Source organism: Mobula hypostoma, chromosome 28, assembly GCF_963921235.1.
Source record: "Mobula hypostoma chromosome 28, sMobHyp1.1, whole genome shotgun sequence".
NCBI classification, from domain to species: Eukaryota; Metazoa; Chordata; class Chondrichthyes; order Myliobatiformes; family Myliobatidae; genus Mobula; species Mobula hypostoma.
In genome coordinates this window covers 21,519,238-21,663,416 of record NC_086124.1, presented here as the reverse complement: position 1 = coordinate 21,663,416, position 144,179 = coordinate 21,519,238, and the positions used below count along the sequence as shown (strand labels likewise).

The following is a 144,179-nucleotide window of genomic DNA, read 5'->3' as shown; positions in this document are numbered from 1 at the left end:
CAACCACCTGGGATTTTCATGCACAACGGCCTCTAGAGTTTAAAGCGAATGGTATGAGAAACAAAAACCATCCAGTGAGCGGCAATTGTGTGGGTGAAAATGCCTTGTTAATGAGAAGAGGTCAGAGGAGAATGGCCGGACTGGCTGAAGCTGATGGGAAGGCGATAGTGTCTCAGATAACCACGCATTACAACAGTGGTGTGCAGAAGAGCGTCTCTGAATGCACAACACGTCAGACCTTGAAGTAGATGGGTGACAGCAGCAGAAGACCAGGAGCACAAACATACACAAAGTGGCCACTTTATTGGATACAGGAGGCCTTTGGCTGGGAAGAAGAGGGAAGGGGTTGGGAGGGGGAAACGGTGTCCTGAGGCTTGGGAGGAGTGGGTTCATACAAATCTGTATGAACGGGAGGGGCATGTGTGCTTGACATGATTCCTTAGGAACTGGTGGGTCACCGGAGAGGAGGGAGGGTTGGGGTGGGGGTGATGTGCTGGTGGTTGGGAGGTGTGCACACATACAGAGCCATTGTATGAACAGGAAAGCCACGCGTGCTTCACACAGTTACTGAGGGGACAGGGAGGAGGGGACTGTTGTCAGTGAAACAGGCTGCAGAGGGATGTTAAAACACCTTACTGTGCTCAGTGTGATGTGGTTGAGGGGCTGATGGTCCCTCCCATTTACAAGTATTCTGTGAGGATTTAACATCATCACCTGTGTCCAATGGCTTCCTTTCGCCCATTCCCCCACCGGAAAAACGCAATTGGATACGACACACTATGGGTGCCGGCACTGGTCAGAAAGTGGGGATCCCATGGTGAGTAGCTCACCCCAACACCCGAAGATTCCCCCTCTGTACAGGTCAGGAGTGTGATGGGACACACAACACTTTCCTGGGTGGAGATAATCCATGCAGTTGGCATCCACCACATTACCTTCCCCACAGCAGGAGTGTGATGAGACACTCCCCACCTCCCTGGGTGGAGTTAGTCCATGCACTCTGCATCCATTACATTACCTTCTCCACATCCACCACATTACCTTCCCCACATCTACAAGTCAGGGACGTGACGGGATACTTACCCCCTCCCTGGGTGGAGTTAGTCCATGCACTCCGCATCCACCACATTACCTTCCCCACACCTACAAGTCAACAATGTGACATAACACTCTCCACATGCCGAGGGTGAGTTCAGCTCCAGTGACTCCAGAAGTTCAACATCATTTGGGACAGAGCAGCCCACTTGATGGACACCCCACCTTCCTCCTGAAAAGCCCCCTCCCTTCACTGCAGTGGCTGCACCATCTGCAGAGCACATGCCCTCCCTCACCCGGGTCTACTTTGATGCCCCCGTCTGCCGAGGGTAGTGGGTGCAGGGGAACACTGCCACCCGCAGATTATCTCCCCCCCCCCGCCCTCTGCACACACACGCACACACTTCTTCTTCACCATCGCCAGGTCTATATCCCAAAATTCCACTGACAACAACTTCTTGAGCAGACAGGTAGGGATAGGTGATAAATGCTGTTAACATCCCATCCTGAGAGGGAGCAGCCTTCAGTGCACTTATGTCCTCGTAGGGCTGAATGGCCTTTCCTATTTCCCCAATGTCCTAGAGTCACACAGCACAGAAACAGGCCATTCAACCCTCCCAGTCCATGCCAACCATAATGTCCACGTAAACCAGCCCCATTTCCCTCGATCTGTGCGAATGTTTTTTAAATGGAGTTAACGTACCCACTTCAACTTCCTCTGGCAGATCGTTCCATAGATGGACCAACCTCAAGGAAAAAAAGTTGCCCCTCAGGTTCCAATAAAATCTCTCCCCTCTCACCTTTAACCTGTCCCCTGTAGTTTTTGATTCTGCTTCCGGGAAGGCATCACACTTTTATACCCCCTCAGACTCCTACTTTCCAAGACTAAAGTTTGAACCTCCCCAACCTCCTCCTATAATCCAGTTGGAGTCTTGACAGTGTCCACGTAAATCTCAGGATCAGAATTGGGTTTAATATCACTGACATTTGTTTTTTGGCGACAGCAGTACAGTGCAATGCATAATAATACTATAAGTTTCAATAAGGAATTAATGTGCATGTGTTTGTGAAATTATATCTTCCATTCATTATGTGCCGTGTCATATGACATGGGCGATCATGGTCTTTCCATGACCATGATTGTGCTTGGAAAATTTTTCGACAGAAGTGGTTTGCCATTGCCTTCTTCTGGGCAGCAACTTTACAAGACGGGTGACCCCAGCCCTATCAATACTCTCCAGAGATTGTCTGCCTGCCGTCAGTGGTCGCCTCACCAGGATTTGAGATACGCTGCTCCCATTACACCTTGCCCAAGGGTGACCTGCAGGCTAGCAGAGGGGAGGAGCGCCCTATACCTGCTTTGGTAGGTTTCAACAGGTACATTTAATATACATCCTGAAATTCTTTTTCTTCATAAGCATCCACAAAAACACAGGAGTGCCCCAAAGAATGAATGACAGTGAAATGTTAGAACCCCAAAGCTCCCAACTCCTCCCTCCCATGCACAAGCAGCAATAAGGCAACAGCTACCCCCACCATCAAAAAAGCATCAGTGCCTTCCTCTGAGCACTCAAGCATGCAGCAAAGCATCAATAAAGACACAGATTTGCAGTACCCCAAAAATTCACTCAGTAATTCGACATACCACAGGCTCTCTCTCCATAATAAGGGAAAAAGAAGTGTCCCCATTTCCCAGCGAGAGGGGAGACATAACAAACAACTGGTTGATATACGATGTTAAGAGTCTGTTGCATCGTTTTTTCCGAGCTCTGCACCCAGACAGTTGGCACTAAAAAGGCGCATCTGTCTGGACACACAATCCCTGGCAGCTAATCCACTGCTTCCGATGTTCTGCGTTCACTCAAGATGCTTTGCTTGGGGCACTGGCTTAGAATCAGCACATCCCCAGAGCAATGAAAATCCAGAACCCTGAAGGCGCACCATCCTTCCAGGCCGCATCCCTGGGATATCAAAAATCAGCCGATGTGAGGTCCTGAGAGCGGGTCTCATTCCCACAAAGAACCGAAGTCAGAGTGTAAGTCCAGGTCAGGGTCATATCTCCACTCCAGCACCCTAAAGTACTGCAAAAATGAGAGTGGGGTTGTGGACTGTTCAGAAATCTGACGGCAGAGAGGAAGAGACTGTGACCGAAATATTGAGTTGGTGCGTCAGGCTCCTGTACCTCTTCTCTGGTGGTAACAATGAGCAGGTGCAAGATCATAATGAGGTAGTTCGTGCTGTGGAGGTTGGGCTGTCCTGGTAGACAATTCAAAGCAGACTACAAAATGGATATGGCTAGGACCTAGGAAGGCAGACATAATGGTATTGTTTACTGTAAATACAAAAATTGGTCATCTACGTGTGGAGCCTCACGGATGGGGGAGATCTTAAACAGTTTTTTTGCATCAGTATTGACTCAGGAAACTGGCATAGTGTATATGGAAGGAAGGGAAACAAGCAGTAGTGTCATGGAACATATAGAGATTAAAGAGGAGGAGGTGCTTCCTGCCTTACAGCAAATACAGGTAGATAAATCCCCTGGGCCTGACATATTTCCTCGGACCTTGCAAGAGACTAGTGTAGAAATTGCAGGGACCCTGACAGAAATATTTAAAATGTCCTTAGCCATGGGTGCAGTGCCGGAGGTTTGGAGGGTAGCTCATGTTGTTCCGTTGTTTAAAAAAGGCACCAAAAGTAAACCAGGTAATTACAGGCCAGTGAGCCTGACATCAGTAGTAGGTAAGTTATTGGAAGGTGTTCTGAGAGATCGGATATACAAGTATTTGGACAGCCAAGGGCTGATTAAGGATAGCGTGGCTTTGTGTGTGGTAGATCGTGTTTAACAAATCTTGTAGAGTTTTTCGAGGAGGTTACCAAGAAAGTAGATGAAGGAAAGGCTGTGGATGTTGTCTACATGGACTTTAGTAAGGCCCTTGACAAGGTCCCACATGGGAGGTTAGTTCAGAAGGTTCAGACACTAGGTATCCATGGAGAGGTTGTAAACTGGATTCGAAATTGGCTGTGTGGGAGAAGACAGCTAGTGGTAGTGGATGATTGCTTATCAGACTGGAGGCCTGTGACTAGTGGTGTGCCTCAAGGATCTGTGCTGGGACCATTGTTGCTTGTTGTCTATATCAATGATCTAGATGATAATGTGGTTAAATTGGATCAGCAAGTTTGCTGATGACACTAAGATTGGAGGTGTTGTGGACAGCAAGGAAGGCTTTCAAAGCTTGCAGAGGGGTCTGGACCAACTGGAAAAATGGGCCAGAAAATGGCAGATGGAATTTAATGCAGACAAGTGTGAGGTGTTGCATTTTGGAAGGACAAATCAAGGTAGGACATACACAGTAAATGGTAGGGCACTGAGGAGTGCAGAGGAACAACGGGATCTGGGAGTTCAGATACATGATTCCCTGAAAGTGGCGTCACAGGTAGACAGGGTTGTAAGGAAGGCTTTTGGCATCCTAGCATTCATAAATCGAAGTATTGAGTATAGGAGTTGGGATGTTAGGGGGAGGTTGTATAAGACATTGGTGAGGCCAAATGTGGAGTATTGTATGCAGATCTGGTCACCTAACTATAGGAAGGATATCAGTAAGATTGAAAGAGTGCAGAGAAGATTTACTAGGATGTTGCTGGGTCTTCAGGAGTTGAGTTACAGGGAAAGACTGAACAGGTTAGGACTTTATTCCTTGGAGCATAGAAGAATGAGGGGGGATTTGATAGAGGTTTACAAAATTATGAGGGGTATAGACAGAGTAAATACAAGTAGGCTCTTTCCACTTAGATTAGGAGAGATAAATATGAGAGGACATGGCTTTAGGGTGAAAGGGGAAAGGTTTAGGGGGAACTTCTTCACTCAGAGAGTGGTGGGAGTGTGGAACGAACTGCCATCTGATGTGGTAAATAGGGGCTCACCCTTAAGTTTTAAGAATAAATTGGATAGATACATGGATGGGAGAGGTCTGGAAGGTTATGGACTGGGTGCAGGTCAATGGGACTAGTGGAATAAAGTTTTGGCACAGACTAGAAGGGCAGAATGGCCTGTTTTCTGTGCTGTAGTGTCCTATGGTTCTAAGCTTCAGATAACACATACAAAAATGCAGGCACTCAGCAGGTCAAGAAGCGTCAATGAAAGTGTCGATGTTTCAAGCTGTGACCCTTCATCAGACTTCAGTTACACAGGGCACCGACGAGCCCTTGTCCTGGGAACCTGGGACAGTGTCGGTCCCCTTATGTACAGGAGGATGTTACTGTTCTGGGAGCGGTTCATAAATGTCTACTGGACCAATACGTGAAACGGGCTTTTGAGGGAGGCTGAGGCTTGTATCAGCTGGGGTTTGGAGTAATGAGGTAGTGTACATCGGTCCAGCAATCTGATGGCAGAGGGGAAGAAGCTGTACCTAAAGCGTTGAGTGTGTGGGTATCTTCAGGCTCCTGTACCTCCTCTCTGATGGTAGTAATGAGATGGTGAAGGCACTTAATGACAAATGCCATCTTTTTGAGGCATCGCCTTTTAAATACATCCTGGGTGCTGGGAAGCTAACTGAGGTTACAACTTTTTGCAGGTTATTCTGCCCCTCCATACCAGACACTGATGCAACCAGTCAGAATGTCTCTGTGGAGCTTATGTGGAAACTTGCTAGTCTTTGGTGATGTACCAAATCTCCTCAAGCTCCTAATGAGCCTTCTTTATAATTGAATCAAAATGTTGGGCCCAGGATAGATCTTCAGATGCCCAGAAACTTGACACTGCTCACCCTTTCCACCACTGATTCTTCGATGAGGACTGGTGTGTGTTCTGTCGACTTCCCCTCCCTGAAGTCCACAGTCAAGTCCTTGGTCTTATGTTGACTTCAACATTATTGTTACAATACCACTCAATCATCCGCACTCCTGTACACCCCCCTCGTTACCATCAGAGATTCTGCCAACAGCAGTTGTGTCATCAGCATATTTATAGGTGGCATTTGAGCTGTGCCTAGCCACACAGTCATGAGTGTAGAGAGAGTAGAGCAGTGGGAGAGGCATGCATCCCTGGCTGTGCCAGGGTTGACGGTCAGCAAGGAGGGGGTCTGCACCCCTTGCGGATTGATGACTTTCCTATAACAGAGTGACCAAAACTGTACACAACATTCCAAGTGCAGCCTTGAACAACGGCATAACATCCCAAATCCGGTCAAGAATTAGGTTTAGTATCACTGACATATGTCATAAAATTTGTTGTGTTGTGGCGGCAACACATTAAAATATTATTGTAAGTTGCAGTAAGAATATTTTGAGGCCCTCTGTTGCTTGGAGTCGACCCTGGATATTGCATCCCAGCTGTCTAGGTGATGCGCAAGCCAGGGCAATACGATATGGAGAGCAAGCTGTTGCCTGTGTAGCAAGCTCCCCCTCCCCACACAGCTGATGAAGCCAAAGGAATGGCAGAGACCATTACAGTTTGGCACCAGTGGCGTTGCAGGAGTTGCCGGTCAGTGTCGAACGCGACGTAGGACTCCAGCTCCAGATTTTTCACTTGGGTTTTACTCCTGAAGCCTTCCCCGTGAGTGAGCATAGCCACAAGGCAGTGGAGGATCCAGATCAGAGTTTTCCTTCCAGATGAGCTGCCAGCCATTGCTGGCGAGCCCGAGGCACCAGTAAATCAAGTCAAGTGTATTGTCATTTAACTATATACAGTGCCTGGACAAAATATTCAGCCCCCTTCTGGAAGTTTTCATGTTTTATTGTTTTACAACATGGAATCACAGTGGATTTAATTTGGTTTTTTTGGTACTGATCAACAGAAAAGACTTGCGTCAAGGTCAAAACATCTCCACAAAGTGATCTAAATTAATTGCAATTATAAAGCACAAAATAATTGATCGCATAAGTATTCCTTCCCCCCCCTCTTAAAATGACACACCAAATCATCACTGGTGCAGCCAGTTGGTTTTAGAAGTCACATAATTAGTTAAAAGAGCAGTCAAAGTGTTTTAATTGATTATCATAAAAATACGTCTATATCTGAAAGGTGAGTCAGTATCCTGGCAAAAGCTGCACCATGAAGACAGAAGAACACCCCAAGCAGCTCTGCGAAAAGTCAGGAGATGGATACAAGAAAGTTTCCAAGTCACTGAATATCCCTTGGAGCACAATTAAGTCAATCATCAAGAAATGGAAAGAACATGGCACAGCTGTAAATCTGCCTAGAGCAGGCCTTCCTCAAAATCTGAGTGACCGTGCAAGAAGGGGACTGGTGATGGAGGCCACCAAGAGACCTGTGACAACTCTGGAGGAGTTACAAGCTTCAGTGGCTGAGATGGGAGAGACTGCGCATCCAACAACCGTTGTCCCGGTGCTCACCAGTCGCAGCTTTACGGGAGAGCGGAAAAGAGAAAGCCACTGTTGGAAAAAACTCACATGAAATCTCAGCTAGAGTTTGCCAGAAGGCATGTGGGAGACTCTGACGTCAGCTGGAAGAAGGTTCTATGGTCTGATGAAACCAAAACTGAGCTTTTTGGCCATCAGACTAAACACACCATCCCTATCGTAAAGCACGGTGGTGGCTGTATCATGCTGTGGGGATGCTTCACTGCAGCAGGCCCTGGAAGGCTTGTGAAGGTAGAGGGTAAAATGAATGCAGCAAAATACGGGGAAATCCTGGAGGAAAACCTGATGCAGTCTGAAAGAGAACTGTGACTTGGGAGATTTCTTTTCCAGTAAGACAATGACCCCAAGCATAAAGCCAAAGCTACACAGGAATGCCTTAAAAACAGCAAAGTTAATGTCCTGGAGTGGCCAATTGAGAATTTGTGCCTGGGCTTGAAAAGAGCTGTTTACTCACAATCCCATGCAACCTGATAGAGCTTGAGCTGTTTTGTAAAGAAGAATGGGGAAAAATTGCAATGTCCAGCTGTGCAAAGCTGATAGAGACCCACCCACATAGATTCAGGGCTGTAACTGTTGCCAGAGGTGCATCTACTAAATACTGACTTCAAAGGAGAGAGTAATAATGTGATCAATTATTTTGTGTTTAATAAATTTAGATCAATTTGTAGAAATTTGTTTTCACTCTCACATGAAAGAGTCTTTTCTGTTGATCAGTGTTAAAAAAGCCAAATTAAATCCACTGTGATTCAATGTTGTAAAGCAATAAACATGAAAACCTCCGGGGGGAGGGGGGTGAATAATTTTTATAGGCACTGTAAGACCATATATAACCATTTAATGGATATAGAAACAAGATGTTTCTTCGAACCAAGGTGTAAAGCACAGTAGTACACATAACACACAATAACTTATGAAGGTAAGAGGAATCACACATAAATTATAAACTAAAGCGCATTAGTACTGAATATTGTAAGGATTGGAACAAATTAACCAGCGGTGTTTTGAAGACAATGTGGCCCGGAGTTCAGAAGCCAAATGGCCTGAGGGAAGAATCTGTTACTAATCCTAACGTTCTTGACTTTATGCTTTGGAGTCCCCCGCCTGATGGTAGAAAGTCAAAGAGGATGCTGGATGGGTGGGATCCTTAATAATACTAAGGGTCCTGCGTACACAGTGCTCCTGATAAATGTCCACAATGGATGGTAGGGAGATCCTCTCAGTAGTTCTCACAGTCCTCTGTATGGACTTCAGGTCCGATTCTCTACTGCTCCCGTACCAGATGGCGATGCAACTTGTCAGGATGCTCTCAATGGCACTCCTGTAAATCACAGTTCAGACTGGGGGTGGGGAGACCCTTGCTTGCCTTAATCTTGTCAGGGAGGTGATATTAAGGGACCAGACGAGGTCATCCGTGATGTGAACTCCCAGGAACTTGGTGCACTTAACTCTCCCTGTCGAGGAGCCATGTATTCGCAGAGGGGGATGGTGCTTCTGCACCTTCCTGAAGTCTACAATGATTCCCTTTGTCTGCCCCACCTTCAGGCTTAGGTTGTTCTTCTCACACCAACCCTCCAGCCAATCCACTTCCTCCCGATGCTCCATCTCGTCATCGCTCTTGATAAAACCAACCACTGTTGTATCATCTGCAAACTTGATGACGCGGTTTGAGCTGGGTCCTGTGACACAGTCATGAGCACGCAGCCTTGGGGAGCGCCATTGCTCAGCATAATGAGACTAGACCAGTGATTCCCAATGGGGATAGTTACATGTCCTCAGGGGGCATTAGGGAAAATAGAAGTAATCGAGGGCATTCAGGATTCTTGGGGGGGGGGGGTGGGGCAGTAAACATCGTCCTAACTATGTCACTATAATTATGAGACCTTACATAATTTGTCAATCACCCTAACTGGAATAGTACAAAGGTAGCCTGCCAAACACCAGCTCTATCCCGACTAACATTCAGATTCGAATCTGAATTCTTGTCAATGTAATTTTCGCTGTTGTGATCATCTTTATCTTCGCCTCGCCGTTCCTTTGCCTACCGCTACCATCGTCCCATCCATGTCAGCTCGTTGCCATCATCAATATCTGATAGGCATTCCCAGTTTATGTTGATTTTTTATTTTAATTTAACCCTGTTAACGATGGATAAATACGTACGGTGTGATCTCTATGAGTCTGAAGGCGGTGAAGCCTTGAATTCTAATCCTGCTGAGAAACAGAAACTACACAAAGTGCATCAATACAATGTAACATACGTGGAGTATGGTCTTATTGCGTTCCCGTCAGACCAGTGACGCCCCATGTGTCTTATTTATAATACTATACTGTCTAATGAAGTAATGAAACCATCAAGATAGCAGGAACACTTCTGTAAAAGACACCCGGAAAAGGCTACTTATGATATTACTCAGTTCCAGAAGATGAAGAAAGCATTTGAAGTGTTGCACACTCATTTGCCTGGAAAGCTAAAAATTACTTGACAGTGGTTTCATTGCTTCTTATAACATTTCCAAAATTATAGCAAAGTGTGGAAAGGACTCATACACTTGGTGAAAGATTAATAATGCCTGCTGTATCAGAAGTGTTCACCACTGTTCTCAAAATGGATACCAGTGGTTTAAAATAAATTCCTCTGAATAATTCTGCCGTTTGTCGTATTGATGAAACGAGTGAAGGCATTGAATAGCAACTATGCACACAGCTATAAAAAACAGAATTTGGGATACAACTGGATGAGTCAACAGTGTGAGACAATGAAGCATTGCTAATGGCATATGTACGGCTTATTAAAAATGGAAAAGTTTGTGAAGAGATTCTCTTTTGTAAATTTTAAAAACAAATGTCAATGGAGAACCAATCTATGATGAGCTCAAAATGTATATTGAGGATAAAAGTATTCCAATTAGGAACATGATTTTTTTGCACAACAGATGGAGCACCATGTATGACAGGTCACCATGCTGAAATTCCAAGTCTGTTTGCAATCCGTCGTCAACATCTCACAGCCTAAAACCTCAGCCAGTGACTGTTTTCAAGCATGACTCTTGTAATATCTGCTAGCAGCAAATTAAATGCTCATCCATTAAATAGCAGGCTATTTCCCCAGTTATGCCAAGATAATGATGAAGAGTTTGAACACTTGCTTCTTTACATTGAAGTGCATTGGCTGCCAAAAGCGGCTGCTTAAAACATCTTTTTGACACTGTGGTTGAATTTTTGCTGAAAGCCAACAAGAGCTTGAGAAACAAGTTTGAACTTCTACATGGAGATATGGCATGCCTAGCTGATCTGTATGACAAAATGAAGATTCTAAATATGAAACTGCAAGGTGAGAATTTCAATTTACCCAGGCAAATTGAAATGTGTCCTATTTTATCAGAAAATTGAAAATATCTAGGCAAAACATTGGGAGAAGAATGTTCTGACAGTTTCCCTGCTTGGAAGGTATGGCATTCTCTTCACAGACGGTGATTTGAAAGAGTACTGCTTACACCTGCAGTCACTGAAGAAGGATTTTCAGAATCAGTTCAAGGATTTGAACGATCTGGAAATTCCGGACCAGATAATTAACCCATTTCTTTGCAAGTTGGAAGAACAGGAAGAGAGCTTGTAAGAAGAAATTATTGAAATTCTTAATGATGAAGCAAAACGGCTTTTCTGGTATGTGGCTACGCTGTCATACTAAGTTTCCTGGTCTTTGGAGAAGAGCCAAACTGCTCTTCATTGCATTTCCATCCTTCTACCTTGTTGAAAGAGGCTTCAGTGGCAGTGAACCGCATACTGACAAAAAAAACAGAAACCGTTTGGCCATTGTTACATGTGAGGACTTAAGGCTTTTGCTGTCACAACTTGAACCAGATATTTCAGCTCTTGCTAAAAACCTTCAAGCTTAAGGATCACATTGATATTGAAGCTGTTGTACAGCACACAGGTTCAAAGACGAATAAAAAATTAAAGCAGAATCATTTTTTCACGTTAACATACGGTAGACATATTTTTACACTACGGGGCTGCCGGAAAGTATATTGTGCCTGAGAGGGGCCTTGGCAAGTAGGAAGGTGCTTTAGGGGGACGTGGAGCTAAAAAGGTTGGGAAACACTGGACCAAGCTAACCCTCCTTTGCCCCTTCTGTCAGAAATAGTTCCACCAGGCTTAGTATCTAAGCCACATGAGCCCAGGAGCTGGACTTGGTTGTCAGAGGCTATTTGAGGCACACACCATTGGGAGCTCATCCCCATTACTCCCCCAGCTATGAAAAGCTTCAGAATCCAATAACAATATATTAAAAATAAATTCAGTACATAGTGCAAAATAGATCAAAATATTGTGTTTATGAGTTTGTGAACCATACAGAAATGTAATAGTGGAGGGGAAGAAGCTGTTCCTAAATAGTTGAATGTGGGACCATAGGCTCCTGTCCCTTTTCCCTGGTGATAGTAACCAGAAGAGGGCATGTTTGGGAGGGCGAGGGTCCTGAAAAATAGATTCTTATTAAGGTCCATCTTGAGGAACTGTCTTTTGAAGACGTCCTTGATGCTGGGCGAGATAACACACCAGACTCAAAATGCTGGGGGGGGAATGAATGAACAGTCAATGTTTTGGGCTGGGACTCTCCTTCAGGATTGGAAAGGAGGGGGAAGATACCCAAATAAAAAGGTTGGGGGGGGGGTGTGAAGCAGGTGATAGATGAAGCCAGGTGGCTGGGAAAGATACAGGACTGGAGAGGAGGGTGGACCACAGGAGAAAGAGAATGAATGAGGGGCACTGGGGGAAGAGAGGAGGATCGGTGCTGCCCCTGACTCTCTGAGTAAGCTCCAAATGTCAACTCCACTGATGCTGCCTGGCCTGCTGAGTTGCTCCAGCATTTTTCTGTGTGTGTGTTGCTATAGATTTCTAGTATCTGTCGAATCCCTTGTTCATTCCCTCCCCACTGATCTCCCTCATGGTACTTATCCGTGCAAGCGGAACTAGTGCCATACCTGCCCCTACACCACCTCCCTCCAGGCCCCAAGTGGTCCTTCCAGGTGAGGCAACACTTCACCTGTGAGTCTTTTGGGGTTGTCTACTGTATCCAGTGCTCCCGGTGTGGCCTCTGGTATATCAGCGAGACCCAATATAGATTGGGAGACCCCTTTGCCAAGCACTTTAATCTGCCAGAAAAAGCGGGATCTCCCAGAGGAGATATGCCTATGAGTGTGTGGCTAGGCATAGCTCAAATTGTCGTCGGCATTCATACGTCTCGAGAGACCATAGTGTGACACTTTTTCTGATGGTTCTTCGGGTCTAGACTTGGGGCTAGACAGTCTCTTTCAATTTCAATTCTATTCAATTTTCCATTTCTGACATGTCAGTCCATGGCCTCCTCTACTGCCACAATGAGGCCACAATCAGGTTGGAGGATAAACACCTTAAATTCCGTTTGGGTAGCCTCCAACCTGATGGCATGAACATCAATTTCTTGAAATTCCAGTAATTGACCCCCTTCACCATTCCTCCATTCCCATTTCCCACTTTCACCTTATCTCCATCACCTCCTCCTACTTCCCTTTCTCCAATGATCTTCACTCCTCTCCTACCAGATTCCACCTTCTCCAGCCCTTTGTCTCTTTCACCAATCAACTTCCCAGCTTTTTATTTCACCCCTCCCCGCTTCCCGGTTTCACCTGTCACCTGCCACCTCATACCTCTTCCTCCCGTTCTTCCCCCCCCCCCCAACCCTCTTGCTGTAACCTCTCATCTTTCTGTCCAGTCTGGACGAAGGGTCACAGTCCAACACGTCAACTGTTTACTCCGTTCCATAGGTGCCACCTGGCCTGCTGAGTTCCTCCAACATTTTGTGTGTGTCGCTTGGATTTCCAGCATCCGCAATTTTTCTCCTCATCGTCGTATCTGCAGGACCTGTTGTGTTTATGACCCTGAGCTCCCTCTGTGTGTGTGTGTGCTGCTTAGTAACACTGGAGACTGGAAGAGGTCTAATCCACAACATTAACCAGCCAGGGAACAGGTCTTCTTTCCAGCGTCACTTCCTCAAGGAGCCGGACAGCTGCCTCCACAGCCCCTCTGGAACCAGGTAGGAGGAGAGAGCGACTCTCCTGCACCTTCGGGACTGGAGCTAGTTGACTTCTGTGGGCAGGCCGGGAGACGGGGGCGTGGACAGCGACACAGAATCCAAGGACAGATCAGCACTCGGGGCAGCCATGTAACACCTCGGGGGCCCCTCCCTCCCTCCTGCGACGTTGGGGAGGGGAGGGAGCGGTCCGTCCACCAGGCAATGTCCACGCACCAGCGGGTTCTCGGAATCTAGTTATTGTCACTGCATTAGATGCTGTGATTTCTGTACTGCATGAGCAGGATAGTGCAAAGACATAGAGTTGCCGGATAAAGCAAAATCATGTTTATTACCAAGAACATGGCGTGAAGTTTGTTGTTTCTGTGGCAGTGGTACAGTGTGAGACATCAAAAAATTACTATAAGCTACGATTATGCAAAAGAGGAATAGTGAGGAATGTTACGTTCTGTGACTCCAAAACTAATCGGAAGATAATTTCGGGACCAGGGATAAATATGTACTCTTTGTTTGTTACTTTCAGTGAGTGTGAGGTGGTAGTGTCATGATGTATCCGTTCACGTCCTTACGCCATAAGATACAGGAGCACAGTAGGCCATTTGGCCCATCGAGTCTACTCTGCCATTTCATCAGGACTGATCCATTTCCCCTCTCAGCCCCACTCCCCTGCCTTCTCCCCGTAACCTTTCACACCCTCACCACCTATCAGCCACTGCCTTAAATAAACCCAGTGACTTGGCCTCCACAGCTGCCCGTGACAACAAATTCCGCAGATTCACCCCTCTCAGGCTAACGAAATTCCTCCTCGTCTCCATTTCAAAAGGTGGCCCCTCTATTCTGAGGCTGTGTCCTATGGTATTAGACATCCCCAACATAGGAAGCATCCTCTCCACATCCACTCATCAAGGCCTTTCAATGTTCAATAGGTTTCATGAGGTCCCCCCTCATTCTTCTGAATTCCAGTGAGTGGAGACCCAGAGCCATCAAACGCTCCTTATATGACAAACCTTCCATCCCGGAATCATTTTCCTGAATCTCCTTTGGACCCTCTGCAATGTCAGCACATCCTTTCCTAGATTCTTCAAATCTGGATGAGTGTGCCGCAGTTGATACCGAGTTCATTAAAACCTGTGTGGATGAGTGTGTGCCAACGAAAACTTGCTGAACATTCCCAAACCAAAAGCCATGATTGAACCAGGAGGGTCATCGTCTGCTGAAGGCTGGATCTGTGGCATTTAAGTCTGGCGACCCAGATCTGTACAAGAAAACTAGGTACGACTTGTGGAGGGCTACTTCAAGAGTGAAGAGGCAATTCTGAGTTGGATGCACGTTAACTCTGGCGCGGTTTGCAAGACATTACTTCCTACAAAGCGAAACCCAACAGCATGAATGGCAGCGATGCTTCACTACCAGATGAACTCAACACCTTCTATGCCCGCTTTGAAAGGGAGACTGTAACTACAGCTGTGAAGATCCCTGCTGCTCCTGGTGACCCTGTGATCTCTGTCTCAGAGGCCGATGTTAGACTGTCTTTTAGGAGGGCGGACCCTGACAAGGCAGAAGGCCCCGATGGAGGACATGGTCCGGCTCTGAAAACTTGTGTCTACCAACTGGTGGGAGTATTCAAAGACATTTTTCAAACTCTCATCTGCTTCAAAAAGGCAGCAGTTATACCAGTGCCCAAGAAGAGTAGTGTGAGCTGCCTATTGCCCAGAGCACTCACATGTGGTGAAGTGCTTTGAGAGGTTGATCATGGCTAGACTGAACTCCTGCCTCAGCAGGGACCTGGACCCACTGGAATTTGCCTATTGCCACAATAGGTCAATGGCAGACGCAATCTCAATGGCTCTTCACACAGCCTTAGATCACCTGGACAATACAAGCACCCATGTCAGGATGCTGTTTGTTGACTATAGCTCAGTGTTTTACACCATCATTCCCACAGTCCTGATCAAAAAGCTTCAGAACCTGGGTCCCTGTACCTCCCTCTGCAAATGGATCCTCGACTTCCTAACCGGAAGACCACAATCTGTGAGTATTGGTAATAGTATCTCCTCCACGCTGATGATCAATACTGGTGCACCTCAGGGGTGTGTGTAAGCCCTCTGCTCTTCTCTCTCTATGCCTATGAGTGTGTGGCTAGGCATAGCTCAAATCGTCATTGGCACTCGTACATCTCGAGAGACGATGGGGTGACACTTTTTCTGATGGTTCTTGGGGTTCTAGACTGGGGCTATTTGCACATTCTGGAGTGGCTGTCCAGACCTACTCTAGAATGACAGTCTCTTTCACGGCGGCTGCAGGTACTCTGGCTTTTCTTCTGGCTCTCTTGTTGATGAGCACGTTGGTCCTTGCTGTCTCAGCTCGTTGTACACCGCTTTTGACTGTGACCCTCCATGCCATCTGGTCTTCAACTCTATCCTCCCATGTGCTGAGGTCAATGCTGGCCAGCTTCATGTCGTTCATTAGGAGTTGGAAGAGATTTGGTGTGTCGTCAAATACACTCAAAAACTTCTCGAGATGTACCATGGAGAGCATTCTGACAGACTGCATCACTGTCTGGTATGGAAGGGCTACTGCGCAGGACCGAAAGAAGCTGCAGAGGGTTGTAAATCTAGTCCACTCCATCTTGCGTACTAGCCTACAAAGTACCCAGGACATCTTCAAGGAGCGGTGTCTCAGAAAGGTAGCGCCCATTGTTAAGGACCTCCAGCACCCAGGGTATGCCCTTTTCTCACTGTTACCATCAGGAACAAGGTACAGGAGCCTGAAGACACACACTCAGTGATTCGGGAACAGCTTCTTCCTCTCTGCCATCCAATTCCTAAATGGACATTGAACCCATAAACACTACCTCATTTTTTTAATATACATTATTTCTGTTTTTTGCACCATTTTTAATCTATTCAATACATGTGTACTGTAATTTATTTATTTATTATTATTTTATTGTATTTTTTCTTCTATATTATGTTTTGCATGGAACTGCTGCTGCTAAGTTAACGAATGTCACGACACGTGCCGGTGATGATAAACCTGATTTTGATTCTGCTTGCAGACGTCCCTGTGGCAGAGGCACGGTCTTCCTCGCGGGCGGTAACCCTCGCTCAGCTCACCGCGCAGCATGTCCTTGGGAATGCGGCCCCAATCCATCCATTTGACACGGCCCAGCCATCCGTGGCTGAGTAGTGTGGGGACACCGGAGGTGTCAGCCCGCAGTAGAACCTCTGTGCTGGTGATTCTGTCCTGCCAGGAAACGTGCAAGATGTGCCTGAGCCATCATAGGTGGAACGAGTTTAGCCTCTTCTCTTGGCTGATGTATGGCGTCCCAGCCTCGCCGGCGTAGAGGAGTGCCCTGAGCACGCACACACAGAGCCTAGTCTTCTCTGTCCGCCGTCTGTCGCTCCTCACTCTCTTGTTTAGTCTGGCTGTGATACCTGCAGCTTTGGCAATCCTGCTGTTCACCACTGCCTCGAGAGACACGGAGCTGGTCATCACCACAGCTCCAATGCCATCTGTAAATTTGCTGATCAAACAGCCATTGTTGGCAGAGTGTCAGAATGAGATGAGAGAGGGCACAGGAGCAAGAAATACCAGCTGGTTGATGGTGTCACAGCAGCAACCTTGCACTCAGTGTCAGTAAGACCAAAGAAATGATTGTGGACTTCAGAAAGGGTAAGAAGAGGGAACACACACCAATCCTCAAAGAGGGATCAGAAGTGGAGAGAGTGAGCAGTCTCAAGTTCTTGTCAACATCTCTGAGGATCTAACCTGGTCCCAACATGTTGATGCAGTTATAAAGAAGGCAAGACAGCGGCTAAATTTCATTAAGAATTTGAGGCGATTTGGCTCGTCACCTAAAACACAAAACTTCCACAGATGTACCATGGAGAGCATTCTGACAGGCTGCATCACCGTCCGGTATGGTGAGGGGGGCGTCCGAAAGAAGCTACAGAAAGTGGTAAAACTAGTCTGCTCCATCTTGGGTACTAGCCTCCGTAGTATCCAAGACATCTTCAAGGAGCAGTACCTCAGCAAGGTGGCATCACTGTCTACCATACACTTCCTGACACTGTATTCCATCTGCCACTTCTTTGCCCATTCTCCTAATCTGCCCAAGTCCTTCTGTAGCCTCTCTACTTCCTCAAAACTACCTGTCCTTCCACCTACCTTTGCATCGTCCACAAAGCCATCAATTCTGTCATCCACAGCATAGTAAATTCTAAATTGTCACATTCAAGCCTGAAGATTTGATCGCTGTGGAGGATTTCCTACTCTTGTGGGCTAACATCTTTCCTGATAAGTTTATTGGGGTGGGGGTGCAGTCACTCTTGGCAGGAGAGACTTGTGGCCGTGAAACAACCTCAGGTTCTGGGGGCTCCTCCATGGTGCTTGTAGGAGTTGACTGTGGGACTGCAGGAAGTGGTTCTGACAGCTCTAGGTACCTTTCTTCTGGATGTGTTGGCGTCCCAGACAGTGCATGGCAAGCTGCTCGATCCACCGATCTGTCCCGGGCCAGCAGACAAAGCCTTGAGCCGACGCTTTCATTTTTGTCCACATCTATGTAGCCCCCTGGTAAGCCTCAGGCTCGCTCAGCTGGCTTTCATCCAGGGGCAGCAGCCTTTGGCCCCGCCAAAATGGGTAATCAAGTTTGTGTGATGTACCCCACCCTGCCAAATAACAGACAATACACCATATGCAATTAAATGATCACACTTTATAGATCTTACTGGAACTATGTAATTAATAGAGATAAAATATAAAAGGAAAGTAAAAGGCGCCAAACTTATCAAAGTTCAACCACTTCGTGCACACAGTTGGAGCTCAATTAATGGAGACTTCTTTCCGCCATTCGATCCCCTCCGACCCCCTCGACCCACCGCCTGGGACCGACCACGGTGGTCGACCAGACGCTCCACAACACTCTGTCTTTGTCTCCTCTCCTCGCCGAAGACCCTGGGCCTCGGCCTCCCGCTTGGGGTCCATCCCGCCGCCCAGCTTACAGCATCACGTCTCCTCTCCCTGTCCCCATCGCCATCTGCCACAAAGCCCGCGAAAAACAATAGCTTACAGACACACAAGGAAGAATAACATCTAACCCAATTGGTTAGCAAATGAATACAATCCTCTTATCAGTAATATAACCCAAACAAGCTGCTAGAGAGAGAACTTTCTCAGCAGTTAACATAACAAAGAAGCCATTTTATTCTAACATAACAAAGAAGCCACTTTGATTAGCCTCAGCGGTAACATAAAAGAAGAAACCCCTTACGCCTAGATGACCGGCATGTAGCTCCTCCAAAACTCGAGCTCTCAGCTTGGATGGTACAACAACTCTCAATCCCCACATAAGGCAACCCCTGCCAAGGGTAAGTTCCTCTTGGTGGAGGTGAGAATGGGGGATCGGGAGTCACTGCTGCGCTGTTCAGACAGTTTGGGTGGCCACCTAGACCTGAGACTGTGGGAGGTTTTTGGTGGTTTCCCTTTGGGTGATCTCTGCTGTAATAGGGAGACTTGAATACATCAAGAGGAGCGTCCTTTTGTGATTTTTTTCCAGGGGTTTCATTTTCCACGGGTAAACAGGCCAATCCATCAGCATTTCCGTGAATCCGTCCTTGTAACTGTGTCCTCCGAGAACCAGAGCCCATCTCTGCATTCGAGCGGTTGCTGTTAGTGGAACGCCCGTCTGTGGATTGAAAATGGACACTCGTAATGAGGGAGAACTCTCTCCCCTACAAGTACTGGGTGAGACATTTTACACCCCAAACCAGACTCAAGGCCTCTCTTTCAATTGTGCGTAAATTTTCTCGGCAGCAGGAAGGGGACGTGACGCAAAGGCCGTGGGGCATTCACTTCCGTCGCTTATAATGTGACCTATACCATAAAGTGAGGCAGTCACAGGTGAGTTTCACCGGACGATGTGGATCATAATGTGTGAGTACGTGTCTGACGTCACCATTTCCTTTTACCTTCTGGAAAGCCACCTGACACTGCTTTGTAAGCTGCCATTTCTTCCCGATCTGTAGTATTGAGTCCAAGAGGTAGAGCACGGTAGCCAGGTTTGGCAGCAACCGGTTATAGTAATTGACAAATCCTAAAAAAGGACCGTAGCTGTGACAGGTACTTCTGGCCTTTGGTCTACAATGCTCTGCAGGGCTTACGTGATTCTGTAAAGCTTGTTGTGATGCCATCAGTCAGAATGCTCTCCACTGTACGTCTGTAGAAACCTGCAAGACTCTTTGGTGACCAATCAGATCTCCTCAGATTCCAAACAAATCACGGCTGCTGCTGTGCCTTGGTCATGACTGCATCAGCGTGTGGGGCCCAGGATGGAACGTCTGAGATGTTGGCGCCCAGGAACCTGAAGCTGCTCACCCTTTTCCTCCTCTGTCTGCTGGCTATGGAGGAAATAAAGTATGGATGAAAACATCGAACTCGAATGGGCCGAGGACAGCGGAAGCAGACAAACCAATTGTCCTTTGCTCTCGTCAGGAGGTCGAAGCAATGGAGAGTGCCATTTTGTGAAGCTGCTCTGCATCTGCCATTTTGTGAACTGGAGTTGCTTGGCTTTCGGTTTTTTAAAAAGACGCACTAATGCTCCAGCTAGTCTGCTGGACTAGAGATCAATTCCAAATAGAAAGTTGTTTTTGAGTTATTCTTTTGTTAGGTATTACATGCATGTTTGTAAATGTGGGGTCCATGTTTGCCCTGAGTGATTTGTGTGGGATACTGGTTTGATAACTGATTTAAAACAAGGAACCATAAATTACCAGCTGTCACTTGCAGAAGAGAGCAATAAATGGTTGCTGGCTTGGACAAGAGCCAAGAAGAAGGTGTTGCAGGTCAGTACAATGACCCTCAGCCAATAACACTGAAATACAACATTTGAACTGGTAAGGAATGAATATAAAAGCAGAGGCTTCAAATCCAAGGTAGTGATAACTTCGGAGATTAACCATTGCAAGGAAGAACCCCCATGCCAGGGGCTGGGAGAAGAAGGATCGATCGATCTAGCCAATGGATGACCCCCTTTTTCAGTGTTATAAATGGGAAACATGCTCGGAATGAAGGAAACAACAGAATTCATGTGTTATGTTGTTGGTCAACGTAGTTACTTGCATTGTTGATTGTGCAGAGACATTAAAGTGCAAGCTTCGATTAATTAAAGGTTGCGTAGTGAGATTTCTGACCTGGTTCCATCAGTGAATGGTCATCATGTCGCCTTGGTGTGCGATCTCCTGTGTTCATCTTCCAGAAGTCCACAATCGAGCCCTGGGTCTGACTGACAGTGAGTGTGAGGTTGTTGTTGTGACACCTCTCAACCAGCTGATCTGTCTCGCTCCTGTACACCCCCTCGTCACCATCTGAGATTGTGCCAACAACGGCTGTGTTGTCGGCAAATTTATACATGGCGCCTGAGCTCTGGCTGGCCGTGCGGAGAGAGTAGAGCAGCGGGCTAAGCACGCAGTCATGTGTGTCGAGAGATGAGCGTGCACCCTTGAGGTGCACCTGTGCAGGTAGTCAGCCAGGAGGAGATGTTATCACTGATCTTCACAGTCTCCTGATGAGGAAGTTGTGGAACGTAAGACACAGGAGCAGAATTAGGCCATTCAGTCCATCAAGTCTACTCTGTCATTCCATCATGGCTGATTTATTAAACCCCCCTCAACCCCATTCTCCTGCCTTCTCCTCATAACCTTCGACCTTTGAGAGAAGCAGCACACTGCGCGTGTGCAGCCCTCCGATGGAAAATGATATCGAATTTGTTAAATAGGGGCTGTGGACAATTCTGATTTGATGAAGATGGACGTGAAAGCACAGAGGAACATCTGGAGAAGTTTCTGAAACGCTCGTTCGCTGCTATCGTTACTGCGCGGTCAGGAATCTTTCAGAGGGAAGGCCTCAAAATCCCCGGCTTTGCCTGCTGTTGGCGACCAAGAAGGAGGTCGAATCATTCGGATAGAGATGGCGCTCAGTACTCGGTGTCCGAGAGCTGATCAGAGCTCGAAGTTTTCGGATGACTCAGAGTCGGATTGTGGTCGGCACGGCAGGGAGAGTTTTTCTTCCTTCTCCCGTCTGCGTGAGATGTGGGACATTTGAGAGACTTTGAACTTTTACTGTGCTCATGGACTTCTTCATCAAGTTATGGTATTGTTGCACTGTTGTAACTATATGTTATAATTATGTGGTTTTGTCAGTTTTTTCAGTGTTGGTCTGTCCTGTGTTTTATGATATCACACCGGAGGAAATACTGTATCATTTCTTAATGCATGCATTACTAAATGACAATAAAAGAGGACTACGTATCTTCATAATCTAATCAAGAACCCATCAAACTCCGTTTTAAATACACCCAATGACCTGGCCTCCACAGCCGTCTGTGGCAATGAATTCCACAGATTCACCACTCTCTGGCTAAAGGAACTCCTCCTCATCTCCGTTCTAAAGGGACGTCCTTTTATTCTGAGGCTGTGCCTGCTGGTCCTGGATTCCCCCATGATAAGACCCGTCCTCTCCACGGCCACTCAGTCTTGGCCTTTCAATATTGGATAGTTTTCAATGAGATCTCCCTCTCATTCTTCTAAGCTCCAGCGAGCACAGGCCCAGAACCATCAAGTGCTCCTCGTATATTAAGCCTTTCATTCCCGGAATCATTTTATGAACTTCCTTTGGACTTTGGATATGAAGATAAGTGGAGGAGCAGGTATGGTTGAGGAAGCAGGGAGGCTGTAAAAGAACTCAGACAGATTAGGAGAATGGGCAAAGAGGTGGCAGATGGAATACAGTGTCGGGAAGTGTGTGGTCATGAACTTTTGATAGAAGGAATAAAAGCATTGACTATTTTCTAAACCAGGAGAAAATTCAAAAAGGCAAGGTGAAAAGGGACTGGGGAGTCCTTGTGCAGGATTCCTTAGCCTGCAGATTGAGTTGGTGGTGAGGAAGGCAAATGCAATGTTAGCATTCATTTCGAGAGGACTAGAATAGAAAAGCAGGGATGTAATTCTGAGTCTTTATAAAGCACTGGTGAGGCCTCGCTTGGCGTATTGTGAGCAGTTTAACTAAGAAGGGATGTGTTGACATTGGAGAGGGTTCAGAAGAGATTCGCGAGAATGATTCGAGGAATGAAAGGATTAATGCATGAGGAGCATTTGATGGCTCTGGGCCAAAATTTAGAAGAATGAGGGGAGATCTCATTGAAACCTATCGTATGTTAAAAGGCCGAGATATAGTGGAAGTGAACAGGATGTTTCCAATGGTGGGGGAGTCTAGGACCAAAGGGCACAACCTCAAAATGGAGGGGTGTCTATAATGAGGAGGAATTTCTATAGCCAGGGGGTGGTGAATCTGTGGAATTCAATGACTGTGGAGGCCAAGGCATTGGGTGTATTTAAGGCAGACGTTGATAAGTTTTTGACTAGTCAGGGTGTCAAAGGCTGCAGGGAGGCAGGAGAACAGGATTGAGAGGGAAGATGGATCAGTCACGATGAAATAATGGAGCAGACTTAACTGGCCAAATGGCCTAATTCTGCTCCTCTCTCTTATGGTCTCTGATCGAGTGAATTTTTGGATAGATGATTCATTTACACTTAAATGATTTTAAGACCTGTCCTCTGTTTGACAAAGTACTGTGGATTGAGTTCACAACCATGCATTTCCTAAGAACTGTGAGCCCAGTTCATTTGTAACAATGCTGTTCCTAAAAAGCTGTGAATACCGGAATTCTAGCCCAGACGCTGCTGGTGCCTTTGGGATGGAAGTGTGAGGTTTACAGGTAGTTTCAAAGAGAGCATTATCTATACTTTGTAACTATGAATTGTCCTCTATGTTAGCACGTAAAATACCAAATAAATGTATTGTGGATTCGATTCGGAACAATGGATTCCTGAATAGCAGTCCAGACGCTGCTGGCGCCAGTGGAGTGAGTGTTATTGGGAGGTGTGAAGTTTGTATGTAGCTTCAGAGGAAAGCATTGTCTATACTTGTAAAATTATCGTTTGCATTTAGTAAATAAATATCGAGCCCCACATCGGGCCAGCAGACCTTTCCACTGAAAGGGTCTCGATGCCTGCTGAATCCTGTTTGTCGAATAAAGAAACTGCTTTGTATCTATCAGTAAGTCTCTCTTCGGTGATTTCATCCGCGCAACAACAGTCTCTCCAACGACAGCACATCCTTCGATAAGGGGCCCAAAACTGCTCACAATTCTCCCAAGGGTGGTCTGAGCAAAGCCTCATAAAACCTCAGTGTTATATCCTTGATTTTATATTCTAGCCCTCTTGAGATGGACGCTAACTAGAAATCATCCATTTTCAGACGGAGGTACAAACGCCCACTTCCCATTCTCTCAATGACAAGCCTCCACCCATCACCCCTTCTCTTTCCCCTCCCCGCCCTCTCGATCTGCCGACTGTCTATACTTTTCCGCTCGGGAGGAGGAGAAGATGGCAGCGCGTGCAGCCGCTCCGGAATGATATCCGTATTTGTTAAGTAGGGGGCCGTGCACAATTCTGATTTGATGGAGACAGACGTGAGAAGCACGGAGGAACATCTGAAGAATCTTCTGAAATGCCCGGTTTGCTACTGTGTGGTCCAGAATCTCCGGAGGAGTAGGCCTCTGAGTCCTCGGCTTTGCTTGTTTTGGTAGCCGGGACGAGGTCGAAGACGCTCGGGAGGCTGTATCGGAGGGGCTGGTCGGAGGCTTGAAGTTTTCGGACTGACTCAGTCGGCTGTGGTCGGGTGCTTCCAATGCATCGGCAGTTGTCGGTTGTCAGTGCCTGGAGGTTTATGGCGGGGGAGTTTCTCCCTTTTCGCCCCCTGCTATCAGGGACTATAGGAGTCGATCGGGACTTTTTTTTTACCATGCACCTGGTCTGTTCCTTATCAAATTACGGTATTGTTTTGCACTGCTGTATGTCATAATTATGTGGTTTTGTCAGTGTTAGTCTTTGGTTTGTCCTGTTTTTGTGTGATATCACTCTGGAGGAACATTGTATCATTTCTTAATGCATGCATTTCTAAAATGACAATAAACGAGGGCTGAATGTCCTCATAATCTAATCTCCGGCTCTACTCCTCGCCTCCTTCCCTTTACCCTGCCCTTTCCTGTCGGATTCCACCTTCAGATCCTTTCCCTTTCCCATCGGGCAGAAGATACAAAAGCCTGAAAGCACCGGCCACCAGGCCCGGGGACAGCTTCTACCCCGCAGTTATCAGACCAATGAAGGGGATGATAAGATGGGCTCTTGACCTCATGATCAACCTTGTTATGACTTGCACCTTATTGTTTGCCTGCACTGCACTTTCTCTGCGACTGTGACACTTTATTCTGCATTCTGTTATTGTTTTCCCTTGCTCTATCTCAATGCTCTGTGTAATGATCTGATCTGTATGAACAACTCCTTCCTCACCTCCATTCAGATCCCTACTCAGTCCTTCCAGGCGGACCTGGCGTAAATTGGGGGACAGCTTCGTCGAGCACCTCCACACAAGTGGGACCTCCCGGTGGCCAAACGTTTTAATTCCGACTCCCATTCCCGTTCTGATGTGTCAGTCGATGACCTACTCAGGGTGGAGGAGCAACACCTTGTATTCCGTCAGGGGACCCTCCAACCTGATGGCATGAACATCGATTTCTCCTCCCGGTCAACAATTTCCCACCACATCCTCTATTCCCCTCTCTGACCTTTTTACCTCCTCTCACCTGCCTATCACCTCCCCCGAGGTCCCTTTCTCCTATGGTCCACTCCCCTCTCCTATCAGATTCCTTCGTCTCCAGCTTTACCTTTCCTACCCACCTGGCTTCACCTATCACCTTCCACCTTCTCTTCCCCCCGCCACCTTTTTATTCTGATGCCTTCCCCCTTCCTTCTCAGTCCTGAACAAGGGGCTCGGTCCAAAATGTCGACTGTTTGCTCTTTTCCATAGATGCTGCCTGGCCTGCTGAGTTCCTCCAGCATTCTGTGTGTGTCGCTTACGCTCTTCACTGTGTCTCAGTACCTGTGACGATAATTAACCAATCCACCAACTTTAATCTCCTCAGATCACGTTGAAACCTCCTCCCTCTCACCTGATACAAGGACATGGGTACAAACCAAACACCAAACGTTGCCCTGTGGTTGGCCAAAGCTGTTGGTTAAATATGCTGTATCATCAGGAAGCTGGGCTTTAGATTCACCAACAGCTCAGGTCATGAAAGGCTCTCAGGAGATGGGCACTGTGGTAAACTGGGGAGGGTCAGTATACAGCTAGTGGCCACTTTATTAGGTACTCCTCGTTAATGCAAAATATCCAATCAGCCAATCACGTGGCAGCAACTCAAAGCATAAAATCACGCAGGCATGGCCAAGAGGTTCAGTTGCTGTTCATACAAACATCAGAATGGGGGAGGAAATGTGATTTAAGTGACTTTGATCACAGAATGATTGTTGGTGCCAGATGGGGTGGTTTGAGTAACTCAGAAGCTGCTGATCTCCTGGGATTTTCGCGCACAACAGTCTCTAAGGCAGGGCTTCCCAACCTTTTTTTATGCCATGGACCTCTAACCGAAGGGAAAATGGGCCCCAGGCTAGGAAACTATGCTCTAGGGTTTACAGATAGCAATAAGACACCCAGTGAGTGGCAGTTCTGTGGGTGAAAATGCCTTGTTAATGAGAGAGGGGTCAGAGGAGAATGGCCAGACTGGTTCAAGCTGGCAGGAAGGTGACAGTAACTCAAATAACTATGTGCTACCACGGTGGTGTGAGGAAGAACATCTCTGAACAGGTCGAACCTCGAAGTGGGGAGATCCCACTGGCTGCTGATGAAGTAGCAGCACTTGTATAGGTGCCTCTACTCTCTTTAATCTACTGCTTCCAACTTGTTTGGAAAACTTACTTTTAAATGTAATACTGCTTTATAATGAGTCGTGCTAAAGCCACTAAAGAAGAAGAGGACCCTCCAGTAACTTTGAAACATAAGAAAATAGGTGCAGGAGTAGGCTATTCGGCCCTTCGAGCCTGCACCGCCATTTATTATGATCATGGCTGATCATCCAACTCAGAACCCCACCCCAGCCTTCCCTCCATACCCCCTGATCCCCGTAGCCACAAGGGCCATATCTAACTCCCTCTTAAATATAGCCAATGAACTGGCCTCAACTGTTTCCTGTGGCAGAGAATTCCACAGATTCACCACTCTCTGTGTGAAGAAGTTTTTCCTAATCTCGGTCCTAAAAGGCTTCCCCTTTATCCTCAAACTGTGACCCCTTGTTCTGGACTTCCCCAACATCGGGAACAATCTTCCTGCATCTAGCCTGTCCAATCCCTTTAGGATTTTATACGTTTCAATCAGATCCCCCCTCAATCTTCTAAATTCCAACGAGTACAAGCCCAGTTCATCCAGTCTTTCTTCATATGAAAGTCCTGCCATCCCAGGAATCAATCTGGTGAACCTTCTTTGTACTCCCTCTATGGCAAGGATGTCTTTCCTCAGATTAGGGGACCAAAACTGCACACAATACTCCGGGTGTGGTCTCCCCAAGGCCTTGTACAACTGCAGTAGTACCTCCCTGCTCCTGTACTCGAATCCTCTCGCTATAGATTTGGAATCTATTTTGGTGACACTTTGGCAACATAAGAATGAACTCTCGGAGGAGTTACAGCAACTCAGCGCTGAATTTAAATGGATGGACGGAAAATTGGATTCTGTTCAAAAAACTTTAACTGAACACAATAAACGGATAAAAGAGAACAAAGTTATTTTGACGACGTTCGACGTGAAGATTGACGACCTGGAATAGATCTGTGATAAACAGTTAAAGGTTAATGAAATATTAAGATAGAAGATTATCGACTTAGAAAATAGAAACAGAAGAAATAATCTACGTATTCTGGGTTTTAAAGAGTCATTGGAAGGCAATCAGCCTTCAGAATCTTTTGCAAACCTTTTGGCTAATTTATTTCCAAATATTTTAAAATCTCCACCTAAAATAGACAGCGCTCACCGATCACCTGTACCAAGACCTCCTCCGGGAGGATGACCCCACTCAGTGATAATTTGTCTTCAAAACTTTCAAACAAAGGAACTCTTAATTCGTGAATCTCGTCAGAAAGGTATGATTGATTATGAAGGCCGGAAGTTCAGAATTGTGGAAGATTTTTCACCCGAGGTGTTGAATGAACACTTCAAGTTTTAAAAAGTCATGACTGAGCTGTATAATAAAGGTTTTTAACCTTCTCTTCGATACCCTGCTCATCTTAGAATCATTTTGAAAAATGGTTCTCAGAGATGGTTTTGCTCGACCGAAGAGGTGAAGGATTTCTTGAGTGCCGAATCAGTCTCAGAAGTTTAACTGTTCAATAACTCTTTACACAAATTTATGTTGCGTCTGCTTGATGGATCCTTTTTTTAGAATCAGCAGTCTAACTGTTCATTACTTCTATGAACAATTTTTTTTTACTTTCTGTATACCTTCCTATCTAATTTTTTTTTGTACTTTTATTTCCTTGTTTAGAAAATTAAGGATTTAATATTAGTAAGTTTTCTTTGAGTTAATACTTTATAAGTTAATGTTTTGAGCTTTCATATTACTTTCTAATCTTTTATACTATAATTTTAATGAGGTTTTTAAAATATCTTTAATTTTGCTCTGTTTTTCTGATGTGTCTTGTTGGAATGCAGTTTTGCCTTGAAAATTTTTTTTGGAGCTCAGCCAGTAGATCATTTTGGGAGGGATGGTAGATTTAGCTGTCAACTGCCCTTTGGTCGATTTTCTCTTTTTAGGCGGGGCGAGGTTTTCTTTTTTTCTCTCAGCTGTTTGGTTTTCTGAGCTTCATTTGTTGTTTGGTTACTTTTTCTTGAAGCTCATTGTTTGGATTTAATATATATTCCAGCAGTTTTTATTCAATCATCTCCTTTAAGCAATATTTAAAATGGACCATATTTTTAATTTACTTAATTGTAATGTGAAAGGATTAAACCATCATGTGAAACGTAATAAGATATTTAATAATATTAAGAAATTGAATGTCTCAATTATTTTTATGTTTGTAAATGTGATAATTTATGTCTTGTCAGCCGTTGGAAGGGTTTATCTTTCCATTCCTCCTTTCAGGCTAAGGCAAGAGGAGTTTTGATTCTTATACACAATTCAGTTTCTTTTGTTCATCATAATGTAGTATCTGATACCAATGGGTGTTTTGTTATAGTCTCAGGGAAATTAGATAATAAATTAATGCTTTTTGCTAATTTGTATGCCATGAATATAGATGATCCGGGGTTTTTTGAACTTTTTTTTCGTTTTTACCAGATTTAAGTTTATATTCTTTGGTTTTAGGAGGAGACTTCAACTGTTGTTTAGATCCTATTTTAGATCGTTCTTCTTCTAAATGATTGACATGTCGTAGATCCACCTCCTTTATCCAATCTTTTCTAATGAAATGTGAGATTGTTGATATTTGGTGCTTTTTTTATCCAAAGATAGAGAGTACTCATTTTTTTCTCATGTTCATCATACGTATTCCAGGATTGATTATTTTTTTTGTTGATAACCAATTGATTCTATTAGTTTGATCCTGTGAATATGAAGAAATTGCTGTTTCAGATCACGCTCCTGTGTTTTTATCTTTAAATCTTCCGGGTGTCTCCCGAATAAACAGATTCTGGCATTTTAATCCAAGTCTGTTATCTGATAAGGATTTAAAAAAATTTTTGCAGAGACAAATTACTCTTTTTTTTGAAGAGAATACGCTAGAAGAGACTTCTAGTCTTATTTTATGGGATTTTAGAGGACAAATTATTTCTTTTACCGCAAGTGTTAAGTAAAAAAGCTAATAAGGAGAGAATTGAATTAGCCAATCAGTTGAAACAGTTAGACCAAAAATATGCTTTGGCTCCAGATCCTGTTTTATATAAAAAACGTGTTGAAATTAAGACGAAATACGATCTGCTTTTAACTTATCCAATTGAAACTCAACTTCTAAAAGATAAAAGTCAGTTTTATGTTCATGGAGATAAAACAGGTAAACTATTGGCTAACCAGTTAAAGACCTTTATAGTTAAACACCAAATTAAAGAAATTTGTAAAGCTAATGGTGATAAAACATGTGATCATTTAGAAATAAATGATACTTTTAGAGAATTCTATTCTAAACTTTATAGTTCTGATCCTTCTAAAGATAATACTGTAATGAATAATTTCTTAGATTGATTAAACATTCCTACACTTTCTGATGATAATCGAAAATTGCTGGATCAACCCATTTCTTATGAGGAAATTGCTGAGGTTGTTCACTCTTTGCACTCGGGGAAGACTCCAGGTCCTGATGGATTTTCTGGAGAGTTTTATAAGACTTTTCCCTCTTTGCTTATACCTCATTTATACTCAGTCCTTTTAGACTCTTTTAAATTAGGTAGGTTGCCACAATCTTTTTATGAAGCCTCCATTTCACTGACTCTTTAAAAGAATAAGGATCCAACTGAATGTCCTTCTTATAGACCAATTTCCTTACTTAATGTTGATACTAAAATTTTATCTAAACTTTTGGCTTGTAGGATTGAAAATATTTTGCCGTCTTTTATTTCTGATGATCAGACTGGATTTATCAAAGGTCGATACTCCCACTTTAATATTCGTTGTTTATTGAATGTTATTTATTCTCCGTCTAAAGAGATATCAGAATGTGTGGTATCCTTAGGTGCTGAGACAGCCTTTGATCGGGTTGAATGGAATTATTTATTTAAAACTTGAGAAAACTTTAACTTTGGGCCCGATTTTATTCAAAGGATTAAATCTGTCTCCCTCCGCTCAGGTTCTTACTAACTCTCAGAATTCTAAATCATTCAAACTTCAACGTGGAACCAGACAAGGTTGTCCTTTGAGTCCTTTGCTTTTTGATTTGGTCTTAGAACCTTTAGCTATTGATTTCCAGGAATCTAATGATATCACTGGTATTTTAAGGAGGGGTATTACAAGTGTCGCTTTATGCTGATGACCTTTTGCTCTACATTTCTAATGTGGGATCTTCTTTACCTTCCTGCTTTAGTCAGTTTTCAGGATATAAACTTAACTTTCATAAGAGTGAACTTTTTCCTTTGAATAATTTGGTATTAGTTAACACTAACCTTCCTTTTAAAATTGTAAGAAATCAATTTATTTATTTGGGTGTAACAATTACTAGGAATTATAAATTCCTTTTCAAAGAAATTTTTTTTACACTCCTGAATTATGTTAAGAAGGCACTATCAAATTGGTCACCCCTCTCTTTATCATTGATTGGCTGAATTAATTCTATTAAGATGAATATTTTGCCTAAATTTTTATATTTATTTCAGGCTGTACCTGTTTTTATTCCTAAATCCTTTTTTGATTCTCTGGATTCAATTATATCTTTGTATATATGGAAAAATAAAATTTCTCGATTAAATAAAGTTCATCCTCAAAAAGCTAAAAAGAATGGAGGTTTAGCTTTACCCAATTTTAGGTTTTACTACTGGGCAGTCAATATACAGAATCTTACATTTTGGTTGTATTATATTAATCAAGAGGACTGTCCAGTTTGGGTCTCTTTAGAAGCTAATTCTGTTAATAAATTTTCTATTATTTCTCTTCTCAGATCCCCAATTCCTTTATCTTTAAGTAATTTAACTGATAATTTTGTAGTTAAACACTCCTTGAGAATTTGGGTACAATTTAGAAAATATTTTGGTTTATTGAGTTTTTCACTTTCAAATCCCATTTTTAAAAAATATCTTTTTAAACCTTCTATGACTGATGTGGTTTTTAAAGAGTGAAATAGATTGGGTATTAAATGTTTTCAGGATTTGTTTGCTGGAGATAGTCTCTCTTCATTTGAACAATTGTCGGCTAAGTATAACCTACCCAAAACCCACTTCTTTTGATATTTTCAAATTAGAGACTTTTTGCGTTCTCAAGTACACACATTTCCTAAAAGTCCAGATAAGAATTTACTTGATACAATTTTTAAGTTGAAACCCTTCCATAATGGATCTAAATCTAATATTTATGGTATGTTGTTGGGAATGAAAAATATTCCTTAAGACAAAATTAAAAATCTCTGGGAACAAGATTTACAGATTCCAATTTCTGAGGATACTTGGAATGAAATTTTTAAATTGGTTAGTACCCCATTGTTATGTGCCTGTCATTCCCCTCTACAATTTAAAGTGGTTCATAGGACCCACATGACTAAGGATAAACGCTCTCATTTTTATTCAGATATATCTCCCTATTGTGAGAGATGTAACAATGGAGTAGCTTCAGGAATTCATATGTTTTGGACCTGTCCCAGTCTTGAAAAATATTGGAAGGAAGTGTTCCAAACTTTTTTGGTGCTTTTTAAAGTAAATTTTAAACCTAATCCTTTGTCTGCCTTATTTGGTATTGTTGGAGGAAATTATATTATTTTAGAGTCACAGGATTTGCATATTTTGGCCTTTATGTCTCTTATAGCTGATACCGCAGTAGTTATCAGCTTGACCTGCATCTTAGCAAAGTTATACAATCGGATGATCTTGAACAGGATTCGCACCGCCATTGACCCTAAGCTAAGATTCAATCAGAATGGTTTTCGGCAGAAGCGCACAGCAGTAATGCAAATACTTGCTCTCCGCAGGATCGTCGAGGAAGTCAAGAACAACCTACCAGCCGTGCTTACTTACATGGATTTTCGCAAAGCTTTTGACTCCATTCACCGAGGTAAAATGCTGAAGATCCTGAAAGCTTACGGAGTGCCAGACCGTCTACTGAGAGCAACAGAGTCCAGCTGTACCAGAACCATGGCCAAAGCTGTATCACCAGACGGAGAAACAGCAGTGTTCCAGCTCCTAGCTGGTGTGCTGCAAGGAGACACTCTGGCACTCTACATCTTTATAATCATCCTTGATTACGCTCTACGCCAAGCCACCAAAGATCATGACAAGCTTGGTTTTACCATAAAACCAGGGCGAACCAAAAGGGTCAGACCAGTTACGCTCACAGGTCTCGATTTTGCAGATGACATAGTCCTGCTCTCTGACCAGATGGAGGAAGCACAATAGCTACTGACAAAAGTGGAAATTGAGTGTAATAAAGTTGGACTTCACCTAAACGCTAAAAAGACAGAGTACATGGTGTTTAACTGCGACGAAGGTACTCTGAAGACTGTAAAGAATGACACCATTAAGAAAGTCTTTGACTACAAGTACCTCGGGTCAAGAATGATGAGTTCGGAGAAGGACATAAAGATATGGAAGGCACTGGCCTGGAGGGCTATGAACGACATGAAGGAAATCTGGAAGTCGAACCTGACCAGAGGGCTTAAAAAGAGGATTTTCATAGCAGTCATAGAGTCCATTCTCACGTACGGATGCGAGACGTGGACACTCACCAAGATGATGCGAAAGTCTCTGGATGGTTGCTATACACGAGTGCTCCGGATGGCTCTTGACGTGAGTTGGCAACAGCACATGACGAACGTCGAGCTCTATAACAACCTACCGATGCTCACCACTAAAATCGAGGCGAGAAGACTGCAACTAACGGGGCACTGTCTACGCCACCCCGAGCTACCTGCTGGCCTAGTCATCATATGGGAGCCCAAGCACGGGAGGATGAACCCTGGGCGCCCTCCCAAGACTATGGTCAACACGCTCCTAGAAGACAGCGGCGCAGCTAATGTAGATGAACTGAACACACTGATGAGGGAGGGGGAGAAGTGGAGAGTCTGTCATCGTGCCCGACGCTGGCCCCCGAGACCTGAGTCGACATAGTAGTAGTAGTGGTAGTCTCTTATAGCCAGGAGGGCATTGTTGCTTCAGTGGAAGGTTACCACGCCGCCTACTCGTACTCATCAGTTAAATGATGTTATGTCATGCTTAAATTTAGAGAAGATTCGCGGTTCAATTTCTGAACCCAGACAAGATTTTTTAAACAGTCTGGGGACCTTTTTTGAATTTTTTCAAAATTTTTGATTTGTTATCAAGCACAGATGTCGGCTAATGATATGTTTTATTATATGATAAGGATTTTTTTCCTTTTCTTTTTTTTAACCAAACAGCTGTTTCTTTTTCTGGTAGTGGGTTTAGATTTTTCTTGTATAATAAAGTTATATCTTTTCAATATTATGTTTAAATTTAATGTATACGGATATGGGGTTATGAAACTATATTTGTGATTCCAATATATTGTAATGGATATATATTAAGAAATCGATTTATGTAAGAAATCAATAAAAGTGTTGAAAAAGGAAAGAACTTTGAAGTGGATGGGCTACGGCAGCTGAAGACCATAAACACACACTCAGCGGCCACCCAGGTGGCAACTTCTTTGATACACAGAGAGAGGCGACCTTTGTGTCTCAGATTATTTTAATCAGTTAATCATCATTCACCCCTCCAGTATGTGGGTGAGAGGGGCATCTGGGGTGGGAGGGTTCGGGGGTCAGAACGGACTTGGTGGACCAAAACGTCTTTCACTACCAACTCTCGCAGCCTTCAGATCCGCTAATCCCATCCCCCCCCCGCCACCAGCCATTCTCTGTCCTCCACTTATTCCCGTTAAATCCCTACATCCTCCAGATCCTCCCCCTCACCCATACACACTGGGGTGGGGGATTAATCCCTGGGACGAGGAAGGGAACGGGAGCGTCGGGAAGAAACACAAAGAGTTTAGAAGAGTGGGTGGGTGAAGTGGGGGGTGGGGGGAATGTCAGTGAAACCTATTGAATATTGAAAGGCCTGGATAGAGTGGACGTGGAGAGGATGTTTCCCATGCTGATGTTTTATAGTCAGTCAGGCTGCACTTGGACGGCGGAGAGCTGACCTGAGCCTAAGTAAGGAGAAGCTGGCATTGGAGACGGTCCGGAGACGTTTCAATAGAATGATCCCAGCAATGAAAGGGTTAACGTATGAGGAGTGTTTGATGGCTCTGGGCCCGTACTTGCTGGAGTTCAGTAGAATGAGGAGGGATCTCATTGTAACCTTTAGAATACTGAAAGGCCTCGATAGAGTGGACGTGGAGAGGATGTTTCCTATGGTGGGGGAGTCTCGGACCGGAGGGCACAGCCTCAGAATAGAGGGATGGCCGTGTGGAAGAGAAGTTGGGATGAATTTCTTTACCCAGAGGGAGATGAATCTGTGGAATTCATCGCCACAGAAGGCTGTGGAGGCCAAGTTGTCTCTTTAGGACAGGGGTGAGGACGACACAAGAAATTCTGCAGATGCTGGAAATCCAGAGTGACACACAAAAACACTGGAAGAACTCGGCAGGTCAGGCAGCGTCTATGGAGAGGGATGAAGAGTCAACATTCCGGGCTGACGTCCTTCATCAGAAGAGGAGGAATTTCGTCAGCCAGAGGGAGGTGAACCTGTGGAATTCTTTGTCTCAGACGGCCGTGGAGGCCAAGTCATTGGGTGTATTTAAAAAGGAGGTCGATAGGTTCTTGGTTAGTAAAGACATCAAAGGTTATGGGGAGAAGGCAGGAGAAAGGATTTGAGAGGGATAATGAATCAGCCATGATGGAATGAGAGCGCAGACTCGATGGGCTGAATGGCCTAATTCTGCTTCTGTCTCTCACGGTCCCATGGTCACATGGAGAATGTGCAGACTTCAAACACCCGTGGCGGAGGTTGGAACTGAACCGCGGTCTCCAGAGCCGGGAACACAACCGGTCTGCTGATGGAATAGCCCCTTTGACTGCCCTGCGTCAAGCCGCGTCCAGAGCTCGCGTTGTTCTAACGGCTTTTGAAACGCTCTTCAAAGATCAAAGTACATGTACAACCTTGAGATTCATTTTCTTGTGGGCATTCGCAGCAGCAGAAAGGAAAACAATAGAATCGATGAGAAATAACACATAAAGGCTGGCTAACAACCAATGTGCAAAACTGTGCAAATGTTAAAAAAAAGCCAAGTAATTAGTAAATAATCTTGGGAACGAGTTCTTTAGTGAATCTCTAGGCTGTGGAATCAGTTCAGCGTTGAGGTGAGTGAAGTTACACACGCTGGTTCAGGAGCCTGATGGTTGAGGGGTAGTAACCGTTCCTGAACCTGGTGGTGTGGGACCTGATGGTTGAGGGGTAGTAACCGTTCCTGGACCTGGTGGTGTGGGACCTGAGGCTCCTGGACCTCCTTCCCAATTGTAGCAGCGAGAAGAGATCATGGCCTGGGTGGCGGGGGTCCCTGATGACAGATGCTGCTTTCCTGTGACAGTGCTCCATGTAGATGTGTTTAGGGGTGGTTTGACAATGATAATAATAGTTATTATTAAATAATGAAAATTATTTATAAAAGAAAACTGGAATAACTTTTTAAATCAAAACTCTTGCATGCATCTGATAAGTACCCTGCATCACTTTATGCTCGGATTCCAATATCTAGAGGGGCTGGAAGTCCACATGGCGTCTATCAGTAATCACAAGGGGTTCTGCAGATGCTGGAAATCTTGAATGGCATTATACACAAAATGCTGGAGGAACTCAGCAGGTCAGGCAGCATCTGTGGAGGGGAATAAACAGTTGATGTTTCGGGCTGAGTTTTGCTGAAGGGTCTCGGCCCGAAACATTGGCTGTTTATTCCCCTCCATGGATGCTGCCTGACCTGACCTGCTGAGTTCCTCCAGCACTTTGTGTGTATGTGCGTGTGTGTGTGTGTGTGTGTGTGTGTGTGTGTGTGTGTGTGTGTTACTCTGTCCATGGTTACACACTGTTCTTCGATCCCACAGGGTCCGGACAGAATGGGGCTGTGAATTTTCGAGAGTGATAACGGGTGTCTCACGCACCCCACCTCAGTGCAAAACCGTAACCCCCTCCTTCCCTGTCTCCATGACACCCTCCCGTCCCACACCCCTGCCCACCTCCGTGATCCCCTCCCTACCTCTGTGACCCACTCCTTACCCTACACCTCTCCCCATCTCTGTGACGCCCTCCCTATCCTACACCCTTTCCCACTTCCATGACCCCCCTCCTTCCCCTACACTATCTGTGACACTCTCCCTCCCTCCCCTGCACCCTCTCTGTTTCTATGACCCCCCCCTTCCATCCCGGCCTCTGTCACCCACTCCTTCCCTACCCCTTCCCGTCTCTGTAACCCTGCCACTCCTTCCCCTTCACCCCTTCCATCCCAGCCTCTGTCACCGACTCCTTCCCCTTCACCCGTTCCATCCCAGCCTCTGTGACCCACTCCTTCCCCTTCACCCTTTCCATTCCGGCCTCTGTGACCCACTCCTTCCCTACCCCATCCCGTCTCTGTCACCCACTCCTTCCCCTTCACCCCTTCCATCCCGGCCTCTGTGACCCACTCCTTCCCTACCCCATCCCGTCTCTGTCACCCACTCCTTCCCCTTCACCCCTTCCATCCCGGTCTCAGTCTGTAATCCTCTTAAGAACCTCTAGGGGGAGCAACCGAGCGTTGTGTTGGGAGCCGCGGTACTCCGGCGGGGGCGCTAGAGTGGGAGGTCCAACCGTTGGGAGGGCTGGGGCGCTGCTGTGGGAGGACCGTGTTGAGTCTTACTGCCGCTCAAACCTTCCGCGCTGATGTTCGCTCCCTGTTTTGTCTGAAGCACCAGCTCCATCCCGCTCCCCTCCCCGTTTATTCTTTAATCTCAGTCCCTGGGCTGCAGCTTGCCGACCGACCGCCGCGCTGCAGCCACCTGGAGGACCGTGGCGCTGCGGCGCCGGGCCAGCGGAAGACCGAGCCGCTCGCTGACAGCGGTAGGGCAGGTGGGAGGACCGCGGCGCCAGGGTCACACTGCAGTGGGAGGACCAGTGGGAGGACCGTCGGAAAGACCGCGGGGGCCGGTGCCGGGACCGGTGGGAGGGCCGTCGAGAGGGCTCCCGGCAGCGTCGGAGCGGTGAGGAGAGGCTGGACGGGAGGGTAATAATGAGGGAGCGTCATGGGGAATGAGGGAGGTGATGGATGGAGGGGCAATGAGGGGAGGGAGGCATCAAAAAGGGAATCAGGAAGAGGGAGTGAATGAGGGAGAGTGAGGTAGGAGGGATGATGGATGAGGGAGGGAGGCAGCGGGAGGGGATGAGGAAGGAGGAAAGTAGGGAAAGGGAATAAGTGAGGGAGGGAGAGATGAATGAGAGGGAATGAGCAGGTATAGGATGGATGGCCAGACAGATGATTGAGGAGGAAGGGATCGAGAGTGAGGGAATTTAGGAGTGAAGGAGAGAGAATTTGGGAGGCTGACAGGTAATGAGGGAGGGAGAGCAGGGAAGGGATGGCGAGGGAGTAGTGGAAGGAGGGAGGGAGGGAGAGCAGGGAAGGGATGGTGAGGGAGTAGTGAAAGGAAGGAGGGAGGGAGGGAGAAGGTCAGTTGGGAAGGGAGATGTTCCAGTCTCAGTGGTATGGGAATTCACTCATGGGTAAATGGACTGTAGCCTCTGCGATGAGGCACATTCCCACAAAGTTGGCTGGGACCCCCAGATGACCAGGAACTGGGAATAAAGTGAGGGGGGGGAGCGGTGTGGAGAAATGAGCGAGTGCAGAGAGGGATGAAGGCGGGAAGCGAGCATCAGTGGGGAAGAGTTGGGGTATTAAAATCGGCTTTAATCAGCAGGGCCACTGCTGGTAAACAGGAATAATGTAGATGGCCAGGGTATGCATGTGTTGGGCAATAACTCTGTAATGCAACGGAATTCAAACACCTCGTGCTGACAGCCATGGCATTTGTCAGAGGGGACGGACAGTGGGTTAACTCAGTGACTGGCAAAGTTCCCAATGTCACTTACAACCGCCTGCCCATTTCTGGTTTTTGCAAAGGGCGATGTAAATGAAATGCCAGAGAAATTAAAATATTCAGTACTGAGGTGCGGGAGAGTCTGTAATAAATCCTGTGGGCTGGCTTGGCCAACTTCGGCATCAGCTTCACGTTTGCTGACTTGTATCGTGATACTTGTTGTTTTGGAGCAGTGGCACGTGCTGTTATAATAAAATGCTCTGAGTTAAAACGGAATTGGGTAGTGTTAAATAGTGGTGAGGTGGTGTTCGTAGGTTCCTGTACTGTTCAAGGAGCAGATATTGGAGGGAAGAAGTTGTTCCTGAGGGGAGAAGAGAACGTCCAGAGGTCTGAGACATACACTGGGTCAAACTCCAGACCCAGGTGTAGGATCTGTTGGTGCAGGTTGTTTCCGTGCTACAGTGAGGCGTGTGTGGGGTGTGTCGGTGTCACAGTGAGGGGTGTGGGGTGAGTCGGTGTCACGGTAAGGGGTGTGTCAGTGTTACAGTGGGGGGTGTGGGGTGTGTCAGTGTTACAGTGAGGGGTGCGGGGTGAGTCGGTGTTACAGTGAGGGGTGAGTCAGTGTCACAGTGAGGGGTGTGGGGTGAGTCGGTGTCACAGTGAGGGGTGTGGGGTGAGTCGGTGTCACAGTGAGGGGTGTGTCGGTGTCACAGTGAGGGGTGAGGGGTGAGTCGGTGTCACAGTGAGGGGTGTGGGGTGAGTTGGTGTCACGGTGAGGGGTGTGTCAGTGTCACAGTGAGGGGTGAGGGGTGTGTCAGTGTCACAGTGAGGGGTGAGGGGTGTGTCAGTGTCACAGTGAGGGGTGTAGGGTGAGTCGGTGTCACGGTGAGGGGTGTGTCGGTGTCACAGTGCAGGGTGAGGGGTGTGTCAGTATCACAGTGAGGGGTGTGGGGTGTGTCGGTGTCACAGTGAGGGGTGAGGGGTGAGTCAGTGTCACAGTGAGGGGTGTGGGGTGAGTCAGTGTCACAGTGTGGGGTGTGGGGTGAGTCAGTGTCACAGTGAGGGGTGAGGGGTGTGTCAGTGTCACAGTGAGGGGTGTGGGGTGAGTCGGTGTCACAGTGAGGGGTGAGGGGTGTGTCAGTGTCACAGTGAGGGGTGTAGGGTGAGTCGGTGTCACAGTGAGGGGTGGGGGTGTGTCGGTGTCACAGTGCAGGGTGAGGGGTGTGTCAGTATCACAGTGAGGGGTGTGGGGTGTGTCGGTGTCACAGTGAGGGGTGAGGGGTGAGTCAGTGTCACAGTGAGGGGTGTGGGATGTGTCGGTGTCACAGTGAGGGGTGTGGGGTGTGTCAGTGTCACAGTGAGGGGTGTGGGGTGTGTCGGTGTCACAGTGAGGGGTGAGGGGTGAGTCAGTGTCACAGTGAGGGGTGTGGGGTGAGTCAGTGTCACAGTGTGGGGTGTGGGGTGTGGGGTGAGTCAGTGTCACAGTGAGGGGTGAGGGGTGTGTCAGTGTCACAGTGAGGGGTGTGGGGTGAGTCGGTGTCACAGTGAGGGGTGAGGGGTGAGTCAGTGTCACAGTGAGGGGTGTGGGGTGAGTCAGTGTCACAGTGTGGGGTGTGGGGTGAGTCAGTGTCACAGTGAGGGGTGAGGGGTGTGTCAGTGTCACAGTGAGGGGTGTGGGGTGTGTCGGTGTCACAGTGAGGGGTGAGGGGTGAGTCAGTGTCACAGTGAGGGGTGTGGGGTGAGTCAGTGTCACAGTGTGGGGTGTGGGGTGTGGGGTGAGTCAGTGTCACAGTGAGGGGTGAGGGGTGTGTCAGTGTCACAGTGAGGGGTGTGGGGTGAGTCGGTGTCACAGTGAGGGGTGAGGGGTGAGTCAGTGTCACAGTGAGGGGTGTGGGGTGAGTCAGTGTCACAGTGTGGGGTGTGGGGTGAGTCAGTGTCACAGTGAGGGGTGAGGGGTGTGTCAGTGTCACAGTGAGGGGTGTGGGGTGAGTCAGTGTCACAGTGAGGGGTGAGGGGTGTGTCAGTGTTACAATGAGGGGTGTGGGGTGAGTCAGTGTCACAGTGAGGGGTGAGGGGTGTGTCAGTGTCACAGTGAGGGGTGTGGGGTGAGTCGGTGTCACAGTGAGGGGTGTGTCAGTGTTACAGTGAGGGGTGTGGGGTGTGTCAGTGTCACAGTGTGGAGTGTGAAGTGTGTCGGTGTCACAGTGAGGGGTGTGGGGTGTGTCAGTATCACAGTGAGGGGTGTGGGGTGTGTCAGTATCACAGTGAGGGGTGTGGGGTGTGTCAGTGTCACAGTGAGAGGTGAGGGGTGTGTCGGTGTTACAGTGAGGGGTGTGGGGTGTGTCAGTGTTACAGTGAGGGGTGTGGGGTGAGTCGGTGTCACAGTGAGAGGTGAGGGGTGTGTCGGTGTCACAGTGAGGGGTGTGGGGTGAGTCGGTGTCACGGTGAGGGGTGTGGGGTGTGTCAGTGTCACAGTGAGGGGTGTGGGGTGTGTCGGTGTCACAGTGAGGGGTGAGGGGTGAGTCGGTGTTACAGTGAGGGGTGACGGGTGAGTCAGTGTCACAGTGAGGGGTGAGGGGTGTGTGTCGGTGTCACAGTGAGGGGTGTGTCAGTGTTACAGTGAGGGTGTGGGGTGAGTCGGTGTCACAGTGAGAGGTGAGGGGTGTGTCAGTGTTACAGTGAAGGGTGAGGGGTGTGTTGGTGTCACAGTGAGGGGTGTGGGGTGAGTCGGTGTCACAGTGAGGGGTGTGGGGTGAGTCGGTGTCACGGTGAGGGGTGTGGGGTGTGTCAGTATCACAGTGAGGGGTGAGGGGTGAGTCGGTGTCACAGTGAGGGGTGTGGGGTGAGTCGGTGTCACAGTGAGGGGTGAGTATCACAGTGAGGGGTGAGTCGGTGTCACAGTGAGGGGTGAGTATCACAGTGAGGGGTGAGTCGGTGTCACAGTGAGGGGTGAGTATCACAGTGAGGGGTGAGTCGGTGTCACAGTGAGGGGTGAGTCGTTGTCACAGTGAGGGGTGAGAGGTGAGTCGGTGTCACAGTGAGGGGTGTGGGGTGAGTCGGTGTCACAGTGTGGGGTGAGTCAGTATCACAATGAGGGGTGCGGGGTGTGTTGGTGTTAGAGTGAGGAGTATATCAGTGTCCCTTGCAATCCTTTTGCTCTTAACATATCTGTTGAATCTCTTGGGATTCTCCTTCACCTTGTCTGCTGGGGCAACCTCATGTCTTCTTTCTTCTCTCCTTATTTCTCTCTGAGGTCTCTGGCATCTCTTGTGCTCTTGTGCTCCTTAAGCTGCTCATTTGTTCCCACCTCCTATACCTGCTGTGCCCCCCTTTTTTCTTTGTAACCGGGGCTTCTTGAAAACCAAGGTTCTCTGCACCCGTTATCTTTACCTTTTATTCCGACAGGCACGTACAAGCTTTGTGCTCTCAAAGGTTCACTTTTGAAGGCTTCCCACTTACTAAGTTCACTTTCGCCAGAAAGCAGTCAGTCCAAGTCCACACATGCCAGATCATTTCTCTTTCTCCAATTTAGAATCTCAACCTATCCTTTTGCATATTTGCTGTGAAACTGATGACTTTGTGGTCACTGGATGCAGTATTCCCCTACACAAACTCCTGTCACCTGCCCTGTCTCGTTCCCTGATAGCAGATCAAGCGTCACACACTCTCGTTGAGACGTCTAGTACTGATGAAGGGAACTTTCCTGAACACATTTGACAAACTCTGTCCCGTCTAGGTCCTCTTACAGTACGGGAGCCCCATCAATATGTTGAAAGCTAAAATCGCCTCCTGCAATCTCGTCCTTGTCGACAGCACCTCCTTTCTGTTCCTCTAACTAACAAATCCCTGCTCACCACAGCTCGTCTCCTCTGCCCCCAAGAGTGAGAAAGCCAGACTCAGTGCCAGATATCTGACCGCTGTGACTTTCCTGTGCTAGGTCGCCCATTTCTCCCCTCCCCCAACAGCGTCCAAAGTAGTATGGCCGCAGGGGTACTCTGCACTGGCTGTTTAACCCCTTCCCCAACCTGACTGTCATCCAGTTTCCTGTGTAATGCACCTTGGGTGTAACTACCTCTCTATATATCTACCACCCCCCATTCCCCAGCCTTCCAAATGATCCGGAGTTTATCCAGTTCTAACTCCTGAACACGGATTGTTGCAAGCTACAACTGGATGCACCTCGCGGATGTAATCAGTGACACTGGCGGTCTCCCTGCCTTCTCACATCCTGCAAGAGGAGCATTCCACTATCCTCCCTGGCATTTCTACTGTTCTAACTGAGCAAGTCTAAAAAAGGAAAAACCATAAACTTGCGGGGGTGTGGTGGGGAAGAAAATAACCCTACCTACTGCTTTTTTTGCTAAAGCCTCTCTTCACTGAAATCTCAATGAGTTAAAGCCTCAAATACCCCACTGTAACCTCTCTGCATTCTGACAATGGCTGGTCCACTTGCCCCTGGCTTACTTTAATTTACTCTTGCCAATCAGCACCAAACTGTCGCGAGTCGCTGTCTTTTCTGCCGAGTCAGCGACGTCTTCTCAGGCTTCCGATCTCCAGTTTGCCCTGCTCAAAGTCTTCTTGTGGTCCCTGTCTGGCTTTCAGAATGTGTTTGATCAGCCCCACACAACAGGCTCGTACACAGACCCGAAAGCCCCAGATGACTGGGTATTGTAGCTGAGCATCCTGACAGCACTGCAGTCACACTGAAAGTCTGTCTTTCATTTCTACAGGGGTTTCCTGTGCTGTTCAATGGCGACTGAAAATCGATCTCCTGCAATTTTCATGAACAGTCTTTGGAGTTTACAGAGAATGGTAAAAAAGCAATGAGTGGCAATTCAAGGCGTTTTCACCCATGGAACTGCCACTCACTGGGTGGTGCTTTTTAAAAAATTTTTCACACTATTCTCTGTAAACTCCAGACACTGCTCATGAAAATTGCAGGAGATCAGCAGTTTCTGTGATACTCAAACCTCCCCGTCTGGCACCAACAATCATTCCATGGTCAAAGTCACTTAGATCAGATTTCTTTCCCCATTCTGAGGGGTGCGACGTCACTTTGAATGGTGCGCCAGTGTCACAGTGAACGGCGGACCAGTGTCACGCTGAGGGGCACACCAGTGTCGTTGCGAGGCGCGAGGATTGTGTCAGTGTCACGGTGAGGGAGTGTATCGGTGTCACAGTGTGGGGTATCTTGCTGTCGCTGCTAAGAGTGTGGGCTGTGTCAGTGTCACAGTGAGATGCCCGTAGGTCGTTCAGCTGAGCGTTTGCTGCGGGTCATGGTGTACATTACTGACTACGATAACTAAGCGAGCTCGCCAGTGCTCTCTGCGAATCTGCAGCCTCTCTCAGTGGGTGAGCTGCTGTTCTTGTGGTCTCTCTCGGTGCTTTCAGAAGGTGTTTGATCAATCTCACATAACAGGCTTGCCCACAGACCCAAAAGCCCCAGATGACACTGTGAATGTTCAAACAGTGGCGTAGTCACACTGAAGTCTGCCTTTCAGTTCCACAGGGGCTTTCCGTGCTGTTTGGCGACTCACAGATCTAGTGATTTAGGCTTAGTTACTCTGAACACAGGGGAATATACTCTGTAGCTACTTTACTAGATACAGACTTTTTGTACCTGAACTGGAGGGGAACTAATATCCCAGCGGGAAGGTTCGCTCGTTCTCCACGGGGGGATGGTTTAAACTAGAGTCGCAGGTGGATGGGAAACGGAGCGCCGGAACACAGATAGTGGAGTGCTTGTGGAGAAAGATCTTGCGTCTACGTACAAAGTCAGGATTCAAAAGGTCGAGCTTGATAGGGCTGATGTTCTGGGCTGCACATACTTGAGCGTAAGTACTGTAGGAAAAGCGGATGAGCTCAGGGCGTGGACCAGCACTAGGAATGATGATATTGTAGCCGTGAGTGAGACTTGGTTGCAGGAGGGCGTATTGCTGGCAGCTCAATGGGCAGAAAGGGCGAGGGCTGGCGTTACTACTCGGGGGAAAATGTCCTGGCAGTGCTCAGTCAGGACAGATTGGAGAGCTCGTATAGAGGCTTTATGGGTAGAACTGAGGAATAAGAAAGGTATGACCATGTTAATGGGATTATATTATAGACCACCCAATGGTGCGTGGAATTTAGAGGAGCAACTTTGTAGACAGATTGTTGCAAGAAACATAAGGCTGTGATAGTAGGTGATTTTTAACTTCCCGCATATTGACTGGGACTCCTATACTGTAAAAGGACTAGATGGGATAGAGTTCGTCAAATGTGTTCAGGAAAGTTTCCTTCATCAGTTCATCGAGGTCCCAACTAGAGAGACTGAGGTGGTAGATCTCCTATTAGGGCAGGTGACAGAATTTGTGTAGGGGAGCACTCTTCACCTCGTGATCATAATGCCATTCGTTTCAGGGTAATTATGGGAAAGGATAGGTCTGGTCCTTGGGTTGAGAGTCTAAATTGGAGAAAGGCCCTTTTGATGGTCTCAGAAAGGATCTGGCAGGTGTGGATTGGGACGGGCTGTTTTCTTGGTAAGTGCGAGGCCAATGAAGTGAAATTTTGAAAGTACAGTGTTTGTGTGGTCTTGTCGGAATAAATAGCAAGGGATAATAGGTTTATGGAAACTTGGTTTTCAGGATACATATAAGCCCTGCTTAAGAAAAAGAAGGAACAAATGAGGTACTTGAGGAATATAAGACATGCAAGAGAATACTTCGGGAAATCAGGAGGGCTAAAAGAAGCCTTGAGATTGCTCTAGCAGACAAGGTGAAGGGATTCTACAGATATATTCAGAGCAAGAGGGTTGCAAGGGATAAGATTGGTCCTCTGGAAGATCAGAGTGGTAATCTATGTGTGGAGCCGAAAGAGATGGGGGGAGATCTTAAATAGATTTTTTGCATCTGCCTTTACTCGGGAGACCGACACAGAGTCTATAGGAGTGACGCAAAGCAGGAGCAAGGTCATGGACCCTGTACAGATTACAGAGGAGGAGGTGTTTGCTACCCTGAGGCAAATCAGGGTGGAGAAATCCCCAGGGCCTGGCAAGGCGTTCCCTCGGACCCTACGGGAGGCAAGTGCTGAAATTGCCGGGGCCCTAGCAGAGATATTTAAAACGTCCTTAGCTACGGGTGTAGTGCCAGATTGGAGGACAGTCAATGCTGTTCCATTGTTTAAGAAAGGTTCTACTAACAAGCCAGGAAATTATAGGCCGGTAAGCCTGATATCAGTAGTGGGAAAGTTATTGGAAAGTATTCTGAGGGACTGGATATATAAGTATTTGGATAGACATGGACTGATCAGGGATAGTCTACATGACTTTGTGCATGGTAAGTCGTGTCTGACCAATCTTAGAGTTTTTCGAGGAAGCTACCAGGAAAGTTGATGAAGGCAAGGCAGTGGATGTTGTCCACATGGATTTTAGCCAGGCCTTTGACAAGGTTGGCCAAGAAGGTTCAGTTCCTTGGCATTCAAGATGAAGTAGTAGATTGATTAGACATTGGCTTTGTGGGAGAAGCCAGAGAGTGGTAGTAGATGGTTGCCTCTCTGACTGGAGGCCTGTGACTGCCGGGTCCCTTGTTGTTTGTCGTCTGTATCAATGATCTGGATGATAATGTGGTTAACTGGATCAGCAGATTTGCAGATGACACCAAGGTTGGGATGTAGTGGACAGTGAGGAAGACTGTCAAAGTTTGCAATGGGATCTGGACCAGCTGGAAAATGGCAGATTGAATTAATGCAGACAAGCGTGAGGTGTTGTAGTTCGGTAGGACCGACCAGGGTAGGCCTTACACAGTGAACGGTAGGGCACTGAGGAGTGTGGTAGAACAAAGGGATCTGGGAATATTGATCCATAATTGCTTGAAAGTGGGGTCACAAGTAGATTGGGTCGTAAAGAAAGCTTTTGGCACATTGGTCTTCATAAATCAATGTATTGAGTACAGGAGATGGGATGCTATGTTGAATTAGAATAAGACATTGGTGAGGCCTAATTTGGAGTATTCTGGACAGTTCTGGTCAGCCACCTACAGGAAAGATGGAAATAAGATCGAAAGAATGCAAAAAAAATTCACGAGGGTGTTAACAGGACTTGAGGAGCTGAGTTATAGGGAAAGGTTGAATAGGTTAGGTTAGGACAAAGATTGAGGTGAGCTTTGATAGAGGCATACAAAGTTATGAGGAGTATAGCTAGGGTAAATACAAGCAGGCTTTTTCCACTGAGGTTGGGTGAGAATATAGCTAGAGGTTATGGTTTAAGGGTGAAAGGTGCATTTGTGTTCGATTTCAACGTTCAAGAGAACTTTGGATAGGTACCTGGATGAGAGGGGTATGGAGGACTATGGTCCAGGTCCAGATTGATGGTACTAGGACTGTTTCTGTGATATAGTATTCTGTGGAACTCAGCGTGATCTTCTGCTGCTGTAGCCCACTCACTTCAACGTTCAATGTGTTGTACATTCAGAGATGCTCTTCTGCACGTGTGGTTGTTTGTCACCTTCCTGTCAGCTTGGACCAGTCTGGCCATTCTCCTCTGATCTCTCTCATTAATGAGGAGTTTTCACCCACAGAACTGCTGCTCACTGGATGTTTTCTTCTGTTTTTTGCACCCTTCTCTGTAAACTCTAGAAGCCGTTGTGCATGAAAATCCCAGGAGATCAGCAGTTTCTGAGACACTCAAACCACCCTGTCTGGCACCAACATTCATTCCATGGTCATAGTTACTTAGGTCACATTTCTTCCGCGTTCAGATGTTTGGTCTGAACAACAGCTGAACCTCCTGACCATGTCAGCGTGCTTTTATGCATTGAGTTGCTGCCATGTGATTGGCTCATCAGATATTTTGAACAGGTGTATCTAATAAAGTGGCCACTGAGTGTACTGTATGTCCGAGGTTAAAAGCAGCTGGGTGCTGTGGAATTGATAGGTGTGTGTGTATCTGAGTTTTACGTGAGGCGTGCATGTGTTGATGTTATGGGGAATGGCGTGGGTTTTGTCTGTGTCACTGTGAGGGTCGCGGAGATCAATCATGTAGCTTTCCATTTCTCTTTCATCCATATGCTTCTGAAGTCTTGATTGGTCAGGGCATGAAGGGATGCGGGGAGAAGGTAGGAGATTGGGGCTGAGAGGGAAATGGATTGGCCGTGGTGAAATGGTGGAGCGGACTTGATGGGCGACTGGCCTATTTCTGTTCCTATATCTTATGCTTACCTTAGAGTCTCATTAATGTACCTGCTCCTACCACGCACCCACCATTCCCTGTATATAAAACTTACCTCTGACATTCCCACTGTTCTTTCGTCAATCCCCTTGAAATTATGCCCTCTTTCCACCCTGGGAAAAAGGCACTGACTGTCCATTCTACCTAAGCCTCTTATCATCTTGTACATCTCTATCAAGTCTTCTCTCATCCTCCTTTGCTCTAGCTCGCTCACCCTTTCGTCGTAAGGCATGCTCTCTCATCCTGGTAAGTCTCTGCACCCTCTCCAACACTTCCGCATCCTTCCTATAACGAGGCGATCAGAACTAAGCACAATACTCCCAGCAGCAGCCTAACCAGAGCTTTATAGAGCTGCAGTATTACCTCGCGGCCCTTGAACTGAGTCTGCCGACTAATGATGGCCAGCCGTCATATGCCTTCTCAACCACCCTCTCAACTTGTAGACATAATGTCCCTCCCCAAGTTCCTATTAAATCTCTCTCCCTCACCTTCCAGTTCTTGATTCCCCAATCCTGGGGATAGAGACTGTGTGCATTCACCCTATCAATGCCAATCATGTATAAGGTCACCTCCTCAGCTTCCTACACTTCTCTGAATGAAGACCCCACCTGCCCACTCTCTCCCAGTCACCAAGTCCCTCACGTCCCGGACTCAGTTCTTTTTGGGTTTGATTTTTTTTTTCTTCTCCTTAAGCACGTCATCCCAACTGCGGCATCGGCCGCCGACAGCAGCTTACCGGAGTTGGTCCTGGGCCGAAGGTTGATCGTCCCGTGGCTTCTTTCACGCCACAACTTCGTACATCAAAGTGAAGATCCTTCCTCTCCCAGGGATGAGAGCTTTGGAGCTTCTGTGGGCGTTTCTGTAGCTCTGGTTTTTTACAGGTTAGGGTGCCCAACCCTCCTCCTCTTGCAGCTGGGCTTGGGACTGTCCTTGGCGGAATTAAATTCCTGTCGTTGATCGTCTTTTTTCCGTTCTCCTCAGGACGGAGTGAGACCATGGAGATGCTACCAGACCATGCGAGACAGAGAGTGGGGGCCACAGCGATGACCCAGAGGTCTGCTATATCCAGCAGTGGCACGGTAAGGAACTGGCACTTCACGTCTGTACACCCCTACCACCCCCTCGCCACCACCCTGTCTGATGCCCGAAAGCTCTTGGCAGACATGGACATCGCAGGGGCTTTGTCTCCCCATCAGCATTGGGCGGTGTTGGGTTTAACAGCGGCACAAACGCAGAAACTTTGTCCCATGGTATCCCTGCTCACCTTTCTACCCATTCACGCTCCTCCCGTTTCCCCATGTCTCTCTCTAACACAAGAAAGTCTCTGTAGAGACGCACAAGTTGCTGGGGGAACTCAGCAGGTCAGGCGGCATCTATGGAAATGAATCAACAGTCGATGTTTCGGGCCGAGACCCTTCATCAGGACGAAGAAGGAAGGGGGAAGATGCCAGAATAAAAAGGTGGGTGGGAGGGGAAGGAGGTTATCTCGAAGGCAATAGGTGAAGACAGGTGGGTGGAAAAGCTGAAGGGCTGTAGAGGGAATCTTGATAGGAGGGGAGAGTGGATATTAGGTGAAAGGGACCTGGGGGAAGTAATAGGTATGTGAGAGGAAGTGAAAGGTCAGAGGAGGGGGTTGGAGGGGGGCATTTGTTTGCAGGAAGGAGAAATCGATACTCATGCCATTGGGTTGGAAGCTACGCAGACGGACTATGTTGCTGCTCTGCCCTAAGAGTGGCCTCATCTTGGCACAACTTGGGCCAACTTGTCAGAACGAAAATGGGAATTAAAATGTTTGGTCGCCGGGAAGTTCCGCCTGTGTCGGATGGTGTGGAGGTGCTCGAGGAAGCGCCCCCCCCCCCCAATTTTCGACGGGAAGTTATCTTTCTCTGCCATTTCCCCTTTGAATCCGTGGAGCGAGCGAGCAAGGTCAAGTTTAGCGTCGTGTCTGCAAGTGCACACGTGCACTTGGTGCCTTGGAAATCGGAATTGGTTTATCATTGTCACGTGTACCAAGGTACCGCGAAAAGCTTACTGTTCATTCAGATCAGATTGTTACACAGTGCATTGAGGTAGAACAAGTTAAAACAATAACAGAATGCAGAATAAACGGCCCAGGCCCAGAGCATATTGACAAGACAGGGGCCCAGGTCTTAGTGTGAGGAAGGACCCAATTTTTGGAGGATTTAAACACCAGGATGGATTGATTGAAAAGGCAGGTTGTTGGGACCAGAGCTGAGGGTTGGGCCAGTTCTGCTCACTGCTCCATCCTTCACTGCACTAAGGTTGACGCTGTGGGCTGCCCCGGAATTCGTACCTGCGAGCTCTGTGACATTTTGCTCCACTGGTGATGAACGGAGGTTGAGGCTGTGGGCCTGCTCCGGGATTCAGGTGCATGGGCTCACTTTCGCTCTGAATGCTGTTGTTGTTGCTTGTTTCTATTGTTCGCACAATTTGTGTTTTTTTCTCTCTCCCTGTGCATTGGCTATTTGTTGGTCTTTTTCTTAAATGGGTTCTATTGGGTTTCTAGTTTTGTGGTTGCCTGTAAGTAGACGAATCTCAAGGTTACAGAATGTATACATACTTTGATAGTGATGTACTTTGAACTCTGACTTTAATGTGTAACGGTTACAGAGAAAGTGTAGCGCAGGTAAACGATAAGCTGCAAGATCATAACAAGGTAGATTGTGAGGTCGGAAGCTAATCCTGTCGTATGACAGTGTTATAACAGTGGGACAAAAGCTCTCCTTGAACCTTGTGGTACATGATTTCAGGCTTTTGTATCTTCTGCTCGACGGGAAGTGGGGGAAGAATTGAAACTGGCTTATTATTGTCAAATGTACCGAGGTAGAGTGAAATGCTGTCCTGCGTACCATCCGTACAGAACAATTCTTTGCAACAGTGCATGGAGGTAGGACCAGGTAAAACAATAACAGAATGCAGAATCTTGCTTCTGGTATGATGGCGCCATTAAGTGGCAACTGTTTGCATGGATCAAATATTCCCGTTTAGGACGATTACAGCTGAAATCCACAGTCATAGCCATGGGCATCTTGGTAAGAAACATCATTTTAAGATGTTTAAAAAATCTGTTGATTCTGAAAATCAGTGAACTTCAAACGTCAGACTTGGATTGCAAATGCAGTTCCCCTTTAAGAAAACGGAACCAGGGAGGCCGTGCCGGTCTACAGATATGATTGAAATGCAGAAGCCTTAGACTTTTACTGCTGACTATCCTGCTGGTGAATCTACAGTCTCTGGAAAATAAAAGTGAAAGCCTCAGAGCAAGATTGCTGTACCAGAGGGACATTAGCGACTGCTGTGTACTTTGCTTCATGGATATGTGGCTAACACCAGCAATTTCGAATGCAGCGGTGCAGCCCATCACTATTCTGTACAAAGAAAGGACAGCTCAGTCCTTTAAAGGCAGAGGAGGTAGAGTATCCTTTATAATTAACTTATCGTGGTGCATGGATGTGGTAGTTCTGTCTCAATCCTGTTCACCCGATCTGGAACATCTAGTGGCCATGTGCCGTCCATTTTATCTGCAGATGAAGTTTTCTGTCATCATACTGGTAGTGGTGTACATTCCTGCTCAGGGCAATGCCAGGCATGCATTGAAGGAGCTGAGCAACCTAATTAGCAGGCATGAAACTGCTACCCTATTGTCGCGGGCAGGATTTCAACCAGGCCAGCTTGAAGAGATCTTTGAACAACTATTACCTGCGGAACCAGAGGAGCTAACATATTTGACCACTGTTATACCATCATCAAGAACGCCGTCCCATGCCTGCACTTTGAAAGTCTGATCACCTGGCTGTACTTCTACTCCCAGCTTATGGGCAGATATTAAAAACTGCTGCACCAGTGGTGAAGACCAAGAAGGTATGCTCAAGGGAAGCTGAGGAGCATTTACAGGGCTGCCTTGAATCTGTCGTCTGGACAATATTCAAGGATTCACCTTTGAGTCTGAATGAATATGCCACAGTTGTCATCGACTTCATCAAGGCCTGTGTGGATGGGTCCATGTCCAAACCAAAAGCCGTGGATGAACCAGGGTATTCATTGTCTGGTGGGCTAGATCTGTGACATTCGAGACCTGTGAACCAGAACTATACAAGAATAGATAGACAGATAGATAGATATTGATCCCGGGGGAAATTAGGTTTCGTTACAGCCGCACCAACCGAGAATAGAGCATAAATATAGCAATGCAAAAACCACAAACAATCAAACAGCAAAATGCAAACTATGCCAGATGGAAATGTCCAGGACCAGCCTACTGGCTCAGGGTGTCTGAACCCTCCACGGGAGGAGCTGCAAAGTTCGATGGCCACAGGCAGGAATAACCTCCCGTGATGCCCAGTGTTGTATCTGGGTGGAATATGGCCGGAGTCCAACAGCAGGAAGTTCAATATCCGGGCTACAAACACGTTCCTCGATCGTAATATGACCCGGATTGCACCATCTGTTGTTAACCAGAACAGTAAGCACCCAACTCCTTTACGCTTACTGCTCTCAGTGCACTTCCGGTCAGCCTGAACGGTCTGGAAGCCATCCATGGAAAAGATTTGATCAGGTATGTCCTCGTGCAGCCCCGTTCCAGTAAAACACATAACACTGCACTCCTGAAATGTTCTCTGACGCCTGGCTAGTGCCGTGAACTCGTCCATTTTATTATCCACCGAACTCCTCTTCTCTATAAGTCTCTGTTGTCTCGACCCAGTCCTCTTTCCTCGCTTTTATGATCCCCCTCTGCATCCTTTGTGTGTTTTCCTCCAGATTTCAGCAGGGGTGTCCGCCGCTCTGCTCGCTGAACTGGCCGGCATAAGCACAATCAGCTGGTCCCTGGAATAAACAATGCTACCATACTGCTACCACGCTAATGAGACGTGTCGGAATATAACTATTTCCAGCACTAAAATCCCAAATAAAACTCTACCAGCACGTTAGAGAGGGTGCAGCTTCAACATCTTACCAAGGGGGAAAAAAAATACAAAAAATAAAGTAAGTTAAAAAAGTAAGAATAGTGGTCGGAACGGTTGTAGCAGGCTGCATGCACGACCGGCGCATGCGCACTAAAGCCCAGGTATGACCTACGGAAGAATATTTTAAGGCTGAAGAAACAATTCCAATTGAGGGTAGAGACTGAATCAGATGCACATTCACTCTGGCAGGGTTTGCTGGCTATTATTTTCTGCAAGCCGAAACCTAACATCATGAATGGCTGTGATACTCGACTCCTTTTAAGCACGCTTTGAAAGGGAGGAAAAAAACTATACCTGTGCGAATCCCTGCAGCATCTGGTGACCCTGTCATTTCTGTCTGAGGCCAACATCAGAACATCTTTCAAGTGAGTGAACCCTTACAAGGTGTCAGGCCCTGATGGTATACCTGGCAGGGCTCTGAAAACTTGTCCCAAACAACTGGGAGGGTTGTTCAAGGACATCTTCAATCTCTCACTGCTGCCGTCGGAAGTTCCCACCTTTTTCAAAACGGTGACAATTATGCCAGTGCCCAAGAAAAGCAGGACTCTACGACTATCACCCAGTGGCACCCACATTCATGGTGATGAAGTGCTTTGATAGGTTGGTCATGGCTAGAATCAACTCCTGCCTAAGCAAGGATCTGGACCCACTGAAATTTGCCTATCACCACAATAGGTCTACATTGGATGCAATCTCACTGGCCCTCCACACAGCCTTGGATCACCTGGACAATAGTAAAGCCTACATCAGGTTGCTGCTTATTGACTGCAACTCAGCATTCAACCTGGTCATACCCTTGGTTCCAGTTAAAAATTTCCAAGACCTGGGCCTTTGCAACTGGATTCTTGACTTTCCTCACCAGGAGACCATAGTGTGTGTGCTTTGGAAATAAGGTAGAATGTAGAAATCCTCAGCACATTACCGGCCCTTCGGCCCACAATGTGCCGCCCATGTATCCTACTCGAGAAACTACCCAGAATTTCCCTACCACATAGCCCTCTATTGTTCTAAGCTCCATGTACCTATCTAAGAGGCTCTTAAAAGACCCTATTGTAGTTGTTTCTACCACCTTTGCTGGCAATGCATTCCACGCACTCACCACTCTCTGCGTAAAAAATTTCCAAGCACCTTAAAACTATGCCCCCTCATTTTAGCCATTTCAGCCCTGGAAAAGAAGCCTCTGACTATCCACACGATCAATCCCTCATCATCTTATACACCTCTATCAAGTCACCTCTCATCCTCCGTCGCTCCAAGGAGAAAAGGTCGAGTTCACTCAACCTATTCTTATAAGGCGTGCTCGCCAGTCCAGGCAACATCCTCATAAATCTCCTCTGCCCCCTTTCTATGGTTTCCACATCCTTCCTGTAGTGAGGTGACCAGAACTGAATACAGTACTCCAAGTGGGGTCTGACCAGGGTCCGATATAGATGTAATATTACCTCACGGCTCTTGAACTCAATCCCATGATTGATGAAGGCCAATACACCATACGCTTTCTTAGCAACACTGTCAATCTGTGCAGCAGCTTTGAGTATCCTACGGACATGGACCCCAAGATCTCTCAGAATCTCCACACTGCCAAGAATATTATATTCTTTCTCCAAATTTGACCTTCCAAAATGAACCACTTCACACTTATCTGGGTTGAACTCCATCTGCCACTTCTCAGCCCACTTCTGCATCCTATTGATGTCTGGTTGTAAACTTCGACAACCCTCCTGACTGTCCACAGCACCCTCAACTTTTGTGTCATCAGGGAACTTACTAACCCACCCTTCTACTTCCTTATCCAGGTCGTTTATAAAACTCACAAAAAGCAGGGGTCCCAGAACAGATTCCTGCAGAACACCACTGGTCACTGACCTCCATGCAGAATATGAACCATCTACATCCACCCTTTGCTTTCTGTGGGCAAACCAATTCTGGATCCACAAACAAGATCTTCTTGGATCCCATGCCTCCTTACTTTCATGGGGAACGCCTTATTGAATGCTTTTTGAACGGCCTTACTGAAATCCATATAGACTACGTCTACTGCACCTTGAAAAGGCAGCATGTTGGGACCAGTTTAGGTTGATTCTGCTCGCTACTCCATGGCATTTACTCCACTCTTTGCTGAACTGAAGATGAGACTGTGGGCCTGCTCTGGGCTTTGTGTCCGAGGATTCACTTTCATTCTCAATGCTATTTGCTTACTTTTATAGCTTGCACAATTTGTTTTCTCTCTCTCTCACTCTCTCCCCCCTCTCTCTCCCCCCTCTCTCTCCCCCCTCTCTCTCCCCCCACTCTCTCCCCCCTCTCTCTCCCCCCTCTCTCCCCCTCTCTCCCCCTCTCTCCCCCCTCCCCCCTCTCTCTCCCCCCTCTCTCTCCCCCCTCTCTCCCCCCTCTCTCCCCCCTCTCTCTCCCCCTCTCTCTCCCCCTCTCTCCCCCCTCCCCCCTCTCTCCCCCCCCTGTCTCTCCCCCCTCTCTCTCCCCCCTCTCTCCCCCCTCTCTCTCCCCCTCTCTCTCCCCCTCTCTCTCTCTCCCCTCTCTCCCCCTCTCTCTCCCCCTCTCTCTCCCCCTCTCTCTCCCCTCTCTCTCCCCTCTCTCTCCCCTCTCTCTCCCCCCTCTCTCTCCCCCCTCTTCCCCCCTCTCTCTCCCCCTCTCTCCCCCTCTCTCCCCTCTCCCCCCCTCTCTCCCCTCTCCCCCTCTTTCCCTTCTCCCCTCTCCCCCTCTTTCCCTTCTCTCCCCTCTCTGCCCTCTCTCTCCCTCTCCCTCCCCCTCCCCCTCCCTCTCTCCCTCTCTCTCCCTCCCTCTCTCCCTCTCCCTCCCTCTCTCCCTCTCTCTCTCCCCCCTCTCTCCCTCTCTCTCTGTCCCTCCTTCTCTCCCCCTCCCTCTCTCTCTGTCCCGCCTTCTCTCCCCCCTCTCTCCCCCCCCTCTCTCCCCCCCTCTCTCCCCCCCTCTCTCCCCCCTCCCCCCTCTCTCCCCCCTCTCTCCCCCTCTCTCTCCCCTCTCTCTCTCCCCCTCTCCCCCCCCTCCCTCTCTCCCCTCCTCTCCCCCCTCTCCCCCTCCCTCTCTCCCCTCTTCTCCCCCTCTCTCTCTCCCCCTCTCTCTCTCCCCCCCTCCCTCCCTCCCTTGCCACATTGGGTGTTCATTGGTTTTATATGGGCTCTTCTGGGATTCTTGCTTTGTGGCTGCCTGTAAGGAGATGAATCTATACATACTTTGTATAATCTATACATCATCATTATCATCATCATCATCATCATCAGGTGCCGTGCCCAGTTTGAGCTTTGACTGCCATGGCCCACACACTCCTGTTTCGGGTCAAGTGGATCAATTCATTGGTATTCGTTTCCAGTTCTCTGGCTGCTGTCTCCATTATTTGTCTTTGTCTTCCTCTTGCTTTCTTCCCTTCAATCTTTCCCATAATTACCGTGCATTTTAACTCCTCTTTCCTAATCACATGTCCAATGAAGTTACAGCAACACACATCAAAGTTGCTGGTGAACGCAGCAGGCCAGGCAGCATCTCTAGGAAGAGGTGCAGTCGACGTTTCAGGCCGAGACCCTTCGTCAGATGAAGGGTCTCGGCCTGAAACGTCGACTGCACCTCTTCCTAGAGATGCTGCCTGGCCTGCTGCGTTCACCAGCAACTCTGATGTGTGTTGCTTGAATTTCCAGCATCTGCAGAATTCCTGTTGGTTGCCAATGAAGTTACGTTGCCTTTTCATGATCTCATACATTATTTCTCTTTTTGTGTTTGCTCTGTTCATGACATCCTCATTAGATATTCGTTTCGTTCATGATATTGTTTGCATCCTCCTCAAAAACCACATCTCTGCTGCTTCAATTCGTTTCCTCATGTTACTAGATATTGTCCAACATTCTGAGCCATATAACATAACTGGATAAACGTAACATTTCAGTACTCTGAGGCGGGTTGTCATTCCTAGTTTAGTGTTGGTCAGTGTACTCTTCATTCTCGAAAAGGTGTCTTTTGCCATCCCTATTCTTTTAATGTCAATATCGCACCTGCCATCTGATGTCACCCAGCTTCCGAAGTAGCAAAAGTTCTGTACTTGCTTTATGTCTTTCCCGTTTATTCTCAGCCTGCAGATAGGATTCTCCTTCTTTTTGGATATCACCATACATTCTGTCTTTTTGCAATTGATAGATAGCCCCATTTTTGCACTTTCTTCAACAACTATATCAATTAAGTTTTGTAGTTCTTCCCCCGTACTTGCAATTAACACAGTGTCATCTGCATATCTGAAATTATTGATGTCTTCACTGCTAACTTTGATTCCTAAGATGTCTCTTATTTTTTGTAATATTCTTTCACTGTACACATTAAATAAATCAGGGGAGAAAACACACCCTTGTCTAACGCCTCTCTTGATTTTCATAAACTGACTCACTTCTCCATCTATTCTTACAGCAGCAGTTTGTTCCCAGTACAGATTTCTGATTAGGCGGAGGTCTTTTGAATCTAGATCTAGAGTTTTCTGTAATATTTCAAATAACTTACTGTGCTTCACTTTATCAAATGCTTTTGTGTAGTCGATAAAACAAACAAATAAGTCTTTTTGCACTTGAATAGCTCGTTCTGATAGTATTCTTAACATCAATATTGCGTTTCTTGTACCTTGGTCTTTCACAAAACCTCATTGTTCTTTACCTATTTCAGCTTGTATCTTACTTTCAGCTCTTGTCATCAGAGTTCTTTGAAGTATCTTGGTGATGTGACTCATTAAACTTATGGTCCTATATAATTCACATTCTATTGCTCCAGGTTTCTTAGGAAGAGTGGCAAATACTGATTTTTTCATCTCCTCTGGTGTTATTCCAGTCTCATAAATGCCAGTGATTAAATCAGTAAGTTTTTCAATTCCATAATATTCAAGGGCAATAATTTGTTCTATTAATAATTCATCAGGACCTGCTGCCTTTCCTTTCTTCATCTTATTTATTGCATTGCGAACTTCAGATTTTAAAATACTTGGACCTCAATGTTTTTCTTAATTTCTGATTTTTCGCCTCGATCGTCTTCAAACAATTCCTGAATATACTCAGTCCATCTGTTCATAATCTCATCTTTTTCCATGATAATGGTACCGTCCTTTGCTTTCAAACATCCACCTGAAGAACAGAGGAGCTTTTTACCAGTGATATTTTTGATTTGTTGATGTAACCTTTTTTGATCAGTAATAGGGATTCTTTCTATTTGCTCGCATTCCTGGTTTAACCATTCTTCTTTGGCTTTTTGACATAAACTTTTAACTTTTTAATCTAAGGATTTATAATTTATAGGATTTGCTTTTTTCCGTCTCCTTTCTTCCATTAGATTTTTGATTTCATCTATCATACATTTATTCTTTGTGCTTTTTTCTTTTTTAGGAATCACTGACTTTGCTGATTCTACCAAGGCATCCTTTAGAGAGTTAAATTTCATTTCTACATGATTGCTATCATCTTCAACAGATTCTATTTCTAGATTTTGAAATCTATTCCTTACTTCAATTGTAAATTTTTGTCTTAAGTTTTCTTCTTTAATTAATTGCAAGTAGTCAAGGGATTGTTCAGGTTTTTGCTTCTTTAGTTTTTTATGTTTTACTTTTACATGACATACTACTGGGTTATGGTCACTATTACAGTCTGCACCTGGATATGTCTTGCATTGAGTCACTGAGTTTGTAAATCTTTGGTTTATAGTAATAAAGTCAATTTGATTTCTAGTGTTATCACGTGGACTTTTCCAGGTCCACAAGAGTCTTGCATGGTTTTTAAAGTAGGTATTCATAATGACCTGATTATTCATCTTGCACCATTCTACCCATTTCTCACCTCTTTCATTTCTTTCCCCAGTCCAAATTTTCCTATTGTATTTTCATCAGCACCTTGTCCTACTTTAGCATTTAGATCTCCCATGACAATAACAATATCTTGAGATTTGCATCCATTCTTTGCTTATATTTATCTATATCCTTATTTGTTCCATCTGTTGTTGGTGCATATCACTGTATAATTGCTAAATCAAATGGTTGTCCTCTGAATCTAACAAGGAGCACTCTTTCTGATATTGCCCAATGTCCTAAAACCCTTTTGGCATGTTTTCATCCGTAAGAGTTCCTACTCCATTGGTATGGGAAGTTTCACAATAATAAATTAGTGTTTTATTTCTATTCTGACATGTTCCAGCACCTATCCAACGAACTTTACTAATTCCCATGATGTTAATCTTTAGTCTTTCCATTTCACTTATCACATTGTCCAATCTTCCTGCTTGATAAAGGGTTCTTACATTCCAAGTGGCAATAGTTTTCTTTTGTGTTACTTGAATTTTATGAGCAGTGCCTTGATGACGGTCAGGGATCCCTTGCTGACCAGAATCCACCCTACCGAGCGAAGCATCTTCAGAATTGTCTTGAAGATCCTCTTGACGCTGTTGTTGTGCGATACATTTTGTGAGTTTGACCATGGTTTTCTTAGCAAATAGATTCTAGGAAACCCAGTATCTAGCAACGGTGGTTTGCTGTTAAAGAAATCGCCATTTCTCTTCCCAAATGTTCATCCACCTATACTATAGCCGTTGACATTTGAGGTCCTAGCTCATCCGCCTTCTCCGTCATAAGTTCAGTTTCTGAACCTGCCGGATCTGCTGTTGGCCTTCGTTCGTATCCTGAGCAGGAACCCTTGCAGATGCTACCGTTCCAGGTCAGAGCGGCCCTGGGAGTAATGAATGACTAAGGGGTAACTCCACTTTCCCCAAAGCTCTGAAAGTCCCCAGTCAGAGCCTCATGACCGGTTGCAGTTTAGAGTCATACCCAGGACATAATCTGTACATAGTTTGATAATAAATGTATATGAACTTTGATCTGTACAGTCATATGACAATACACTTGAACTTGTGCAGTGGATAGTGTAGAACGTTATCAAACATCACAGGAAGATCTTGATCAACTGAGTGAGAATGTCTTAACCATCACTATCACATCAACTTCCACATCTTCCCTTGGCAGCACATTCCAGGCATCAATCGAACTCTATAAAAACTTGCCTTGTAAATATCGTTTAAACTTGCTCCCTTCTCACCTTAATCCTTTGCCTTCTAGTGTTGGACTCTGTCCAATACATCACTGACATACCCTACTCTCTACTGGGAGTATTTCCAGGACGTCCTCCCTCAAGAAGGCAACATCCATCATTGAAGATCCCCATCAGGGCCATTCCATCTTTTCACAGCTACCATTGGGCAGGAGCTACAGAAGCATGAAGAACATAGAGCACTACAGCACTGAAACAGGCCCTTTGGCCCATCTAGTCCATGCCGAAACTATTTAGAGTGCCTACGCTCATTGACCAACAAATATTGGACTGAGAGTGTTGTATTTGAATGCACGCAGCATAAGAAATAAAATGGACGATCTTGAAATTCAGCTACAGATCGGCAAGTATGATGTTGTGGACATTTGGCTAAAGGATGGCTGCCATTCGGAGTTGAATGTCCAAGGATATATGGTGTATCGGAAAGATAGGTTAGTAGGCAGAGGGGTGGTGTGGCCCTGTGTATATAGGCATCTGTTAGTCTCGTGATTGGAAAGTTTTCAAGGCGCAGGCCTGGGCAAGGTTGTATGGAAGACCGGCAGTTGCCCATGCTGCAAGTCTCCCCTCTCCACTCTACCGATGTTGTCCAAGGGAAGGGCACTAGGGCCGATACAGCTTGGCACCGGTGTCGTCGCAGAGCAATGTGTGATTAAGTGCCTTGCTCAAGGACACAACACACTGCCTCAGCTGAGGTTCGAACTAACGACCTTCGGATCACTAGACCGACGCCTTAGCCACTTGGCCACGCGCCAACACTTGGCCGTGTATAAGAAATAATATTAAATCATTAGAAAGGAATGACATAGGATCAGAAGGTGTAGAGTCCCTATGGGTTGAGTTAAAAAATGGCAAGGGTAAAAGGACCCTAATGGCAGTTGTATACAGGCCTCCAAGCAGTAGCCAGGTTGTGGATTACAAATTACAGCAGGAGATACAAAAGGCGTGTCAGAAGGGCAATATCATGGTAATCGTTGGGGATTTTAACATGAAAGTGGATTGGGGAAAACCAGGCCAGGACTGGACCTCAAGACAGAGAATTTGCAGAATGTCTAAGGGATGGCTTTTTAGAACAGCTTGTTGTTGAGCCCACTAGGGGATTGGTTCTGCTGGATTGGGGTGTTGTGCAATGATCCGGAGGTGATAAAAGAGCTGAAGGTTAAGGAACCCTTAGGGAACAGTGATCACAATATGATCGAGTTCACTACAATGGCATGAGAGGGGAACTGGCTAAGGTTGACTGGAAAGGGACACTAGCAGGAAGGACAGCAGACGCTCGACGCTCCCCACCCCTTTGATGCCCTGGCTAATCAAGAACCAACTATCTCTGCCTTAAATGCATCCAATGACTTGGCCTCCACAACCACTCGTGGCAACAAATTCCACAGATTTACCACCCTCTGACTAAAGTAATTTCTCCACATCTCTGTTCTAAATGGATGTCCTTCAATCCTGAAGTCGTGCCCTCTTGTCCTGGACTCCCCCATCACGGGAAATAACTTTGCCATATCTAATCTGTTCAGGCCTTTTAACATTTGGAATGTTTCTATGAGATCCCCCCTCATTCTCCTGAACTTCAGGGAATACAGCCCAAGAGCTGCCAGACGTTCCTCATACGGTAACCCTTTCATTCCTGAAATCATTCTCGTGAATCTTCTTGGAACCCTCTCTAATGTATGTATATCCTTTCTAAAATAAGGAGCCCAAAACTGCACACAGTACTCCAAGTGTGATCTCACGAGTGACTTATAGAACCTCAGTATCACATTCCTACTCTTATCTTGTATACCTCTAGAAATGAAATGCCAACATTGCATTTGCCTTCTTCACCACCAACTCAACCTGGAGGTTAACCTTTAGGGTATCCTGCACAAGGACTCCTAAGTCCCTTTGTATCTCTGCATTTTGAATTCTTTCCCCATCTCAGCAATTCCGTCATGATTGATTTATTATTCCTCTTAACCCCATTCTACTGCCTTCTCCCTTCAATGCCCTTATTAATCAAGAACCGATCAACCTCCACTTTAAATATACCCTATGACTTGGCCTCCACAGCCTTCTGTGGCGATGAATTCCACTCTCTGGCTAAAGAATTTCTTCCTCATCTCTGTGTAACACTCCGCTCTATCAACCCACATTCATCGAGGGGAAACGACCGTCTGCCCGCCAGACTGTGTCTCACATTTGCGTAGATGCTGTGTATGCACCCCGACACAAACCCATAACGTAAAATATCAGTCAGTACACAATGCACATTTAAATAATTACGTTTTATAAGTTCTACTGTGACTATGGGGTTAGTAGGGAAACCAAAATATAAAATAAAAAGGTGCCAAGAATAGAGATTATACAGTTTGTGCACACGTTGGAACTCAGGCAATATCCTCAGTCCACCATTCGATTTCCTCCGAACTCCTCAACCCTCGGACCCTCAGACGGTGGTCTACCAGAGCACTTCCCGCACGTCCTCCCTCTTCATCTCTCCTCGCTGAACTTCCTGTGCACTCACTCAGGTTCCCACACATACAGATAGGATAACATAACTTCCATTGGTTAATTCTCCGTTATCTACAGTTTTAACCCAGATATTTCATCTACAACGAACATTACCTCATCAGTAAACATTACAGAGAAGCCATTTCATTATAACACTTCAGAGAAGCCATTTTATTATTAACAGTTAACATTACAGTTAATATTACTGAGAACCCTACATCTGTTCTAGGGGAACATACTTTTATCCTGAGGCTGTGTCCTCTGCTTCTCAACTCTCCACAGCCCTTACAATATAAAATCTCAAGGTTGTACATAATATACATACAGTAATTGGGTAATAAATTTACTGTGTACTTTCTGCTTGAGCTAGGGCTTTCAATATTCATTAAGATTCAATGAGGTCCCCCCTCATTCTTCTAAACTCCAGTGTGTACAGGCCCAGAGCCATCAAACACTCCTCACACATTAACCCTTTCATTCTCTAGATCATTCTTGCGAACTGCCTCTGGACCGTCTCCAACCGCAGCGCATCTTTTCTGCGATAAGCAGCCCAAAACTGTTCGCAATACACCAAGTGCGGTCTGACCAATGCCTTTTGAAGCCTCAGCATTACATCTTTGCTTTTATGACAGGCTGCTTCGCTGTCGGGTATGGGGGGTGGGGGGGGTGCTACTGCACAGGACCGAGAGAAGCTGCAGAGGGCTGTAAATTTAATCAGCTCCATCTTGGGTACTAGCTTACAAAGTACCCAGGACATCTTCAAGGACTGGTGTCTCAGAAAGGCAGCGTCCATTATTAAGGACGTTGTTCTAAACGAACATTGAACCTGTGAACACTACCTCACTTTTTTTTGCACAATTTTTTAATGTATTCAATGTACGTATACTGTAATTGATTTACTTATTTATTATTTTTTTCTTCTTCTATGTTATGTATTGCATTGAACTGCTGCTGCTAAGTTAACAAATTTCATGATACATGCCAGTGATGATAAACCTGTTTCCGATTCTGATATTCCAGTCCTCTCAAGATTAATACTAAAATTGCATTTGACTCAATCTGCAAGTTAACACTTAGGGAGTTCTGCACAGACTTCCAAGTCTCCTTGCACCTCAGATTTCTGAATTTGTTCCCCGTTTAGAAAATAGTCAGTGCCTTTACTCCTTCTACCAAAGTGCTTTTCCACGATCTCCCTTGAAGTGAGCCCCAGGTGGTGTCAAACTGGTGTCTGCATCGGAAACAGTTTCGGGGGGGTTATTTGGGGATCTCAGCACCCCTCCTGGGAAGGCGGCTGGCTGTCGACAGGCAAGTGGAGCTTGTTTGGTGGGTAGCTGCGTGGTCAGTATTGTTGGTAGATGGTGGAGGCATTGCTGGACGGGGTCTTGGGGTAGCTTGGATGTGGTTGCACTTGTGGAGATTGACCGTAAGTGGGCATTGCACACAGTTAACAGCCACACCCTTAGCGACATTGTTATGCAGTGGGAAGTGAGAGTGCAAATCCCTCATCCAGGCCTTGCTGTTTTCTCACTGCTGCCAGCAGGAAGAAGCTGCAGGAGCCTGAGGTCCCACACCACCAGGTTCACAGTTATTACCCCTCAACCATCAGGCTCCTGAACCAGTGCGGATACCTTCACTCACCCCAACACCGAACTGATTCCACAACCTACAGACTCACTCTCAGAGACTTGACAATTAATGCTTTAATATCACTTATCTATTTATAGTATTTTTTATTGGTATTTGCCCAGTTTGTCTTCTCTTGCACGTTGGTTGGTCGTCAGTCTTAGCATGTAATTTTCCACTGATTCTATTGTATTTTTTTACTCGGTGAAAACACCCACAAGAAATTGAATCTCGGTAGTATCTGGTGACATGTACGTGCCTTGGTAATAAATGTACTTTCAACCTTTGAAAACTTTAGAATCAGAATCGGGTTTATTATCACTGACATATGTCGTGAAATTGTTTTGCGGCAGCAAAGGCATTAAAGTTACTATAAGTTACAATAAATAATAACATGAAGGTTGGGAGCTAGACTTGGTTGTTCAAAGTTCAAAGTACAAGTACGTATACTTTATATAACATTGAGATTCATCTCCTTACGGGCAGCCACAAAACAAGAAACCCAATAGAACCCATTTAAAAAAAGACCATCAACTATGCAACGTGCAGAAAAAAAATCATGCAAACAATAAAAATAAGCAAATAACATTCAGAACAGCATTACAACCTAGAGCAGGGGTCCCCAACCTTTCTTGCACCGCAGAGCGGTTTAATATTGACAATATTCTTGTGGACCGGCCAACGATGGGGGGGGGGTGTTCAAGTAGGGTTAAACTCATCTCAACGTGTCTTTTACGGTTAGGGTTACCACCTGTCTCACTCCTAAATAAGGGACAAAAGTAGCAGTCAAATACGGGACACTTGTGTTGACCCTGAGAAAGAATACCATGACCATGAAGCCTTGCGCGGGCACCTGTGTGCGCATGCGCGTACGTGCCGATTTTTTTTCCCACAAATCGCATTTGCCTTAGTCTTCCTGACTATACTGTACATACATTACTTCTGCTTTATATAGGCTGTGTATTTATCATATCATTCCTGCTTTTACTGTACGTTAGTGTTATTTTCGGTTTTATGTGTTATTTGGTAGGTTATTTTAACACTCAAAAATTTTTCCCATATAAATTAATGGTAATAGCTTCTTCACCTTACACCATTTCGGCACGGAAGGTTTCATAAGAACGCTGTACCTTAGCAGGGGATATACGGTACAAGGGCGGTCCCATGTGGGACAAACCAATTTAGCCCGGTATACGGGATGTCCCGGCAAATACGGGACGGTTGGCAACCCTATGTTCAAGTTGAACAGTGCGTGACAGGGAATGAGGAAAGGTGCAGCTGACTCGTATCGTTTCCTCACTGCCCGGTAGCACATGCTTTGCGGCCCGGTGGTTGGGGATCGCTGACCTAGAGAGAGATCACCTGAATTCAACCTGGCTTCCTACTGATCGTGAGGCCGGATGGAAGGTCTCAAGCCAAAACGTCGACCCTCCCGTCTCCCTCTGCAGAGGCTGCCTGACCCGCAGAGCCCCTCTACCTCTCTGGTGCTGGCTATGCCTGGGGTCGGTGGATGGAGAGCGATGGCTTGGGGTCAGTGAGGCAGCCAGGTACCAGCTCTGTGTCCCAGATTGGAGCAGTAACTGGATTAAGTCTCTCTAAACTCTTCCCCCGCCCCCCACCCCTTTCTTCTGCAGAAGTCCGAGAAGAAAGGCAAGAAGCAGGTGGTGAAGAAACAGGTGAAGATGACACAGGACCTGGAGGAGGAACAGATCATCTCACAGCTCACCAACCTGGTATGGAGACGGGCCGAGGGAGGGCAGCGAGGGGCGATAGGGAGGGGTGCAGGCCCAGGTTCAGAGGCTTGGTGGGGCTGGCTGGTGAAAGAGCAGGTGAAGATGTCACACAATCTGGAGGAGGATGCGATTGTCTCACAGATCACCAGCCTGGTATGGATAAGTGGAGGGAGAGCAGCAGGGCTGGGGTTGGTGAAAGGGCTCCTGGCTTTAAAATGAGAGGAGGAAGCTGGAGTACCAGGTGGGGACAGGAGCAATGCATTGTAGGGAGGCGGGCCACAGGCACGAGTAGAGCGTTTGTGTTCGTCACTGAAACGTGCTTATTGCCCTCTGCCCAGCACCTTGAGGAAGACCATGTTGTTTATGGAACTGCCCTCACCTATGATGATCGACTGACAGAGCCACAATGTCTGTGGGACAGGTGCGTACAATTTATTACATTGGACTGTGTCAGTATTTCCCATGGCTCCAAGGGTGTGTGTCAGTATTTACAGGGGCTCCCGGTGAGTGTGTCAGTATTTACAGGGGGTTCCGAGGAGTGTGTTAGTATTTACAGGGGTCCCAGGGAGTGTGTCTGTATTTACAGGGGGTCCCAGGGAGTGTGTCATTATTTACAGGGGGACCCGGGGGGGGGTGTCTCAGTGTAACAGTTTATCCCAGTGTGTGTCACTGTCAGATGTTTCATTTTCACCCACATCTCAGTCAATTTCCAGAACGGCCAGAGAGGGTGACGGCTGTGATGCAAAAGATCCAAGAATATGGACTCCAGGAACGATGTAAAGCCATCGCGGTAAATATTCAGTACAGGCCAGTTTGGCTCAGACATAAAGTGAAGCTCCCTCCACACCGTCCCATCACACACTCCTGGGGTCAGACACAGAGTGAAGCTCCCTCCACACCATCCCATCACACACTCCTGGGGTTAGACACAGAGTGAAGCTCCCTCCACACCGTCCCATCACACACACCCGGGGTCAGACACAGAGTGAAGCTCCCTCCACACCATCCCATCACACACTCCTGGGGTTAGACACAGAGTGAAGCTCCCTCCACACCGTCCCATCACACACTCCCGGGGTCAGACACAGGGTGAAGCTCCCTCCACACCGTCCCATCACACACTCCTGGGGTCAGACACAGAGTGAAGCTCCCTCCACACCATCCCATCACACACTCCTGGGGTTAGACACAGAGTGAAGCTCCCTCCACACCGTCTCATCACACACTCCCGGGGTCAGACACAGTGTGAAGCTCCCTCTGCACCATCCCTTCTGCATGCGAGAGCACCGCTGGTTCGGTGTGTAAGATCACGAGGGATGGAGTTTGGTTAATTGCACGCAGTTTCTTTCGAGTGGAAAGGGAAACAACATCTCGAGGGCGTAGGTTTCAGGGGAGTGGGCAAATATTTGACGAGAAAGCCCATCTCCCTTCTTTGCTCTCCCTCATCTCCTCTGCTGGCTCTTCCACAGTCTCATACTCAGGTCTAGACTCAAAGGTTTGACAGGCCCCCCCTGCCTCTTGGGTAGCATGACCTACTGGGTTCCTCCCGCTGCTCGTTTAGATCCCTGCATCTGCTGTTCCTAGTTTAGTTAGAGATTCAGCCGGAATATTCGATAGGTTTCAATGAGATCTCCCCCACCCCATCCTTCTAAACTCCAGCAAATGCAAACCTAGAGCCATTAAACACATCTCACACTTTAACCCCTGCAGTCCCGAAATCATTCTCATTGACCTCCTCAGAAGCCCGTCCAATGACAGCACATCCTTTCTTTGACAAGGGGCCCAAAACTCTTCACGATACTCCCAAGTGCTGTCTGACCTTCAGCATTAGATCCTTACAACTCTCCTTTAATCTCAACCCTTCATGCATTAAAGTATGACCTCCAGTGAAGCTTCTTTTGATGCATCTCATCATTGAATAACCCTCTGTCAGTCTCCCCTCAGCCTCCACTGCTCCAAAGGAAACAACTCGAGTTGGTCCTACCCCTGCATATGGCTCACGTCCTGTAATCCGGGTGAACCTCTTCTGCACCATCTACAAAGCCCTCACCCCCTTGATGTAATTGGGGCGGGGGTGTGGGGGTGATGGCCAGATCCAAATGTGATACTTCAGACACAGCCTGACCACACTTTTATAAAGTTGCAATGCGACTCTTACACTTAATGCCTTGACTAATGAAGGCAAGTATGGATGAAACCTTCCTGAGTCATTTGGAGCAGGTGTTCCCCACCCGGGGCCCATGTCATAAAAAGAGGTTGGCAACCCCTGATTTATAGATACAGCGTGGAGGGGGCCCTGCTGACCCTTCGAGCCACGCTGCCCCCGCAGCCCCCGTTTAACCGTGACCTAATCACGGGACAATTTACAATGACCAGTTAACCTACCCGGCACGTCTTCGGACAATGCAAGGAAAGTGGGAGCCCCTAGCGAAAAGCCACTCAGCCACGGGGAGGACGTACAGGGCACCAGGATTGAAACTCTAAACTCCGCCGCCCTGAACCGCGATACCATCGTGCTAACCGCTAGGCTACCGCGGCGTCCGTTGTGTCTGTCTCATTGTTCAGTCTGCTTTCTCTGCAGGGCCGACTGGCAACCAGAGAAGACCTTTTATTGGTCCACAGGTGAGTGGCGGATGAGGGGAAATAAAAGGTCCTGTTCACTGGGGGGGTACAACTCAGAATCAGGGAAGGGAGCAGGAAGCACCAGAGAGACATTCTGTAACAATTGATAAAACAATTGTTTGGAATCAAATGCCCTTGCCTGGTGTCTCAGGGCTGGGTTTGCCTGCACCCGTGCCACCCCCGACCCCTGGCACTCCTCATCTGCCAACTGTCCCACACCACGCTCACAGCTGTCCACGTTCGCCATTCCCAACATCTTTTGCCCCTGCCAGATTTGCAAACTCGCGCTCTGTCCCACGCTGAGGAAGACAGCACTGTGCAAAAGTCTCAGGCACCCTAGCTCTATATATGTGCTAGAGACTTTCAAAGTGTAAAATAAATTTATTATCAAATTACATACGTGTCAGCATATACTACCCTGAGATTTATTTTCTTGCGGGCATTTGCAGTAAACCAAAGAATGACAATAGAACAAGTGAAAAACTACACAAAGGGCTGACAAACAACCAATGTGCAAAAGATGACAAACTCTGCAAATACAAAAAAAAACAATTATTAATAAATAAGTAGCTACATAAATATTGAAAACGTGAGTTGAAAGTGAATCTCTAGGTTGTGGAATCAGTTCAGTGTTGAGGTGAGTGAAGTTAGCCACACCGGTTCAGGATCCTGATGTTGAGGGGTAATAACTGTTCCTGAACCTGGTGGTGCGGGATCTGAGGCTCCCGTACCTCCGTCCCGATGGCAGCAGCGAGAAGAGAGAATGGTGGGGGCTGCTTTCTTGTGGCCGTGCTCCCTGTAGATGTGCTCACTGGTGGGGAACCCTTTTCCACTGATACACTGGGTTGTATACACTACTTTTTGCAGGCTCTTCGTTCGTGGGCATTGGCGCTTCCACACCAGGCTGTGGCACAACCGGTCAGGGTGCTTTAGATGCAGAGTGGAGAGTATCAGGGAGCAGTTGGACTTGCACCCCCAGATCTCTCTGTCCATCCATACTCCCAAAGTTTTACTATATGTGTCCTACCAGAATTTGCCCTCACACCTTGCCCTTGTCCAGAAGGCTGGAGAACGGGGTTGAGAGGGGTAATAAATCAGCTGTGATGGAATGGTGGTGAGCTGAACAGCCTAATTCTGATCCTATGTCTTATTGGATGTGTTTTATTATTGTGGCGTGTATGGAGATACAGTGAAAAGCTTGTTTTGCATGTTGTTATATAACCATATAACAATTACAGCACAGAAACAGGCCATCTCGGCCCTTCTAGTCAGTGCCAAACGCTTACTCTCACCTAGTCCCACCAACCTGCACTCAGCCCATAACCCTCCATTCCTTTCCTGTCCACATAGCTATCCAATTTAACTTTAAATGACAATATCGAACCTGCCTCAACCACTTCTGCTGGAAGCTTGTTCCACACAGCTACCACTCTCTGAGTAAAGAAGTTCCCCCTCATGTTACCCCTAAACTTTTGCCCTTTAACTCTCAACTCATGTCCTCTTGTTTGAATCTCCCCCACTCTCAATGGAAAAAGCCTATCCACGTCAACTCTATCTATCCCCTTCATAATTTTAAATACCTCTATCAAGTCCCCCCTCAACCTTCTACGCTCCAAAGAATAAAGACCCAACTTGTTCAACCTTTCTCTGTAACTTAGGTGATGAAACTCAGGTAACATTCTCGTAAATCTTCTCTGTACTCTCAATTTTGATGACACCTTTCCTATACAGGTTCATACAGTTACTGTTCATACAGATCAGATCATTACAAAATGCATTGAGGTAGAACAAGGTAGAACAGTAACAGAATGCAGAATAAAATATTACAGCTGCAGAGAAGGTGCAGTGCAGGTGGATGGTAAGCTGCAAGATCAGAATGAGGTAGTATGTGAGGTCAAGAGTCCATCTCATCGTAGTAGGGAACCATTTAATAATTAATGTACAAGAAGTTCATTTGATAGTCTGACAACAGCATCCCGTGAGCCTGGTTGTACGTGATTTCAGGCTTTTGTATCTTCTGCCCACGGGAAGGGGGAAGAAGAATGTCTGGAATGAGAGGGTTCTTTGTGTTGGAGTAGGTCTGAGCTTGTTGTAGGAGCTGTTCTTACATTCCGCTGAGCTAAGGTGGTGCTGGAGAGAGCACAGAGGAGAGTCTCTGGGAATTTGAGCTGAGGATGTGGTTGTGATGGAGAGATTACAGAGGAGATTTCCCAGGAATTTGAGCTAAGGATGTGGTTGTGCTGGAGAGAGCACAGAGGAGATTCTCAGATTTCTCTAACTTTTGGTAATTTTTTCCCCCTTCCCCTTTCTATTCCCCACTCTGTCCTCTTGCCTCTTCTCACCTGCCTATCACCTCTCCCTGAGTCCCCTCCTCCTTTCCTTTCTCCTATGGTCCACTGACCTCTCCTATCAGATTCCTTCCTCTCCAGCCCCCATGTCTGTCTCTCTCCCTCTCCCTCACCCCCTCCCCCTGCCCCTCTCCCTCGCCCTCTCCCCCTCGCCCTCCCCTCTCCCCCTCCTCCATCCCCCATCTCCATACCCCCTCCCCCTCCTCCATCCCCCATCTCCATACCCCCTCCCCCTCCTCCCTCCCCTCTCTCCCCTCCTCATCCTCATCCCCTCTTCCCTCTCCGCCCTCCCCTTCCCCTCTCCCCATCCCCCTCCCTCCCCCTCTCCCCATCCCCCTCCCCCCTCTCCCCTCCCCTCTCCCCCTCTCCCCTCTCCCCTCCCCTCTCCCCCTCTCCCCTCCCCCTCCTCTCTCCCCCTCCCCCTCTCCCCTCTCCTCTCTCCCCCTCCCCCTCTCCCCTCTCCCCCTCCCCTCCCTCCCTCTTCCCCTCTTCCCCTCTTCCCCTCTCCCCTCTCCCCTCTCCCCTCTCCCCCTCCCCTCCCCCTCCCCCTCCCCCTCCCCCTCCCCCTCCCCCTCTCCCTCCCCCTCTCCCTCCCCCTCTCCCTCTCCCCCTCCCTCTCCCCCTCCCTCTCCCCCTCCCTCTCCCTCTCCCCCTCCCCTCTCCCCCTCCCCTCTCCCCCTCCCCTCTCCCCCTCCCCTCTCCCCTCTCCCCTCTCCCCCTCCCCTCTCCCCTCTCCCCTCTCTCCTCTCCTCTCTCCCCCTCTCCCCCCTCCTCCTCCCCTCCTCTTCCCTCCCTGTGGGGAGTTTGCATGCTCTCTGACTCTTGTGGGCATTCCCCGGTTGTTCTGGTTTTGTACCACCTCCCAAGGAATGCGCGGGGTTGGCTCTGTGCTCTCACCGATCCTCTTTCACTGCTGGGTCACGGTACAGCTCCCAGAGTTACCCCGTTCTGCAGGCAAACGGAAACGGGAAGTCAAAGGAGCAAGGTTGGGTGCCCACATGTGAAGGGGAACAGGTTGCTGGGGTACAGGGAGTGAGGAAGAATGGCTGATTCAATCCACTGGCACTCCACAGGCTGAACAACCTCCTCCCTCATTACAATTGGTGAGTTACAGAGCACTACAGCACAGAAACAGGCCCTTTGGCCCACCCTGTCTGTGCAAGCCTGGTTTTCTGTCTCATCCCATCTACCTGCACCCAATAGAGACCTGTTCACTTATCCTTGTGTATGCGTGCTCACACACACACACGTTCACACACACACGTGCCGATTCCCTCCATGGAGTTGTCCAGACGGTGGGTGTGTTTGTGTCTGAGCTGAGCCACGTGGATGTCTGTATGGAAGGGTGCGAGCAGGAGGAGCTGAGATGGAGCCTTCCATTCAGGTGACGAGGGAATGGCCCTCACCATGGCCTCCTCTTCCGGCGCTTCTCACCAGGGCTTGCAAGGGAGGAGGGCAGTGCCAAAGATGTGTCTAACCGTTCAGACTTCTCTTCCCAGCTCGGACTACATCGAGCAGATAAAGTCGACGGAGAATATGAGTGAGAATGAGCTGAGGTCCCTGGCTAGCACCTACCACAAGGTCTTTCTCCACGAGGTGAGTCTCCACCTCACCTGCCCCAGGTTCTGTCTGGACAGATGACCCCACTCTCTCTGTCTATGTCTAAATCTCATCTATCCTGTCACTACACAGAGCAGGGGCTGTTCAAGAGCAGGGTTGATAAACTGGGAGTGTAAATGGCAAGGGTGAGGTCGCATTGGGGGTGTGGACAGTGGTTGTGAATGGGAAGAGGTGGGGTCCCATTGGGAGTGTGAGCGTTGGGAGTGAATGGGAAGCTGTGGGGTCCCATTGAGAGTGTGGACGTTAGGAATGAATGGAAGCTGTGGGGTCTCATTGGGAGTGTGGACGTTGGGAATGAATGGGAGCTGTGGGGTCCCATTGGGATTGTGGACGTTGGGAATGAACGGGAAGCTGTAGGTCCCATTGGGAGTGTGGGCGTTGGGAGTGAATGGGAAGCTGTGGGGTCCCATTGGGAGTGTGGACGCCAGGGCTGAGCTGCTGTCACTGCCCCCTCTTGTGTGTCGTTTACAGAAGACGTACTCTGCTAGCTGCCTGGCTGTGGGCTGTGTGCTACAGGTAGTGGATCAGGTGATGGAGAGACAGGTCAGGAATGGGATGGCAGTCGTCAGGTTAGTGTCATGGTAAACGTCACAGTGACCGTCCTCCTCGCTCTAACGTCCTCTCACTCCACCTTCACCTTCCCTGCACTTAAACACTGTGATGCCCTTCAATCTGAGGCCTCTACAGTAGTACCTCTCCTCTCCCCATACACCTCCAAGTACTTGTTCGATCTTCCACTGGTCTCTTGAGCTGAGAAACCTTGTACACTGAGGTCCCTCTGTCCCTCGACACTACCCACCATTCACGGTGTGAGTCCTACCCTTGTACACTGAGATCCCTCTGTCCCTCGACATTCCCCACCATTCACGGTTTGAGTCCTACCCTTGTATATCGAAGTCCCTCTGTCTGTCGACACTCCCCACCATTCATGCTGTGTGTCCTACCCTAGTTCACCAAGGTCCTTCTGTCTGTCCATACTCCCCACCATTCACGGTGTGTGTCCGACCCTCGTACATCGAGGTCCCTCTGTCCCTCGACACTCCCCACCATTCATGGTATGTGACTGACCCTCGTACACCGAGGTCCCTCTGTCCCTCAACACTTCCCGTCCCCCATTCACAGTGTGTGTCCTGCCCTTGTACACCGAGGTCCCTCTGCCCCTCGACACTTCCCACCACTCACGGTGTGTGTCCTACCCTTATATGCTGAGGTCCCTCTGTCCCTCGACACTCCCCACCATTCATGGTATGTGTCCTACCCTTGTACACTGAGGTCCCTCTGTCCCTCGACACTCCCCACCACTCCTGCCTTGCCCTGTCCAATGCGTGTTGTTGCCTGGCCGCTGGGTGCCCCTACGACCACCTGACCCTGTCCCATGTCGCTGCAGACCTCCTGGACACAACGCTCTCAGCAACGCCGCCAACGGCTACAGCATCTTCAACAACCTTGCGATCGCAGCCAAGTACGCCCAGAAAAAGCATAGAGCGGAACGGTGAGTGAGAGGTGTGGCGTCGTGTTGAAGAGGTGGTAGGGTGGGGGGATGCTGGGAGGCGGAGGGGGCTGGGCAGGTCGCAGCGACAGAGGAATAGTGGTGCCTGGCGGTGTGGGAGGATTGAGGAGAGGCCTCGGGGAGGATGCGTCAGACTGGAGTAGGTGAGGGCAGGCTTGGAGTAGATTGGCGATGGGGCTTCTGAGAGGATGAGGCAGAGCCCGATGGTGGAGGGAATATTTTCTGATGGAGGGATTCTGGGGAAGGTGGAACTTGAGGGAGGGGGGCTCAGAGCCTGTGGCACAGGGAGTCTGTGCCTCTAGGGATGCAGCTTGGAGTGGGTGACTCGAGTCGGAGGTGGGGAAGGGAGGGGTGTGGGAGTGTCGTCCGTACACCCTGTTGCCGATTTGATATCCAGCCTGCTACCTGTCTCTCCCTCTCTGCAGGGTGCTAATTGTGGACTGGGACATTCACCACGGTCAGGGAACACAATACGTCTTCGAGGACGACCCCAGGTACACAGCCTTCATTCGAAACGGACCCTGACCACTCTGTACTCATTAATTTAATGGGTAAATCTAATTCCCCCTTTACTCTTGCACAATCTAATTCCTCCTTTACCCCACACAATCCAATCTCCCCCTTTACCCCTACACAGTCTAATCCCCCCCTTTACACCTACACAATCTAATTCTCTCTTTCCCCTACACAATCTATTGCCCACTTCACCACTATACAAACTAGTTCCTCTCCTTTTCAACAGACTCTCATCAAGTTTAATCCCAACGTCCCTGTCTCGTGACGTCAGTCAGTATCCTCTGTGGTCTTATTCCCTATTTCCCACGCAATTCACTCTTTCACCCAGAAATTCCCCTCCTCGCTCTTTCCCCAAATCCATCTGGGCCCTCTTCTGCACAATCACCGCATGCCTTGTCCTCCCCTCAGTCTCTGACCCACCCACTCAGTTCAGTTGTGAGGAGGTGTGTGCTGGTTTGCAAGTGTGCTGATGTGTGTGGTTACACGATGCACCTTTGCTCACTGTATGTCTTTCATCGGCTCGTTATTGTCACAAATACCGAGATGCAAATCTCTGTATCTCACATCGGTACATTGAGACAGTGCAAAGAAAAGCAGAAATTGCAGTTCAGACAGGAGCCACAATGAGGTTGTGATGTCAAGAGTCCGTCTCATCACACGGTGGGACAGTTCAGTAGTTTTATAACAGCGGGGTAGAAACTGTCCTTGATGTCTGGTGGTACATTTGCTGATCCTTCTCCAAGGATCGTCACCTCATCGTGCTGGGGAAGCTTGAGAGTTCCTGGCATCTCGAGAGCGATGCCTTCTGGATCTAGGCTCCTGGTAGGGTCACTCCTGCCGGTAAGGTCAAGGGAGAAGGATCCATACAAAGAGCAATCCCACCAAAGCCTCAACAGTGAAGCTGCCGGATGTAGACACATCACAAGGGCAGTGAGAAGTCTCCAGTCGGCTTGGTTTCTCACTGAACCCTAAACCCAGAACCCAATCTGCCCACACATCAGCCTCCCCACGTTAAACAAAGTTGCATACAGGTGTTCTCCATTTAGGGGACAGCCTCTTGGGAGAACATCATACTTGACTTGAGTGATCACACTACATACAGTTGCAGGAAAAAGTTTGTGAAACCTTTGCCGATACCTTGTTTTCTTTATTCATTACTCATAAAATGTGGTCTGATCTTCATCTAATTTTCAATAGTACACTAACACATTCTGGCTAAACTAATAACACACAAACAACTGTGCTTTTCATGGCTTTATAGAACACGTTGTTTAATCATTCACAGTCCAGGCAGGAAAAGGTGTGAAGACCCTTGTATTGAATAACTGGTAGAACCTCCGTTAGCAGCAATAACCTCCACCAAACGTTTCCTGTAGCTGCTGATCAGACTTACACAAATGTGAGAAGAAAATTTTAGACTATTCCTCCATATAAAACTATTTCAGTGCATTAATATTTCTGGAATACCTTACATTAACAGCCCTCTTCAGGTTATGCCACAGCATCTTAGTTGGGTTCAGGTCTGGACTCTGACTTGGCCATTCCAAAGTTTCTTGTTTTTAAACTATTCTGTTATTGATTTACTCTTGTGTTTTGGATGATTGTCTTGTTGCATCATCCAACTTCTATTAAGCTGCGAGTGACAGACTGATACCCTGACATTCTCCTGTAAAAGATCTTGATAAAATTTTAAGGCAGCAAAGCAGCCCCAAACCATGATACTCCTTCCCTAATGCTTCACAGTTGGGATAAGGTTTTGGTGTTTGTGCATTTCTGCCAAAAAATTCAACTTTCATCTCATATATCCACAGAAGCATTGTGGAACATCCAAATGGCCTTTTGCAAACTTGCAATGTGCAGCAATGTTTTATTTTGGAGAGCAGTGGTTTCCTCTGTAGTGTCCTTCCATGAACACCATTCTTGTTCGGTGTTTTTCTTATGGTGGACACATGATCAGAGACTTTATTAAGTTCCAGAGATTTCTGCAGGTCTTTTCCTGTAACCCTTGGGTTCTTTTTCAACTCTTTCTTGGTGTGATCTTTGCAGGATGCCCACTCCTAGGGAGAGTAGCAACAGTACTGAATTTCCTCCATTTGTAGACAATTTCTCTTACTGTGGACTGATGAACACTCAGGTTTTTAGAAATGCTTTTGTAGCCTTTTCCAGCTTCTTGTATCTTCTAAGGTCCTCAAAGTTGATTTGATCAAGGCATGGTTAACATAAACAGATTTTCCTAGAGAAGGGGAGGCCCTATCAGTAATCTGACTTTGTGTGTCGTTTTTATAGGACAGGGCACCTCTACAATATGCACCTTCAATCTCATCTCATTGATTGGAAAACCTGACTCCAAATAGCTTTTGTGGAAGGCATTATCCCAGAGTTGGGCGAGTGAGGGGGTGAACCTGACGGTGATTGTTTAAATGGTGTACTCAGTATTGACAAGAAGTACAATTGTTTGTGTGTTATTGGTTTAGGTTCACAAACTTTTTCTTGCAACTCTGTGTGTGTGTGTGTGTGTGTGTGTGTGTTTTTGTCTGTGTGGCCATGGGGTGCCTGTAAATACTGCTCCCTCCCCTCATCCCCCACTGAGTGTACCTCTGTTACCCCTCATTCTCTCTCATTACCACCTCAGTCTCTCCCCCAGTCTACCCCTTGTCTCCCCTCCATGTTTCCTCCTCTTAGTCTCTCCTCACCATTCTCTTCCCTCTCCATCCCCCACCTCCCCCGCTCTCTGTCCCCACCCGCCTCACTCTTTGTCCTTGTACTGCAGTGTGCTGTACTTCTCCATTCACCGGTATGAACACGGCGACTTCTGGCCCCACCTGCCCGAGTCGGACTGCACCACCGTCGGGGGAGGCTTTGGCCGGGGCTACAACGTCAACGTGCCCTGGAACAAGGCGAGTCTTGTGGCTGGGGGCGGGCGAGTGAGGGGATGGATAAGCAGCAGTGGTGCGGGGCTGAGGGGGGGAGAGAGGAGGGGCTGTCTGGGTGGGTGGGACGGGGGTGAGTCTGTGTGTGGGCGGGAGGAGGGTTGGTGTTTGAGTGGACAGTTGGGAGGCGTGTGGGTGGGAGGGAAGGAGGGGGTGGTCAGTGTGTGGGTGGGAGAGAGGGAGGGCTGCATGTCTTTGAAAGGGGTGGGGTGAGCTGCGAAGGAACAGATCCCAGGACCATAGGTAATGTTTCAAAGTTTCAAAGGTACATTTAATGTCTGAGAAATGTATACAATATACATCCTGAAATGCTTTTTCTTCACCAAACATCTACTCCTTCCTGACCACCTCTCCCACAGCACGGCACTCCCTCCTCACCGCCCCTCCCACAGTGTGGCACTCCCTCCTCACCGCCCCTCCCACAGTGTGACACTCCCTCCTCATCGCCCCTCCCACAGAGCGGCACTCCCTCCTCACCGCCCCTCCCACAGAGCGGCAATCCCTCCTCACTGCCCCTCCCACAGTGTGGTACTCCCTCCTCACCGCCCCTCCCACAGAGCGACACTCCCTCCTCACCGCCCCTCCCACAGTGTGGCAATCCCTCCTCACCGCCCCTCCCATAGAGCGGCAATCCCTCCTCACTGCCCCTCCCACAGTGTGCTACTCCCTCCTCATCGCCCCTCCCATAGAGCGGCAATCCCTCCTCACGGCCCCTCCCACAGAGCGGCACTCCCTCCTCACCGCCCCTCCCACAGAGCGGCAATCCCTCCTCACCGCCCCTCCCACAGAGTGACACTCCCTCCTCACCGCCCCTCCCACAGAGCGGCAATCCCTCCTCACCGCCCCTCCCACAGAGTGACACTCCCTCCTCACCGCCCCTCCCACAGTGTGGCAATCCCTCCTCACCGCCCCTCCCACAGTGTGGCAATCCCTCCTCACCGCCCCTCCCACAGAGTGGCAATCCCTCCTCACCGCCCCTCCCACAGTGTGGCAATCCCTCCTCACCGCCCCTCCCACAGAGTGGCAATCCCTCCTCACCGCCCCTCCCACAGTGTGGCAATCCCTCCTCACCGCCCCTCCCACAGAGTGGCAATCCCTCCTCACCGCCCCTCCCACAGAGCGACACTCCCTCCTCACCGCCCCTCCCACAGAGTGGCAATCCCTCCTCACCGCCCCTCCCACAGAGCGGCAATCCCTCCTCACCGCCCCTCCCACAGAGTGACACTCCCTCCTCACCGCCCCTCCCACAGAGCGGCAATCCCTCCTCACCGCCCCTCCCACAGAGTGACACTCCCTCCTCACCGCCCCTCCCACAGTGTGGCAATCCCTCCTCACCGCCCCTCCCACAGTGTGGCAATCCCTCCTCACCGCCCCTCCCACAGAGTGGCAATCCCTCCTCACCGCCCCTCCCACAGAGCGACACTCCCTCCTCACCGCCCCTCCCACAGAGTGGCAATCCCTCCTCACCGCCCCTCCCACAGAGTGGCAATCCCTCCTCACCGCCCCTTCCATAGAGCGGCACTCCCTCCTCACCGCCCCTCCCACAGAGCGGCAATCCCTCCTCACCGCCCCTCCCACAGAGTGACACTCCCTCCTCACCGCCCCTCCCACAGAGTGGCAATCCCTCCTCACCGCCCCTCCCACAGTGTGGCAATCCCTCCTCACCGCCCCTCCCACAGAGTGGCAATCCCTCCTCACCACCCCTCCCACAGTGTGGCAATCCCTCCTCACCGCCCCTCCCACAGAGTGGCAATCCCTCCTCACCGCCCCTCCCACAGAGCGACACTCCCTCCTCACCGCCCCTCCCACAGAGTGGCAATCCCTCCTCACCGCCCCTCCCACAGAGCGGCAATCCCTCCTCACCGCCCCTCCCACAGAGTGACACTCCCTCCTCACCGCCCCTCCCACAGAGCGGCAATCCCTCCTCACCGCCCCTCCCACAGAGTGACACTCCCTCCTCACCGCCCCTCCCACAGTGTGGCAATCCCTCCTCACCGCCCCTCCCACAGTGTGGCAATCCCTCCTCACTGCCCCTCCCACAGAGTGGCAATCCCTCCTCACCGCCCCTCCCACAGTGTGGCAATCCCTCCTCACCGCCCCTCCCACAGAGTGGCAATCCCTCCTCACCGCCCCTCCACAGAGCGACACTCCCTCCTCACCGCCCCTCCCACAGAGTGGCAATCCCTCCTCACTGCCCCTCCCACAGAGTGGCAATCCCTCCTCACCGCCCCTCCCACAGAGTGGCAATCCCTCCTCACCGCCCCTCCCACAGAGCGACACTCCCTCCTCACCGCCCCTCCCACAGAGTGGCAATCCCTCCTCACCGCCCCTCCCACAGAGTGGCAATCCCTCCTCACCGCCCCTTCCATAGAGCGGCAATCCCTCCTCACTGCCCCTCCCACAGAGCGGCACTCCCTCCACAGCTCCCCCCCCCTGCAGCATGGTGCTGCCCCTCACTGCCTTCCCACAGCACTGCCCCTCGTCAGGAGAGGAGCACGTGGAGTTTTCAGTTACTGCAGTCAGTGTGAGGATTCTGCGTGAGCTGCTGTTAATTCGTCTGTACTGACTGCCCACCCTGTCCCTGGCACCACTCACCTCATTTCTCTCCGTCTCTCCCTCCACAGACGGGCATGTCAGATGCAGATTACATCGCGGCCTTCCACAACATCCTGATCCCGATCGCGCACGAGGTGAGTGCAGGCATGGGGGGGGAAGCTGGCAGGAGCGGAGCGAGTGAGTGGAGGGGCTCTGGCTGAAGGTGCGAGGGAACTGAGTCAGCCCGGGAGGTTGGACGGAGGGGAGTAAGGGGGTCTGGCTGCCGTTGGATCACTCGGTGAAAGGGTGCAGATGAGGTTCACCAGGATGCCGCCTGGGTCGGAGGGTCTGACCGGCAAGGAGAGGGTGGACAAACTTGCGTTGTTTTCTCTGGAGCGCTGGAGACCTGATAGAAGTGCACAGAGTTATACAACGTGGAAAGAGGCCCTTCAGCCCGACTCCTCTGTGCTAACCAAGGCATCTTCCTGCGTTATTACCATTTGCTTGCATTCGGTCAAAGTCAAGTCTAGTCAGACGCACAAGTCTCTGTGTGTTCAGGTGCAGCAGCATCCAGGGCACATCACTGAACTCGTCCCACAACCTCTGAACTTTGATCATCGCCTCAGAAGCACACTCACAAAACACCATGAGTCAAACTTAAATCAGTCAGAACAAAATGAGGCACAAAATGGTAGATTGAGCACCATTTGTTTTATTTACTTTTCTTCTGAATGTTGCCTATTTTATTTAATGTTACTTACAGAACAGGCGCTTCTGGCTCACCAACCCACACTGCCCAGCAACCCACCAGTTTAACCCCAGCCTAAACACAGGACAATTTACAGTAATTAATTAACCTGATAACCGGTACATCTTTGGACTGTGGGAACATTTCCCACGTGGTTACGGGAAAACTTGCAAATTCCTCACGGGCTGAGGTGGGAATTGAACCCCAGGTCGCAGTACTGTAAAGCGTTGTGCTAACCACTAGGCTACTGTGCCGCACTGAGAAAGCAACTCTTTGTTACTCTCAAGGGGTTTACTTATTGAGATACAAGACAGAACATGCCCTTCCAGTCATGGTGGCCGGAAACCCCCCCCCCAATTAAACCGCAGCCTAATCATGCGACAATTTGCACCAATCAATTAAACTCACCAACCAGTACATCTTTAGACTGTGGGAGGAAACCAGAGTACCCAGAGGAAACACACACCTGGTCACAGGGAGAACATACAAATTCATTACAGGCAGCGGGGGAACTAAACTCTGTTTGCCTGTACTGTAGCCAACCTACTTAACTGTAACCTAATCACAGGTCAATTTACAATGAGCAATTAACCTACTACACAGTGCGTCTTTGGACTGTGGGAGGAAACTGTAGCACCCGGAGGAAACCCACGCGGTCATGGGGAGAATGTACAGCCTTCTTTACAGGGGCTGTCGGAATGGAGCTCCGAGCTCCGATGCCCTGTGCCGTAATAGCATTGCGCCAACCGTGGCGCGTATCTGATGCTGTGTGCCTTTGATGCTGCTACAGGCAGGTTTCTGTGTGTGTGAGACAATGAACTTGCCTTTGACGTCCTTACTCAGCATTTGGAGGCTGTTCCAGTACTTCTGAGTTGGTTAAAGAAAAGCTCGGCTCGAGCGCTTGAGAGCTGAAAGGAGCGTGGCTGTGCTGTCCAGCTCCACGGGGCAGAGCGCCTTCTGAGACCAAGACCCTCCCTGTGAATGTGGGCAGTGCTTGTGCAGAGAGGCATGGGAGGAGGAGTGCTGGGCCTGAGCCTCAGAGCTGACAGAATGCGGGGCTGCATTAGACTACAGACCGCTGGAAACCGGAGCTGTGATCAGCAGTCGGCAAGTTGTAGCGAGGCACGGGTTAATACTATAGACCATAAGACTTGGGAGCAGAATTAGGCCATTTGGCCTGTCAAGTCTGCTCCACCATTCCATCATGGCTGATATATTATCCTTCTCAACTTTTCTCCTCCCTTCTCCCCTAAACCACCGACACCTGACTAATCAATAACTTTATACCTTATAGTCGCCAAACAATTGATACTAGAACATACAATCATCACAACGATATTTGACTCTGCGTTTCCTGCTCCCTGGAGTACAAATCAATAGTAAATATTAAAAAATTAAATTATAAATCATAAATAGAAAATAGAAAATGGAAAGTAAGGTAGTGGGAAAAAAAACGAGAGGCAGATCCGGACATTTGGAGGGTACGGCCCAGATCCGGGTCAGGATCCATTCAGCAGTCTTATCACAGTTGGAAAGAAGCTGTTCCCAAATCTGGCCGTACGAGTCTTCAAGCTCCTGAGCCTTCTCCCAGAGGGAAGAGGGATGAAAAGTGTGTTGGCTGGGTGGGTCGTGTCCTTGATGATCCTGGCAGCACTGCTCCAACAGTGTGCAGTATAAAGTGAGTCCACGGATGGAAGGATGGTTTGTGTGATGTGCTGCGCCGTGTTCACGATCTTCTGCAGCTTCTTCCGGTCTTGGACAGGACAACTTCCATAAATAACTTCTCAATCTCTGCTCTGAATACACCCAGTGACTTGGCTTCTGCAGCCGTCTGTCAATGAATTCCACAGGTTCACCACCCTCTGGCTAAAGAAATTCCTCCTCATCTCTGTTCTAAAGGTTCTGAGACTGCACCCTCTGGTCCAATAAAGGAAACATTCTCTCTCTATATGTCCACTCTATGCAGGCCTTCCAACAGTAGGTTCAAATGAGATTTCCTGCTCATTCTTCTAAACTCCGGCAAGTACAGGCCTTGAACCTTCAAACACTCCTCATTTCCAGCATCTCATGAACCTTCTCTGGACCCTCGCCCGTGCAAGCACACCTTTTCTTCGATAAGGAAGCCAGAACATCTCAATACTCCAAGTGCAGTCTTATCAACGTATTGTAAAACCCCAGCATTCCATCCTTGCTTTTGTATTCTAGTCGTCGCGAAATGAATGCTAACATTGCATTTGCTTTCCTTACCTCCGACTCAACCTGCAAGTTAACCCTGGTGATAGTTACAGTTCTGCTGAAGGGTCTCGGCCCGAAATGTCGACTGTACCCTTTTCCATAGATGCTGCCTGGCCTGCTGAATTCCTCCAGCATTTTGTGTGTGTTGCTTGGATTTTGGGGATCTGCGGATTTCCCTTGATGATGGATGTTAACCTTTAGCCAGAGGGTGGTGAATAGCATCCTCTTTGACTTTCTACCATCATATTAAAAATTTAAATTATAAATCATACATAGAAAATAGAAAAGGGAAAGTAAGGTAGTGCAAAAAAAACTGAGAGGCAGGTCCAGATATTTGGAGGGTATGGCCCAGATCCAGGTCAGGATCCGTTCAGCAGTCTTATCACAGTTGGAAAGAAGCTGTTCCCAAATCTGGCATATTTGGTATATACATGTATATAGTTAAATAACAATAAACAACTTGAGACTTGAGATCCGTGGAATTCATTGCCACAGATGGCTGTGGAGGCTAAGTCATTGGGTATATTTAAAGAGGAGACAGAGCCTTCTGTAGATTTGACCGATGGTGGTGGAGGAGGGGATATGTCCATGATGTACTGAGCTGAGTCCATTACTCTCTGCAGCTTCTCCAGCGCTTTTGAGTCGCCATACCAGACCGTGATACACACCGTTAGATCATAAGATATGGGAGCAGAATTCGGCCAGTTGGCCCGTTGAGCCTGTTCCGCCATTTCTTCACGCCTGATTCATTTTGCCTCATACCCCCAGTCTCCTGCCTTCTCCCTATATTCCTTCATCCTCTGACCAATCAAGAATCTGTCAACCTCCTGCCTTCAATATACCCAGAGACTTTGCCTCCACAGCCGCCTGTGACAAAGAATTCCACAGATTCACCACTCTGACAAATGAAATTCCTCCTCATTTCCATCTAAAAGGGCACCTTTCCATTCTAAGGCTCCCTCACCATAGGAAACATCCTCCCCACATCCACTCTATTGAGGCCTTACAACAATCAATAGGTTTCAATGAGGTCCCCCCTCATTCCTCTGAATTCCAGTGAATGCAGGCCCAGAGCTCATATGACAAGCCTTTAAATCCCAGAATCATTTTTGTGAACCTCCTTTGAATCCTCTCCAAGATCATAGAACCATAGAAAACCTACAGCACAGTACAGGCCCTTCGGCACACAAAGCTGTGCGGAACATGGCCGTACCTTAGAAGTTACCGAGGGTTACCCGTAGCCCTCTATTTTTCTGAGCTCCGTGTACCTGTCCAGGAGTCTTTTAAAAGATCCTATCGTATCCGCCTCCACCACCGTTACCGGCAGCCCATTCCACGCACTGATCACTCTCTGCATAAAAAAACTTACCCTGACATCTCCTCTGAACCTACTCCCAAGCACCTTAAAACTACACCCTCTCAAGCTAGCCATTTCAGCCCTGAGAAAAAGCCTGTCACTATCCACACGATCAATGCCGCTCATCAAGGGCTTTCAAATCCCTTACTCACTCTTCCTTCAGTTAGTCCTGACGAAGGGTCTCGGCCTGAAACGTCGACTGCACCTCTTCCTAGAGATGCTGCCTGGCCTGCTGCGTTCACCAGGAACATCGATGTGTGTTGCTCTCATCAGCTTCTGCTTTGTTAGGCGAGGAGCCAGAATAGCTCACAATTCTCCAAGTGAGGCTTCATCAGTGTGTTTTATGTTCTAGTCGGGGTAGTCTCAGCAGAGGTTTGTTGGTGTTCAGTGAGAAGCCAGATCTCCTTAACCTTACTGGATGGTGTCCACTGGTCAGTGCCGACAAGGTGGACCGTATAGCCTGTTCACTGTCGCTCCCTCTGTTGGCAGGTGAGAGGGAGATGACCGGGTGGGGTTGGTTCAGACCTGACCTTGGAGTTAAGGTCTGTGGGCACTCTGACCTCCTCTTGCTCTCTCTTTCTCCCCTCCAGTTCCGACCTCACCTTGTCCTAGTGGCTGCTGGGTTCAATAGCACCATTGGAGACTCCCAGGTAAGAGGGTAGCCTGTGGGGGAGCCAGGGTCCGTGGTGAACTTCCCAGATCTCCCCTGTGACTAAACACCCCTGGACCTCACCCCAACCACTCGGATCTACCTCGCTGTACCTCTTCCATCCCCCAGCCTTCGACTCGCTTTCCACCCCCACCCACCTTCTTCGGGACGTGGGAGGGACCTGAAGCAACCAAGCGAAACCCAGGGGGTCACAGGGTGAATGTACAGAGTCTACGCACATTCACATTTACACACACACACACACACACACACACACACGCACACACAGGCACGCACTCAGGCTCGCACACACAGATAGATGCACTCATACAAATGCACAGTGACCGCACACGTGCACGCACGCATTTGCAGGTACACAGATGTGCAGGCAGACACAGAGGCACAGGCAGACAAAGAAGCAGACAGACAGACAGACACGCACAGAGAGGGAGACGTAGACAGACTCACACACTCGAAAGGGCAGACACACATTCAGATCAAGCCCAGTGATCTGTGGCCACGACTCATGCTGAGCTCCAGGCCTGTCCGACTTGCCGAAAGTGTTTCCCCCAGTGGGACTATCCCGCACTGACGCTCTCTTTTGCTGATTACAGGGGAATATGCTGGTGTCCCCAGCCTGTTTCGCCCACCTCACTCACATGCTGATGCCTCTGGCCACCGGCAAACTGATCCTGTCCCTGGAGGTAAGGAAATGGACCCGGGTGGGACGTCCCCTCACACCCCCGACAGACCCTGGTGGGACGTCCCCTCACACCCCCAACCGACCCAGGTGGGATGTCCTCTCACCCCCAACGGACCCGGGTGGGACATCCTCTCACCCCCAACGGACCCGGGTGGGGCGTCCCCTCACACCCCTAACCCACCCGGGTGGGACGTCTCCTCACACCCCCAACCGACCCGGGTGGAACATCTCCACGCACCTCCCAACCGACCCGGGTGGAACATCTCCACGCACCTCCCAACCGACCCGGGTGGGACGTCCCCTCATACCCCACAACCGACCCGGGTGGGACATCCCCTCATACCCCTCAACCGACCCGGGTGGGACGTCTCCACGCACTTCCCAATGGACCTGGGTGGGACGTCCCCTCACACTCCCGACGGACCCGGGTACGACATCTCCACACACCCCACAACCGACCCGGGTGGAACTTCTCCACACACCCCCAACTGACCTGGCTGGGACGTCTCCACGCACCTCCCAATGGACCCGGGTGGGATGTTCCCTCACACCCCCGACGGACCCGGGTGCAACATCTCCATGCACCCCACAATCGACCCGGGTGGGACGTCTCCACGCACCCCCCAACTGACCCGGGTGGGATGTCCCCTCACACCCCTGATGGACCCGGTTGGGACGTCTCCACTCACCTCCAACCGACCCGGGTGGGACGTCCCCTCACACCCCCAACCGACCCGGGTGGGACGTCCCCTCACACCCCCAACCGACCCGGGTGGGACGTCCCCTTACACCCCCAACCGACCCGGGTGGGACATCTCCTCACACCCCCAACAGACCCCGGTGCAGTGACCTCATCCACTTCCAGTGGAGTAGAAATTTCCCTGAGCCTGGTGGGATGCATCTTCTGCCCAGTGGGAGGGGGGACAAGGGAGAATGTCTGGGGGGTGGGGGTCTTTGATTATGATGGCTGCTTTACTGAGGCAGAGGGAAGTGTAGACAGAATGCATGGAGAGGAAGGTGGTTTCCGTGATGTGCTGAGCTGTGTCCACAACTCTCTGCAGTTTCTTGAGGTCAGAGGCAGAGCAGTTGCCGTACTGAGCCACAATCGATCCGGATGGGGTAGTTTCTATGAAAATAGGCGAGGGTCATGGGAGACTTGCAGCAGTTTCTCAGCCTCATGAGGGAGTGGAGGTGCCGACGTGTTATCACGTTCATCTTGTGTGTGTGTGTGTCTCCTCATCAACCAACCCCCCCACCGCATCTGAATGCAGTGGCAGGGGTCTGGCCAGATGGTAGTCCCTTCAGGTGGGTGGGCTCATTCCAGAGAGGGATTGTAGGTCCACAGACCTGCTGGGGTGAGCTATGGAGTGGGGTGGGGAGGTATTGGATGTAGTGGATCCCATGTTGCAGGGTTTAACCCATCTGAGTCTCTCTCTCACCTCTTCCCCTCCACATCCACCTTCCCCTTCCCGCTCTCTCCCTCTCACTACACCCCTCTCTATCTGTCTGACGCTCTTAATATATCAATATCTCTCAATCGCGCTGTCTCTTTCTCCGTGTGAGTCTGTCTCTTCTCGCTCTTCTTCACCCCCACCCTTCATCTCCTTCCCTTCATTCCCCACCCCTCACCCCCCACTCCCCCAACCCTCACCCTCCACCCCAACCTCTCACCCCTCTCTCCCCACCCCTCCCTCTCCCCTCTCCACACCCCTAACCTCTCACCCTCTCTCCCCACCCTTCCCTCTCCCCTCTCCACACCCCTAACCTCTCACCCCTCTCTCCCCACCCCTCCCTCTCCCCTCTCACCCTCTCTCCCCACCCCTCCCTCTCATCCTCTCTCCCCACCCCTCCCTCTCCCTCTCTCCCCAGGGAGGCTACAACCTACGCGCCACGGCAGAATCCGCCTGCGCCTGCCTGAAGATTTTACTCGGTGACCCCTGCCCCCAACTGGAAGTACCCTACTTGCCCAGGCAGAGGTGAGAGGTCAACAGGCAGTGAGGGTGATAAGGGGCCGGTGGCAGAATTGGGTACAGCACATCCTGAACCCGGGGGGCAGACGTCAGCAGCTCTCTCTGTTCCCCGCAGCTTCCCCAGCTCAGCACCCAACGGAAACCCAAGGGGTCACAAGGAGAATGTGCAGACTCCACAAGCACACGTTCACTCACGCAGGCCCTCGTGCGTGCGTGTTCACTGATACACAGGGACAGAGACACACTCACTCACTCACTCACACGCACACACACACTCACACTCACTCACAGACACACTCACTCACAGACACACACACTTACAGACACACACACACACACACGTGCACACAGACACATACTCAAAGACATACAGCGACCCTCACTCATAGACTCAGGCACAATGACACAGACACACTCACTCACCCACCCACAGACACACACTCTCACAGACACACACACACACACACACACACACACACACAGACTCACTCACTCACACACAGACATGTACTCCCACAGTGGCGGAGGGTGAGATTGAACCCATTTCTCTGAAGCCCTGAGGCAGTAGCTGTACTCACTGTGCTTCTGTCTTTGCCACATTCTGTTGCAGTGGTAGCTTCCATTATAAAGCCCACTCCCTATATCTCATCCTGGGTTCCTAACTACATCCACTCTTTTCCCGACTCCCTCACATGAAGCCCTGCTTGTCAGACAGTCTGGAAGGAGCTTCACTGTGTGTCTGACCTCGGGAATGTGTGTAGAGAGAGCTTCACTCTGTATCTGACCCCAGGAGTGTGTGATGGAACAGTGTAGAGGGAGCTTCACTCTGTGTCTGACCCCGGCAGTGTGATGGGACGGTGTGGAGGGAGCTTCACTCTGTGTCTGACCCCGGCAGTGTGATGGGACGGTGTGGAGGGAGCTTCACTCTGTGTCTGACCCCGGCAGTGTGATGGGACGGTGTGGAGGGAGCTTCACTCTGTGTCTGACCCCGGCAGTGTGATGGGACGGTGTGGAGGGAGCTTCACTCTGTGTCTGACCCCGGCAGTGTGTGATGGGACGGTGTGGAGGGAGCTTCACTCTGTGTCTGACCCTGGGATGCAGAAGAAGTTTCGCTAATGATGCCTGCTTTGCATTTTCAGTGCCCTGGAGTCAATATCCTCCGTCATTGCTGCTCACCGCAAGTACTGGAAGTGCCTTACGAACCCAGGTCAGTGTTGTGGGATCACACTTGCTAAACCCGTTTTAGCTGAAGGCTTTCCCTTGTGCATCCCCGAAGGCAGTGTTCCCTCCTCAAACTGACACAAACAGCACACTCCACGAACCCCCAGCCCTGTTCTGTACTTCTTACTGTGCTGTCGTCTCCCGTGTCCCTAATCGCCCAGTCTAGACACTTCACCCTTCCAGCTTGCGTGTCCACTCCCACCTCATTCCCTTGCTCATTTCCCTCTGTCTCTTGCACCTCCTGCTTACCCTTCCTCTCTCCCTCGCCTCTCCTTTCCCTCATCCCTTCACCTTTCTCCTCCTTCATGGCCTCCCAGCCCCCACCCTTCTCTCTCAGCGCTGTCGTTCGCTTTGCCCATCCCCACCCCTCCTGTGGCTCTTGTCCCCTTTACCCTGTCCTCCTGACCTCTTTGATGCCTGCCCTTCGCCAACCCCACCCTTTTTCCCCTTTCTCCGTCAGACTGCCCAAAGTACCATTAGCCCTGACCTCTGACCCTCGAACATGCTGCTGTTGATCCCTGACCCCTCTTCCCACCTACGGATGCGGTCCCCACCCGGACACACGGTCTCTGACCTCTTGACTGATCGCGGAGAGACGCCGCTCACCCGTGAGCTCGTTGAACCCTGGGTGGCCTCTGGCCGGAGGTTTATCAAGGAGGCCAGTCTCTGAGCCCCTGCTGTCTCCCCCAGAGACGGGCATAATCCGCGACACCATCCATGCCCACCCCAGGCAGAAAGTGGCCACCAACGTAGAGGACACACTGGACCACGTCATGCAGGAGGTGATGAGACCCCTTGCCCCACATCGGACCGGGCTGGTGTACGATGAAGCCATGAAGGAGCATTACAACATGTGGGACCCGTGAGTGAGACGGCCACCGTGTGCAGTTTGTCTGCATGTCTGTATTAGTGCGTGTATGTGTGTGTCTTGGCCGATGCGTCTGTGTGTGCATCAGAGTACAGTCGGTGAGTGCGTATTGGTGTTTCTGCGTGCGGTGCGTGCGCCTACGTGTGTGCCAGCGTACAGACAGTGCGTGCATCTATGCATCTGCATGTGGACTGTTGCTGTGTGTATATTGGGATCTCATTGAAACCTATCAAATGTTGAAAGGCCTCGACAGGGTGAATGTGGCAGAGGATGTCTCCTATGGTGGGGGAGTTTAAGAACCAGGGACACAGCCTCAGAATAGAGGGGCATCCTTTGGAATGGAGATGAGGAGGAGTTTTTCTTTTAGCCAGAGAGTGGTGAATCTGTGGAATTCATTGCCACGGGTGGCTCTGGAGGCCAAGTCATTGGGTGTATTAAAGGCAGAGGTTGATAGATTTTATTAGTCAGGGCATGAAGGGATATGGGGAGAAGACAGGAGATTGGGGCTGAGAAGGAAAATGGATCAGCCGCGATGAAATGGCAGAGCAGACTCAATGGGCCAAATAGCCTAATTCTGCTCCTATATCTTATGGCCGTATATTGGCATTGTGTATACGTGTGTCTGAGTGTGAATTGGTGCTGTGGCTGTGTGCGTGTCTGTGTGTGTATTGAATTGAACTAACTTTATTATTTACATTTTTCACATACATGAGTAAAAATCTTTACGTTACATCTCCGTCTAAATGTGCAACTTATAGTAATTTGTAATAAATTGTATGTACAACAGGCATTGGCTTTCTGTCAGCGTACAGTGAGTGTGCCTGTATATGTGTCTGTGTATATCAGTGCATGTTGATCATTCATCAATGGAACGGGGTTAGGAAACTCACTACACAACTCTTAATTAATCGAAGCTCCCACTTTATTGTCTCTGCACAAACAGCAACGTAACTATGTTGACCCCGGGCCAACAACTTAAAACATGAATTCTGTTCCCTCTGTACCAATACTCACTCCAACCATATTTTTCAATTTATAGCTCCGAAATAGGGAATCTCCATTGGCCAGATGATCGATCTTCTCCCAGCTCCTGGCGTGGGGGTTCTTCCTTGCAATGGTGAATCTCCGACGTTATTGCTACCTTGCATTCAAAGCCTCTGCTTTAATATTCATTCCTTACCAGTTCAAATGTTTCCTTTTAGTGTTATTGGCTATGAATCATCTGACGCATTAGATGTCATCCAAGGGCTACACAACTTTGTTTTAGGTGACTTCTGTTCTTTTCCATTCTGGTTCAGACCAGTTAAACCTGGTCACTCAGACACTGGGAGATAATGAGATTACTTCTGCAAACCTACCTTTGTTCACAATACACAGTTTATCTGAGAATGTTCTCAGGTTTACCAGGTCAGTAGCAAAAACTCAATGTGTCCACGTTCAGTTGCTCTGATTAGATTATCCCAGAGCAAGAATCATTTCAGACAGTTCACAAAATGGAGGTTACAGAGCAGCTTCACATAATAGCAGCCTCTATCTCCTTCAAGCACATGGCAAGAACAAAGACTGTTGGTTTGTCTGCTTCCACTGACCTTGAACCATTCCAGTTTGACGCTCTTTCTCATACTTTAATTCCTCCAATACCACCAGTCTGTGTGTCAACAATTGTGTGTTGGCATGTGTGTCTGTATGTCTGTGTGTATTGTCAAACATGTGCATACGTGTTGCACCTCTGTGTTAATGCAAGTTAACATGCATGTATTGGCATGTGTCTGCATTTGGCACGCTTCTGTCAGTATGTGTGCACGTGTGTTTGGCACAGTGAAGCGTTGGTGTGTGTGTGTGTCACGGGTAGATGTAGTTCCTGTCCTTGGCGGTTTGCTGGGTGCGTGTAGCTCATGTTGGTAGTCCTAATCGCATGGCTACGTGCGGAGTGTGCGAGAGCTGTGTTAGGGCTGTGCCCGTGTCCGTGTGTGTGAGTCAGATTCCACGCAGAGTGTTTGGAACGCACGAGCTGTATTGGGGTTGCATACAGGCTTTGTGTGTGCGTGAAAGGACGTGGACAAAACGCAAGCTGGGTTAGGATTGTGACTTGTGTATGTATGTGATATATGAGCCTGCGCAGGATGTGGAGAAATACGGGCTGGGTTAGGATTCTGACCTGTGTATGTATGTGATATATGAGCCTGCGCAGGATGTGGAGAAATACGGGCTGGGTTAGGATTATAACCTGTGTATGTATGTGATATATGAGCCTGCGCAGGATGTGGAGAAATACGGGCTGGGTTAGGATTCTGACCTGTGTATGTATGTGATATATGAGCCTGTGCAGGATGTGGAGAAATACAAGCTGGGTTAGGTTTGTGTCCGATTCGTGGGGCGTGCGGAGAGTGTTAGCGCTGAACCCCACCCTTGTCTCCTGCTGCAGAGATCACCCTGAAGACCCACAGCGAATCTCCCAAATATTCGCTCGTCACCAGGAGCTGCATCTGGTGGAAAGGTGTCTGTCCATTCCTGCCAAGCTGGCCTCCGAAGCTGACCTGGACCTGTGTCACGAGTGAGTGCCTGGTTGGGGTGGACTGGAGGGGGTGGTGGGGGGGTACAGAAGAGGCAGTGGTCCGGAGTGACAGAGGCCTTCTCGAGGCAGCCCCAACTGACTGATGTGACGTTTCATACCCCCGCTGTACCGTAACCACAGCTCTGCCCAATGCAACCTCACCTCGGCACTGAAATCTTCTGCCATCTCCTTTCTTGCTGTCCTGTGTCACTTACACACAGTTGGTAGTAGAATACATCCCTCGACCCCCCCCCAGTGTCCTGCGCACCCCTCGACCCCCCAGTGTCCTGCGCACCCCTCGACCCCCAGTGTCCTGCGCATCCCTCGACTCCCGGTGTCCCGCGCACCCCTCGACCCCCGGTGTCCCACGCACCCCTCGACCCCCGGTGTCCTGCTCACCCCTCGATTTCATGTGGTGAATTGGTCTGTCAGTGTCACATATGCCAGGGTCCAGTGGGTCCAGTCCTGACGAAGGGTCTCGGCCTGAAACGTCGACTGCACCTCTTCCTATAGATGCTGCTTGGCCTGCTGCGTTCACCAGCAACTTTGATGTATGTTGCTTGAATTTTCAGCATCTGCAGAATTCCTGTTGTTTCCAGTGGAAAATATTTGTTTTGACGCCATCCATGCATTCCTTTCTCCACATTAGTACCAGGAGGTCATACAAAACCATAATGTAGAATAAAGTGTTACAGTTATTAAGTGCATCGCATAAGGGGTAAGGGTCATGATGAGGTAGATTGTGAGGTCAAGAGTCCCATCTTATTGTACTTGGTGTCCGTTCAAGAGTCCAATAACAGCGGGGTAGAAGCTGTCTTTGAAACTGGTGGTACGTTCTTTCGGGCTTTTGTATCTTTGGCCCGATGGGAGAGGGTGAGATTTGGAATTGGTTAATTATTGTCACATGTACCGAGATATAGTGAAGATCTTGTCTTGTGTTCTATTCAGATCATTACACAGTACATTCAGGTAGAACAAGGTAAAACAATAACAGAGTGCAGATTGAAGTGTTACAGTTACAGAGAAAGTGCAGTGCAGGTAAATGTAAGGTGTAAGGTCATAACGAGGGAGATTGTGAGGCTAAAAGTCTTTCTAATCGTATGTGGGAACCGTTCAAGAGTCTGATTACAGCAGGGTAAAAGCTGTCCTTGATCCTGTTGGGATGTGCTTTTATTGGGAGGGGAGAAGAGAGACTATGGATGGGTGTTTGATTCTGCTGGCTGCTTTACTGGGACAGTGAGATGTGTAGACAGGCTTTTTATCATCTACCTAATGGGAGGTTTTTGGGGGGCAGGTAGAGAAAAGATTGTTGTGGATTTCCATCTTCCCATATTTTCATCCTGCACTAAAGCATCAGTTAAAAACTGACCTCGCTGTGCTTTTTTGTTTGTGGTCTCAGCTTATTGCTGTGTGGGATTGTGGATCTTGTAACAGTGAACAAAGTTACCGGAAGTGTTTTATTCAGCAAAAGTGAGCATTAGGCATCATATTGAGATGCTCTGGGAAGAAGAGGCCTGCTCGACCCAATACTACATAACATTTTTATATGCTAAAGATCAAAGGTAACAGCAGGAGAATTCTATAGTTACGGTGTATCTACAATGCTTCCTTTGAATTGCATATAGTTTTCAAACATCTTTTCCTTCGCACCGACACTCCAGACACCCAAAATGTTAATCAGCATTGTTGAGTTTGCAATTGACTCAGCTCCAGGAATACTATTGTTCAGAGCTGCTTTTTAAATTCAGTCTACAATCCACTGTCAGATTGCTGATGGAGTTAATACTTGCTCCACAATATGCCCTAACAGGTCTGACGCCTTTCTCTGCTGCACCCTGTCCTCCCTCTCCCCCCCCACCCCACCTCTTGCCCCAATGTCCCCAGCCTCCCCACTCAGCTGATGGTACATACTTTCAGACATTTGTATCTTCTGCTCAGTGCGAGGTGGGGGCATGGGGAGGGGAGAGACTGACCTGGTCTAACATTCCACCTCAGATTCTCAGTCAGCACCAGACTGTCGGACAAAAACAGACCTTTTTTTTTGTTTTTAAACTGTGGACTTGCGGGTTCAGCTTGTTGCCACATGGGAGTGTGGGTCTGATACCTTTCTCTGCTCCCCCCCATCTCATCCTCCCCAGCCGGAAGTACATTAATGTCCTGAAGACCTCGGAGAGCTCCAAGCCTCGCGACCTGCACCGCCTGTCGTCGGAGTACAACTCCATCTACATCTGCACCCGGACCTTCGACAGTGCCCTGATGGCCGTGGGCTCCACCTTCGGCGTGGTGGAGGCTGTGCTGGAGGGGAAGGTGAGCACTGCGGGGGACTGGGGTAATGCCCACTGGCGGGACCGGGGGGAAGCACGCACGCATCAAGATCAGGAAGTGATGGCCTTGCGCCTTTCTCCCCACCCTCTTTGCTCTACATTCCTGGTGATCTTCCCCACCCGGTTGTCTCAAATCTCCCTCTGTTGAGGAGGCACTGTTTGTGACTGAAATTGGATTATTATTGTCACACGCACAGAGATACAGTGAAAAGGTTGTCTTACACACAGATCAAAGCATTTATCATCATCATTACGTGCCATGCTAGATGACATAGGCGATCGTGGCCTTTGGCCATGATTGTTCTTGGCAAATTTTTCTACAGAAGTGATTTACAATTGCCTCCTTCTGGGCAGTGTCTTTACAAGACGGATACTCCAGCCATTATCTATACTCTTCAGAGATTGTCTGTCTGGCGTCAGTGGTCGTATAACCAGGACTTGTGACATGTACCGGCTGCTCATACGACCATCCACCACCTGCTTCCACGGTTTCACGTGATCCTGATCAGGGGGCTAAGCAGGTGCTACACCTTGCCCAAGGGTGACCTGTAGGCTAGCAGAGAGAAGGAGCACCTTACACCTCCTTTGGTAAAGAAGTATTTCCACCCCACCAGCCAATCAGATCATTACCCAGTGCATTGAGATAGAAGAAGGCAAAACAATAACAGAATGCCGAATAAAGTGTTACAGCCACAGAGAGAGTGCAGCACAGGTAAATGATATAAGCTATAAGTTCATACCAAGATAGCTTGTGAAGTCAGTCCAATTTATCATAACTGAGGACTGTTCAATAGTTTTATAACAGCAGGATAAAAGCTGTCCTTGTGCCTGGTGGTACGTGGTTTTAGACTTTTGTATCCTCTGCCCAGTGGGAGGGTGGGCACGAAAGAGAGAATGTCTGGGGTGGGTAGGGTAATTTCTGATAGGCCGGAAGTTTGCTAGTCCTGCATTATGACAGTCATGAGGGTTCTGGACTATAGTATTTAGTGGACGTAGTGCAACATGATTCACCTGCTTCTTCCCCATCACAATCATCCACCTCCATTGCACTCCCCCCCCCCAACCACACTACCAACCCTCCTCCAGGTCTCGAACGGGGTGGCAATCGTTCGCCCTCCAGGCCATCATGCGGAGAGTGACCGCGCCTATGGCTTCTGCTTCTTCAACAATGTGGCGCTGGCTGCCCGTCACGCACAGAAGCTGGCCAGGAAAGACCTGAGGTAAGTTTGAGTTGTAAAACTGTGTCTACTCTTCCTCCCCCGCCTGCCATCCCACCAGCAACCCCCCCTCCCCTGCCACTCTCAGGAGCCTCGACACTTTACCCTGACACCAACCTTCAAATCAGGTCCTCCACTGTCCGAACTGTGTCCTCTTGTTCACTCGTTCCATGTATGTGAACGTCGCACAGCAGTTGCACACTCCCACCTATAGGGGGCGCCATGGTGCAGTGTTCAGAATCAGGTTTACGATCACTATTTCATACAACATACAATTGTTGCTTTGCCGCAATGGTGTGGTGTAAATCATAAAATTACATTAAATCACAAAATAAAGGTTCATAAAGAAAAGGAATAATAAGGTGGTGTGAAATCTGATGCTGTTCCTGAATCATTGAGTGTAGGTCCTCAGGCTCCTGTGCTGCCCTCCGTGATAATAGTAACGAAAAGATGGCATATACTGGAAGGCCGAGGTCCTCAATGAAGGATGCCGCCTTGTTGAGGTACTGTACCTTGAAGATGTCCTCGAGTTGGGGAGGAGAGTAGTGCCCGTGACGGAACAGGCTGAGTCTCTAGGCCTCTGCAGCTTCTTTCAGTCCTGCACATTGGAGCCTCCATACCAGACGGTGACGCAAACAGTCAGAGTGCTCTTCACTGTGTGTTCTCCTGACCTCAGAGTTCGCTTGCAACTATTTAGCCGATTACCTGCTGATGAAGAGCCCAAACTTGACTTTGAGGGCAAGTGGGGGATACCAGTGGCCAGAGGATTAGGGAGAGCTTCTAGAAGGGTGAGGTGGAGGGGTAGAATCATTACCTTTAACCTGCGGGGTGTGAGGTCGCACAGTAACCAAAATGCTCCCGCGCACATAGCCTTTGTTGCCACACAGCTGGAGTTTTCTTTGACATGATGTTAATTTAAAGTGTCACGTAGTTCCCAGGCCTCATAAGTATTTCCTGCTCAGAGTAACGATTGGTCTGCGCAGCTGTAAATAAAAAAGAGAGGGACTGGAGAGCAGGGTGAGAGGAATGTGCGATGGTAGAGAAGCGGGAGAATCAGGGCGGGTGAAGAATGCGCGAGGTTGTTTGGCACTCGGTGTGAGGAAAGGCTTTAGAGATGGGGAAGAGTCCAAAGAAGGTTAAAGAAATTGGGAAGGATGGTCAGGGGGCTAATGTCATGAAGATGGGGAGGCATGTAGGAGAGGGAAGGTGTCAGAGGCATGGAGGGGTGTAGAGAGGGAGAGGGTCACAGGAGGGACAGGGTGTGAAAGAGGGAGGTTATCACAGAGACTGGGTTAGGTGTAGGGAAGGGAGGGGTTCCCAGAGAAGGGAGGGAGTCAGAGAAACGGGTGGGATGTAGGGGAGGGAGAGGGTCATGGACATGGGGGGGGGTGTAGGTGAGGGAGGGGTTCACAGAGACAGAGGGATTAGGTCACGGAGGCGGGAGGGGTGGTAAGGAGGGAGGGGGTCATAAACGGGGAGAGGTGTAAGGGAGGAAGGGGTTCACAGAGACAGGGAAGGAGACAGGGAATGATGTAGGAAAGGGAGGGAGTTGCAGAGCAGGGTAAAAGGAATTTCACTGATGGAGAGGGGTCTAGAGGAGTGAAGAGGTCACGGAGATGGGGAGAGACAGAGCGGGGTGTATCAGAGCGAGGGGTCACAGGTGCGGTAGGGTATTTCCCTAACCCCCTGCAACTCTTCATCCACATCAACTCGGGCTGTCCAAACTGGTTTCGTTAACCACCTCGCCTTTGGAAACTGAATCTCCCTCCTCATTCCCGTTCCCGTTACCCCACTCGCCTACAGAGACTGACTGTCCCTTCTCATTTCCATTAATCCACTCTCCTTCAGAGACTTGACCCTCTCTTCTTGTTCCCCATCCTCTAGGATACTGATTCTGGACTGGGATATTCACCATGGTAACGGGACGCAGCACATGTTTGAGGATGATCCCAGGTAAACCGCCCCCCCTTCCCACCCGTGAAGCAGGATTGAGGTATTTACTGACCTGGCTCCGAAGAGATGAGGTGCTTCATGGTACAATTGCTACTTTGCCTACTCAGCCCCTTAGACCTTCCAATTAGAGTCATACAGTGCCTTCAGCCCATCTCATACAATGCTGTCCAAGATTCCCATCTAATCTAGTGCCCATGTTGAGCCCATATCCCTCTAGGCCAGGGGTTCCTCAGTTAATGGTAGGGGTCCATGGCATAGAAAATGTTGAGAACCCCTTCTCTAAACCCCTCTTATTCATGTACCTGTCCAAGTGTCTTTGAAATGTAATTGGTACCCATCCCTGCTACTGTATATACCCATCGCACTCTGTGTGTAATTCCTTCCCCTCAGTTCCCCTTCAAATCTCTCCCCTCTCACCTTAAACCTATGCCCTCTAGTTTTAGACTCCCATCTGCCTAGGAAGAAAGACTGTGACCATCCACCCTCGTGGTTTTATAAACCTTTATAAAGTCGCCCCTCAGCCTCCTTCACTAAAGGGAAAACAGTCCCAGCCTGTCCAGCCTCTCCTTATAACTCAATCCCTCCAGTCCAGGGAACATCCTGGTGAATCTTTCCTGCCCCTTCTCCAGCCAAATGACATCCCTCTAAGATGGTCCATTTGCCTACGTGTGCCCATTTCTCCCCCCACAAATCCCTCTAAACCAGGGGCTCCAACCTTTTATTTTATGCCAGGGACCAATACCTTTAAGCAAGGAGCCTGTGTACCTCAGGTTGAGAACCACTGCAAAACCTTTGCAATCCATCTAACTGTCTTTTAAATGTTGTTATCATACCATCGTCTACCACTGTGGACCACCCTGTGGGTGAAAAAGTTGCTCCACAGGTCCCCTTTAAATCCCTCCCTCCCACCTTAAACCTGTGCCCTCTGCTTTTAGATTATACCCTGGGGAAAAAAGACTGAGCACCCACCTTATCTGCACCCCTCATAGCCGCTCTTCCTTCTAAGCTGCGGAAGTGCAGTAATTGAAATGCCCCTGCTCATTTAATGTTAAAATAATTCTGAAATTATGTTAGTATAATTTTGAAATTATGCTAATGTAATCTTGAAATCTATGTTGATGTAATTGTGAAATCCCCTGTAATTATGTGTTGAATAGGAAAGGTTCCGAGGGATGTGGGCCAAGCACAGGCAAATGGGGTTTGTTCGGGTGGTGAGTTGGGTCGAAGAGTCTGTCTCTGTTCAGTACAGTACTCTCGAGTGCCTCATCCTCCTTTGTGAGAAGCTAATGAGTTGCAATCCCCATTATTGGGCCAATCGCGGGCAAATAGGACAAGCTTTTAACTTATTGTTTGTTTTTAGAGATACTGAGAGGAACAGGCCCTTCTGGCCCAAAGAGCAGCCCAGCAACACGCCTATTTAACCCTAGCCCAAGCCCAGGGTAACTTATAATGACCACTAACCAGTATGTCTTTGAAATGTGGGAAGAAACCCACAGGGTTCATGCGGGGGGGGGGTCCGTACAGACTTCTTGCAGAGCAGCGCCAGAGTTGGAACTCCAAAGTCCAGAACGCCCTCGAACTGCAATAGCGTTGCACCACCGTGGCGACCCATGGGACGGGGCAAGTCAGAGGGCAAGCTATGACTCAGAGGGGTAGGGTCCCGCGCAGCCCTGCTGACTGCCTGCCCTTCTCTTCCAGCGTCCTGTACATCTCACTGCACCGCTACGACCACGGCATGTTCTTCCCCAACTCGGAGGACGCCAACTACGACATGGTGGGCAAGGCCAGCGGCGAGGGCTTCACTGTCAATATTCCCTGGAACGAGAAAAGGATAGGGGACTCGGAGTACATGGCCGCCTTCCAGCGCATCGTCATGCCCATCTGTTACCAGGTAATGCCGACCACCCACTCACCAGGATGAGCTCAGGCAGGATCCCCGCTCGGATGAAGGGGTCTCCCTCCAGAATCCCCCTCAAGGAGTTGGTTCCGGGGAAAGTAGTTTCAGGATTTAGAGCAGTGACAGTGTTCGGTGAATTTTGATTAATTGGGGCAGCCACTTATTTTGGACAACTCTCAAAAAGCTAATCGCGAAAATGGCTGGGATTCCCTGCGTTTATCTGGGGCACTATCCCGCTTAATTGGGGCAGGAGACTGTGGCCGGACTGTTTCTAAACTAGTGTCAGACACATACGCTGTTGTGGCCATTAGACACTGGCACTGTGCTTAGAGTGAAGAATTTCCAAGTAGTGTCAGTTGTGTATGCTTGTGCTTGAAAAAGCAGTGATTTTTGTCACGAATTAGTTGGCAAGAAATAAGCAGAAAGACAATTCCGAGCTGTTTGGCTCACTGCGGCTTCAAGCATTCAGGCTGGGGGATGCCAGAAATGGCCGGGAGTGAAAATGAACAAGTTAGGAACTACGAAGAATATGAAGGTATCGACAATCATCTTCAATGTTACAAAGGGGAGGAAGATTTGGAGGATGCGATTGTCCAAAGCATTGTGTGAAGGCAGTCCATTATCTGCACTGATTTTGTTCATTTTCTGTCAATCAAAAGAACACGGCAGCGTACACTGGGTGAATTCCTCTGTCGATAACTATTAGGATCTAATACACAGTTTTATAGTGCGTTGATACTATTGGTAGTGTTCTAATTTGTTCTGTAAGTCACTTAAAAGTATAGTTTGTTACGCATTTAAACAGTAGTTTCTTTTTTTTAAAAAAAACTTTTAAAACTATTTCCATGATATTTCTGGTAATTGGGGCAGCTGCTTAATTGTGCTTAATGTACTGGTCCCAATGTGTCCCAGTGAATCCACTGTATTCCCCAGCTGGGCCTGGGAGGGGGAGCCTGCGGATGGTGATGGTGGTGCTCCCCGGCGCTCGCTGCCCTTGGTGAGAGAAGGGGGCTCAAAGGCAAGAGATCGTGGTACAATCTGTAGAAGGTGCAGACACTGGGGTAGAGGGGGGAGCGTTTCAGTGTGTTGGGTGGGGCGGCGATGATAGGTTAGTGGCAACAATGCAATAATATGCATTCCCTCTTCCCTTTCTCCACCCTCTGCACCCCTCTCACCTCCACCCCATCCTCCCTTCCCATTTCCACCTTCCCTTCTCCCCCGTCACCGCCCAACTCTCTCTTCCCCTCTCCACGTACCTTCCTTTACCCCTTCCTTTCCTCTACACTCCCCACCCCATCACTCCCCCTCACCCTCTCTGCCCTTCCCACCCCATCTCACACCATCAACCCTCCTGGCCCACCATCCCTGCATCCCCCCTCATCCCTCTCCACATCCTCCCCCCCTCCTCCTCCTCCCACCTTGCCCATCCTCCACCCACCTCCCCCGTCCTCCTCCTCCCACCTCCCCCGTCCTCCTCCTCTCACCTCCCCATCCTCCTCCTCCCACCTCCCCGTCCTCTTCCTACCTCCCCCCTCCTGCCCCCACCCCTTGCCATCCCCCCCTTGCCTTCACTCCCCCAACTTCTCTCCCCCCTCACTTTCTCTTCACCTATCCACTCCATTTATCTCGATTTTCTTCCCCCCCCACCCCCAGTTTCAGCCGGAGCTGGTGCTAGTCTCAGCCGGATTTGATGCTGCCCGTGGAGACCCTCTGGGGGGGTGTCAGGTCACCCCCGAGTGCTACGCTCACATGACCCATATGCTGCTGTCGCTGGCTGGCGGCAAGGTGGTGGTGGTGCTGGAGGTAAGTGGGCACAGGGGACGCAGGGTACCAGAGACCAGCCTCGCCCAGCAGTCAGTGTGGCAGTCCTTACAGGGGCCACCAGGACTGCGCTAGTATTTACAGGATGTCCCGTAGTGTTCACAATTCACAGGGAGTCCCGAGGAGTGTGTCAGTATTTACAGGGTGTCCCAGGGAGTGTGTCAGTATTTACAGGGTGTCCCGGGGAGTGTGTCAGTATTTACAGGGTGTCCCAGGGAGTGTGTCAGTATTTACAGGGGGTCCCCGGGGAGTGTGTCAGTAATTACAGGGGTCCTGGGGAGTGTGTCTGTATTTACAGGGGTCCCGGGGAGTGTGTCAGTATTTACAGGGGATCCCGGGGAGTGTGTCAGTATTTACAGGGGGTCCCCGGGGAGTGTGTCAGTAATTACAGGGGTCCCGGGGAGTGTGTCGGTATTTACAGGGGGTCCCCGGGGAATGTGTCGGTATTTACAGGGGTCCCGGGGAGTGTGTCAGTATTTACAGGGGTCCTGGGGAATGAGTTGGTATTTACAGGGGATCCTGGGGAGTGTGTCAGTATTTACAGGGGGTCTCGGGGAGTGTGTCAGTATTTACAGGGGGTCCCCGGGGAGTGTGTCAGTAATTACAGGGGTCCCGGGGAGTGTGTCAGTATTTACAGGGGGTCTCGGGGAGTGTGTCAGTATTTACAGGTGGTCCCGGGGAGTGTGTCAATATTTACAGGGGGTCCCGGGGAGTGTGTCAGTATTTACAGGGGGTCCTGGGGAGTGTGTAAGTATTTACAAGTGATCCTGGAGAGTAGCTCTATCCGCATTAGTGCGCTTGCATCTCTTTTCTCTGTATAGACAAAGTGGCCATGATCAGAGTTTTGCCTTGCGTTGCCCCTGGTTCAAGGAGGTTCTGGGAAGATTCTTATCCGGCTGCTCAGGTGGTAGGCGTCAGGCAGCTTGTGAGGCCACTTTCACTGTGTTCCATCGTCCCCGCAACCTCTCTCTCTCCTCTCTCTCTCTCTCTCTCTCTGTCTGTCTCTGTCTCCCCACTGCAGGGTGGCTACAACTTGACCTCAATCGCAGAATCCATGTCCATGTGTACGAGGACGCTGCTGGGTGACACGCCGCCCTATCTCGAGCCACTCGACACGCCCCTCGCCAGTGCCCTCGAGACCATCAGCAACGTGATCCATACCCATCGGAACTACTGGTCGTGTCTCTGTGTACAGAGTAAGGATGCAAGGTGGCGGCGGGGACTGCTACAGCTTTATTGACCGCCGGCTGATGTGGATGGGTGGGAAAGTGGGCAGGCAAATGGCAGATGCAGTTTAATTTCTGTGGGAGCTTTTATAAATATGAAACGCACACCATGGATGGTGGGGAGTGTCGAGGGACAGAGGGACCTCAGTGTACAAGGGTAGGACACACACTGTGAATGGTGGAGATTATTGTGGAATAGTGGGAGTTCAGTGTACAAGGGTAGGACACACACTGTGAAGGTGGAGAGTATTGAGGGACAGAGTGATCTCTTGTAGCATCTTGCTGTAGCGTGGATTTAGCCTCCAGGAATGCTGTCCCTGTTTGTCACTGATCTGTCTGCTGTTTCCACTCTTAGTTGCTGAACTGGAACCTCCGAACCAGCCCACAATCAGCCGAGTAGTCCCCTTATGGGGACAAGAACAATCGCAGGGTAAGTCTGTTACCCGGATTTGCACCAATTCCTCAGAAACCCCAAAGCTTCCATATCCTGTCCAGTAGGTTTGATTCCTGGGCTTCCTTTAAACCTACTGTGATGATGTTTTAAACCCACTGGATCCCTGTCTCCCGATCCCATTAAACCTACTGAGACCTACCTTCCACTCAATTTACCCCACTGGAACCATCTCCCACTCTCTTTATCCAACTGGGACCCCAATTTCGCACTCTCTTTATCCCACTGGGACCTTATCTCCCTCTCCCTTTATCCCACTGGGACTCCATCTCCCACTCCCTTTATCCCACTGGGACCTTATCTCCCTCTCTCTTTATCCCACAAGGACCCATCTCCCACTCCCTTTATCCCACTGGGATCCCATCTCCCACTCTCTTTATCCCACTGGGACTCCATCTCCCACTCCCTTTATCCCACTGAGACCTTATCTCCCTCTCTCTTTATCCCACAAGGACCCATCTCCCACTTCCTTTATCCCACTGGGACCCAATCTCCCACTCCCTTTATCCCACTGGGACCCATCTCCCACTCCCTTTATCCCACTGGGACCCCAATTTCGCACTCCCTTTATCCCACTGGGACCCCAATTTCGCACTCCCTTTATCCCACTGGGACCTTATCTCCCACTCCCTTTATCCCACTGGGACCTTATCTCCCACTCCCTTTATCCCACTGGGACCCATCTCCCACTCCCTTTATCCCACTGGGACCTTATCTCCCTCTCCCTTTATCCCATTAGGACCCATCTCCCACTCCCTTTATCCCACTGGGACCCCATCTCCCACTCCATTTATCCCACTGGGACTCCATCTCCCACTCCCGTTATCCCACTAGGACCCATCTCCCACTCCCTTTATCCCACTGGGACCCCATCTCCCACTCTCTTTATCCCACTGGGACTCCATCTCCCACTCCCTTTATCCCACTGGGACCTTATCTCCCACTCCCTTTATCCCACTTGGACCCATCTCCCACTCCCTTTATCCCACTGGTACCTTATCTCCCTCTCCCTTTATCCCACTAGGACCCATCTCCCACTCCCTTTATCCCACTGGGACCCCATCTCCCACTCCCTTTATTCCACTGGGACTCCATCTCCCACTCTCTTTATCTCACTGGGACCTCATCTCCCTCTCCCTTTATCCCATTAGGACCCATCTCCCACTCCCTTATCCCACTGGGACCCCATCTCCCACTCCATTTATCCCACTGGGACTCCATCTCCCACTCCCTTTATCCCACTAGGACCCATCTCCCACTCCCTTTATCCCACTGGGACCTTATCTCCCTCTCCCTTTATCCCTCTGGGATCCCATCTCCCACTCCATTTATCCCACTGGGATCCCATCTCCCACTCCCTTTATCCCACTGGGACCTTATCTCCGTCTCCCTTTATCCCACTGGGACCTTATCTCCCTCTCCCTTTATCCCACTGGGACTCCATCTCCCACTCCCTTTATCCCACTGGGACTCCATCTCCCACTCCCTTTATCCCACTGGGACTCCATCTCCCACTCTCTTTATCCCACTGGGACCCCATCTCCTTCTCCATTTATCCCACTGGGACCCCATCTCCTACTCCCTTTATCCCACTGGGACCCCATCTCCCACTCCCTTTATCCCACTGGGACCCCATCTCCTTCTCCCTTTATCCCACTGGGACTCTATCTGCTACTCCCTTTATCCCATTGGGACCCCATCTCCTGTTTCCTTTAATCCCACCGGGACCCTATATCCCAAACTATATGCATCCTTTACCATGTGTTACATACTTACTGCCCATTACACTGCTGATGTTTATGGCATCAATGAAAGTCCTCCATCTCTATCTGTTCATTCACTCACAGACTGGTAAAGAAGGATTCTTCATTCCTGTCAGTTGTTTTTCTGTCACGGTTATTAGCCCTGAGCTGAACCCCCGAACCTGGAGGACCAGTGGACCACTCTTAGTCTGGTCTCTGCCCTTTGACCTGTTTGGCATGGGTGACCCAACGAAGAGATAAAGCATGGCGCTCTGGGTTATTGAAGCACGGCTACCTCCAAACCCAGTGAAATGGTTGTGGTCCCCTTGGAGGGGAACGGATGGTGTTTTAATGCAAGAAATATCTATTGATTTTCATATTTTTTCTGTCACCTTTGCAGTGGAGCTACATGGTAATGCTTCGGTCAGAAGAGGGTCATTATGGGCTCAGACAGAGAGCAGCTCTCACGGTGTGTATATCATCTGACTAACCCCATATCAAATCAGCCAGTGTACACGTCACATACTTTCAACCCACTGTCTTCCATTTCCTGATCCTATTGCATTTCCCAGAAAAATCTGATTTCCACTTCCATTGCACTCACTGTGATCACATCTACCGAGTCAGTGTGTGTGGAATGTGAGGATGGGCTACTGGGTCAGTGTGTGTGGAATGTGAGGATGGGCTACTGGGTCAGTGTGTGTGGAATGTGAGGATGGGCTACCGGGTCAGTGTGTGTGGAATGTGAGGATGGGCTACCGGGTCAGTGTGTGTGGAATGTGAGGATGGGCTACTGGGTCAGTGTGTGTGGAATGTGAGGATGGGCTACTGGGTCAGTGTGTGTGGAATGTGAGGATGGGCTACTGGGTCAGTGTGTGTGGAATGTGAGGATGGGCTACAGGGTCAGTGTGTGTGGAATGTGAGGATGGGCTACTGGGTCAGTGTGTGGAATGTGAGGATGGGCTACCGGGTCAGTGTGTGTGGAATGTGAGGATGGGCTACCGGGTCAGTGTGTGTGGAATGTGAGGATGGGCTACCGGGTCAGTGTGTGTGGAATGTGAGGATGGGCTACCGGGTCAATGTGTGTGGAATGTGAGGATGGGCTACCGGGTCAGTGTGTGTGGAATGTGAGGATGGGCTACCGGGTCAGTGTGTGTGGAATGTGAGGATGGGCTACTGGGTCAGTGTGTGTGGAATGTGAGGATGGGCTACTGGGTCAGTGTGGATGGAAGTCAGAAACAGGAAAGGAGCAATAACTCTACTGGGTAGTTTTTATAGACGGCCCCCCCTCCCCAATAATAACAGGGATATTGAGGAGCAGATAGGGAGGCAGGTTCTGGAACAGTGCAATAACAATAGGGTTGTTGTGATGGGAGATTTTAACTTCCCTAATATTGATTGGCATCTCCTTAGCGCAAGGGGTTTAGATGAAGTGGAGTTTGTTAGGTGTGTTCAGGAAGGTTTCCTGACACAATATGTAGATAAGCCACATGAAAGTGGATGATTGGAAGGCAGTAGATGTTGTCTACATGGACTTCAGTAAGGCCTTTGACAGGGTCCTGCATGGGAGGTTAGTTAGGAAGATTCATTCACTAGGTATACATGGAGAGGTAGTAAATTGGATTAGACATTGGCTCAATGGAAGAAGCCAGAGAGTGGTAGTAGAGGATTGCTTCTCTGAGTGGAGGCCTGTGACTAGTGGTGTGCCACAGGGATCAGTGCTGGGTCCATTGTTATTTGTCATCTATATCAATGATCTGGATGATAATGTGGTAAATTGGATCAGCAAATTTGCTGATGATAACAAGATTGGAGGTGTAGTGGACAGTGAGGAAGGGTTTCAAAGCTTGAAGAGGGATTTGGACCAGCTGGAAAAATGGGCTAAAAGATGGCAGATGGCATTTAATACAGACAAGTGTGAGGTATTGCACTTTGGAAGAACAAACCAAGGTAGAACATACAGGGTTAATGGTAAGGCACTGAGGAATGCAGTAGAACAGAGGGATCTGGGAATACAGATACAAAATTCCCTAAAAGTGGCGTCACAGGTAGATAGGGTCGTAAAGAGAGCTTTTGGTACATTGGCCTTTATAAATCAAAGTATTGAGTATAAGAGTTGGAATGTTATGGTGAGGTTGTGAGGCCGAATTTGGAGTATTCTGTGCAGTTTTGGTCACCAAATTACAGGAAGGATATTAATAAGGTTGAAAGAGTGCAGAGAAGGTTTACAAGGATGTTGCCGGGACTTGAGAAACTGAGTTACAGAGAAAGGTTGAATAGGTTAGGACTTTATTCCCTGGAGCGTAGAAGGATGAAGGGAGATTTGATAGAGGTATATAAAATTATGATGGGTATAGATAGAGTGAATGCAAGCAGGCTTTTTCCACTGAGGCAAGGGGAGGAAAAAAAGGAAAAAACCAGAAGACATGGGTTAAGGGTGAAGGGGGAAAAGTTTAAAGGGAACATTGGGGGGGGGGTCTTCTGCACACAGAGAGTGGTGGGAGTGTGTAGTTGTAAATGCGGGCTCACTTTTAACATTTAAGAAAAACTTGGACAGGTACATGGATGAGAGGTGTATGGAGGGATATGGTCCAGGTGCAGGTCAGTGGGACGAGGCAGAAAAATGGTTCGGCACAGCCAAGAAGGGCCAAAAGGCCTGTTTCTGTGCTGTAATGTTCTATGGTTCTATAAGCCAACTAGAGGAGAGGCTGTACTTGATCTGGTATTGGGAAATGAACCTGGTCAGGTGTCAGATCTCTCAGCGGGAAAGCATTTTGGAGGTAGTGACCACAACTCTTATCTCCTTCACCATAGTGCTGGAGAGGGATAGGAGCAGACAATTTGGGAAAACATTTAACTGGGGTAGGGGGAAATGTGATGCTATTAGGCAGGAACTTGGGAGCATAAATTGGGATCAGATGTTCTCAGGGAAATGCAGTTCAAAAATGTGACAAATGTTCAGTGAACATTTGCATGGAGTTGTTCATAGGTATGTTCCATTGAGGCAGGGAAAGGATAGTATGGTTAAAGAACCTTGCTGTACAAAGTATGTAGAAAATCTAGTTAAGAAGAAAAAAGCTTACGAAAGGTTCAAGAAACTAGGTATTGTTGGAGCTCTAGAAAATTACAAGGTTGCTAGGAAAGAGCTTAAGAATGGAATTAGGAGAGCCAGAAGGGGCCATGAGAAGGCCTTGGTGAGCAGGATTAAGGCATTCTACAAGTATGTGAAGAGCAAGAGTATGAGCTGTGTGAGAATAGGATCAATCAGGTGCATAGGGGAAACGTGCATGGAGTCGGAGGAGGTAGCAGAGGTACTTAATGAATACTTTGCTTCAGTATTCACCAGGGAAAAAGACCTTGGCGGAATTGTAGGGATGACTTATAGCAAACTGAAACGCTCGAGCATACAGACATTAAGAAAGAGGATGTGCTGGAGCTTTTAAAAAGCATAAGTTAGATAAGTCACCGGGACTGGATGAGATATACCCCAGGCTACTGTGGGTAGCGAGGGAGGAGATTGCTGAGCCTCTTGCACCTTTGCATCGTCAATAGGGACGTGAAGTGCCAGCAGATTGGAGGGTTGAAAATGTTGTTCTCTTGTTCAGGAAAGGGAGTAGAGATAACCCAGGAAATTATAGACCAGTGAGTCTGACTTCAGTGGTGGGCAAGTTGTTGGAAAAGATCCTGAGAGGCAGGATTTATGAGCATTTGGAGAGACATAATCTGATTAGGGATAGTCAGCATGGCTTTGTCAAAGGCAGGTTGTGCCTTACAAGCCTGTTTGAATTCTTTGAGGATGTAACCAAACAGGTTACATGAAGCTAGAGCAGTGGATGTAGTGTGTATATGGATTTCAGTAAGGCATTTGATAAGATTCCCCATGCACAGCTGCTTCAGAAAGTAAGGGGCATGGGATCCAAGAGGACCTTGCTTTGTGGATCCAGAATTGGCTTGCCCACAGAAGGCAAAGGGTGGTGGTAGATTTTTCGTATTCTCCATGGAGGTCGGTGACCAGTGGTGTTCCGCAGGGATCTGTTCTGGGATCCCTGCTCTTTGTGATTTTTTATAAATGACCTGGATGAAGAAGTAGAAGTGTGAGTTAGTAAGTTTGCTGATGACACAAAGGTTGGGGGTGTTGTAGATAGTGAGGAGGGTTGTCAGAGGTTACAGTGGGATATCGATAGAATGCAGAACTGGGCTGAGAAGTGGCAGATGGACTTCAACCCAGATAAGTGGGAAGTGGTTTATTTCGGTAGGTCCAATTTGAAAACAGAAAATATAAATGGTAAGACTCTTGGCAGTGTTGGAGGATCAGTGAGATCTTGGGGTCTGTGTCCCTAGGACACTCAAAGCTGCTGCGTAGTTTGATAGTGTTGTTAAGAAGCCGTACGGTGTGTTGACATTCATCAACCTTGGAACTGAGTTCAAGAGCCATGAAGTGATGTTACAGCTATATAAGACCCTGGTCAGACCCCACTTGGAGTACTGTGTTCAGTTCTGGTCACCTCACTACAGGAAGGACATGGATACTATAGAGAGAGTGCAGAGGAGATCTACAAAGATGTTACCTAGATTGGAGGGCGTACCTTTTGAGAATCGGTTGAGTGTACTTGGCCTTCTCTTCTTGGAGCGACGGAGGATGAGAGGTGACCTGATAGAGGTGTATAAGATGATGAGGGACATTGATCGTGTGAATAGCCAGAGGCTTTTTCCCAGGACTGAAGTGGCTAATACAAGGGGGCATAGTTTTAAGGTGCTTGGAAAAAGGTACCAAGAAGATGTCAGGGGTAAGTTTTTCACGCAGAGATTGGTGGGTCCGTGAATGCACTGCCGACGGCGGTGGTGGAAGTGGATACAATAGGGTCTCTTGGATAGTACATGGAGCTTAGGAAAATAGAGAGCTATGCTCTAGGGAATTTCTAGGCAGTCTCCAGAGAAGGCTACATGGTTGGCACAACATTGTGGACCGAAGGGCCTGTAATGTGCTGTAAATTTCTATGTTCTATCTCCCACTTCCTTTAAACCCACTGGGACCCTGTCTCCCACTTCCTTTAAACCCACCGGGACCCCGTCTCCCACTCTCTTTAAACCCACTGGGACACCATTTCCCAAACTATATGCATCCTTTACTGTGTGTCCATTACACTTCTGACGTTTATGACAGCAATGAAAGTCCTCCATCCCTATCTGTTCATTCACTCACACACAGGTAAAGAAGGATTCCTCATTCCTGTCTCCTTAACAGTTGTTTTTCTGACCAGTCACTGTTATCAGCCTTGAGCTGAACCCCCAAACCTGGAGGACCAGTGGACCACTCTTAGTCTGGCCTCTGCCCTTTGACCTGTTTGGCTTGGGTGACCCAACCAAGAGATAAAGCACGGCGCTCTGGGTCATTGAAGCACAGAAACCTCCAAACCCAATGAAATGGTTGTAGTCCTCTTGGAGGTGAACGTATGGTGTTTTATAATAAATAATGCAAGAAATATCTAATGATTTTCATATTTTTCTGTCACCTTTGCAGTGGAGCCACACAGTATTGCTATAGTCAGAAGAGGGTCATTATGGGCTTCGACAGACAGCAACTCTCAGGGTGGGTGTATCTACTGACTAACCCCATATCAAATCATCCAGTGTAGACGTCACATACTTTCAACCCACTGCCTTCCACCAGTCTCCTGCTCCCTTTAAACACACCAGGACCCAGTCTTCTGCTCCCTTTAAACACACCAGGACCGAGTCTTCTGCTCCCTTTAAACTCACCGGGACCCCGTCTCCCGCTCCCTTTAAACCCACCGGGACCCTGTCTCCCGCTCCCTTTAAACCCACCGGGACCCTGTCCCCCGGCTCCCATTAAACCCACCAGGACCTAGTCTCCTGCTCCTTTTAAACACACCAGAACCCAGTTCCCTGCCACATTTGAACCAACTGGGATCCCTTTCCCACTTCCTTTAAACCCACCGGGACCCCATCTCCCGCTCCCTTTAAACCCACCAGGACCCTGTCTCTCGCTCCCTTTAAAACCACCAGGACCCTGTCTCCCACTCCCTTTAAACCCACCAGGACCCAGTCTCCCGCTCCCTTTAAACCCACCAGTACCCTGTCTCCCGCTCCCTTTAAACCCACCGGGACCCTGTCTCTCACTCCCTTTAAAACCACCAGGACGCAGTCTCCTGCTCTGTTTAAACCCAGCGAGACATTATTTCCTGTGCAATATGCTTGCTTTAATATGTGTTTTATAATAAATATTGCAAGGAGTATCTATTGACTTTAATATTTTTCCATCATCTTTGTAGTGGAGTTACCCAGTACTGCTTTGATCAGAAGAGGGTCATTATGGGCTCAGACAGACAGCAGTCCCCAGAGTGTGTATATCATCTGCCTACCCCCATATTAAGTCAGCCAGTGTATACGTCACTTACTTTCAATCCACTATCTTCCATTCCCCACTCCTATTACGTTCCCCAGAACCAGTGGTGCAGTGCTCGCCGGAGCACATCCAGCACCTCTTTAAGAAGAAGCCGAAATAAACAAGCTAATTAATTAGGTGCTGCCCAGGGTGATCTGAGTATCTCAGAAACTGCTGATCTCCTGGGATTTTTAGGCACAACAGACTCTGGTTTACAAGGAATGGTGCCAAAAACAAACAAAAAAATCCAGCGAGTGGCTGTTCCGTGAGCAAAAACATCTTGTTAAGTCCACTGCCCGAGCCCCATCTGCCCGAAGCGACCAGTTTTAATGCCAGTAACCCGCCCTCTGCCCCTTCTCCTGACGGTCCCTAACAAGCTGCAGCAGCCAACCTGTTTAACCCTACCCTAATCACAAGATAATTTACCATGACCAATTAACCTACTAACCGGTATGTCTGTGGAACATGGGAGGAAACGGGAGCACCCGAAGGAAACCCATGTGTTCACAGGGAGGGCGGACAAACTCCTGACAGATGGTCTCGGAATTGAATTCTGAACTCTGATGCCCTAATAGTGTCAGTGTCGTGCTAACCACCTCATTACTGTGGCGTCTCTTTGCCTTCTCTCTAAATACTGACCCTTTTCCTCCTCCTCCTCCCCTCCACCCCCTCCCACTGCAGCGGCTGAGATCAGGGAAGAATTGAAAGAAAGCGGGCAGATGGATTCCACCCAAGGTAGGCCAATGTCAGCGTCTCACTCGACTGCACAGGAGGACTCCCAGTTACTTACAGTACAGGGTTCAAACAGCAGTTTTCTCTTTCCACGGCAACTGCCCATGTCAAAATCTAGGGTGGAAATAGTGGGTGTGGTGTAAAGGATTGTCACAGGTTACAACGGGACATTGACAGGACGCAGAGCTGGGCTGAGAAGTGACAGATGCAGTTCAATCCAGGGAAGTGTGAAGTGATTCACTTTGGAAGGAAGAACTTGGCAGGATCCTTAGCAGTGTGGAGGAACAGAGGGATCTTGGGGTCCGTATCCAGAGATACCCCAAAGTTGCCACGTTAGTTGCCAGGGTGGTTAAGAGGGTGTATGGTGTGTTGGCCTTCGTTAGTTAAGGGACGAGGTAATGTTGCAGCTCTATAAAACTCTAGTTGGACCACACCTGGGATTATAGTGCTTAGTTCTGGTCGCCTCATTATCGGAAGGGTGTGGAAGCTTTAGAGAGCGCGCAGAGGGGATATACCAGGATGCTGCGTGGATTAGAGAGTATGTCTTGTGAGGATAGGTTGAGCAAGCTAGGGCTTTTCTCTTTGGAGTGAAGGAGGATGAGAGGTGAGTTGATAGAGGTGTAAGAGATAATAAGAAACATAGATTGTGTGGACAGCTGGTGCCTTTTTCCCGGGGTGAAAATGGCTAATACGAGAGGGCATAATTTTATGATGATTGGAACAGAGATTGGGGAGAGTGGTGGATGGTTTGAATGCACTTCTGTGGGGTGGAGGCAGGGACAGATACATTAGGGACATTTAAGAGAATCTTAGATAGGCGCATGGTAGAAAGAAAAATTGAAGGTTATGTGGGAGGGAAGGGCTAGATTGATCTTGGAGTACGTGTAAAGGTTGGCACAACATTGTTGGCCAGAGGGGTCTGAGCTATGCTGTAAACCTCTGTGTTAAACTATCTATGTAAATGTCACACTGTAATGACACCCTGCAACCTGCAGAGGGGCTGTAGAGTCACAGGTCTCCATTCAAGTAATGGGTGGGGGTTTGTAACAGGACTATAAAGCCCCCAGTCAAATCTTAGCTGGTAACTGGGACTAAGATCCCTGAGTTGAAAATGGTGGACAAGTCAGTCTGTACCCGGGATAGCTGTTGTCAGCTGTTTCTGCACTGTGCTTGAGGGGGACTGGTTTCAACCCCCTCAGGAGGGAGCGCCAGGCCACGGGAGGGGATGGCCAGGAGGGAGCGCCGGGCCGCGGGAGGGGACGGCCAGGAAGGAGCGCCGGGCCACGGGAGGGGACGGCCAGGAGGGAGCGCCGGGCCACGGGAGGGGACGGCCAGGAGGGAGCGCCGGGCCACGGGAGGGGACGGCCAGGAGGGAGCACCGCGCCGCGGGAGGGGACGGCCAGGAGGGAGCACCGGGCCACGGGAGGGGACGGCCAGGAGGGAGCGCCGCGCCGCGGGAGGGGACAGCCAGGAGGGAGCGCCGCACCGCGGGAGGGGACGGCCAGGAAGGAGCACTGTGGGAGAGGACAACAAGGAGGAAGTGCTGCACTACAGGAGGGTCAGAGAAAGAGGAGTGGGAAGTTGCCTTGCAGCTTTGTAAATCTCTGGTTTGTCCACCACGCGCCTCTCCTTCCTCGCCACCCCTCATGTGGCATCTGGAATATTACAGTCAGTTCTGGTCACTGCATTATGAGGTAGAAGCTGGTGGAACATAATTTTCAGGCTTTTATATCTTCCGCCCAATTGGGGGGGGTGGGGGGGAGAACTGGAATTGCTTAATTACAGTCACATACACCAAGATACAGTCAAAAGCTATACATAAACAACAGGAATTCTGCAGATGCTGGAAATTCAAGCAACATACATCAAAGTTGCTGGTGAACGCAGCAGGCCAAGCAGCATCTATAGGAAGAGGCGCAGTCGACGTTTCAGGCCGAGACCCTTCATCAGGAAGGGTCTCGGCCTGAAACGTCGACTGCGCCTCTTCCTATAGATGCTGCTTGGCCTGCTGCGTTCACCAGCAACTTTGATGTATCATATTATACATACTGATCAGATCATTACACAGTGCATTGAGGTAGAGCAAGGTAAAACAATAACAGTTTGCAGAATAGAGTGTAACAGCTACAAAGAAAGTGCAGTGCAGGTAGACAATGTGGTACAAGATCATAATTAGAACCGTTCAATAGTGAAGAGGTCCACCAGGATGCTGCTTGGTTTAGAGAGCAGAGAAGAGGTTGTCCAGACTTACTCTGACGACACTTGCGGGCGGCTGCCAGCACATGTTGATTGTCGACGCAAACGACGCATCTCACTGTATGTTTTGATGTACGTGCGACAACTCCAGCTCATCAGACCTAATTTAATCTGGATTAGCTGAAGGGAGACCCAGCCGCAGAAAAATTGCAAGCGGAGTTTAATCCGGGCAGGCGTGAGGGGTTGCACTTTGGGAGGGCAAACGTAAAGGGTCAGTATACGGTTAATGACCTTTATCAGTGTCGATCTCCGGCTCTCAAAGTGGCCGCAGAGGTAGAGAGGGCGATAAAGAAAGCTGTATGGCATACTTGTCTTTATTGGACAAGGCACTGACTTCAACGGTCATAAAATGATGTTGCGGCTTAATAAAACTCTGGTTAGGTCACCTCTGGTCTCCCCCATTACAGGAAGGATGTGCAGGTTTTGGAGAGGGTGTGGAATCACAGAAAGTTGGTTTGCAGGTGCAGCCTTCAAGAAGGCAAATGGAATTTTGGCCTTCATTGCTAGAGGGATTGAATTTAAGAGGAGGGAGGTTATGCTGCAACTGTACAGGGTTCTGGTGAGGCCACATCTACAGTTCTAGTCTCCCTACTTGAAGGATATAATGGCTTTGGAGGAGCTTCACAGGTTGATTCCAGAGATGAGGGGGTTAGGCTATGAGGAGAGATTGAGTCGCCTGGGACTGTACCCTCAGAATTCAGAAGAATGAAAGATCTTACAGAAATATATAAAATTATGAAAGGGATAGATAAGACAGAGACAGGAAAGTCGTTTCCACTGGCAGGTGAGACTAGAACTAGGAGACGTAGCCTCAAAATTTGGGGGAGTAGATTTAGGACAGAGATGAGGAGAAACTGCTTTTCCCAGATTGTGGGGAATCTGTGGAATTCTCTGCCTAGTGAAGCAGTGGAGGCTACCTCAGTAGATATATTTAGGGCAAGGTTGGATAGATTATTGCATAGTAGGGGAATTAAGGGTTCTGGGGAAAAGGTGGAGAGTGGTCTGGGGCCAGATCAGCCATGATCTTATTGAATGGCGGAGCAGGCTCAACGGGCCAGATGGCCGACTCCTGCTCCTGTTTCTTATGTTTTTTTGTAGAAGAGGTTCACCAGGATGCTGCCTGGGTTAGAGAGCATGCGTTATAAGGAGAGGCTGGACAAACTTGGGTTGTTTTCTCAGCAGCAGAGGCTGAGAGACCTGGTGCAGTTCAATAGGATTGTGAGGGGCGTAGGTAGAGTAGACAGCCAGTATCTTCTTTCCCAGGGTTGAAATTTCTAATACCAGAGGGCATGCATTTCAGATGAGACGGGGCAACTTCTGTACAGCTGCACAGAGTACAGTTTGAATGAGCTGCTAGAGGTGTTTAATAGACAAGAGAGATGCTTAAACGTCTCTTAGAGAGGTACCTGGCCATGCGGAGAATGGGGGGATCTGGACACTGTGTGGACAGAGGGGATGAGTGAGATGGTTAATTGTCCTGTTCTCGTGCTGTACTCTTCTGTCTTCTTTGGCCATTTTCACCCTGTGAGAATTGGTGGGGGAGATCGAGTGGCAGAGGGGCTGAAAGGCCACAGCGGCTGATTCTCAGGTCTCTGGATGAGGTATCCATTCTCCTTACCTACAGAGCCCGAACAGGACCCCAAGATTCAGCAAAAGAAGCACCGTTCCCCGTGGTCTCAAATACAACTTCCTGCACATCGTATGTATGACCTCAACCCTTGCCCTCCCACCTGCCCTTGGTGCCCTGCACAGAGTGCCAGGCATAGAGCGCCCGTGCTGTAGGAAGCGTGGGTGTGCACTGGGGAGGGCGTAGAGGGGAGCCCTCCCGAGGTGGTACTGGAACGGAGAGCTGTGAGGAGTGGTTGGACGCTGTGGAGCTGGAGGGGAATAGGAACGAGGGGCAAGTAAACTCTCAAAGGCAGCAGTATGTGAAGAAGAGGAGGTAAAGGTGGCAGGGAGTATTGAGGGACATGGGACCTCGCTGTACAAGGGTAGGACACACACTGTGAATGGTGGGGAGTATTGAGGGACAGACGAACCTCATTATACAAGGGTAGGACACACATTGTGAATGGGGGGGAGTATTAAGGGACAGACAGACCTCGGTATACGAGGGTAGGACACGCACTGTGAATGGTGGGGGAGTGTCGAGCAACAGAGGGATCTCGGTGTAGAAGGGTAGGACACACTCCATGAATGATGGGGAGTATTGAGGGACAGAGGGACCTCGGTGTACAAGGGTAGGACACACACCGTGAATGGTGGGGAGTGTCGAGGGACAGAGGGACCTAAGTCTAAGACAGCACAGGTGGGTAAGGTGGTGAGGAGGGCTTACGGGATACCTGCCTTCATTAGCCGGGACACAGAGTACAAGAGTAGGGAGGTGATGATACAACTTCATGACCCATTGGTCAGCCCACAGCTGGAGTTCAGTGTCCAGTTCTGGTCTCCACACTACAGGAAGGAGTGCTACTGCACTGGAGAAGAGATTCTCCAGGACGTTGCCTGGGACGGAGCGTTTCGGCTACGAGGCGAGACCGGGGAGGCAGCGTCTGTTCTCCCTGAAGCGGATGAGGCTGAGGGGGGACTTGATAGATGTGGACAGAGTGACGAGGGGCAGAGACAGGGTGGGAGAGTAGGGAACCTCTCGCTGGGACAGAAGTATCCAAACCCAGAGGGCATGGCTTTAGGATGAGAGTTGGAGGGCGGATCGGAGAGGGAGGAGTATTGGGATCTGGAACTTGCAGAGACTCTCACAACATCGAGGAAGTGTCCAGACAGTCACTTGAAAGGCTGAGATGGAGAAGGGGACGGTCCCAGAGCTGGGGAACGGGACTGGTATAGCTGGGTGCATGACGTCTAGCACGTGCAGGATGGGCCGAAAGGCTGTGTGATCCTACTCTACCCCACCTCCGTTTTTAGCCCCCACCACTAACCCACCAGATCTTCCCACCCACCCTCACGCACACTGGAGCCGATAACACAGCGGCCCCGGATGTGGGAGGGACCCAGAGCGACCATGGGAATCCCACAGGGTCACGGGGAGAATACACTGCACGTGCACAAGCGCTCCCACACGACAGCAGCGGTCAGCATTGAACCTGAGTCTCCAGAACAATGAGGCGGTGTCCCTATCCACTGTGCCACTGCCCCAGGGCCTCATCAGCACTCTACGTTGCTACACCTGTCACTATGCACGGTAAATTGTTCAGCCAGCGTGCAGAAAGCACAGTGCAGTGGAGACCCAGCTTCGATCCTGACTGCCGCCCTTGTGCGTGGAGCTCGCACGCTCTCCCTGTCACCCTGCCTGTGGTTGCTAGGTTAATCGGCTCCACCGTGTCTCTTTGGACGGGTGTTTGTTGCTGGAACTTTCGGGGGGTGGGGGGTGGTTCGGGATTCTGTGAGAGGGACAAAAGAAGCGTGAGAGCAGGATTGGTTGGGGAGGTGCACTAGGCCAGTATTTACAGGGGCCGAACAGCCTCCTCCCACGACATCTCAGAATCAGGTTTATTCCCTCTGACGCACGTCATGAAATTTGTTATTTTGCGGCCCCAGTACAGGGCAATATATAAACTATGAAATAAGGATGTATGTAAAAGTGCAAAAAGGGAGCAAAATAATGAGGTAGTGTTCACGGTTCATGCACCATTCAGAAATCTAATGGCGGAGGGGAAGAAGCTGTTCTTAAAGCATTGAGAGTGGGTCTTCAGGCTCCTGTACTGCCTCCCTGATGGTATATTAGAGGTTGTATATGAACTAACCCTTCTGGTCTTGCCCCACCAGAGGTACATCCCTTTGTCTCCTTCACCACTCCGCCCCACCGTGACAACTAACTCGCTGCTGTCTGCTTTGCTACCACCCCCCCCGCCCCCACCACCATATTACAACAAAAGATTTGGATCTGTGATGGTGATGTTGCTTCTGTCTCTCTTTCTCTCTCCACAGACGCTGACCGGCCCGCTGCTTTTTTTTTGGCATTTTCCATTTGCTTTTAGGTCTCCGTGACGGCTCAGATCCACGATTCACGGCTTTGATGTTGCTAAGTCTCCCCTCCTTGCCCTCTCCGTCCTAAAACGTGAACCTTTGCTCTTCTGACCGACCAGACGCTGAGAGTTCACAGGCTTTTCTTTTCTCACTCCCAAGTTTCTGACATCTGCACGTTGGATCCTTTTTCTAGCTTTTAACATCTGGCATCATAGACACACACACACACACACACACACAGACAGAAAGAGAGAGAGACGTACACACAGAAACGTGTGTGTAAATATATATACACACATACACACACACACACACACACACACAGAAAGAGAAAGAGACGTACACACAGAAACACGTGTGTGTAAATATATATACACATACACACACACACAGAGACACGTACACACAGAAACACGTGTGTGTAAATATATATACACATACACACACACACACACACACAGAGAGAGACACGTACACACAGAAACACGTGTGTGTAAATATATATACACACACACACACACACACACACACATATATACATACACACTAGAGCAGACTCTCATATGCACACACTTCTGCATCTTGATCTGAAACATCGATAGCTCCTTACCCCGCCCCCCCCCCCCCCCACACAGATGCTGCTTGACGCTCCGAGCTGCCCCTGCAGGCTGTGTGTTGCTCCTGAGACCTCCCCCACCTCCGCTTCCGCCATCAGCTCCCTCCCTACGGACGGCCGACGTGGAGGACTGCGGCGTCACCGTCACTAACCAGGCTTGCTGTCTCGCTCCCTCGCTCACCAGCCTTTCTTTTGTTCCCCTTCTTCGCCTCGCAGTCTCGAGCCTGGAAACCGAGGAGCAGCCCTTGCACGCCAAGCACTTTCCGCTGTGGCCCCAATGTGCGTATGTCAGCAGGAGCACCGCGTGTGACTGCGTCCTGGGTTCTTATGGATGGGATGTTGTCGGGGCGGGGTGGGGGTGGGACACAGGTTAAGTGTGGCAAGTCAAAAGATTCCTACAGATTTCTGGAGGTTCTGAATTCAACTTGTGCAGCTCTCTTTTGAAACAATTTATACAGCGTTGGCCAGACTGCATTTGCAGCACTGTGAACAGTTTGACCCCCTGTGATCCCCTAGGTTACCCCAGGTGCTCCCGTTTCTTCCCACATACCCACAGACCTGTGGGGTCAGCAAGTTAATCACCCCCCTCCCCACAGTGTGTGGGTGAGGCTTAGAATTTGGGGAGAGTTACTTACTTAGCAGGCCTTCCCAGCCCTTTGAACAGTGCTGCTCCAGCAGCCTCAATTTAACTCTAACCCAATCACGGGACAATTTACAATGGCTAATTAACCTACCCGGTCTGTCTTGTGGGAGGAAACCGGAGCACCCGGGGAAAACCCACACATTACCCGGGGAGGATGCCCAGAGACTCCTTACAGAGGATGCTGGGGGTGAAGTCCAAACTCTGAAACTTCCTGAATTGTAATAGTGCTGAGTTACCGTGGCGCCCAGGTTGGTGGGTAAATGAATTGAGATTGGTGTAAATGGGTGGCGGGGAGGAGGCACAGACTTAGTGGGCCGAAGGGCCAGTCTCTGCTGGATGACTTTGTGACTCCAAACTTTTACACTCTTAAGCAAGGTTGTTCTGTCCCCTCCGTCGCGAGAACAAAATCCTTATTTTATTTTTAAAAAAGCAAAGATATCCTTCTACAACATGCCCCACCTGGTGGTGTTAGTGAGTGAGCGAGTCGTTGGGATGGAGGCCCTCTGTTGGTTGTATTCGACCGTGGACATTGCATCCTAACTGTTAAGTCAGGGCCGCACAATATGAAGAGCAAGTCTTTGCCCCTGCAGCAGGCTGTCCCTCTCCAAGCAGCTGATGACAAAAGAACAACAGAGACTGGTACATTTTGGCACCAGTGGCATTGCAGGAGCTGCCAGTCAGTGTTGAACTCAATGTAGGGTTTTAGAGGATGGGGATGCTAGCCCCATGCACAACCCTCCTCCTTTCACAGCCAGGCTTGGGACTGACAATCGCAGAGTTCCAACTCCAGGCCTTATCCTTAAAACGTTTTTTTGCACGCACACTACATTAACCAGGAATCAATCCTCACCATTGTAAGCCCATATGTCATCGTTCACAAAGGAAGACATCTTGTCACACTGTACTTCTACCCTCCTGCCTCTGGAGGTGCTGTACTGTGGCAGACTTGCATAGCAACTTCTGGCGTAGGCAATATTGACATCTATGTTTGTAATAAGGTTACAAACTGTGGACCAGTTTGTGTCAAAGTTAAATCAGAATCAGGTTTAATATCACCAGCATATGTCAAGAAATTTGTTGTTTTTGCAGCAGCAATACATTGCAATAAATATATAATAAAACCCGTGAACTACAGTGAATACAATATACAGTGCCTTGAAAAAGTATGCAGCTCCCACAACTATTTTCACATTTTACTGTCTCATTTTCTAAATTTAAAATATATTGAACTAGGATTTTTTGAGCTAATCTAAAAAAACATTGTGCATCATGTCAAATCAAAAGAAAAATTCCAAATCTGTCAACAATTATATAAATTATAAACCAAAATTGTGAGGCTGAAAAAGTATTCACCCCCTTTGTAATTGTTAAGCTAACTTTCCTCAGTAGCAATATACTATCTGACCAACTCACCCAATCTGTCAATGTAGAAAATTGAAGGATCACCTGTTTTCAATTAATTCATAAGAATATGGTAAATACCCCTTTATAAGGTCCAACAGTATGGTAGACTTTCAACAGACCAATGCAAAATCAAGATAAAAGAACATTCAAGACAAGTCAGGGAAATTTTAATGGAGAAACACAAATCTGGGGAAGGCACTGAATGTAACTCGGAGCTCAGTGCAGTCCATCATGAAAAGGTGGGAAAAATATGTGAAACCACAGACGCACCATCTAGGTCAAGCTGCCCCTCTGAACTTAGTTGTTGTTGAAGAATGGAACTTGTAAGAGAGGCTACTGTGACACCAACAGTTGCTTGAAGTGAGCTGCGGGAGTCTGGCAGCCACTGGAGGTGAGGTTCATGTCTCCACAATCTCTAAGGCCTTGCACAAAAAGGGTATTTATGGAAGAGTAGCAGGGGAGAAAACCCTGGCTTTAAAAAAAGCATACCCTTGCCTGTGAAGACTTTGCAAAGCATCACTTAGAAGATACTGAAAAGAGGTGGAAGAAGGTCTTCTGGTCAGATGAGACTCAAGTGGAACTTCTTGGCCTTAACAATGTGGCATAAATCTACCAGTGCGCATCAGGCAGATAACACCACCCGTACTGTACTCATGCTATGGAGATGCTTTTCAGCAGCAGGGACTGAAAATATGGTCAAGATTGATGGGAAGATGGATGCTGCTAAGTACAGAGAGATCCTGGATAAGAACCTGCTAGGCTCTGCCAGGAAGCTTAAACTCGGGAGGAAGTTGGCCTTTCTGCAGGACAATGACCCAAAGCACACTGTTAGGGCAACCATGGAGTGTCTTCAAATGAAGAAAATGAATGTCCCTGGTGGAGCATCTCTTGCAGGACCGCAAGACTGCTGTCCAGCACCGCTCCCCAACTAACCTGGCATGGCTCGAGCAATTGTGCAAGGAGGAATGTGCAAATCTTGCTCCATCACATTGTGCAAAGCTAATAGAGACTTATCCAGAAAGACTACTGACTGTAATATTTGTGAGAGGTGGTACTGAGCAAAGGGGGATGAATACATTTCAACTGCTGACATTTCAGGTTTTTAACTTTTAGCTTTTCATGCTTTACAATTTTCCCCATACTTTGGGCTCTACTGTGGGGAAAGAAAGAAGCATGTGATTTACAAATAAAAATTCAGTTAAATTGATCAAAATCCTTGGTTGTAATGCTTATTTGTGTGAAAAAAAGGGTTGGGGACTGAATACTTTTACAAGGCACTGTATATACTGTATGTATAAAATAGTTAAATTAATAGTGTAAAAAAGTAGTGAGGTAGTGTTCTTGGGTTCAGAAGTATGATGGCAGAGGAGAAGAAGCTGTTCCTGAATCGTTGAGTACCTCCTCCCTAATGGTAGCAGTGAGAAAGAGGGCATGTCCTAAGCGATGGGGCTCCTTAATAATAGATGCCACCTTTTTGAGGCATTACTGCTTGACGATGTCCTTGATCCTGCGGAGGCTAGTGCTCATGATGTGGAGTTGATTGTCAGTAGCTCAAGTCCACAAGCGCAATGAAAAGCTTCCTTGTAGCGGCATCATAGGCACATCGCATCAAAGACGCAAGATTCACAAGAAAGACGTAAATCACACAGGAAATCAAAGGAACAACACCAAAAGACCATTGTAGTGCAAAGTGGTCACAGTGTTGCTGTACTGAGGCAGTGACTAGGGTTGGGCCGGTTGGTTCAAGAACCGAATGGTTGAAGGGAAGATGCTGCTCCAGATCCTGGTGGTGTGAGAGTTAAAGCTTCTGCACCTCCTGCCCAAAGGGAGCTGTTTTAAGACGGCACGTCCCGGATGACGAGGGATCTTTAATGGCTGTTGCCCCTGCTGTAGACACGACCGATGCTGGGGTGGGACGTGCCTGTGATGTACTGGGCTGAGTCCACAACTCTACAGCTTCCTGCACATTCGTATTGCCGTACCAGACTGGGATGCAACCAGTCAAGGTACATCTGTAGAAGCTGGCAGAAGAATTTTGAACTTCTGACACCTTGTAATTAAAGAGATAAGCCGGCACTCCTTCCACCATACAGTGCTGCAACTATTGTGTGTGGCCGTGCAGTACAGTAAATGAAATGCTCCCACGTATGTAGCGTTTGTTGCCATCCAGATAGAATTTTCTTTTGTATAATGTTAATATCATTTCGAAATTATAGTAATATTATTTTGAAATCTGTGTGAATATAATTGTGGTATACCCTGTAATTCATTGTGTTAATGAATATAATCCACCATTTTTTGAAATAAAAGTACTGCAAGCTTTTATTTTGAAATATTTTAGAGCTTCAACGTACTTACATTGTCAGTGTTTCAAGTTACAACACTGTTACAAATTGTAACAATAAACACAGAATGGAAGTTGTTAGCTCATTGTTAATAAACTGCCAGCCCACTGAACGCCAATACCATCTAGTCAAAACATTTTACTTTTACCACTTGTTTTGAATGTCTGACATTGTTTATTTGTGTTGTGGTTTGTGTTCGATGTGAAAAATTTTATATTTTGACTTCTTTGGTAAAAGGTGGTATGCATATTGCTAAAAAAAAAATTGAATTCAGGTGCCGCGCAGTTTTCAGGCCATGTAGAAATTTCCTGCACAGAGCAATGGTTGGTCTGCGCAGCTGGAAATAAATAAGAGGAAACGTTGGCTGCATCTAACCTCTCTCCCTACCACACTCCCTCAACCCCCCTCTGCTTATCTCCACAGTGCCCAGCTTGGACATGACCAAGGAGTCGTTGCTGCAGAGCCAGCGGAAGGAGCGGCACTCCTTGCCCTCCTACACCTCCTGGGAGTACCCGAGGAGTCCTGAGGAGCAGCCAGCCTCGCAGGGGGCCCGCCGGAAGAACCTCGTTGATCTGGACGCTGAAGCAACTGCAAATCAGGTCCGCCAGCAGACGGAGGTGAGAGTAAGTCGGCGGCAGTGGAGGGGGAGGAGCCCAAGGTGTGTGGTTTATCACACTTGACCTCCGCGGATCCCATTTCCCGGGTCGAGGTCCGCGCGCTCTGCGCAGGTGGGGAAGAGGCAGCGGGTCGGTTGGCATCCACTGAGGTGTTGGCGGGGCTTCATTCCCCCGGGTGGTGGCGGTGGTAGGGAGCGTCCGGCCCTGGGAGGAGCAGAGGGAGCACTACGTTGCAGTTGGGCAGGTAGTGAGCATCGCGTCTTGGGGGGCGGGGTGGTTAGGGAGTATTGCATTGAGGGTACACCGTGTCACAGAGTGTCAGTAAGGAGCTCTGTGTCATGGGAGGGGCAGAGGGAAGCACCGTGTCACAGGAGGTTGGGTAGGGAGCTTCACGCAGTAGGAGGGGAAGACAGAATACCGTGAGCAAGGATGGGGAGGGGTGTAGGAACTGGAGGGGGAGTTACTGAGTGGGGAGGGGTGTAGGAACTGGAGGGGGAGTTACTGAGTGGCGAGGGGTGTAGGAACTGGAGGGGGAGTTACTGAGTGGGGAGGGGTGTAGGAACTGGAGGGGAGTTACTGAGTGGGGACGGCTGTAGGAACTGGAGGGGGAGTTACTGAGTGGGGAGGGGTGTAGGAACTGGAGGGGGAGTTACTGAGTGGGGAGGGGTGTAGGAACTGGAGAGGGAGTTACTGAGTGGGGGAGGGGTGTAGGAACTGGAGGGGGAGTTACTGAGTGATGAGAGTTGAAGGAACTGGAGGGGGAGTTACTGAGTGATGAGGGTTGTAGGGGCCGGAGGGGGAGTTACTGAGTGGGGGAGGATTGTAGGAACTAGCGGGGAAGTTACAGAGTGGGGAGGGTTGTAGGGGCCGGAGGGGGAGTTACTGAGTGGGGAGGGGTTTAGGAACTGGAGGGGGAGTTACTGAGTGGGGAGAGGTGTAGGAACTAGAGGGGGAGTTACTGAGTGGGGAGGGGTGTAGGAACTGGAGGGGGAATTACTGAGTGGGGAGGGGTGTAGGAATTGGAGGGGGAGTTACTGAGTGGGGAGGGGTGTAGGAACTGGGGGGAAGTTACTGAGTGGGGAGAGGTGTAGGAACTGGAGGGGAGTTACTGAGTGGGGAGGGGTGTAGGAACTGGAGGGGGAGTTACTGAGTGGGGAGGGGTGTAGGAACTGGAGGGGGAGTTACTGAGTGGGGAGGGGTGTGGGAACTGGAGGGGGAGTTACTGAGTGGGGAGGGGTGTAGGAACTGGAGGGGAGTTACTGAGTGGGGAGAGGTGTAGGAACTGGAGGGGGAGTTACTGAGTGGGGAGGGGTGTGGGAACTGGAGGGGGAGTTACTGAGTGGGGAGGGGTGTAGGAACTGGAGGGGGAGTTACTGAGTGGGGAGGGGTGTAGGAACTGGAGGGGGAGTTACTGAGTGGGGAGGGGTGTAGGAACTGGAGGGGGAGTTACTGAGTGGGGGAGGGGTGTAGGGACTGGAGGGGGAGTTACTGAGTGGCGGGGTGTAGGAACTGGAGGGGGAGTTACTGAGTGGGGAGGGGTGTAGGAACTGGAGGGGGAGTACTGAGTGGCTAGGGGTGTAGGAACTGGAGGGGAGTTACTGAGTGGGGAGGGGTGTAGGAACTGGAGAGGGAGTTACAGAGTGATGAGAGTTGTAGGAACTGGAGGGGGAGTTACAGAGTGATGAGAGTTGTAGGAACTGGAGGGGAAATTATAGAGTGGGGAGGGTGTAGGAACTGGAGGGGGAGTTACTGAGAGGGGAGGGGTGTAGGAACTGGAGAGGGAGTTACAGAGTGATGAGAGTTGTAGGAACTGGGGGGGAGTTACTGAGTGGGGAGGGGTGTAGGAACTGGAGGGGGAGTTACTGAGTGGGGAGGGGTGTAGGAACTGGAGAGGGAGTTACAGAGTGATGAGAGTTGTAGGAACTGGAGGGGGAGTTACAGAGTGATGAGAGTTGTAGGAACTGGAGGGGAAATTATAGAGTGGGGAGGGTGTAGGAACTGGAGGGGGAGTTACTGAGAGGGGAGGGGTGTAGGAACTGGAGAGGGAGTTACAGAGTGATGAGAGTTGTAGGAACTGGAGGGGGAGTTACAGAGTGATGAGAGTTGTAGGAACTGGAGGGGGAGTTACTGACTGGGGAGGATTATAGGAACTGGAGGGGAAGTTATAGAGTGGGGAGGGTGTAGGAACTGGAGGGGGAGTTACTGAGAGGGGAGGGGTGTAGGAACTGGAGAGGGAGTTACAGAGTGATGAGAGTTGTAGGAACTGGACGGGGAGTTACTGAGTGATGAGGGTTGTAGGGGCTGGAGCAGGAGTTAAAGATACGGGTAGGGATGTAGGGGCTGGAGAGGCGTGGATCAGAGTTGGGGAGGGAGAGAGTCAAATAGATAGGGAGGGTGGTGAGGCCAAAAAGGCTGTCACAGATACAGGGAGGGGTGTAGGGACCAAAGACTGTGTTACAAGAGGGGTGGGAGGAAGTCACCTCCTCCCCCAGACCCACAGCTGAATGAACCCCACCTCCTTCCCTGTCCCGGACAGGCATCCATCTCAGATCAGCAAGACACGGACCTCTCGTCCAACTCTTCCAAGGGTCAGTCCGAGAGTGAGGATGAAGCGGAGAGATGGAAGGGCCGCTGTCCCGTTCCTCCTGTGCCACTGTACAAGCTGACCACGGAGCCGGTGAGGTCTCTCTCCCTCTGGGAAAAAGATTCTGACTCTCTACTCTTATCCTCCATCGGGTCTCCTCCCAGCCTCCATTGCTCCAGAGAAAACAGCTTGGGTTTGTCCAAGCTCTCCTCATAGCTCATGCTCTGTAACTTAGGCAACATCCTGGTAAGCCTCTTCTGCACCAAAGTTTCCACATCCTTCCTGTAATCAAATGCAATACTTAGGTTGTGGCCTAACTCCAGGTTATGCATTCCACCTCTAAAACAGCCTGCTCTGCACTTCTTTAAACCTTCCCCTGTCATCTTAAATTAATTCCCTCTACTGTTTAACATTTCTACCCTGAGGGAGAAAAGACGGACTGTCCACCCTATCTCTGGCCCTTATCATTTTATGAATTTCTTTGGGTGTCCCCGCATCTCCAGAGAAAGCAACCCAACTTTGTCCAAACTCCCCTTATACATCTCACTAAAAGTACAAAATATATGTTATTATCAGAGTACATGTATGTCACCATTTCCAACCCTGAGATTCATTTTCCTGTGGGCATACTCAGCAAATCTATAGAATAGTAACTGTAACAGGATCAGTGAAAGATCAACCAGAGTGCAGAAGACAACAAACTGCAAATGCAGATATAAATAAATAACGAGAATATGAGATAAAGAGTCCTTAAAGTGAGATCTTTGGTTGTTGGAACATCTCAATGATGGGCCAAGTGAGTGTCGTTATCTCCTTGTTTAAGGGTCTGATGGTTGAGGGGTAGTAACTGTTCTTGAACCTGTTTTTGCGAGTCCTGAGCCTCTTAAAGCCTTCTACCTGATGACAGCAGTGAGAAAAAGGCATGGCCTACACCCTCTCCAAAGGCCCCGCACCCATCCTGTAACAGGGCGACCGGAGATGCAGAATGTGCCCCCTTCATCTCTAATCCATGTGGCATCCTGATGAACACCTTCTGCACCCCCTCCAAAGACCCACACCCTTCCTGTGATGAAGAGACCCGATCTGCACACACAACTCCAAGTTCAGGCTGACCGAAGTTTCACATGGCTGCCACATAACTTCCTGACATTTGTACTCGAGTATTGAAGGGAAGCGTGCCGAACATCATCTTCACAATCTTCCTCACTGTGTGGTTGCTTAAAGAAGACGATGGACTTGGGAAATGTACCCCCATCTTCTTCAACCGCCACCGATCTCAGCTGCTTCCTTCCTTGTTCTGTCATTTCATCAGTAAGGACCCCCCACTGTCCAGGCCATTCTCTCTTCTCGCAAACAACAGGAATTCTGCAGATGCTGCAAATTCAAGCAACACACATCAAAGTTGCTGGTGAATGCAGCAGGCCAGGCAGCATCTCTAGGAAGAGGTACAGTCGACGTTTCAGGCCGAGACCCTTCGTCAGGACTAACTGAAGGAAGAGTTAGTAAGAGGCCAAAGGGGCTGTTTCCATGGTGTACAAGTCTACGAGGGCTTGACTGGAGAAGTGGAGCTTACCCAGCCATGTCTGGAGGGAGAGGCAGGCAGAGAGGATCAGGGATATCGTAACTCTTCCTTCAGTTAGTCCTGACGAAGGGTCTCGGCCTGAAACGTCGACTGTACCTCTTCCTAGAGATGCTGCCTGGCCTGCTGCGTTCACCAGCAACTTTGATGTGTCATGCTCTCTTCTCGCTGGTATCAGGAGCCTTGGGTCCCACACCACAGGTTCAAGAATAATTATTGCCCCTCAACCATCAGGCTTCTGAACCAGTGAGGATAACTTAACTCGCCCCAACACTAAACTGAGTCCACGACCTAAGGGCTCTATAATTCATGTTCTCGGTATTATTTATTTATTTATTTATTGCTTTTTTTTCGTATTTACAGTTTTTCTTTAGCACATTGGTTCTTTGTCTATCTTTGTGTGTAGTTTTTCAGTGATTCTGTTGTATTTTTCTGTTCTACTATGAATGCCTGCAGGAAAATGAATGGCAGGTTGGTACAGGGTGACAAGTGCATTCTCTGATAATAAATTTACTTTGAACCATTGGCAGCCATGCCTTCACCTGCCTCGTTCTCAATATTTCTGATCCCGTCCGCCTGCCTCGTTCTCGATATCCCTGATCCCCTCCGCCTGCCTCGTTCTCGATATCCCTGATCCCCTCCGCCTGCCTCGTTCTCGATATCCCTGATCCCCTCCGCCTGCCTCGTTCTCGATATCCCTGATCCCCTCCGCCTGCCTCGTTCTCGATATCCCTGATCCTCTCTGCCTGCCTCGTTCTTGATATCCTTGATCCCCTCCGCCTGCCTCGTTCTGGATATCCCTGATCCCCTCCGCCTGCCTCGTTCTCGATATCCCTGATCCCCTCCGCCTGCCTCGTTCTCGATATCCCTGATCCCCTCCGCCTGCCTCGTTCTCGATATCCCTGATCCCCTCCGCCTGCCTCGTTCTCGATATCCCTGATCCCCTCCGCCTGCCTCGTTCTCGATATCCCTGATCCCCTCCGCCTGCCTCGTTCTCGATATCCCTGATCCCCTCCGCCTGCCTCGTTCTCGATATCCCTGATCCCCTCCGCCTGCCTCGTTCTCGATATCCCTGATCCCCTCCGCCTGCCTCGTTCTCGATATCCCTGATCCCCTCCGCCTGCCTCGTTCTCGATATCCCTGATCCCCTCCGCCTGCCTCGTTCTCGATATCCCTGATCCCCTCCGCCTGCCTCGTTCTCGATATCCCTGATCCCCTCCGCCTGCCTCGTTCTCGATATCCCTGATCCACTCCGCCTGCCTCTCCCTCCAGACATGGCTGGGTAAGCCCCACTTCTCCAGTCAAGCCCTCGTAGACTTGTGGAAACCATACACCATCAAAACAGCCCCTTTGGCCCAACATTATTCGGCACGACCATGTTTCCCATCTCTGCTAGTCCCATTTGCCTATTTTTTAGCCCGTATCGTTCTGAACCTTTCCAGTTGTGTGCCTGCAATTAACCTTTCGGGAATCCTGCACGAGGACTCCCAGGTCCTGTTGTGTTATTCACCTCAATCACTCTCTTTGGCGGCTCATTCCGTATACAAACCACCTCTGGGTGATGAGAGTTGCCCCTCAAGTTCCTATTAAATCTCTCTGCCTCTCAACTTAAGCCCGTACCATTCTAGTTGTTGTTTCCCCAACCCTGGGAAGCAGATTGTGGGTGTTCACCCTATCTTTGAATAAAAATCAGGTTTATTATCATTGACATACAGAACTGTGCAAAAATCTTCGACACCCTAGATCTTTTAGATGGTTTCAGATGGCATGGCCTCCACGGAGCCCTGATCGAGAGACAAGCCAGCGACAGCCGAAGTCTGCAGAGGACCTGTGGCAAGTTCTCTGAGATGCTTGGAACAACCTAACAGACAATTTATAAAACTGTACAGCACTTTAAGAGAATTGATGGAGTTTTAAAGGCAAACAGTGGTCACATTAAATATTGATTTGATTTAGTTTTTTTTTATGTTTTATTGCTCTTTGTAGTAATTTTTTGATATTTAGAAACTTTTCATCATTTTTGAAAGCGTCTTTGCTTTACAGAATTTTTTTTTACATGTGCCTAAGACAAAATTTATAGTTTTGTGTCAGCAGTTCAGCAAGACATAAAAATTCCCCTCATAAGACATAGGGAGAGAATTGGGCCATTCAGCCCATCAAGTCTGCTCCATCTTCCTCTCAAACCCATTCTCCTGCCTTCTGCCTGTAACCTTTGATGCCCTGACTAATCGAGAGCCTATCAAACTCCACTTTAAATACACTCAATAACTTGGCCTGTGGCCACAAATTCCACAGATGCACCACTCTCTGGCTAAAGAAATCCTTCCTCATCTCCGTTCTAACTGCAGGACTCTCTATTCTGAGGTTATCCGCTGGTCCAGGACCCCCCCCCCCCCCACCCCACTATTGGAAACATCCTTTCCACATCCACCCTATCTAGGCCTTTCAACATTTCGATGAGATGCCCCCTTGTTCGTATAAACTACAGCAAGTACAAGCCCAGAGCCATCAAATGTTCCTCATACGATAAGTCTTTCATTCCTGGGATCATCCTCATGAACCTCCTCTGAACCCATTCCAATGTCAGCACATCTTTTTTTAATAAGGGGCCCAAAACTGCTGTCAGTTCTCCAAGTGAACTGTGTTGACCTTATTCACCACTGTAAGGTCACCCCTCGGTCTCCTACACTCCAAGGAGTGAAGTCCTGGCCTGTAACTCAAGCCCATGAGACTTTGCAACATTGTCATAAATCCACACCAGTCCTGTTCCCCATCACCACCTCCATCTCCTTCTCTACCCCCACCAACCCTTCAGGCAATCTTAACCCCACCTCCTCTGGAGGGTAAAAACCCTCAGATCCCTTCTACAGCCCATGCCTTCTGGGTTTGGACACCTCTGTCATGGGGTGAGGTTCCCTACTCTCCCACCCTGTCTCTGCCCCTCGCCATTTTGTCCACCTCTATCAAGTCCCCCCTCAGCCTCCCCCGCTCCAGGGAGAACAGACCCAGACTCTCCAGTCTCTCCTCTTAACCAAAACGTCCCATACTAGGCAACGTCCTGGGGAATCTCCTCCGAACCCTCTCCAGTGCATTTATCTCCTCCCTTTAGTGTGGAGACCAGAACTGTACTCGGTACTCCAGCTGTGGGCCAACATGAAGTTGTATGGTCACCTACCCACTCTTGTATTCTGTGTCCCGGCCAATGAAGGCAGGTACCCTTACTCCTTCCTCATCACCTTATCTACCTGCGCTGACCTGGAGGTGCCTGTTGACTCCTCCAGTCCCTCTGCCTCCTGAGCTGCAAGGAGTCCCTCCATCCCTCAAAGCCCTCCTGCTACCATCACCTTCGCCCTGTAAGGGTTGTTGACGAGAGCACTGGGGCATCTTGCAGTCCCACAACCCCGAGCAGTCAAAGGCGAGTGGTTCCCTGAACCACGATCTGACAAAAGGGAGCCCGCACACATGCCACCCTCTGAGTAAACGCCACTCTGAAAACCGTGCCCCAGGTGCACGTCGCCTCTCTTTAAAAAAATGCTGTTAGACGTTCGACACGCTCTGAAAATGCATGTCCCAGATGCACGCCATTCCTACCCAACGCACCCCAGTCATAGATCATTCCCCAAAAAACGTTCCACAGAGGGCCGCAGGCGTGTAACACTCGCTGGAGAAACAGGGCCCAGACACCCCACTGCACTGAGTAATGCCTCCCCCCCCCCCCACTCATCCCCGCGAGGACAGTGACAGACACTGCCGCCGGTGACTGCAACCCGCACCCTGATGCAGAGCTGGATGCCGAGCATGGGTTTTGTCTCCGCAGGGGACAGTCTACGCGGTGACGCCGCTGACCAGCTGCCCTCAGCTAAAGGCCGTTCAGCCGGTGCCGGACAGTGGCCTGGACGTGTGGCAACCCTGTCAGGAGTGCAGAGCCGAGGGGGAGAACTGGGTCTGCCTCAGCTGCTATCAGGTAGGAGGGTCTGCAGTCCCCTACCCCTTCCTCCTCCCCTACCCCTTCCCCCACCCCCTTCCCTACCCCTTCCCACCCCTTCCCCTCCCCCCTCCCCCACTCCTTCCACTTACTCCCTCCCCTACCCCTTCCACTTACCTCTTCACTTCCCCTACCCCACCCACCTACCCCTTCTCCTATCCCTTCCCCTACCCCTTCCACTTACCCCTTCCCCTACCCCATCTCCACCTACCCCTTCTCCCTACCCCTCCCCCTCCCCTACCCTTCCACTTACCCCTTCCACCTACCCCACCTCCACCTACTCCTTCCCCTACCCCACCTCCACCTCCCCCTCTCTCCATTCCCCTCTCCCCTCCCTGTCACCCCATTCCCCCTCACCCCCTCCCCGTCTACTCTTCCCTATCCCTTCTCTATGTCCCCTCCCCTCTCCCTCTCCTCCTCCACTCCTCCCTTAACCCCCCCTCACCCTCTTCCGCCTCCTCCTCTCCTTCCCTTACTCCTTTGCCTTCCCTTGCTACCTGTCACTTCTTGTACTCCTCATCCTCCTCCCTATCCCCCTCCCTCAGGTCTACGTGCTAAGTGTGTGTTGGAGGGGCTGGTGCCAACCCGAGCCCAGAGACAGAGACATTCCTGCGACACAGGGTGTGGTTTGGTTAGCTGTGGGGTACTGGGGTTGGGTGTATTTTTCACAGGGGGAGACCGTCTCTCACCGGGCATGCGGTCTATTGTGTACAGGTGTACTGCGGGCGCTACGTGAATGCGCACATGGAGAGTCACTGGCGCGAGAGCGGACACCCGTTTGTGCTGAGTTACGCTGACCTGTCGGCCTGGTGCTACGACTGTGACGCCTACGTCCACCATGAGGTGAGGGGAGCTACACTGGAACTGCCCCATCCGTCCCTACCCCCGTCTTTCCATCGTTCCTCATCCCTACTACCCCCCTCCATCCTTCTGTCCGTCCGTCGCCCCTCTCCACTGTGGTCTCTTGCCCTCCCCTCCCTCTGACCGTGAGGGCTTACAATCATATCTTACACTGTATGGGTTTGGGGGTGGAGGTTTCCGGGACGGGGCTGGCGAGGTGAGGAATCCTTCCTGATGATGTTGCTGCGGGTCCTCAGCCCCTCACTGAGGTTTGTCTCCCCCTCCTTCCGACCGTGACAGTTTACATACACTCTTTACCCTCTGGGGGGTGGGGGGGGGGCGGTGATTGCCGTGGGACGGGGTTGGCAGGTGAGGGATCCAATCGCAGTGGTGTTGCTTCAGTCCCTCACCGAGGTCTCTCTCCCCTTCCAGGTGCTGCTGCCAGTCAAGGAGGAGGCACATCGCATGAAGTTTGGGCAGGGGATGGCCGGCTAACAGGAGGGTGGTGGCCGCTGTGTGGCTGGGGGAGGGGCAGTGGTCTCCAGAGCAGCACCCCCCCCCCCCCGACCCACTGCACAGCAGCGGGACACGGGCGCAGGCTGGCTGACATTGACAGGTGTCCATCTCCTGGAGCTGCCTGCCCAGTATCCCAGAGCCCAGAGGCATTCTGCCGAGGAACAGCACTGTTCCAGAGTTTCTCCTCCGTCGTTATATCCAGCAGGATATTAGCACATTCTCAGTTTTCTGATATACACACACCCAAACTCACTCACACTGTCTTTCTTTCTTTCTTTCTCTTTTTCTCTTTCCCTCTCCCTCCTTCCCTCTCTCTCTCTTTCTCTCTCATTCCTTCTCTGTTTATGTCTGTCTCTCTCTCCTTCTCCACCTCTGCCTCTATCTCTTTATCTGTCTCTCATACCCACATCACCTAGCAGAAACACATAATGCTCACAATGACACACACACACACACACACACACACACACACACACACACACACACGGAATGGCCCGCCCTCCCCTTCACACACCAGAATCCCCGACCACCCCCCCCCCGCCCCAGCCTAGGGTCTCCATTTTCTTTTTATGCTGATTCCCTGTTACCGTGTAACACCTTTTATTTGTAGAAACATTGATTAAAACTGTTGGTGTTTTGATGAACATTGGAAACTCTGCAATTCTGCTGTGCCGTACAGTTGGAATCTTCAGTCCGTGACCACTGCCCTCTGGGATCTCTGTTGTACACTTCACCCTCTCGGGCCACTCCACCGTCAAGTCGGAGTCAGACAGCGTGTAAACAGGCCTTTTGGCCCAACCTTTCAGTGCTGACCATCGAAGCCCGCATTTGGCCAGTATCCCTCCAAACCAGCGGTTCCCAGCCATTGACCCTTTGTTTAATGGTGTTGGTCCGTGGCATAAAAAAAGTTTGGGAACCCCTCTTCTACCCCTTTTCTGCTCAAGAACCCGTTCAAGTTGGACTTTATTATGATATACATTTGTACATCCAAACAAAACAATGTTCCTCCAGACCACAGTGCCCCCACAACACATATATCACACACAGCACATAAAACAAAATTATTACCCTAAATAAGTGAATAAAATATAATTCAGAATGCATGTGAAGTACAATAAACAGTGAACAGCTCGCTGTTCCAGTGACAAGACCTGGGCAGTGGCAGGGTATTCTTTAGTCTCACAGCCTGAGGGAAGAGGCCGTCACCCAGTCTGGCAGTCCTAGTCCTGACGGGAGTGGGTCAGAGAGATTGTGGGATGAGTGGGGGAGGGATCCTCAACTTAGGCCCCTTCATCTGCAGCGCTTCCGGTAAATGTCACAAATAGCCGGGGAGGGAGACCTCGGTGACCCTCTGGGCAGTTTTCACTATCCTCCATAGAGTCTTGGGGTCTGATGCCTTGCAGGTTCCGAACCGCACAATGATACAGGCCGACAGGTGATCTGGTTACAAGTTGTTAGAATGGGGGGGATGTCATGGGGAGCTTTGTACCCCTCAATCTCCTCAGAAAGTGTAGACACTGATATGCCTTCTTAGTGAGGAGGTGTTGGGGTCCAGGTTAGATTGTCCGTTATGTGCTGTCCAAGAAACTGTGTGCTCTGCACTCTCTCCACGCCAGAGTTACTGATGTGTAATGGAGAGTGGTCAGCCTGTGCCTTCCTGAAGTCCACAATCAACTCTTCTGTGTTGACCACGCTGAGACTCAGGTTGTTGTTCTCACACCATTTGACAGGCCAACTCATTGTCACTGATGAGGCAACCACTGCTGAATCGTCAGCGAACTTGCTGATGCAGTTTGAGCTGGATCTGGCTCTGCAGAGAACTAAGCACAGAGCCCTGGAGGTGGTGAGGGGGTGGGTGGGCTCAGCATGATGAAGCTTGAGTTGTTGCTGCCAGCTCAAACTGACTGGGGTCTTCTTGTCAAGAAGTCCACGATCCAGTTACAGAGAGGGGTGGTAGGTCTCAATGAGGAGAGTTTGCCCACCAGCCTCTGAGGGGTGCTCGTGTTAAAGGCCGAGCTGAAGTCGGTGAACAACACCCTGGCATATGAAGCATCGATTTCCAAGTGGGACAGGACAGAGCGGAGGGCCGAGGCTATGGCATCATCAGTGGACTGGTTTGAACAGAGTTTGAACCCCTTTCTGGTTTGGACTAGAAAGGGTCCAATGTGGCTGGTCGGTGGGATTTTATAGAATCCATTACCAGCCACTCAAAGTTCTTCATGATTGTAGAAGTCTGTCCCACTAGCGGTAATCATTTAGGCCAGTTACCATCATTCTCTTGGGCACCAGGATAATGGTGGCCACCTTGAAGCCTGCAGGGATGGTGGACTGCTGTAAAGAGACATTAAAGATAGTGGTTCAGACAATCCCTCAGCACCTGGCCAGGTACGTTGTCTGACCCCACAGCTTTGTGTGGGTCCTCTTCAGGGGGAGAGGGGGCTTTCCTTATTCAGTGCGTAAAATCGTGCACAGAAAGCGCTCGGCCTATTAAGGGAGGTGTCGCTGTCGTCGATGAGCAAGGTGGTCTTGTAATCGGTTATGGTTTGTATACCTTGCCATATGCGTCACAAAGGCGTCCGAATTTTTTGCATACTCACACTTTGTCTTCCCAATGGCTTGGAAGAGCGCAGCTCATACTGACCTTGGAATCATCCTATCCTGGATCTGAAGGCAGTGTCCTGATCCCGAAGTAGTGCACGAACGTGTGCAGTCACCCATAGTTCCTGGCAGTGTAGTGTTTAACGTCCTCTATGCATTTTCCCATGTAGCCAGTCACCAATCCTGCATACTCACCAACGTTGATGTGATGGTTGTAGGTAGCTGTCTCCCTCAATATGCTGTAGTCCGTGCTTTCGAAACAGTCCCGCAGCGCTGTGGTTGGCACCTTCCGACCAGGTCCTGATCTCCCTGTGAACTGGTTTGACTCGTCCCCGGTGGTCTGTATGCCCCGATTAGCAAAACGAATATGTGGTCTGAGTATCCAGGTGAGGGTGGGTAGGGGGCAGCTTTATCAGCTTCACGAACGTCGGTGTAAATCTGGTCTAATATGTTCACTAGTTGTGAAGCTGACGCGCTGGCAGAACTGCATGTCAATGGACCCACCTCAACTACTTCCTCTTTCCATATATGGGTGAAAAAGTTGCCCCTCAGGTCCCCCATTAAAACTCACCCCTTCACCTTAAACCTGTGCCCTCTACTTCTTGATTCCGCAACCCTGGGGAAAGGACAGTGTGCGTTCACCCTCACAATGTTATACATGTCTGTAAGGTCACCCCTCAGTCTCCGACACTCCTGACTAATCTTGCCCTCTCCTTCATTTTTCCTTTTAGCAGGGGGTAACAAGGTTTAACAAAATGGTTCAGTCAGTGAGGTTGCAGATGACCCCAGAACTGTTGGAATGGTGGACAGTGAACCTTAGATCGGCTGGGAAACTGGGCAAAGGAATGGCAGATGCAGTCTAACTTGGACAAACGTGAGGTCTTGTATTTTGGGAAGTTAGACCAGGATGGGAGTTACACAGTGAAAGACAGGGCCCTGGGAAGTGTTGTAGAACAGTGAGATCCAGGGGTACAGGTACATGGTTCCCAGAAAGTGGCATCACAGGTAGACAGGGCAGTGCGGAAGGTGCTTGGCACATCAGTCATGCCACTGAGTACACGAGTTGAGACGTCACGTTGCAGTTGTACAAGATGTTGGTGAGACCACATTTGGAGTATTGTGAGCAGTTCTGATTGCCCAACTATAGGAGGGATGCCATTAACATGCAGGGGAGCAGGAACCCCGGGACTCGGGGGCTTGAGTTGTAAGGAGAGGATGGACAGGTTGGGACTACCTACCCTGGAGCGAAGGAGGCTGAGGGGTGACCTTTTAGAGGCTTATAAAACCACGAGAGTTGTAGATAACAAACATAAGAAAATCTGCAGATATGGGAAATCCAAAGCAACACACAGACAAGGTGGGTGGTCACAGTCTTTTTCCCCAGGGTAGGGGAGTCCACAACCAGAGGGCACAGGTTGAAGGTGAGAGGGGAGAGATTTAACAGGGACCCTAGGGGCAACTTTTTGGCATAGAGGGTGGTTGGTATATGGAACGAGCTGCCAGAGGAAGTGGTTGGGGCAGGTACATGAATAACATTTAAAAGACATGCGGACAGGTATGTAAGTGGGTAGGAAAGGTTTAGAGCAGGGGTTCCCAAAGTTTTTTTTTAATACTGTGGACCAATACCATTAAGCAAAACGTCTGTGAACCCCAGGTTGGGAACCCTTGCTCTAGATACAAGCCAAACCCAGGCAAGTAGGACTAGCTCAAGATGGCAGTTTATTCAGCATGGACAAGCTGGGCTGAAGGGCCTGTTTCTGAGTTGTGGATTCCTGGACTCAGATTAACAACTTTCCAGCTTGGATTGCATACCAATAGCTTCATTCTCCCTTCCCCCCTTCTCCCTCCCCCTCTCTCCCCCTCCCTCCCCCTCCCTCCCTCCCTCCCCCTCCCTCCCTCCCTCCCTCCCTCCCTCCCTCCCCCCCTCCCTCCCTCCTCTCCCTCCCCCCCTCCCCCTCCCTCCTCTCCCTCCCCCTCCCTCCCTCCTCTCCCTCCCCCTCCCTCCTCCCCCTCCCTCCTCTCCCTCCCCCTCCCTCCCTCCTCTCCCTCCCCCTCCCTCCCTCCCTCCCTCTCCCCCTCCCTCCCTCCCTCCTCTCCCCCTCCCTCCCTCCCTCCTCTCCCCCTCCCTCCCTCCCTCCTCTCCCCCTCCCTCCCTCCCTCCTCTCCCTCCCCCTCCCTCCTCCCCCTCCCTCCTCTCCCTCCCCCTCCCTCCCTCCTCTCCCTCCCCCTCCCTCCCTCCCTCCCTCCTCTCTCCCTCCCTCCCTCCCTCCTCTCTCTCCCCCTCCCTCCCTCCTCTCTCTCCCCCTCCCTCCCTCCCTCCTCTCCCCCTCCCTCCCTCCTCTCCCCCTCCCTCCCTCCCTCCCTCTCCCTCCCTCCCTCCCTCCCCCCTCCCTCCCTCCCTCCCTCCTCTCTCCCTCCCTCCCTCCTCTCTCCCTCCCTCCCTCCTCTCTCCCTTCCTCCCCCTCCCTCCCTCCCTCCTCTCCCTCCCCTCTCTCCCCCTCCCTCCCTCCCCTCTCTCCCCCTCCCTCCCCTCTCTCCCCCTCCCTCCCTCCCCTCTCTCCCCCTCCCTCCTCTCTCTCCCCCTCCCTCCCTCCTCTCTCTCCCCCTCCCTCCCTCCTCTCTCTCCCCCTCCCTCCCTCCTCTCTCTCCCCCTCCCTCCCTCCTCTCTCTCCCCCTCCCTCCCCCTCCCTCCTCTCTCTCCCCCTCCCTCCTCTCTCTCCCCCTCCCTCCCTCCTCCCTCCCTCTCCCTCCCTCCCTCCCTCCCTCCCCTCCCTCCCTCCCTCCCTCCCTCCCTCCCTCCCTCCCTCCCTCCCTCCCTCCCTCCCTCCCTCCTCCCTCCTCCAGAACTCAGATAACCACACATTACATCTCTGAATGCACAACAAGCCAAACCTTGAGGTAGATGGGCTACGACAGCAGACCACACTGGGTTCCACTCCTCTACCTAGTAAAGTGGCTACTGAGCATTTATCTTTGAAAGTTGGCAGTAGTGTTAAGAGAGAGGGTGCAAATACCTCTACAGTATCAGAACATAAAACAATGGGGCTTGTCTCACCCGACTTTTATTTCAGAATTATGGAGCCTGCTGCATTTTGTTACCTTTACACATTCCCTCCCTCCCCAGCTTCAACAGGCTGTTTACCAAACTCCGGACTAATTCATTACTCAGAACACGAGTGCTCCAAGAGCTGGGGTTGGATCTCCTGACTCGGTGCTTGCTCCTGCAGGAGCCAGCAGGCTGCTGGAGTCTGGGGAACAATGCCAGCAGAGGAGCAGAATAGATGGGCCGAGCAGTCACTCATGGCACTGAGCTATCCTGTGGGAGTCTCATCCCTGATCGGAGATGATCAGCGGGGTAACCGTCAGTGGTGGAGGAAACAACAGACCCCACAGATGCTGGACATCGAGACAAAGTCAGAAGCGGAAATACTCAGCAAGTCAGTCAGCGTCTGCGGTTAGAGAAGCATCAGTCTAACGCCAGAGGCAATGCATGACATCTAACTGACCGCTGACTATCACGTTTGGTCTCTCCCTACCCTTGTTCTACCCATCACTTTTCTCTTCATTTCCGCTGTGTCAAATGAAATGCTTCCATCTCCTGAGGAGGCAGGCGTGTTCCACACTGCTGCCATCAATGGGGAAGGTGGACGGCCATGGAAAGAGTCCATTCAGCCCTTCAAGCCATCCCTATGCTGCCTTCAACATGGGATCCACCTGCGAAGGAGAATTGGCTCAAATAAAGCTCTGATGAAGGGGCTATGGGTGATCTACCAGTCAGGCGTGTGAGGAGGCAATCCCCAGTTTCCTGGATGAGTGCGGCTGCAACAACTCTCGACAACTCCAGCCTCCTGAGGGAGGCTGAGCATCTGCCCCCTCCCCCTCCAGCCTCTCTCCCCCCTCCCACTTGTATTCTCCCCTCTGCCCCCTCCCCTCCTCCTCTCCATCTGCTCCCTCCCACTTGAATTCTCCCCTACTCCCCCTCCGCACCTCTCCTCTGCTCCCCATCCCCTCCCACTCGTCTTCTCCCCTCTGCCCCTTATATCCCCTCCAACTCTCCTCCCATACTCCCCCACGCCCTTTCCTCCTCTCTCTCCCCTCCCCTTCTCCCTCTCCTCCTCCCCTACAACACCTGCCCTCCCCTTTTATCCCTCCCCTCCCATCCTCCCTCTCCTCCTCCCCTTCTCCCTCTCCTCCTCCCCTTCTCCCTCTCCTCCTCCCCTTCTCCCTCTCCCCTCCCCTATTCCCCCACCTCTCCCCTACTCCCCCTCTTCTCCTCCTCCTTCCCTTCTCCCCCTCCCCATCCCCTCCCCTACTCCCCCCTTCTCCTCCTCCTTCCCTTCTCCCCCTCCCCATCCCCTCCCCTCCCCTTCTCCCTCTCCTCCTCCCCTTCTCCCCCTCCCTTCCCCTTCTCCCTGTCCCCCCTCCCCTTCTCCCCCTCCCTTCCCCTTCTCCCTGTCCCCCTCCCCTTCTCCCCCTCCCTTCCCCTTCTCCCTGTCCCCCCTCCCCTTCTCCTCCCCTCCCCATCTCCTCCCCCTCCCCTCCCCCTCCTCCCGCTCTCCTCCCCGCCTCCTCCCCCTCCCCCCTCCCTCCCCTCCTCCCCCCCTCCCCTCCTCCCCCCCCTCCTCCCCCCCTCCCCTCCTCCCCCCTCCCCCCTCCCCATCCCCTCCCTCCCTCCCCCTCTCTCCCTCTGCCCCACTCCTCCTGCCCCCCAACCTCCCTCTGTCGCCCCACCCCCTCTCTCCCACCCTCTCTCTGGCTCTCTCACTCTCTGGGCCTGTGATGGATTACCTGTCAGCTTTCCTTCAGCCCGTGTGCTCTGCAGTGTTCTGCAGTGAGGAACGGCTGACGGATCGCCCCAGGAAGCTGTCTGGCTGTGCTTCGCCCAGGGCTCCTGCCTAGCTGCCTGCCTCTGCCCCAGGCCCTGGCCTGACTGCTGCCTGGCTGAGCTCCCTAGTTTCTGGGCCATTTGCCCAATCTGTCAGGCTAGTTCCCCAGGCCCTGGCTGAGAAACCCCCAGGCTCTGCCTGGCCTGGCTCCCCAGGACTAAGCTGAAATCTCCAGCCTCCCTCGGCCAAGTTCCTCAACCTCCCCACCAGGCTTTGGTGTCGAGACCCAGCCTAGTTACTACAGGCTTCACCTCGGGCCCTGTTCCCCAGGCTTGGCCTCAGGGCCCGGCCGAATAGCCTAGGACTGGGTCCAGCTCCACAGGTCTACTTCCCCAGGATTGAGTCTAGTTCCTCAGCCTCACCACTAGTTATTTCTCCAGGCTCTCCTCCAGGCCTAATTTCCTGGCTTTGGCCTCAGGACCAGGCCAAGATCCACAGCTTTCACCCCAAGCACCATTTATCAGGCTTTGGCCTCAGGACTAGGCCTAGTTGTCCAGGATTTGGCCTAGGGTTAAGGCTCAGTACTCAGGCTCCTCCAGGTGTAGTTCCCCAGGCTTTGGCCTCAAGATACGGCCTCGTTCTTCAGGTGCTTCTGGCTCAATAACCAACCCCCTCCACCTCAGATCTGGAGAGGATGCTGGCTGCTCAGGAGATGGCCCAGCTCTACCAGACAGCCTTCGTGCGCAGCGCCCGGGCAGTGGGGGCGCTCTGGGCCGTCTGCTCACTCTGCTTCACCCTGCTGGAGGTGGTGGTGCTGGCTGAGCCAGCCTGGCTAGTGGCGAAGGGCGTCCGAGGGACGGAGGGTGGGACCCTCGGCCTCTTCCGGTCCTGTGTCGAGACAGGCAGCCCGGCCCGGTGCTGGGGCTCGGTCTTCCGACTCCGGCCGCTGCCCCCCTTCGAGACGGCGGCCTCCTTCGTGGGAACGGCGCTGGGGCTGGGACTGGCCAGTGTCCTCTCCCTCGGCCTCCACCGCTTCTGCAGCAACGCCACCCTCTATAAGGTCTGCGGCTGGCTCCAGCTCTCTGCCGGTACGTGGAACCATCTCATCTAACACCTGTCGCCATCTCCAGGATCCCCTCCCAGTCTCCGTCACTCCCTCCCTCTCCTACACCTCACCCCACTCCCCTACACCCTCCTCCTCTGCACCTCTCCCTCCACATTTCTACTAACACCATCGCCCACAGATTCTCCCTGCCCTCCCTCTCTCTCTCACTCTGTCTGTCGGGGGTAGTGGAAGACGATTAACCCCCGATCCCACGCGGTGGTTGGGACGTGACAGGGAGCCGGTTGTGACAAGGAAAGGGTGATGGGGGGTCGCGGAATCTAACCTGGGTCTCAGGAGCCGAGACAGCGCGGTTACCCACTGCGCCACTTGTCCTGGGTCGCGTTCCACTGGAATGGAATGGCGTTACAGGGACGGAGAGGAGTCAGAGAGCAGAGAGCGGGGGTGGTTGTGGGTCTGCACAATTCGATAGGGTGAAGGGCCTGAATCTCTCTCGCGGGAGGGAATTCGGGGAGCAGTCAGGACCGCGGACGAGCTCTAATGCTGCCCCCATCTACCCCCCCCCCCCCCCAGCCAGCTGCCAGGCCCTGGGCTGCCTGACCTTCGCAGACAGCTGGGACTCGCAGGAGGTGCGGGAGCTCTGTGGCCCGGCGGCTGCCCCCTTCTCCCCGGGACACTGCACCCTGCACTGGGCCTTCACGCTGGCCCTCATCGGCATCTTTGACGCCCTTGTCCTCTCCGCCCTCGCCTTCGTCCTGGCCAGCCGGCAAGACACCCTGCTACCCGAGAACTTCAGCGTCAAGGACAAAGGTGGGTAGAGAAACCACTTCCCCAAACTTCTGAGCACTACACCCCTCCCTGTCTCTGTCACCGCTGTCTGAGCCTGTGACCTCACCACTACACCCCTCCCCTGTCTCAATCACCCCACAAATACACCCCTCCCCATCTCCATCACCCTTCCCCATCTCCATCACCCCACAAATACACCCCACCCCATCTCCATCACCCCTCCCCGTCTCCATTACCCCACAAATACACCTCTCCCCATCTCCATCACCCCACAAATACACCCCTCTCCATCTCCATCACCCCACAAATACACCCCTCCCCATCTCCATCACCCCACAAGTACACCCCTCCCCAGCTCCATCACCCCTCCCCGTCTCCATTACCCCACAAATACACCTCTCCCCATGTCCATCACCCCACAAATACACCCCTCCCCATCTCCATCACCCCACAAATACACCCCTCCCCATCTCCATCACCCCACAAATACACCCCTCCCCGTCTCCATCACCCCACAAATACACCCCTCCCCATCTCCATCACCCCACAAATACACCCCTCCCCATCTCCATCACCCCTCCCCGTCTCCATTACCCCACAAATACACCCCTCCCCATCTCCATCACCCCTCCCCTGTCTCCATCACCCCACAAATACACCCCTCCCCATCTCCATCACCCCACAAATACACCCCTCCCCATCTCCATCACCCCTCCCCGTCTCCATTACCCCACAAATACACCCCTCCCCATCTCCATCACCCCTCCCCTGTCTCCATCACCCCACAAATACACCCCTCCCCATCTCCATCACCCCACAAATACACCTCTCCCCATCTCCATCACCCCACAAATACACCCCTCCCCATCTCCATCACCCCACAAATACACCCCTCCCCATCTCCATCACCCCACAAATACACCCCTCCCCATCTCCATCACCCCTCCCCGTCTCCATTACCCCACAAATACACCTCTCCCCATCTCCATCACCCCACAAATACACCACTCCCCATCTCCATCACCCCACAAATACACCCCTCCCCATCTCCATCACCCCTCCCCATCTCCATCACCCCACAAATACACCCCTCCCCATCTCCATCACCCCTCCCCGTCTCCATCACCCCACAAATACACCTCTCCCCATCTCCATCACCCCACAAATACAGCCCTCCCCATCTCCATCACCCCTCCCCGTCTCCATTACCCCACAAATACACCTCTCCCCATCTCCATCACCCCTCCCCGTCTCCATCACCCCACAAATACACCCCTCCCCATCTCCATCACCCCACAAATACACCCCTCCCCATCTCCATCACCCCTCCCCGTCTCCATCACCCCACAAAAACATCCCTTCCCATCTCCATCACCCCTCCCCCCCCAACACCACTCCCCCTCTCCATCACCCCTCCCCCTCTCCATCACCCCTCCCCGTCTCCATCATCCCTCCCCATCTCCATCACCCCACAAATACACCCCCCATCTCCATCACCCCTCCCCATCTCCATCACCCCACAAAAACACCCCTCCCTATCTCCATCACCCCCCCCAACACCACTCCCCATCTCCATCACACGTCACCATCTCCATCACCCGTCCCCGTCTCCATCACCCGTCCCCGTCTCCATCACCCCTCCCCGTCTCCATCACCCCACAAGTACACCCCTCCACATCTCCATCACCCCACAAGTACACCCCTCCCCATCTCCATCACTCCTCCTCATCTCCATCACCCCTCCTCATCTCCATCACCCCACAAATACACCCCTCCCCATCTCCATCACCCCACAAATACACCTCTCCCCGTCTCCATCACCCCTCCCCATGTCCATCACCCCACAAATACACCCCTTCCCCATCTCCACCCCTCCCCATCTCCATCACCCCACAAGTACACCCCTCCCCATCTCCATCACCCCTCCCCGTCTCCATCACCCCACAAATACACCCCTCCCCATCTCCATCACCCCTCCCCGTCTCCATCACCCCTCCCCGTCTCCATCACTCCTCCCCGTCTCCATCACTCCTCCCCGTCTCCATCACCCCTCCCCGTCTCCATCACCCCTCCCCGTCTCCATCACCCCTCCCCGTCTCCATCACCCCTCCCCGTCTCCATC

General features: G+C 49.6%; 2 protein-coding genes across 11 annotated transcripts in view; both read left to right on the top strand.

Moving 5' to 3' along the window:
* Positions 1–36,931: 36,931 nt before the first annotated feature.
* hdac6 (histone deacetylase 6) lies at positions 36,932–133,924 on the top strand. Of its 9 annotated transcripts, none has more exons than XM_063034919.1 (35): positions 36,932–37,165; positions 48,317–48,414; positions 65,159–65,257; positions 65,596–65,678; positions 65,960–66,047; positions 67,839–67,879; positions 71,727–71,823; positions 72,319–72,416; positions 73,235–73,339; positions 73,783–73,851; positions 76,644–76,770; positions 79,428–79,493; positions 84,269–84,328; positions 84,942–85,031; positions 86,900–87,006; positions 88,140–88,207; positions 88,912–89,083; positions 91,515–91,643; positions 93,782–93,950; positions 95,054–95,187; positions 97,069–97,137; positions 98,836–99,028; positions 100,688–100,837; positions 101,877–102,051; positions 102,437–102,511; positions 104,675–104,743; positions 109,796–109,864; positions 111,362–111,415; positions 115,293–115,367; positions 118,485–118,547; positions 123,084–123,277; positions 125,814–125,954; positions 131,258–131,404; positions 132,140–132,268; positions 132,698–133,924. In XM_063034919.1, the coding sequence occupies exons 2-35, from the start codon at positions 48,331–48,333 to the stop codon at positions 132,758–132,760; spliced, it is 3,552 nt and encodes a 1,183-aa protein (XP_062890989.1). In that variant the 5' UTR covers positions 36,932–37,165; positions 48,317–48,330; the 3' UTR covers positions 132,761–133,924. The 9 variants fall into 9 exon arrangements, with proteins under 9 accessions (XP_062890989.1, XP_062890988.1, XP_062890987.1 ...); XM_063034918.1 differs by having other exon boundaries at positions 36,932–37,174; XM_063034917.1 differs by lacking the exon at positions 36,932–37,165 and adding an exon at positions 37,193–37,305.
* Positions 133,925–140,168: 6,244 nt separating this feature from the next.
* Positions 140,169–144,179, top strand: part of LOC134339127 (LHFPL tetraspan subfamily member 3 protein-like) — a 9,555-nt gene continuing 5,544 nt past the window's right edge. For both annotated transcript variants that reach the window (XM_063035464.1, XM_063035466.1), the window contains exons 1-2: positions 140,169–141,293; positions 141,842–142,078. In XM_063035464.1, the coding sequence (XP_062891534.1) occupies positions 140,900–141,293; positions 141,842–142,078 (631 nt within the window). In that variant the 5' untranslated portion in view covers positions 140,169–140,899. The remainder of the gene's footprint in view (positions 141,294–141,841; positions 142,079–144,179) is intronic.

Excerpts from the sequence above, each read along its gene's own strand:
- hdac6 (XM_063034919.1), top strand. The coding sequence starts at position 48,331 with ATGGAGATGCTACCAGACCATGCGAGACAGAGAGTGGGGGCCACAGCG. Across the intron at positions 71,824-72,318 it reads ACAAGGTCTTTCTCCACGAG|AAGACGTACTCTGCTAGCTG; the intron begins GTGAGTCTCCAC and ends TGTCGTTTACAG. Across the intron at positions 123,278-125,813 it reads AGGTCCGCCAGCAGACGGAG|GCATCCATCTCAGATCAGCA; the intron begins GTGAGAGTAAGT and ends TGTCCCGGACAG.